General features: G+C 44.1%; 2 non-coding genes across 2 annotated transcripts; both read right to left on the reverse strand.

Annotated features, from left to right (window-relative positions):
* Positions 1–85,759: 85,759 nt before the first annotated feature.
* Positions 85,760–85,841, reverse strand: trnas-uga (transfer RNA serine (anticodon UGA)). The gene has a single exon. It is a non-coding gene; the product is annotated as a tRNA-Ser (tRNA).
* Positions 85,842–89,444: 3,603 nt separating this feature from the next.
* trnas-uga (transfer RNA serine (anticodon UGA)) lies at positions 89,445–89,526 on the reverse strand. The gene has a single exon. It is a non-coding gene; the product is annotated as a tRNA-Ser (tRNA).
* Positions 89,527–144,179: the final 54,653 nt, after the last annotated feature.

Genomic DNA, 144,179 nt, shown 5'->3' on the forward strand with positions numbered 1-144,179 from the left:
ATTGTGGGAGGATACCAGAGCACCCAGAGGAAACCCACGCAGACAACGTGCAAACACCACACAGAGAGTCACCTGAGGCAGGAATTAAACCCAGGTCTCTGGCAGTGTGAGACATCAGTGCTAACCACTGTGCCACCCACATAATATAAGAGGTGATCTTATGGAAACAAGATTCTGAAGAGCTTGACAGGGTAGATGTTGACTAGATCTTCTAGCACCAATGAAGTCTCAAACCAGTGGACATTACATAAGGGAACATTCGTTTTGTAAAAAATGTGAAGATTTTTTTTCTGTCAGTGAATGGCTAGAATTTTCTAGCCCAAACAATTGTGAAAGTTAAATGTGGTAGGGGAATGGATCTGGTTGGGTTACTCTTTAGAGGGTCAGTGTGGCTTGTTGGGCCGAAGGGCCTGTTTCCACACAGTAGGGAATTTATGATTCTATCTCAAATTATTCTAAAAGAGGGCAGATAGATTTTTGAAATATTGAGCAGTTGAGGGCTGTGCGGATCAAGCATAAAAGTGGTGTTGAGATCTGGGTTGGCCCAGCCATGATCTGATAGAATGGGGGAACAAGCTGGAGGAGATGAATGCCCTCCTCCTGCTCCGATTCCTTGAGGCTCCATTTCATGTTTTTATGTTTCCAAAGAAGAGTGTGATACAATGTGCGAAAGATCTCCGATGTTGTGAAAATGGGGTGTTTATGTACTGGTTGCGATGGCAGTGATTCATCAATCCCAGCTATACAGTCATGAGTAGGAAGGTAACTCCCTCCATGAATAAAGGAAATCTACTGCAGAGCTCACACAAAGGAATCCTTCCTCTGAGTAAACTCTTCGATCACATGACCCAACACATCGCCAAAAGCAGGACGCACTACGCATGCTCTAGCCAACAAAGGGACCCCGGGTGATTGATGTCAGCTCCGGACCAATGAAAGGACAGTGGGCGGATCTGGAAGACCCGTCGGAAGGTTGGTCCTCCAACCAATCAAAGTGAACTAGGGGCAGAAGTAGACTGAATCACATGATCACCCTCGCGCAGCGGAGAGTCGCTGGAATGGATGCTCTGGAAGTTATGGAGCGAAAGGATACGGTAAGGAAAGAAATAAATAAACAGAGGGAAACGGGAGAAAAACTGTGTTCCTATGAGCGGAGAGGTTTTACAAACATGTTGTGCACGTCGGAAAACACAAATTTGAACGTCCCAGTCCCGTGTTTGGAGTAAACGGGGAATTGCCTCAGCGCGGCTGTAGGCCTGAGTGAGCGCCGCCATCTTTATTCGGGGCAACGATTCACTGGACACGTGCGCGGCCGCCATCTTTGTAGGGGGCAAGGTGCAGCCAGGCGCATGTGCAGCCTTTCTCTGGAACAGAGTCATTGGGCAGAATTTATACAGAGCACATTCAAACTCAGAGTAATGGATGTTTATTTCTGGATTTGTTTCGTCATTCATTTAAATGACTTGCAGTCGTAACTGAGTTTGCAGGTCATTCAAAATTGGAGGTAATGTGCATAGTAAAGAAGGTTACCTCCGGTTACAGTGAGATATTGATCAGATACGGATTAATTGAGATAAATGTGAGGTGCTGCATTTTGGAAAAGCAAGTGAGTGCAAGACCTATACACTAGGGGACAGTGAAGACTGCAGATGCTGGAGATCAGAGCTGAAAAATGTGTTGCTGGAAAATCACAGCAGGTCAAGCAGCATCAGGGGCTCATGTCCAAAACGTCGATTCTCCTGATCTTTAGATGCTGCCTGACCTGCTGTGCTTTTCTAGCAACACGTTTTTCAGCCCAGGACTTATACACTGAATGGCAAGGCCCTGGAGACGCTTGCGGAACAAAGAGACCTTGGACCACAGATTCATAGTCCTTGCAAGTCAAGTTGCAAGTAGATAGGATGATGAAGAAGGTGTTCAGTGCATTTTTCTTTTATTGGTTAGAGCATTGAGTATAGGATGTGGGAGGTCATGTTGCTGTACAGGACATTCGTTAGGGCACTTTTGGAATATTGTGTGCAATTCTGGCCTGCCTCATTTCAGAAGGGTGAAATTTGAAAGGTTTCATAAAAGACTTACAAGGATGTTGTTAGGTTTGGAGGATTTGAGCTACAGGATGAGGCATATAAGGCTGGGGCTGTTTTCCCTGGAGTGCCATAGGCTGAGCAGTGATGTTATGGAGGTTTATACAATCATGATGACTATGAACAGAGTAAATGAACAAGATGTTTTCCCTTGAGTAGTGGTGTCCAAAAGTAGAGGACATTGCATTAGGGTGAACGGGGCAAAAATTCAAAGGGGCCTAAAGGGAAACTCTTTCATGCAGTGGGTGGAATGAGCTGCCAGAGGAACTGGTGGAGGCTAGTACAATTAAAACTTGTTGAAGGCATCTAAATAGACACATGATATGATTAGGTAGTGTTGACAGGGACATGGGCCAAGTGCTGGCAAATGGGAATAGATTAGGTTCGGATACCTGGTTGGCATGGATGAGTTAAACCAAAGGGTCTGTGTCAGTGCTATACGTCTGTATGACTGTGGGATCATAATAGCTTATACAGCTCTGGTTCATCTCTGGGCTCCCTTATGAGCACTTTGTCAATATCTAGCTTGCTCAGTATCGAACTATGGGTGTACTTTTGGTCTGTTTAGTATTTTACGATTACTTTTAAAGACATTTTTGTAAGTTAATTTTTCTCTGCCGCCCAGCTCCTGACCATGTGCTGCTTATTAATTTTTTTTCTGGAAAATCTTTGACAGTCAAGAATTCCTTTTTCCAATAAGCAAGTGTATTTTCCTTACATTTCTGACTATCAAATTCTGCACCATTTTCATTCCCTGTAATCTGTTTTGCACTCCCTGAAACATCAACTGTGTTTCTCCTTCCACAGAAACCAGTGATTAATGTCAGAGCCCTGTTGCCTGTGGAGAGGATGATGTTTGACTTTCTTGTACAGCTGCAGTTTGTGTGGTGAAGGTACTCCCTCAATGTGATTAGGTAAGAGACATAACAGAGTATTCTTTACAGCAACAGTGATGATTTGAAGGTAATGTCCAAATCAAGAACAGTTTGTAGTTTTATCATCATGCTTATCATTTCACAAAAATATTATTGGGAACTTTAGACATAAGGTCAGAGACTGATGATATTAGGTCAGGTGACCAAAAGAATTGCCAAATAAGCAGGCTTTGAGGAATGTCTTAAAAGGGGAAAGCAGACCTGTGAATTTCAGAAAATGTTGCTTTGGCAACTGTAAAAGCAGCCATACAGGTAAAGTAATGAATTAACAGATCATTGGGAGTCTCGAACAGAATGGGTTGTCGAGGTCTTCAAGGATGTGTGATGCGGCGGGCTAGGGATGATCACAACCAGGAATTAAATCAAGGGTGAGAATTTTAAATTGAGGGATATGGGCCGGATGCTGACAGGTGAGACTAGATTGGGTTGGAATATCTGGTCAGCATGGATGGGTTGGATTGAAGGGTCTGTTTCCATGCTGTACATCTCTGTGGCTTTATGTTGTTGATTATGAATAGGAGCCTTTTGATGGATCAACAAGTTTTGGTACGAGCGAGTACTTGGGCAGCAGAGATTTAGTTTTTCTTAAGATTACAGGGAGATTGAATGTGGGAAGCTGACCAGGAGTGTGTTTGGATACTGAAGTCTGGAGATAACACAAATTGGATGAGAGTATATGAGCTGAGACAAGGGTAGAATCAGCTAGAATTAGTGATCTTGTAGTGGGACTGGGCTGTCATCCTCACCTCGCCTCTGGGATTCAGCTGGTTGTCAGGTTGTGAATCAGGGCGGTAACACAATCGAGAGCTGACTGGCCCTGGTGGAGCCTAAAATGAGTGTCACTCAGCTGGCTGTTCCTGAGCAGATGCTGCTTGGTAGCACTGTTGATGACATCTTCCATCACTTTACTGCTGATCGAGTGTGGACTGATAGAGGGAAATTGCCTGGGTTGGATTGCCCTGTGTTTTTGTGTTGAACATCCCTGGGCAATGTTCCACATTGTCGGTAGATGCCAGTGCTGGAGCGGTACTCGGCTTGGTGGGTGGCAAGTTCTGGAGCTCAAACCATCAGTATTCTTGCCAGAATATTGGTCGGGCCCGTTGCCTTTGCCCTACTTAACCATTTCTTGATGTTATTCAAACTGAATCAAACTGGCTTAAAACTCACATCTGTGATGTTAGAAACCACTGGTTAAGATGGATCATCCACTTTGCACTTCTGGCTGAACATTGCTGCAAATGCTGTCATCTTATCTGGTGCATGGATGTGAGGCCCCTCCATCAGTAAGGGTGGGGATATCTGTGATGCATCCTTCAGTGAGTTATTTTAATTGTCCATCACCGTTCACAACTGGGTGTGGCAGAACTGCAGAGCTCCGATCTGTTCCATTGGATGTATGATCACTTAGCTCTGTTGCTTGCTACTGATGCTGTTTGACATGAAATAGCTTCAAGAAATGGTTTAAGTAGAATCCAAAGAGATTAAACAAATATATCACAGACAAAAGATGAACTGGACCATAGAATAGGACCCCTTAAAGATTAACGAGGCTGTCTATGGAACCACCGGGGGGTGGGAAAGATACGCAAATATTTCACGTCCTTTTTACTGGAGAAAGATATGGAAGCTCGAGAGTTTGGAGAAACAAACAGAGAACTTGAAAAGTATCCATGTTACAGCGAAGGTGTTACTGGATGTCTTGAATCGCATCAAGGTGGATAAAGCCCTGGGAACTGATCAGATGTATCCCGGAACTTTCTGGAAATCAAGGGAAGTGATTGTTGGCCTCTCCTGAGGTATTTGTATCATTGATAGTGACAGGTGAGGTGCCATTATTTTAAAAAGAGGGTAAGGAGAGGCCATGGAACAAGAAAACAGTGAGCTTGAAGTCAGTGGCAGGCAAGTTGTTGGAAGGGATTCTGAGGGACAGGATATCCATCTGTTTGGAAAAGTAAGGAATAATCATTGACTGTTGTCAATGTGGAGCTGAAAATGTGTTGCTGGAAAAGCGCAGCAGGTCAGGCAGCATCCAAAGAACAGGAGAATCGACGTTTCGGGCATCAGCCCTTCTCAAAACGTCGATTCTCCTGTTCCTTGGATGCTGCCTGACCTGCTGCGCTTTTCCAGCAACATATTTTCAGCTCTGATCTCCAGCATCTGCAGTCCGCACTTTCTCCTGTTATCAATGTGGCTTTGTACGTGCACAATCGTGTCTCACTAACTTGACTGAATGTTTTGAAGTGACAAAGAAAATTGATTAAGCCAGGCGGTGAACATTGTTTATATGGACATTCAACAAGGTTCCACAAAGCAGACTGGTTAGCAAGGTTACATAACATGGAATGAAGGGTGAACAAGCCATTTGGATACAAAACTGGCTTGATGGTAGGAGACAGAGGGTGATGATGGAGGTTTGCTTTGTGGACTGGAGGACTGTGAGCAGCAGTGTGCTACAAGGATCGATTATTGGGTCCTTAAATAAATGACTTGGATGTGAATATGAGGTATGGTTAGTAGCTTTACACAAGACACCAAAATTGGACGTGTAGTGGAAAGCGAAGAAGGTTAGTTCAGAATAGAACAGGATCTTGATCAGATGGGCCAGTGGAGCAAGGAATGGCAGACGGAGTTCAATTTAGATAAATGTTAGCTGTTGGATTATGGAAAGGCAAATCAGGGCAGGAATTATACACTTACTGGTAAGGCCCTGGGGAGTGTTGCTGAGCAAAGAGACCTTGGAGTGCAGGTTCATAGTTCCTTGAAAGTAGAGTCACAGGTAGGTACGGGAGTGAATGCAGCGTTTGTTATGCTCTCCGTCATGATGTGGCTGTACAGGACATTGATTGACTGCAACTCCCACAATCCCTGAGGCAGGAAACACAGGTGTGTGGGGAAACCCGGCACTGTACATATACAGAATGTGGGCGGGTTTTGGAGCACATGTTTTGGGGTAATTAGGGGAAAGTACTGTGATTGGCAAGAGGAGGAACGTATCTGCTTGTAGTATTGATCAGTTGGGGGGGTCAAAGTGTCACTACACACACGTGGGACCACTCTCCACCCCCAATTCATTGTAATGCTGGGAATAAACTAATGGGAAACAAGGAAGAATCTGACCCATTCTCCCAGACTGAAGGTTCCTGTTTTGTCTAGGATCTGCCATCTCCCTTTCTGTTTCCTTTTGTTTCATTCTGCTGTTACATTATTGACTTGCAGCAACTGAAGGGAAAGCAAGTAAACCCAGAAAGGGTACAGAGTCTAACCAGGTTGGGAAGTGGTGGCATAGATCTGTTTATCAGTAACTCCATGAGAATGAGGATGGTGTACATTAGGTGCAGCAGCGTTAGAATGGTGGGAGAGAGTAAGTGGGCTGGAGGGTTACATTTTTGGTGGAAGAATTGTCTGTTCTGAATTTCTAACCTGTACATATTCCTTTATACAGGGTGCTAGATGGTGAAGATTTGCAGACTGAAATCTCAAAATCATGTGCAGATTGTGATTAAGTTAAACAGCATTTGAAGAACCAAAGATGGAGAATCACTCGGCCAAAATCCTGCAACACTCTCCCTCCCAGCATTGTCGGTCTATCTGCGACAAATGGACTGTGAATGGTACAAGACAGCAGCTCACGACCATCTTGTCAATGGTACCTAGAGATGGGGAATAAATGTTGGCTGAGCCAGTGATGCCCATATCCTGGAAATGGGTTCTATCTTTATTTGCTGAAACCCAATTGATGTTACTGCAGGATGATGAGGGACGCTGAGTGTGTCCTCCAGGAGGCAGCACCATCACATTACCCCTGCCTACACCCAGCAATAACACAGCAACATCACTGATACAAAAGGCAGTGAAGCGCAAGGAGGACTGAAATATAGTTCTTCAAGGTAAAGTCATGAAAGGGGTTTGGAACAGAGCAGGAACAGGAGACTGAGCTGGATGGTCAGCCGTTTCCCATTGAATGGTGGAGCCAGATTCAAAGGCCGAATGGCTTTCTCCTGCTGCTATCTCCCAGGTATGTATATATTATATATAGCCATGGAGCCCGGGTTGGAAGAAGTAGTCAGGGCAGGGATTCTGCAGGAGATTGCACTTCCACCTCAGTTTTCAGTGAGGGATGGTTTGATGGATTTTATTTAACATTTGTCTTTAATGCAAGGTTTGTGAATTTGTTTTTTTTTGTAAAGTACAAGTTTATTCCACAATAAATAAAACTTAAAGAATCGAAACTATCTGCATATAACAGTTTTTATAATTTCAAATGCCCTTTAAATAAAATCCTGTCTACTTCCGGACGCCATCAGTTTTCAGTTACTCAAACTCCAGGGAAATATTCCTTCCCTCTCTGAACCTTTGGTTTTATTTAACTACTTTCAGTTCTCATTCTGCGAGCTGTGAAGCGTTTTTCTCCCATTTCTCCTACCCAGAAGTGTTATCTCACCCAGCTGAGCAACCTTCCCACCATCAACATCATTATTCCATTCTTTTGCGTTTTGTTAACGTATAATCGCCAGCAGTAGCACACCAGTGTCATCAGTTGAATATTTCCAAACAAAGCCCATTATGGGCAAAGCAAATCATTACAAGTGACAGAGTGGGAAAGGACTAAATCAAAGTAGAGTTGGGAGTGAGGGGGTGGCGGTGGTGGTGGAGATTAAACACTGTATCCCCTGCGGTGCCCACCTCTACCTAATGGCATAGAGAGCATTGATAAACACCACATGCTCCTCCTCCAAGGAGACCCTGAGAATATTCTTTATCCTCAATCATAGAATATCATCCCTACGGTGTGGAAGGAGAACATTGGTCCATCAAATCCCACCAACCATCTGAAGAACATCCCGCCCAGAGCACTCTATCCCTGTAACAATGTATTTCCCATGGCTGATCCACGTAGTCTGCAAATTCTGAATACTGTGGACAATTTATGACGACTGATCCACCTAACCTGTATATCTTTGAATTGTTGGAGAAAACCAGCGCACATGGAGGGGACCCACACTATTATGGGGAGAATGTGGATACCCCACATAGGCCTTTGACCAAGGCTGGACTGCAACCTTTTACCTGGTGCTGTCAGACAGCAGTGCTATGATCACAATTTAAATCAATACAGATGAACCCTGCTCCTTGTCACATTGTTGTTTATGGTGACCTATTGCCCAAAGAGGCATCCTGAGGTTCAGAAAGTGGCAATATAAATTCAGTCAACTCCAGCCCAGTTAAGGTGGTTAACAACAACATCAATACTCCAACAGTGTCATCATGTACAAGTTCCACTCCTGACTCTGATGGACAGTAACTGCAGAATGAGAGTCCTGCAGTGATGTGTGAACTCTACACCACACGGAGCAGGAGGATGACCACTTCCCTGTCTGCACTCACTGGGATCTCAGTCGTGTTGCGTCTCAGCAAATCCCTTGTCACACAGAGAGGGAAACAGCTCCTACCCAGTGTGAACCCGCTGGTGTCTCAGGGAGTCAGGATGAATCACTGAATCCCCTCTCACACACTGACCATCTGAATGGCCTCTCCCCCTGTGTGGGCTCACTGGGGTCTCAGGGAGTCAGGATGAATCACTGAATCCCTTCTCCCACACTGACCATCTGAATGGCCTCTCCCCTGTGTGGGCTCACTGCGGTCTCAGCAGGTGGTGCATTTGAGTGAATCTCTCCCCACATTGGGAGCAAGTGAATGGTCATTCTCCACAGTGAGCTCGATGGTGTTTCAGCAGATCAGAGGACTGAGTGAATCTTTTCCCACACATGGAGCAGGTGAAGGATCTAAATCCATTGTGCCCTCTCTGGTCCCTCAGCAGATTGTAAGATCGAGTAAATCCATTCCCATTCGTGAGGCAGGTGAACAGCCTCTCCCCAGTGTGACTGTGTCAGTGAGTGTCCCACTGGGAGGGGTAAGTAAATTTCTTCCCACAGTCCCCACATTTACACAGCTTCGCCCTGAACCCGTTACATTGGTGTCTTCCCAGATCACATGACCGGTTAAATATACGACAACCTGCCTAACATGGGAATGATTTCTCTGAGCTAGGAATACTCCATTCCCCTTTTATATTACTGATAAGGATCAAGACCTGCAGAATTGGATGACTCTGCAGTTGATGTGATGTTAAAGCTGAGTTTTCCATCTGTGAACTCACTCTCTCTGTGAAACAAGTTTTTCCCTATCATTACTACAACTGCCAACACCAGCTCTCCTGAATGTCTAAATTTGGACTAATGCAAAGACCTCAGTCATGTGCTTTTCTCTCATTTGTTTCTGAAAGTAATTTGGAGCCATTTTGAATAAGTTTATACACTTTACCAGCAGAACTCATGCCTACTCTGTCATTTCCGATTTGTAACCTCTGGGAAATTTGTTACCATCTTCGATGACCGTTATAACACTCTGCCCACTTGTCTGGAGCGAGGATAAGTCAATTCTAACAATTACCAATAGATTGTATCTGAACGGGATGCCCCCACAACAGTAGGCGCTCTGACACTCAATGCCCATCATTTAAGTTCTTTTTCTTAAAGCCCCTCATGTGTCTGGCAATCTGGCAATACAATTGAAGATATTTTATACAGTAACCTTTCAGTCTCAATTGCCAGTTCCAGTCCATGAAGCAGCCAGTAACACGCCATAGTGACTTGAATTCTAACAGCAGCATTGCCTTGGCAGAAGAGATTGAGGAGAATGAAGCTGTCTTCTCTGGACTATCTAAACATGAAACACTTCAAATGAACAAAAATCTTAAAGAGATCAATATGGTAGACACAGCAAGGATGTGTGCCCTGGCTGGTGTGTCTGGAATGAAATCAACACTAACTGTGGTATCTTTACCCAGCATCCGCTATAGCTGCATAAATGTTTAAGATTTATTTGCTGCTCTAATTCCACTCTGTTGATCACTCCCCTTTGTAACTTCTGTAATGTTGGCAGCCGTGCAAATTGGTAACATTTGATTCAATCCATCCCAAAACCTCTGTGTATCTGTGTCTCACTTTTGTTCACTGAGACACTCATTCAATCTGATCTCTTTACAAACCCTGCCCTGATATTTCCTTAGAGGGCTCAGAATGAAATGTTCACAGAATTGTTAATGCAGAAAGGATGCTGCTTAACTCATCAGCTCTCCAAAGGTAAGAGGGCTGAGAGGTAAATAAGAGGGGTGTGTGGGGTTGGTGGGATGGGAACTCGGAAGGAAATAGGTCGATGTAGATGGGAGGTAATGATGAGAGGTTGGAGTGGATAATTGGGAAGGAAGATGGACAGGTGGGACAGTTCAAGAGGCCAGTGTCGAGTTGGAGGGTTGGATCTGAGATAGGGTGGGGGGAGGGGAGATGAGCAAACCTTGATGCCGTGTGGTTGAAGGGTCCCAATGTGGAAGATAAGGCGTAGGGTGGCTGGGATTTGGCAATGGAGGCAGCCCAGAACCTGCATGTCCTAGATGGAGTGGGAGAGGGCGTTGAAGTGGTCGGCCACAGGGTTGTTTGGTGCATGTGTTCCAGATATGTTCTCTGAATCAACTTGGCATCCTGATTCCCCAACATAGAGGAGACCACATCGAGAGCAAAGGATAAAATAGGTGAGGTATCTGGATGTGCAGGGAAATCTCTGCTGGATGTGGGAGGATCCTTTGGTGCCATGGATTGATGTAAGGGGAAGGTGTTGGCACAGGTTTTACAGCTCTTGAACTGGCAAGCAAAGTTGCCGGGAGTGGAGGGTGGGTTGGTGGGGAGCATGGATCTAATGAGGGAGTCGCAGAGGAAATGGACTTTGTGGAATGCTGAAAGGGGTGGGAAGGGAAATATATCTCTGGTGCCGTCTGATCGAAGGTGGTGGAACTGGCAGAGGATGATGTGTTGTATCTGGGTGGAAGGTGAGGACTGGGGGGTTCTATCCTTGTTGCGGTTGGAGGTGTGGGGTTCAAGAGTAGAGGTGCAGGAAGTGGAGGAGATACACTTGAGGGCATTGTTGATCACATGGGAGGGGAAATTGTGAATCCTTGAAAGAGGAGGCAATTTTGTATGTTCTGGAGTGTTCTGCCAGTTTGCATGAAGTTTCTTAAAAACACTGCAGTAAGCTTGAGACAGAGATGTTGGCCAGGGAACAGGCTCGTGTGTTAAAGTGACAGGCAACTGGAAGCTCAGGATCTTTTTTGCAGCAGAACGTAGATCATCAGCCCCCATTTCCACCACCGCCACTGAGATGCTGCCAGACACAGGTTCCTGTCCCCTCCATTAACAGCGATGCACCCTCCCAGCAAGATCATTATCCACTCCTTTGTCTTTCCAAATATTTCTGTCTCTCTTTGCACTCCATCTCAACCTATTATTTACTCTTTATCCCCTATCTCCTGCAGTCCAAAGATATGCAGGTTCGGTAAATTGGCCAAGCTACATTTCCCGTTGTGTTCTGGGATGCATAGTTTAGGTGCATTAGTCAGGGGAAATGTAGAGTAATAGGGTTGGGGAATGGGTTTGGGTGGGATAATCATCGGAGGGTGGGTGTGAGCTTGTTGGGCCAATGGCCCTGTTTCTACACGGTAGCTGGGAAAATTTAGAATTCCTACAATCGGATGTATGGAAGGGTCACAGGTACTGGAATGACCCTTGGTGTGTGAAGGAGGTGGAAACGGGAAAGGGAGAGTGGCAGCGGAAACCGAATGAAATGTATCAGTTTAGACTGGGAGGGGTTTAATGACACTCTGTTCAGGTCGCTAGTCCTGAATTCGAAACTCCTGCTCCCACGTTTGCAGCAAATGGGAAAATGTCTGTGGCCCTCAGGCAATGATAGGCCCTGGGTTATGGACACCATCTTTATTGGGGGTAAGGTACAACGAGGCTCATGGACATGTCCTCTTCCTGGGTGGGGGCGGGGCGATTTGAAGAGGAGCATTTACACATCAGACACATACCAGGGAAATATTTGTCTTTAATATTCATCTTGCACTGACTGTGAGCTTTGTCTTGTGAATTTTTTATCAGATATTAATTGAGAATAATTGAGACCGGGATCTCAAAATCATGTTTCGACAGTCAGCGGAGTCATCAGGATCTGAATATCATTGGCATTTAACTGTGGAACGAGAAAGGTTTGTCTGTTCTGTCTGTCGAAAAGTAGCTCATATGTTTAGGTAAAAACAATGTCCTGTGGCCCAACATTTCAACTCCCCTCCCACTCAGCAAGGACATGGAGGTCCTTGGCCTCCTTCACCGCCGCTCCCTCACCACCCGACGCCTGGAGGAAGAACGCCTCATCTTCCGCCTTTGAACACTTCAACCCCAGGGCATCAATGTAGACTTCACCAGTTTCCTCATTTCCCCTTCTCCCACCTCACCCCAGTTCCAAACTTCCAGCTCATCACTGTCCCATGACTTGTCCTACCTGCCTATTTTCCTTTCCACCTATCCACTCCACCCTCCTCTCTGACCCATCACCTTCATCATCACCCTACTCACCTATTGTACTCTTTACTACGTTTTCCCCACCCCCACCCTCCTCTCATGTATCTCTCCACCCTGCAGGCACCCTGTCTCTATTCCTGATGAAGGGCTTTTGCCCGAAACGTCGATTTTACTGCTCTTCAGATGCTGTCTGAACTGCTGTGCTTTTCCAGAACCACCCTATTCCAGACTCTCATATTTTTGTCAAGCAAATAGCAGAAAGATGTCCAAATTCATGGTTGGATCACCCTTGGGGTATGTGCTCTGTTCTGGGCCGTGCAGCCCGGGAAGGAGATATTGGTCTGAGAGGCAACATAGATTTATCCAAACTACACCTCGACTCTTTGCAGGAACTGTCATATTTAGACCCAGTCAACCACTTCATGACTTTCACCTGTGAACTCCTTACTTTCAATTCCCTCTAAATTTCCCATTAAAATTTCTTATGGACTCAAATTCCAGTAACTTTTCAGGTGGAATTTTACAGATTCTGACAATTATCTGTTCATCCAGAAATTGCTGAAGGGGATGTTGACGCTGAGTGCTGCTTGGCTCAATGAGAATGTTTTGGAGTTGGGTGGAAACAGATGGAAATGAGACAGGGAGAAGATGACGCTGAAACTCAGTTTTAGTTCAGGCCATTCAGAATTTCGCATGGTCCCAATGAGAACAGCCAATTTGTAAGCGATACTGCGGAGTATTTGTTAACAGTTTTTAAAGTATAATATATCAGCTTAAGTAAAGATTGGGGCTATTGATTATAATGGACATGTTTGAAGTGAAGGAAGGTTGAAAGCTCTTTTAAATTCTCTAAATGGGAGTAACTAGCTGAATCTAGAGAGACAATGAGACAGGAACCCTCAGAACCGTGGCGGGCTCCTCTTGTACAATGTGGGAATTAAGGGATGCTTCTAGTGTCCCTGACGGCTATGTGTGTAGGAAGTGTGTCCATCTGCGCTACTGGGAAATTGCTTTTCAGACCTGGAGCTGTGAGTGGACTCACTGTGGACCATCTATGATACTGAGAATATTATGGACAGCACGTTTAGTGAGTTCGTTACACTGCAGGTGAGGGTTACACAGCCACAAAGGGAATTGGTGACCATCACATCAAGTTAAAGGCTCAGCAAGGGAGTGCAGGAGTCCCCAGTGATCATCCCCTTCTCAAACAGATATTGTATACTGGTGGAATTCTGTTGGGGGTGAATGGGTGGGGTGGCCTCTCGGGGAAATCAGCAACAGCCAGGGTCATGACACCACAGATAGCTCTGCTGCACCAAACAGGAGGAAAGACAGTTGCAGGGCTATAGTGACATGGGATCAATCGTCAGAGTAAGGGCAGGTACTTCTGTGGCCACAGATATGAATCAAGGATGGTATGTTACCTCCCTGGTGCTGGGATCTGTAATATCATGGAGTGGCTACAGTGAGTTCTGCAGCTGGAGGGTAAATAACCAATGGTTGTGGAACACACATTCACCAACGACATCGCGAAACAAAGGGATGAGGGCCTGAAATATGTATAAAGGAAAATCAGAGATATATTAAAATGAAAAGTAATAATGTCAGACTTACACCCAGTGCCATGTGCTAGTGAGAGCAGGAACACGAGGATAGATCAGCTGGATGTGTGGCTGGAGAAATGGTGTACCAGAGAAGGGTTTAGATTTTCCAGGCACTAAGACCGTTTCTGGGCTAGGTGAGACTTGTACCAGCCTGATTGGTTACCTCTGGGCAGGGCTGGGAGAAATCTCTTGGTGTGGTGATTGCCAGTACCATTGGTGAGATTGTAACTATTCTGGCAGGGGGTTGGGAGCTAAAGATTGGCTTAGATGGGCCAGATTCAGGTCAGGGAATGGGAGATAGAGTATTCGTGATGCAGGCATCAGCTCAGAAAGACAAAGGAAAGGAGAAGTAAACGTGGATTGAGTCCTCTTCATCCATCAGTCCTGCCATCCCAGGGGTGAGAGTCAACAAAATATGAAGCCTTTTAAATGTCTATGACTCTAAGTGCCTCAGCAAAATAGTGGAAATCTGCAATAAAAACAAAAAAAAATTGCTGGAGATCCTCAGCAGGTCTGGCAGCATCTGAAATGGTGACAGTTGCAGGAAACATTGCAGTTTTGAAGACGTTGTATAATGCCATCCCACAACGTCCACTACTCCAGGCAAAATGTCCTCAGCCCCTCCTTATGGTTCACATGTTTCAATACTGGCAGCACCCTTATAAATCTTTTCTGAACTTTTTCAGGTTTCCCAACATCTTTCCTATAGCAGGGAGATGAGAATGTAAAGCAGTCTGGGCATTCCAAACGTGGCTGAGCCAATAAACTGTACAACCGAACCATGATCTCCCAACTCCTATACTCAATGCACTGCCCAATAACAGCTAGCATACCGCACACCACCTTCACCGACCTGTCTACCTTCAGCCCCACTTTCAAGGCACTATCAAACCACTCTGCACAGTGTATTTGTTCGTCAACACTTCCCAGGAACTTGTTATTATGGCGCTGAGTCCTTTCTTCCTGAAATCAGGGAGACTAGAATTGAATGCAGTATTCTAAAACTGGCCTCACCAATGCCCTGTACAGCCACAACGTGACCTCCTAACTCTTATACTCAGTGACAGAATCCATACAGTGTGGAAGCAGCCCATTCAGCCCATGAGACGTTACCAACCATCGGAATAGCATCCCACCTAAACCATGCAACCCAGCATTACCCACAGTTCATCCACCTAACCTGCACCTCTTTGGATTTTTTGAGGAAACCAGAGCGCCCAGAGGATGCCCGTGCAAACACACAGAGGGAGAATGTGCAAACACGACACAGAGTGGAATCGAACCCAAGTCCCTTTATTGATGAGTGCACAGACCAATAAAGGTCAGCTTCGCAAATGCAGTCTTCAGCCAGTCTCCCTGAAACTCTACTTTCCAGGAACTATGCAGTTCTGAGCTCTTCAGAGGGATTGAAAGTGAGGAGGAGAAAACAGGAACAGGGTTGAGTTGTAGATCCATAAAATAACTCTCTGTTCCCCCCTCTCTGTTTCCCTCCCCCTCTGTTCCACTCCCCGTTCTCTGATTCTCCCCTGCCTCTGCCTGTCCTCCCCTGCCTCCATCTCTGTCCTCACCTGTGCCACCCCTCTGAATCCCCACATCCTCTCTTTCCCCCCACCCTCAGCCCACCCTCTCTGCCTACTCTCCCCTCCCTCTCACCTAGTTCTGTATACCCCAGCCACAGGGAAAGGACCTTGTCTATTTGCCCTACCCATGACCGGCTGATTTTATAAATCTCTATCAGGTTACCCCTCAGCCTCCGATGCTGCAGGGAAAACAGCCTATCCAACGCTGGCAACATCCTTGTAATTCTTTTCTGACCCCTTTCAAGTTTGAGAACATCCTTCCGATAAGAAGGAGACCAGAATTGCTGGAATATTTCAAAAGTTGCCTAATCAATGTCCTGTACAGCCACAATATGACATCCCAACACCGATACTACATTCTCTGACCAATAAAAGAAAGCATACAAACTGCCTTCTTCACTATCCTATCCACCTGTGACTCTACTTTCGAGGAACTATGAACCTGTATTCCAAGGTCTCTTTGTTTCGCAACACTCCCCAGGAACTTACTATTAACTGTAAATGTCCTGTTAAGGTTTGCTTTCCTAAAATGCAGCATCTCACATTTTTCTAAACTGAACGCCTCAGTCCATTCGCCCATCTGATCCAGATCCCGTTGTACTCTGAGGTAATCTTTTTCACTGCCCACTACTCTGCCAATTTTGGTGTCATCTGCAAACATGCTAACAGTACCTCTTATGTTCACATTGATATAAATGGCAAACAGTAGTGGATTCAGCACCGATCTTTGTGACATTCCATTGGTCACAGGCCTCCAGCCTGAAAAGCATCACTCCACCACCACTCTCTGTCTTCGACCTTTGAGCCAGTTCTATATTCAAATGGTTACTTCTCTCAGTATTCCATGAGATCTAACCTTGCGAACCAATCTCCCATGAGGAACCTTGTCGAACGCCTTACTGAAGTCCGTGAAGATCATGTTCACCTCTCTGCCCTCATCAATCCGCTTTGTTACTTCTTCAGTAAACTCAGTCCAGTTCATGAGACATGATTTCCCACGCAGAAGGCTGTTATTGATATCCAGGAGTTAACTCTGTACATTGGGGTCTGTGTCGCCCAGTTAAAGGAGGTAATATTCTGGATAACGTTCACGTACACCAGCTTTGTGTTGTTGACTGTGTACTGGGTCTTGTTAATAACACCAACACAGATGAGTTCCTTTTGAAACGCAGCCCCTATATCCCTACCCCCTCCGACCTGCTCTGTCTCCTCCATCCCCACCGTAGACAGTAAGTACGAGGAGCTCATGGAGTTTCCATGTGAGTGAGGTTGAGCAAATCTTCCTTTCTTTCCACCACCCCACTATGAAATGGTGGTAGTGTCCTTTCCTCTGGACCAAGAGGATCGGGTTCAGAGTTTGGTAACAGCAGCTTTGAAGAGGATGATTAGAAAACATGCCCAAGCCACCAGGCCATACTGTCTCCCAGCTGTCCCTGCCTGAGCCTCCAAACAGAACCATCCTGTCGTTTCTCATCTGTCAGACTCTCCCATTACTCAGTTTGTCCAGGATCCCCTCCTGCTCCTGCACTGATCCTGTCCCTCACTGACCTGTCCATCCCCCAGTGTCCTCCACATTCATTCATTGTTTACAATCCCATTATTTCCCGTCCTCCAGCCCCTCCCCCTCCACTCTATTGGGCAGCAGCTGCTGTCAATCACCGAGGCTCCTGTGTGATCGAGAGCATGTTCCGTTGGAAGGGAGATCAGAGCACGGGTGCAGTGCTGGCTAGTTGTTGGCGCGTATGTGCAGGGCAGGTCAGTGCCAGGGAGGGAAGCTGTGGGATTAATCTGTCATTAGCAGCTCCCTTCCTTCTTTCTTCTGAGGACACGACCCAGGGGAATAGCCCTTTGCCTGGTGTCCTGACGAGTGGTCAAAGTATCAATGGGGGAGCATTTTGCAGCAAGTTGTCAGAACTCTTATGAATAGTCAGGATTGTTATGGAAAATGACAAGAATGGGCCTCTAATTGGAGTTCTAATTTGGTTAATTTTAGTTCAACCAGATATGATTTGGCCAGTGTGTGCAGAATGGTTCTCATCAGAGAATGGGGGTTCTGGGAGATGGGGGGAGGATTCACCAACACCCTGGAGGCTCCAAGTCAAACTCATTGATTTGGTTCTTAGTCTGCAGACAGCAGCTCGGAAACTGAATTCAAGGCGAGGAGAGAGATTGTGAGAACTGGGTGTGGAGGAAAGGAGGAATGAGATTGGTTTGGATTTCAGTTAACAAGAGAGAGAAATTGTTAGACTGAGATTTAAAGCTTTGGGGGAACAAGGAAACTACAATTTAATACTATCATTGTCTTATAGAGTTCCATCCTGTATTAACAATGGTGACTTGTTTTTTTTCTGTTGTAGGGTACGGAAAGGGTGGATTTGCAGATGAGAAATTCGAATTGAATTTCATGTTCAGATCTGATAGTTACTTGATCTATGCCGATCTGAATATCATTGGCCTTTTCATCTTGAAGGAAAGGTTTGCATTCTGTCCGTGGGCGAATATTTCAAATGTCAGTGTGACTGGAAAAAGTACTGAGACACAGCCAAGTCCATGTTCACGTGCTTTGTGGCTTTGAATGGAGGCTGGTTGTCAGGATTATCTCCATGGCAACGGCAGTTGAAAAAGTCTAGTTCAATTCAGCACTTTGTGTTTAAACAACACACCCCTCCCCAACACCTCCGTGGCTCAGTCAAGTACTTGACAAGTGTTTCAGTTTCGGTGGGGTTGTCTGTCAGGATTCTCATGTGGAGGAGCCGGTGTTGGAATGAGGCGAACAAAGTTAAAAATCACACGACACTAGGCTATAGTCCAACAGGTTTATTAGGAAGCACTTGCTTTCCAAGCACGATGTAATTTTTAACTTTATCAGGTTCATCTTTATGCTGACAGACTTCTTCAGATAAGTACTTCAACAATTAAATAGGCCATATGTTCACCATGCAATAGGTTTCCTCGAGCAGTGTAAACTGCTATTCTTGCCCTGGGGATAGCTACTCATTTGTAGACCCAGTCAAAATCCCATCAAGCTTTTTGTTGATCTTTAACGTTATTCTAATCTCCTAGTTTCTCCTTGGTCTTTGCCAATTTGTATGCCTTCTATTTCAATTTGATAGACTCCCTTAATTCCTTAGATACAAATGGCAGATTACTCCTTTTCCTACAGTCCTTCCTTTTCACTAATATATATAATTTTGCTGTACACTTTGAAAAATTACTGCCTCATCCTGTTGTAGTCTACTTTGTTTAATCACAGGATCTTGGGATTGGACTTAATCTTCCCGCTTGCCATCTGTGTTATAAATTCAACCAGACTTCTCACATATCCTCAAAGTGCCGCTTTGGATTAATCCTAATCTTCTCAGCCAAGATTCTTTCATGTCCACTTTTTCGCCCTCCTGATTTCCATCAAAGGTAAACTCCTATCTCCCCTATTGTGCGCCAGGGACTCCCTTGATCCCCGTTGCCTGTGCCTGAGCCACGCATCCCTCTTTTTTCCACTCAATGCCTGAATATCTCTTGTCATCCTGGGTTCCCCATTCCTGCCAAACTTTCCCTTCACCGTCACAGGAAATATAGTCCTTGAACTCTAGCTATCTCACGTTTAAAGGCTTCCCACGAGCCAGCGGGCCATTTACCTGCAAGCAAATTACTCCAGTCGACCCCTGCAAGCTTCTGTCTAATCCCATCAGCAATCCCCTTGTCCCAATTTAGAACTTGAACCTGTGAACCAGTTTTGTCCCTCTCCATAGCTATTTGAAAATTAATAGGACGATGGTCACTGGTCCCAAAGTGCTCCCCCACAGTCACCTCAGTCAACTGTCCTGCTCTGTTTCCCAAGAGTTGTTCGAGTTTTGCCCCTTCCCAAGTAGGACCCTCTACATACTGCTGGAGGAAACTTTCCTGAATTCACTTATCGGATTCCACTCCATCAAATCCCTTCACGCTCTGGCAGTCTCAGTCTGTTACAAAAATTAAAATCCACTCTTATGACAACCATATTGCTCCTGCATGTCTCCCTTCTCCCTGCATATTTGTTACTCAATTCACGTTGACTATTTGGAGACCTATAGTACAACCCCGGTGACATCATCATCCACTTCCTACTTCTTAGCTCCACCCACGAAGCCTCACTGGGTGATTGGTCAGTTATTTTATCTCTGATTACTGCTGTGATAATCCCTTAATCAGAAATTCAACTCCTCCTCCCCTCCTTCCAGCATCCCTGTCCCGCCTAAAGCACCTGTACCTGATGCATGAAGCTGCCAGTCCTGACCCTCGCTTAGCCATGTTTCTATAAAGGCTATATTATCCCAATCCCATGATCCTATCCACGCCATTAGTTTATTGGTCTTACCTGCCAACCCTCTTGCACAGAAATAAAAGTAGTTTAATCCAACAGGCATTCCTTACTCCTTATCATGTTCCAGCCTGACCTGTCTCTTCAATTTATTGTTTCTGATTACTGTATCTCCTACCAGCCTCATTCTTGCCTCCCTGATCATGAGGGTATCGCTCCTCGCCAATATAGTTTAAATCCTCCCTTGTCGCATGAACAAAATTCGCCAACAAGATACTGGTCCCCTTCCCAGTGCATGCACCACCTGTCCCTCCTGATCAGGTCAACTCTGTCACAGAAAAGACTCCAATGATGTAAAAATCTGAATCTCTCTGCCCCCCACTCCCGCACCAATTCTTTAGTTATCTATTTATCTGCCATATCCTCCTGTTCTTACTTTCATTAGCTCATTAAAATGGAAGTAATCAGGAGATTACCACCGTCAAGGTCCTGGTTTTTAACTTTACTCCCAGCTCTCACTAATCACTCTGTACGACCTCATTCCTACATCTACCCGTGTCATTTGTGCCAACGTGCATAATGATTTCTGGCTGCTCCCCCTCCCCCTTGAGAATATTCTACAGCAGCTCGGAGACATCCTGGACCCTGGAGCCTGGGCAGTAACCCAACATTCTGGATTCCCATTTGAGGCCACAGGATCTCCGATCTGTCCCTCTAACAATCGACTCTTCTGTCTCTAAGGTCCTGTTAACTGTTACCCTTTCCAACTGTGCCCCAGAGTCAATGGTAGTGCCACCAACCTGGCGACTGCTGCTTTCCCCTGGAATGTATTTCCCCTGAACAGTATCCAAAACGGTGTAATTGTTTTCATGGGGAATTGCCACAGGGGATTCCTGCATTCTCTGCCTACTCTGTTTGCCATTCCAGCTGGTTGCCAACTTCCTCTCTGTCTTGAACACAACAGGGAGCAAGGACTCCTGTTGGATTAAATTGCCCTTATTTAAATGCAACAGGACAGATAGGTAAGCCTGATGTACTCATAGCATGGATCTTACAGCGGGACTGGTATATTATATTCATTACAGAAACATGATTGGGGCGAGTCTTGGGTGTGACCACAACACGAAAGCTCTTATCTATGAAGTTCTCAATATCTCAGATGATCCTGAGGGCATCCAGCTCCAGCTCCCGAACGCGATCTCCCAGGAGTTGCAGCTGGGTGCATTTTCCACACGTGTAGTTACCAGGGACTGTGGGAATTTCCCTGAGCTCCCCACATCCCGTAGGAGGAACGTTCAACAGTCCTAACTGCCATCTCCATTGCTGCAAGACTAAAGTTGAAAGGTCTTTATTTGATCTTGCCTGTAGTTTTCGCTGAGCTGCTGCTGTCCAAAACATCTTGAGCCAAAAATTACTCCTGACTCTGCTACGAACCGCATGTCTCTCTACCCCTTCACATTTAGTTTTGGTTTGGGAAGGAGGGAGACACTGCAGTGATGTAGTATTTGGGCATTAAGCACTCCTTGACACCTGGCCACTAACTAACTGCTCTCCATCCAAGATCACTGATTGGCCTTGGAAGATGTCTTACTGAGATTTTCCTTCTGGTAGTGCTAACTGCGCTGCTGCTAATCTTCACCCCGACAGACAATCTGCGTTGTCACAGTCCCTTGGTCCTTTCTGTCTAAGAGTACTGCATTTATTAATTCCTTGAATCCATTGACTGCATTCCAAACTGTGTCTCACTCCACAGCGAGCGAGGTTGATGTTCCAGTGAATACAAGGCTATTGTAAAAATGATACAATTCGACATAGGGACAACAATATGTCTATCCGCTTACTGAGTCTGCTTTTCCACTCAATTCGGTGAGATCGATTTTGATAATTCCCCCCATTCCACTTGTCTATATTTTCCCCATAAACCTTGTATGAAAATCAGTCTGCCTCAATCCTAAAGATATTTAATGAGCCAGCCTCAACAGCCCGAAGAATTTTCGAAAATGATTTCCCTCTCACTGATGTGAGACTTGGTGGTCTTTAACCCCATGCGGTATTTCTAGCACTCTGTTTGAAAGTTGTATCAATATTAGATGTTATCCTGTCCTATCACACCTTCTCTGTGGCCAAAGGCAAAACAAAAATGAAAAGTTAAGAGACTGTAATCTCCTCACGTCAGCCTAAGATACAGCTCATTCTGGTCTGTGCATTTGCCTACTCTCTATCCCGCAAAAACTTCCAATTCATTGCCAGCTTCTTTATCAATTCACTCAAGGATCACACGGTCACTCTCCTTGAATCCAGGAACTCCTTCTTCAAACTGAAGACCGAAAGAAAGTCAGTGTTTAACATATTCTCCGAGCACAGGCTGCCCCCTTGGTCCCTACCACTCCCCATTCTCTCCCGCGTTATCCTCTTCCCCTTAATAACACGAAAGAATGTCTTTGAATTCTTGCTCATCTCTACCCTCGAATGTTTTAACTCCCCGCCAACACTTCTGCTCTTCTACTGACTTTTTAAGTTTTGCCCTACACTTTCTATATTATTTTCGGACCTCCGTTGACCTGCTCACTTTGTAACTGCTTTAAGCTTCTTTTTCCTTTTTAATTCTGTTCGGAAATGTGTCGACACCCGAGATTCTCTGGGCTTGTGTTCCTAAAATTCATCTTCGGTGTAACATGCTGGGCCGACACTGTCATCAATTACATTTTGCTCAAGTGACCCCCTAACTCGTGCCCCACGCTGTTCTGCTACAGTTGCACCAAGAAGCATCTGCACTTTGGCCAGATCCTGTCATATGTTTTCATAAAATCGGTCTCCCAAATGCATAAAGCTTTTATTTTTCAAACATTTTTGGGTCTTTTCCTTCGCAAACTCAAGACATAGGAGTTTCGGTCACTGGTCCTTTCATGCTCAACCCAACCCTGCCTGCAACATCTGACTGGCTTTGTTCCCCACGGTGAGGCCCAGCACAGCCCCGCCCATTGTTGTATCTGCTACACGTTGACATAACAAGCTCCCAGGAATACATTTCAAGGAATCTGTCCCATCTTAAAAATGTTATCACTGCCTGAATGAATGTTTGGAATCGTAATGGCTGAATATAATGATCCTATTTTTGTATTAGCACACCTCAGTAAATTGGTTCTATGTCAGCTCCTGTACATTCTTTTGTTTGGGAGTCTATAATATATCCCCAGCGGTGTGTCTTCATGGTTTTGATCCTGAGCTCTAACCACCAAGCCTCATTTGATCATTCTTACTGCAGTAACTACCTCCACAATTAGTAATGCAGCCCCACTTCCTCTTTTACCACCTCTCCTGTCGTGTCTATAGATCTTGTATCACAGGATATTGAGTTGTCAGCTCTGACTTCCCTCAAACACATCTCTGTGATTGCAAAAATGTCACACTTCCCCATCTCACCTCATTCCGTTATCACATCTCTTTATCCGATATTCCCAGCATTAAGGTAAACGACATCCAGCCTGGAATATAACACCTGGAATTCTCCAGAACGCGAAGTTCTTTAGTCATTCATTGTTTGTTCTCACGCTGCCCAATTCATGAAACAAAACTGTAACTCTGGGAATGAATGAATATTTGTTGAATTGTAATTTCTCTTTTAATAAATGTATTCACCAAATGCAACTTTCCAGAACTAGACAGTCAGCTTCACAAGCAATGGGTTTCTGCTGATTAATTCCCTGTTCAGTGTGCAGAGCGGAGAGCTCTAAGTAATGGAGAAAGTGAGAACTGCAGGTACTGGGGATCAGAGTCGAAACGTGTGGCGCTGGCAAAGCACAGCCATTGGGGCAGCATCTGAGGAACAGGAGAGTCAAAGCTTTGGGCATCAGCAGTTCATCAGGATCTGCAGTTCTCACTTTCTCCATTACTTAGTTCTGGAAAGTTGCATTTGATGAAATCAAAGGAGGATGAGAGATGACTTGATAGAGGTGTATAAGATGACGAGAGGCAAATATAGAGTGGATAGCCAGATACTTTTTCCCATGGTGCAAATATCTATCATGAGGGAGAAAAACCGAAAGGTAAGTGGAGGAAGGTTGAATGGAGATGTCAGAGGTAGGTTCCTTTCACAGAGAATGGTGGATGTTTGGAATGTACTGCTGGCAACTGTAGTAGAGTCAGCTGCATTGGGGATATATTAAGAGACCTTGGGATAGGCAATTGAATGATAGCAGAATGAAGGGTATGTGGGTTAGTCTGATGTTAGAGTAGGATAAAGTGTCGGCAGGACGTCAAGGCCAAAGGGTCTGCACTGTACTGTTCTATGTTTCACTCAGCATGTGGATTCTTTTCAATTGTTGAATGTATGAGGGAGTGATGTGTGTGAGATCAGGACGCTCTCTAGGGGCGTTAGGCCAGGACGTTCACTTCTGGGGTGCATTCTTACAGTCACCTGAGTACCAGTACAATATGTGTGTGATGACCTACACCAGACAGAATCCGTCAATTTCTGTTATTAAGGTGATTCTGGACTTTTCATTTGCTGCTGTGTTCTTCAGATAGATCTTGTTGGTTGACCCATGTATTAATTTTTGTCCATCAACAGAGATGTACAATTTTATTTGTATACTGGTGAATGTGAAGGTGACATTTATTGGACATGGTTTTGGAGCTCCCTTTGAGAGACACAATGTGCTGCACAATACTGTCACCTTGTTAACATCTTTACCCAGTGTCTGGTCCAGATAGCAGATGCTTGGAGTCTGGGAGGCAGGCCAGATATCATCACCATAATTAACTTGTGCGATGTGATTCTGAGACTCCATGTCCATTCATCTGCCCCCAGTCAAGGCTCAGACCGAAGATGGAGTCGAAATACTTTGTTGTGAAATAATGTTTGAATGACTGCCGTGACCCAGGTGGAAGCTCTCTGGATTCATTTAAGAGCAGACAAATGTCTTACCCAGTATCACAGGCAGCTGTGACTGAATTCAAATCTTTTAAAACCTTTTTTCAATGTAGGTTATGTTCGTGAATTGTGATTCACAAAAGTGTGAAATATCATTATTCAACCAAACAATAATTGCATCACCTCTGAAAACAGTTAGGTTGATGTTATATTTATGGAACTAAAATATACTTTCCTGCCAATATTTTATGATACAAAAATAAAGATTGTATGTTTTATTTAATACCGAACAAAGAACATATAATCTGACTATAGTGCTGTTCACAATTACATGCTTTTGCATACATGAACATCAAGTAACCACAAAAATACATCATCCTCTCTCTAGTATTCTCACATACGGATGACGAAGGACACCACTTCAACTGGGACAACACATCCATGCTAGGACAAACCAAATAGAGGCACGCACGAGAATTCCTCGAAGCATGGCATTTCAACCTGAACTCTATCAACAAAAACACCGAGTTAGACCTCAACTATCACCCCTTAGAAAAGGAGCAGGATGTGACTTCACCACAGGAAATGACATCACCAACCCAAAGAAACTCAAACATATAAATAGAAAGCAGGATTTTTCAGCGTTGGTTCCCCTGAGGCCCACTGAAGATGAAGATGGTAAAACATCTCGAAATGAACCTCCCAGCTCAGCGAAGAAGTCTACATCCAAAACTTCAACCTGAGCTATAAATCTCCTCAAAACTCGCTACAATTACATACTCATTGTCAGTATTCAAATGAATACATAGTTGCTCCAACATTTGGAAAGTCGTTGGCGTCTGAATGATTGTATTTTTCGAGTGAGAAAACGATTGAACAGTCATATAGAAATTGCGTTCTTACATATTTATACATAATCGATCAGTTTAATTTCTCATTAAATGTGCGAGCTTCAGTTCTTTTCCAACAATTGAAAAATGACAATAATTCAATATGAACAGAGAGTATTAGATTAAATAAATGATTTGTATTATTAAATTGAAGTGAACAACAATTTGAAACCTTGCAATTTTCAGAAAGAATGGTATTAATGTGAAATGTGAAAAAGAATGAAGATCATACATCCGTGTGAGTGAACAGTCAGACATTTTCGAAAGAGTTTTGTAGCAAAGCAAAGGAAATATTTGTTTCATTTGTTGGGATACAAAATTTAAAATATTCGTGTGCTGAGTAATAATTAGACTTCATTAACAAGCTGAACTTCAATACTTGCATTATAAATGGCTATGCTGCAGCAAAATGATCAGGTATTTGCCAACATTTACAGCTGGAAATAATCTGATACTGGCTTTGACTTGCATCTGTACATGATAGAGTACAGAACTTTAATGTACACAAGGAGGCTATTTGGCCACTGTGTATGCATCAGCTTGTGAAGTGTCTCCCTAATCCTCCCATTTGCCACCTCTATCACTGTTGCCCTTTAATTTTGGAAAGTTCAAATATATATCCCGTTCCCTCTTGAGTCTTCATTCACAAATCTCCCAGGTGGGGCATTCCAAATCCTAACAACTCTCTCAATAAAGTGCTTTTGACTTATCTCACTCCAAGGTCTTGTGCCGAAGATCTTGAAACTGGGATGCTGTAATGCCAGCTAAGAGAAACAAAGTATTCTTTTTTTACCCTTTTTTTCATAATTTTGATTACTGCAATAAGTTCACATCTTCGTCTGTTCTGATCAATCAGGAGTAATTTCATTTCTCTAATTTCTTGCATCCTACTTTTAACTAATTTCTTCATTCCACTTATCATTCTGATTATTTATAAGGTTCCAGGTATTCTTCTTCAAAGTAATGAAGGGTGTGTGTGTGTGTGTGAAAGAGAGAGAGAGAGAGAAAAAAACAATTCTCTGTAATGTCTGAATTACAGCCAGTGCCTCGTGTAAAAGGGGTAAGGATTAGGTAACGATTAACATATGGTAAAAGAGCTAGTTCAGGGGCGACGGTTTCAGATTTCTGGATCATTGGGCCCTCTTCCAGGAGAGGTGGGGGCTTTCAGAAATGGAGAGATTGCATCTTAACTGGATGAGCACCAACATCCTGGTGGGGAGATTATCTGGTGCAAATTGGGTGGATTTAAACTAATAAACCAGGAGGCTGGGAAACAAAGCAGCAGGTCAGGAACGGAGCAGAATGTCGAGGTGAGTAGGACATCAGGCACGGCCAGTCTCATGACCATGCTGCGAGAATGAATCAAATCAGTCCAAAATGTGAGTTGGAGATTGGAATAAATAATAGAGATGTATGTCAGCGATTAACAAATGAAGATGGAATGTATGGGGTTCGTGAAGGAGTGAGGTGTGTGAGATCAGGAAGATCGTACTCAAGAAACAATTAACGGAGAAAAATAAATCGAAAAATACTTATTTAAAATCCTTAGGCCTAAAAGCACACAGTATTTGGAATAAAATTGATGAGCTGGCAATAGGTACTGAGATAAGTGGGTATGACCTGGTAAGGATGATTGTAACATTGTTACAGGAAGATCAGGATTGGACTGTGAACTGTCCATGGGTACTCCGTATTCCGAAAGGATAGAAATGAAGTAAAGGAGGTGGAATTGGTGTGTTGGTTAAGGATGATATCAAGGCTATATTAAGAAGTGATATTGGCACGAGGGAACAAATTAAAATCAGTCCAGGTGCAAATAAAAAGCAACTGAAGAAACCTCTTTGGAAGAGTAATTTTCAGGCACTGTCTCCCCAAAGTACTTCTGAGTTCGGAAATGATGAATGTTCGTGACAAGTTAACAACGGTGGGATAAACGTGCATATTGAATCAATTAATCAATTAAACAACTTGGTAAAGGGTAGGCTCCAAGTACAAATCATAGAGTATATGAAGGATTGTTTCTAAGAACACATGTCATGGAGCCAACCAGAGAGCAGGGTACTTTAGATTTGATATAAGCAAGGAATGAAAAACGATCTTGCAGAAAACGATCCTCTTGGAAAGAATGACCACAACATACTGGTGAGAACAGAGTCACATACGAGAGCCTTAGTGCTGGGTAATAATACTTACAGTGGCCTAAGGAAGATGTTGGTGGGGGGTGGGGGAACAGTCAAAGGCAGGACAGATGAAGAAATTTGGCAAATACCTAAATACGTCTCAAGTAAAGTATATTTGTGAGAGAAGAGAAATTGCATGACAGAGAAAATTTATCCATGTCTAGATAAGGAATTCAATGACAGCATGAGGGCAAAAGCTCGGGCAAATCATACTGCATAAGTTAGTGGTGCTCTGGGGATTGGGTAAGACGGTGGTCGAGTGCATTACAGCTGAACTGCTCATCCAGAGACCCAGATAATATTCTGGGGAGCTGGATTCGAATCTTGCTATGGCAGACGGTGGAATTTGAATTCAAATTTGGGATTAACAAACTGGTGGTGAACATGAATAGATTGTCAGGAGAAGCTCACCTGTTTCACTAATGTCCTATGTGGAAGGAAACTGCCATCCTTCGCTGGTCTGGCTGATATGTGACTCCAGACCCACATCAATGTAGATAATTCCTAACTGCCCTCTGGGAAATCAAGGATGGGCAATAAATACCGGCCTACGCAGCAATGCCCTCTTCCTGTGAATTAATGAAAACAAACAAAAAAAAATTAGCAAAGGGTTAACACACAACATTAAAAGAAGCTATGACAGGAAATGAACGGAAACATAAATACTGATACCATTAGCTTTCACTAGTACATAAAAAGAATCGCAAAGTAAAACTAAGTTATGGCTCTTTGAAGGATGAAACTGACAAGATAACGATGAAAAACTCAAAAATGGCAGAGGCACAAAAGCAATGTTTTCTGTTTTCACAGACTACACTAAAAACAATAGTTCCTATAGAGGAACTTTTTGGGATTACTGCTGTTTGTCATTTTAATAAATTACCTAGATGAGGGCATAAAATGATGTGTTAGTAAATTTAATGATGATACTAAGGTTGGTGAAGTGTGGATAGTGCTGAAGGATGTTGCAGGTTACAGAGGGACACAGATAAGCCACAGAGCTGGGCTGAGAGGTGGCAACTTCAGTTTAATGTGCAAGAGTGTGAGGTGATTCATTTTGGAAGGAGCAAAATGAATAATGAGTACTGGGCCAATGGTAAGATTCTTGGCAGTGTCCATGAGCAGAGAGATCTCGGTGTCAATGTACGTAGATCACTCAGTGTTGCCAATCTGTTTAATAGACTTGTTAAGAAGGCGTACAGTATGTTAGCTTTTATTGGAAGAGGGATAGAATTTTGAAGCCACATGATCATACTGCAGGTGCACAAAACTCCGATGTGGCCGCACTTGGAGTACTGTATATTTCTGCTTCCTGCATTACAGGAAGGACGTGGAACGTTTGGAATGGGATCAAAAGAGATTTACAAGAATGTTGCCTGATTTTGAGAGAAGGTCTTATAAGGAAAGTCTGAGGTCGTTGTCGCTGTTTTCAATGGAGAGAAGAAGGATGAGAGCTGTCTAAATTGATCTATATAAGATAATCAGAGGGTTAGATAGGGTGGACAGTGTTATGAATTTTTAAGTGTACTATACCTTCAAGAGAGTTGAAAGGCTGGCCAGATTACTGGAAAAAATAAAAATGTAATATTTAGTCAAACTGCTAGCAGGATCTGGGTTGCTATGAGACAAATTCAAATTCAAATTCAGCCAATCAGTTTAAATAATGTGCCAGGATGCCAAATGCTAATCAAGTTTGTATTTAGTGTTTTGACAATATTAAAACCTATGAAACAAACCAATCTTTTGGGGTATAAATATCAAACATTTTGAACAGTTGGCCAGAGCGGCAAAGAGCAGCAAACCGCCAACCAGTCCAGCCTGGCAGCAGAAAGATCTGCTCTCTGACGGGGACCTTCATCAACCAAAGACCTGGGAAGCAGAATCCCCAAGAATAAGAAAAGAAGACAGGAATATGGAGAAGAATCGACAGCTGTCTGGTTTTGAAATAAGAGTTTTAAAAAAATCTTCATCAGGATTTTTTGATCGGACTATTATTATAGGGGTGGAGGTATCCGTGTGCATATCAATCTATTGGTGCGTAAAAACGGCGAACTTGCAAAATTTTGGGCAATACCATGATGACCTTTGACAAGGTAAGGGGCTTTTCGGTGATTAAACAGAAGAACAAATGTCTGTGGGTAAGCAGTTTACAGGTGCCCAAATTGACAGAATGGATCAAACCCGTTCAGTTATCAGGCCCAAGCAGCAGTTTTATCCAGGCAACAGTTGAAATGCTGCCAATTAACTTAAAACGGCACTTGGAGATTAAGGATCCATTTTTGCGTTAACAATATGAAACCAATCATATACTAAGAATTTCTTGTGTCAAGGAGATATATATATATATATAAAAGAGAGGCAATTGGGCAGAGGGGGAGAGTCCACTGCTAGCTGAAAAAACGATGACAGGGAAGTGTCATCTGTGAAAGAAATATTGGGGTCTCACAAAAAATCTCCATGCTCTGCCTAAAAAGCTCTATCCATCAATAAAGGTACAAAACACGCTGAGCAAATATTCTTGAAACCAGAAAACAACTGAGAAGGCATTTCAGACAAAGAAAGACGAAGGAATAAGATACAGAAATTTCAAGAGATTCCATTCTGGATGAACTTTGAGTGACTAAATTTTAATTTTACTCTTAATAATAATGAATTTATGAGTGGAATCCGCATTAGTGAAACCGCATATCAGGAAAATCTTTTTTTTTCGGAAAACGTAATTAGTTACAGAGAGATTGTTCAGTTTGTAAGTGATTTGTTCAGTGTTAAAGTTAGAATCATAGAATACGTCAAGTAGGGAAACGGGTCCTTCGGACGAACAAGGATCACACTGACCCTCCAAAGAGTAAACCACTCAGATGCATTCCTCTACACTATTGACTATATTTACCCCTGACTAATGCACCGAACTTACACATCCGTGAACACTATGGGCAATTTGGCATGCCCAATTTAAGTAACCTGCACATCATTGGATTGTGAGAGGAAACAGGAGCACGTGTTTGAGCCCACGCAGACACGAGTAGAATGTGATAACTCCACATAGACAGTTGCCCGAGGTTGGAATCAAGCCTGGGTCTTTGGCACTATGAGGCAGCAGTGCTAGCCCCTGAGGCATGGTGTCACCCTGAGACAAGCAAATAGTACTTGTTAATTACAGAATGCGTGAAAGGATTCCATTTCATTGAACCATTCCTTTATAACAAACTGGGTTGTCAAAAAGGAGGTGGGTTACATCACTTGTCACATTCTCTTCGCTGGGTGCATTGCTTTTAATTATCCGATGGATATTGACTTCCACTTCATTATATTATAGAGAGTTCGAAGTGGGTCAAGTGAATGATATATTGGTATATGGGGCATAGCAGGAAACATGTGTCTGTGTGTGAATGGATTGGTGGTTTGAAGGAAAAACAGTGCATTAATCCACCAATGGAGAGATTGCAAAGCTGAGGCACAGAGGAATCAGACACCTGGATCACACAAAAAAAACACGTTGCGTGCACATCATAGGGAGGCAATATAAATTTTCAAACCTTTTGAAAGAAAATGTATTCAGGAGTAGGGAAGATATCCTACAGTTTTCGAGGGTACGGTGAGACCACATTAGGAGAGCTGAGGGCCCAATGACATGAAAAGCAGTCCAGAGAAGATTCACTCAACTGATTCCTGTGAGGAGCATTTATCTCTGGAAGAACATTGTCAGATTGGCCTTGGATCAGTTGGGGTTTAGGCAAATGATGCATAATCCCTTTTAAACCCATAATATTCTGAGTAGTCTATTCAAGTTGAATGCTGAAACAATGTTTCAATTTGTGCGAGAGATTTCCAGAAATGGATGGACTCCTGGAAACTGGAGAATATCCCAGTGAAGGAGTTGGTGATTGTTTTAACCATCTCAAAGGGTTCTGCGTCTGTGGGAACTTCCCTCCCAGAGAGTGATGAAAGGTAAGACAATGAATATTCTAAGACACAGTCAGACAGTTTATCGGCTATGAATTATGAATTAAAGTTATAGGGTATAGGCACAATCAGATCATCCATGATCTTATCACATTGCAGACTTGGTTCAAGTTGTCCAATCACTTCCTCCTGATCTTAGTTTCTTTGTTGCTATTGCCTTTAGGTACTGACAAACAATGAAAGCATTCCCAAGCGCCCAAATGCTCTCCCTTTCAGAATGATGAGCACAACTTTCAAATGTGATTTTTAATCAGCACTGCGAAAGTACTCGTGGAAGTTTCATGGAGTTACAGAAAGATCAGATGCTTAGGTCAAAGTAAAAGCCTCATTAAAACTGCGTTAGAAATCAGATAGTTTAGAATGGATGCCTTTAATAGAGCAGATTCCTGTCAGTTGTTCTTGTAAGGTGAATTCCGTTAGCAAGACCAGCATTTATTGCCTATGTCTAATTTCCATTCAGAATATGGTGATGAACCCCAGTGATCCTCGTGGTGCAGGGACACTAACTGATATGTTTCAAAGAGAGCCACAGAATTCTAAACAAGTGACAGTGAAGAGACAATGATATTGATTCAAGCCAGGATGATGTGTAACCTTGGAGATTGTATTCCTCCCCACATGATGCTCACAGCGATGGAAATAGTGGGACAATCTCTTGCTGTTCTTCTTTTGGGGAATGTACAGAGTGATGTAGTTAAGGTCATTTCTGAGGGAGCCTGAAGTAGCATTTTGAACACAGAGCTGAACTCTCCTTTTATGTACGCTCTGCCAGCTCTGCATGTTTTATTTATAAACCTTCTGAATAATTTAGGATGAAAATGTGTTGCTGAAAAAGCGCAGCAGGTCAAGCAGCATCCAAGGAGCAGGAGAATCGACGTTTCGGGCATAAGCCCTTCTTCAGGAATGAGGAAAGTGTGCCAAGCAGGCTAAGGTAAAAGGTAGGGAGGAGGGACTTGCGGGAGGGGAGTTGGAAATGCGATAGGTGGAAGGAGGTTAAGGTGAGGGTGATAGACCAGAGTGCGGGTGGGGGCGGAGAGGTCAGGAAGAAGATTGCAGGTTAGGGAGGTGGTGCTGAGTTCGAGGGTTGGGACTGAAACAAGGTGGGGTGAGGGGAAATGAGGAAACTGCAGAAATCTGAGTTCATCCCTTGTGGTTGGAGGGTTCCTATGCAGAAGGTGAGGTGCTCTTCCTCCAGCCGTCGTGTTGCTATGGTCTGGCGATGGAAGAGTCCAAGGACCTGCATGTCCTTGGCGGAGTGGGAGGGGTAGTGGAAGTGTTGAGCCACGGGGTGGTTGGGTTGGTTGGTCCGGGTGTCCCAGAGGTGTTCACTGAAACATTCGTCAAGTAGGCGGCCTGTCTCCTCAATATAGAGGAGGCCACATCGGGTGCAGCGGATGCAGTAAATGATATGTGTGAAGGTGCAGGTGAATTTGTGGCGGATATGGAAGGATCCCTTGGGGTCTAGCAGTTAGAATTTCTCATTGCTAGGACTAAATCTAAAGTTGCCCAATCTCTAATGGATTGTGCTATGTGAAACTTCACCTGAGAAATTGTGGGTGGTATTAATTGCACATTTGTCATTGAACATTCCCACTTTTGAACTTATGATGGAGGGAAGGACATTGATGAAGCAGCTGGAGATGGCTTGGCCTGGGATATTTCGTTGCAGAACTGGGCCTTTGTAATGCAGTACTTGGAGGTGCGTAGTAAAATAGGGCTGAGTCAGCATGACGTCGTCAAGGAGAGGTCTCGCCGACAAGTCTGGCAGAATTCGTTCAGATGATAATGTGCAAGTTGACAAGGAAGGATGTGATTTGATTGGCTAATTAGGACTCTGTGAAATATCAAACTGTCTTAAATTGAATTTTGTTCATCTATTGGTTACAAGTTGCATAAGTAGAGATATAAAAACATTTAAAAATAAAAAAAAACAAATTCAGCACTAGCTAAACACAATAACGATGGTGGGTCTGGGGGTGTGTTATTTCTGCATCATGTGGTAGCTGGAGACATTCACTGTCTCGCTCAGCAATCCGAACTTTCGGTGTGACCAGTTCACTAACTGTGCTATCCACTCCCTCCTCAGCATCGCGGATGCTCCACAGTGAATCCATCCGCAGCTCCAGAGCCGTCATGCGGTCAAACAACAGCTGCAGCTGGACACATTTCCTGCAAGTGTAAGAGCCAGGAACGTCAGACACGTTTCTAAGCTCCCACACCAAGCAATAGTCACATGGCACGCGTCTGAGGTCCCCTGCCTTGTAAGCTTAAATATGAACTAACTAAAACCAAACAATGCATTGAAATAAATGAAAAAGATGAATAAGACAGAAAAGCCTTACCTTACAGGATCGTTTTCTTCTGGTTAGTGGAGGTGGGCGTTAGGGAGATATACGTGTAGTATCTCGGTATAACAACAGCCCAGATATATATTAAGCCCTAACCTTCCCGGCAGCCCTCGCTTCCTTCTCCTCCTCTCCCAGCCGCTCTGGAAAAATGGAGGTCGTTGTCAAGCAGTTTTGGTGGAGGTGATAGATATCAGATCCTGTCATCACTGGACTGATTCAGAGGACTCCTCTTTCCCAGTTAATGAACTCACTCTTAAGTATTTATTGTCAAATCTGTCAATTTTAAAGAAAAAGTAATTGCCGGAGTTGTGCTGAAATGACATTTAAATTTTGGTGTGACAAGACTATTCCATGTGCCAATGAGTTTAGGAATAGAATGGTAGTAGAGTTAAATAAATGGGCAAAGAACTGGTAGAGGAGGCAGCACTTCCGATATGTGTATCATTGGGATTCCCGAGTTCCTCTCTCAAACAAATATCTATAATATTAACATAGCAGTGATATATACTCACCCAAGCTCCAAGTTCATCCGTCTTGCCTGTCATACTCCTCACATTATAATCAGTGTACTTCAGACTGTCAGGCTTATTGTGTTCAGTAACCTCTGTCTGTTTGTTGTTGGCCTTAGCTGTACTGGGATTAGTCACCAACCCCGCCTCAATTGTGTACTTGTGGACCTATTGCTCTGGTTCCCACTGTTCCCCCCTCCCCCCAGTAACCACACTAGTTTAAATCCTCCTGTTTGACAACAGCAAACCTGCCTGCCAGGAGATTGCTGCCAGTTCAGGTCCATCCCATTCTTCTTGCGAACATCCTAACGACCTGCAAATCCCAATGATCCACATATCGGAGATTGCTGCCAATTAAGGACCATCCCGTCCTTCTTGTGTAAATCCTATCGACTCAGGATCTGATGGCATTGGGCTGAAGTGTGTTTATGTCAACGCAATGATTATTATGGGTAAGGCAGATGAGCTTACAGCCTGATTCAATACGTGGGACCATGATGTTGCAGCCATTGCGGGCACTTCGTTTGGAGAGGGACAGGACTGGGCGTTCAAAGTTCCAGGGTATTGTTGTGATAGATGAGATAGGAAGAAAGGTAAAAGAGGTGGAGGAGCTGTATTACTAATCAGGGATCATGTTGCATTTGCACTCAGAGATGTCATACTGGAAGGCTCATCCACTGAGGCAATATGAGTACAGCACAAAAATAAGATTGATGCAATTACTGTGTTCGGATTATACTATAGTCTGTTCAACAGCCACCGAGACTTTGAGAACAAATGTATGAGCCAGTTATGGAAAGATGTAATAAAGACAGAGTTGTCATAGTGAGTGACTTCAACATCCCCAATATTGACTGGGACTCTCTGAGAGCAATGGCTTAGATGGGGCAGAATTTGTTTGGTGCATCCAGGCGGGTTATTTGAATCGGTATGTGGATAGTCTACGACAGGAAGGGCCATACTGGACCTCGTATTGGCTAATGAGCCTGGACAGTTGACTGACATTTCAGGGGGACAGCATTGTGGAATCATTTTGGAAACTTCTTCAGTTTTAAGATAGCTAAGAACATGCATAAGTCAGGATCTTTTGAGAAGCTATGGAATTGGAGTAAGTCAAGTTATGTCAGTATCAGGCAGGAGCTAGGGAGTGTTAATTGGGAGGAGTACCTCAGACAAATCCACATTTTGTATGTGGCAACTGGTTATTAAATCCTGATTGCAATATCACCTGGCGAACATCCTCTCGACTGTTCGAATTTCAATCTATTTTATTTGAACAGATATTTCGAAGTCGCTGTATACCAGAGAACAGAAAGAGATCATGGATGATTGTGACCTGTGTCCTTCACTGAATCAGCTTGTCTCTACAGCACCTAACATTATTATTGTGGGTCAGAATTAATAGAGTACAGATGGAAGCCATTCAGTCCTTCGTACACCCACGAGCTCTCCAACTCTCTCTGAAAGCAGACAGAGTTATTGAAGATAGACAGAGAGAGAGAAAGACAGAGAATGAAATAGAGACAAAGAATGTGAAGGGAGATAAACAGAGAGGAGAGAAAACGGAGTGACAGAGTGAGTGAGAAATGAACAGGTGTGAATCGGGGATGAAATTAGATAGATCAGGAGGCAGCATGAGGAATAATAGACAGAAGATGGAAGTTTTATTTAAACATTTCCCTGAACTGCAAGCTCTTTGTTTGGGAGCCATACCCTGTGAGCATCATGCTGATACTGGTTGTGATCCCAGATCATTTATCTCCTATAATATCATAGAGTTCAGTGGCAGACAGCTAAACAGAATCCAATAGACCAATTGACTGGCTCCAGAGAGAAGGTGGATTAATTTAAATAGACTGTGCCAATGGGAGCAGGAACTGATAACCCCCTGAGACACTGTGCGAGTGACTGAGCCCGAGAATCTCAGTGAGGGGGATCATTGTCAGAGGGGAAATCAGCATCTCAACTGTGGGTCAAGTAATGACTGTAAAGGTTTGCACCCCACTTCCATGGTTTAGTAATCCACATTTCACTTCATATAGCTCGGTATCATGAGGGTATTTTAACAATCTTATCTCTTTGTACATTTCATATTTTGGTTTGTCGAGAAAATCATTTTGTCGCTGTATTTTGTGTTGAATAAACGCATATCATTTCTGGGGAAGAAAGGACCTGTTCTGATGGGACAGCCTTTATCAGATCCATGTTGGGACCAGAGTCCGAATGAATCGCTTAACTAGGGCGATAGACAGAGATGTGAATGGAATAGGAGTGGGGGAACGGGAGTCAGTTATAGGGGTAATTAGAAACCTGAATTAAAAGAGGAGGTAAGAGTGCAGAATTCAGGATGGATTATTAAAATCTCCATATAAGACATAAATAGAATAGAGTATCTAGAAATGATTAACAAACAAACTTCAACCACACTGGAATACGAATGACAAAGAGAGGAGAGATGGTTAATGCAGGACTGACAGTGTTTTATCTGAATGCATGCAGTATGAGGAATAGGGTAAATGAATTCGTGACCCAGATCGAAATTGGCTGTTATGACGTGATGGGAATCACGGAGATATGGCTGCAAGGGGATCAGGATTGGGAGTTAAATATTCCAGGATATGCACCCTATCCAAAAGATACGCTGGTGGGCTGACGAGGTGGGGTTGCCTTATCAGTAAGAAATGAAATTAAATCAATAGCAATAAATAACATAGGGTCAGATGGTGTAGCATCTGCATATGTAAAATTGAGGAAGCACAATGTTAAAGCAACGACAGTTGGTGTCTGAAACAGGCCTCCAAACAGTAGTGAGGAGCTGGGCCATCAGATATATCAGGAGATAGAAAAGATGTGTAGGAAAAGCAAGGTTACAGTGATCATGGGCGATGTCAATATTCAGGGGGGAATGGGAAAATCAGATTGGTAGTGGATTATAAGAAAATAAATTCATGAAATGTCTACAAGATTTTCTTTGAGTAGCTTGTGGTGCAATCCACGAGGGAACAGGCAATACTGGATTTAGTGTTGTGCGAAGAGGCAAACCAGATAAGGGATCTTAAATTGAAGCAAGCTGTCGGAAGCAGCGATCATAGCATGGTTGAATTTATACTACAATTTGAGAGGCAGAAGATAGAATCCGAGGCAACAGTACTTCAGCTGAATAAAGGCAACTGCAGAGGCATAAGGGAGAAGTTGGGTAGAATTGACTGGGTAGAATAGCCTAGCAGAAAAGACAGTAGAACAGCAATGGCAGGAGGCTCTAAGAGTAATTTAGGAGACACAGCAGAGATACATTGCAAGGACAAAGAGGCATGGTACAGGGAGGATGAGGCAACCATGGCTGACGAGGGAAGTTAGGGATAGCATCAAAGCAAAGGAGAGAAGTATATAATGTGGTGAAGGGCAGTGTGAAAACAAAATATTGGGAAGCTTATGAAGACCAACAGAGGGCAACAAAAATGTTTCAGGAGGGAGAAAATTAAATAAGGAGGTAAGCTAGCCACTTAGATATATAAAGTGCAAAAGAGAGGCAAAAGTAGATATTGGAAATGATGCCAGAGAGGTCGTGGTGGGGAACAAAGGACTGGCTGAGGAACTTTTCTTCAGTCTTCACAGTGGAAGACAGGATTACTTTCCCAAAAAAATCAACAGAGTGAGGGGAAGAACGGAGTATGGTGGTCATCACCAAAGAGAACGGGTTAGAAAACTGAATAGCCAGAATGCAGATAAATAATCTGAAACAGATGGACTACACTCAAGCCTTGTAAGGGAGACAGCTGAAGGTGTAGTGCAAGCGTTAGTTGTGATCTTTCAGGAATGACTAGAATCAGGAAAGGGCAAAGTGGACTGCAAAATCGCTAACTTGACACCTCGTTTAACAAGGGAGTAAGGCAGAAGACAGAAAATTACAGACTGATTAACCTAACCTCAGTTGTGGGTAAGATTCTGAAATCCATCATGAAGGATGCTATTTCTGAATACTTGGATGTAGATGGTAAAATAGGGTAGAGTTAGCATGGTTTCATCAAGGGGCGGTCATGCCTGACAAACATACTAGAATGTTTTGAGGAAGTACTGAGCAGATTAGGAGAGCCAATGGATATTATTACCTACTCCTCAAGACGTCCTTTGACAAATTGCTACACTGGAGGTTATAGAGAAAGGGGACCCATGGTGTCAGAGGCAACTTGCTAGCATCGATTGAAGCTAGCAGAGAGTAAGGGTAAAATGTGCCATCTCACGTTGGCACTCAGTGACAAGCATTGCCACAAGGCTCAGTGTTGGGAGCACCAAATTTCACCTTATACAGCTAACGATCTAGGAACAGAGGGCACTTTGGCTAATTTTTAATATTAGAATCACTAGAGTGTGGAAACAGGCCTTTGGCAAAATAAGTCCTACACCAACCCTCCAAAGAGTAATCCAAGCAGACCCATTTTCTGCTGACTAATAACGTAATATCTGGGCATTTTAGCATATCCATTTCACCTAATCTGCAGCAGGAAACCAGAACACCCGCAGGGAACGCACGCAGATATGGGTAGAATACACAAACTCCAAACTAGCATTGACCCGAAGTTTAAAGCGAACCTGTATCCCTGGCACTGTACTAACCACTAAGCCACAGTGACACCGACAACCTGATGTTCAGACAGTACAAAGATATGAAGAGGGTCAGATAGCATTGAAGAGGTGGTGAGCTTGCAGAAAGTTGCTCCAACGATTCTCCTCAGCTTCCCAAACCTCTGTACTTGAACCCCAACCTTCCTACCACAACAAGGATAGACCGCCATGGTCCTTAACTTCCACCCCACCAACCTCCAGATAGAATCATCATCCTCCACTATTTCTGCCACCTCCAGTCAGACCCTACCACCAGAGATATATTTCCCTCCCCACCCCTATCAGCATTCTGTGGAGACCATTCCCTCCACAACTCCCTCATTAGGTCCACGCCCCAACCCCCCAACCAAGCCATCATCCACTCCCAGCACCTTCCCTTGCCATGCCAAGTTGTGTAAAGCGCACACCGACACCTTCCCCCTCACCTCCATCAAAGGCCCCAAAGGATCCTTCCACACCCCGTAGACATTGTACTTTGTCCATTGTTCCCTGTCTCCTGTACATTGAGGAGACAGGAATTCAACTTTTGGAACGTTTCAGGGAGCATCACTGGGACACACACACACGCACGCACACAAAAAATGACCCTACCACCCTATTGCCGAAAACTTCAACTCTCCCTCCCAATCCGCCAAGGACACGTCAGTCTTGGGGCTGCTCCACTGCCAAACCCAAGTCACCGAACACCTGGAGGAACAACATCTCATCTTCCACCCTGGGACCGTGCAACCACACGGTATCAATGCCAATTTCACCAGTTTCCTCATCTCACCTTCTCCACCTTATCTCACATCGAAAACTCCAACTTCGCACTGTCCTTTTGAACTGTCCAATCTCTCCATCTTCCCTGTCCTTCACGATCACCATCCACCTTCGTCGAACTACCGCCTTCCACGCTACCATCCCGCCAGCATCAACCTCTCCTATTTATCTTTCAGCACCCTTTCGCCCACCCTCCTCAATCCTGACAAAGAGCTTATGCCTGAAATGTCGCGCCTCCTGCTCCTCGGATGTTGACTGACCGGCTGTACTTTTCTAGCACCACACTTTTTGTGATCTCTTGCATCTGCAGTCCTCACCTTCACCTGCAGAAGGATGTGGGCAGTTTGGGAGATTGTGTAAAGAACTGGTCGATAGAGTAGAGTGTGCAAAAGTGTGTGGTCGTGCTCTTTGCCAGAAAGACAAGAGGCATGGACTATTTTCAATATTAAGAGTAAAATCAGAAGTCTGAAGTGCAGAGACTTGGGAGTTCTAGTCCAGGAGTCTCTCAAGGTAGACATGCAGGTTGTCAGTAGTAAGGAAAGAAAATACAATGATGCTATTCATTTCAAAAGTGTTTGAATATAAAAGCAGGGATATACTTCTGAGGCTGTATAAGGCTCTGGTCAGACTACATTTGGAGCATTGTGTGCAGTTTTGGGCCCCGTATCTCAGGCAGGATGCACTGACACTGGAGGATGTTCAGAGAAGATTCATAGGAATGGTTTTCGAATGAAAAGCTTAACATATTTGTCACATTTGAGGACTCTGGGTCAGTATCTGATGGAGTTTCGAATTATCTGGGGCATCTAATTGAAACTTACCAAATACTGAATGACGTGGAAAGAGAGGATATTGGAAAGATGTTTCTATTGATAGGAGAGACTAGGACTCGAGAGCCCAACTTAAAGGGAAGACGTTTTAGAACAAGATAAGGAGAAACTTCTTCAGCCAGAGAGTCGGGGATCTATGGAATTCACGGCCACAGAAGCTGGAGAGACCAGGTCATTATGTATATTTAAGACTGAGTTCGATAGGTTCTTGATTGTCAGGGAGACCAAGGGTTATGGGGAGAAAGCGGGAGAGTGATGTTGAGAAGCTTAACAGATATGATCAAATGGCGGAGCAGACTCAATGGGCAGAAAGGCCACATTTCTGCTCCTATGTGTTCTGGTCTTATGGTTAATGTTAGCTGTCCTCATCCCTTACTATAGCTGCATCATGATTCTGACCTAATGATTTATAAAGAGGCACTTTCCAATACTGATGACTGGCAATATCATTATCTCTCCCCCCAGTCGCAGCAGCCATTTCCTCCAATTCTCTCTGATTTCTGTCTCCTCCCCAATGTCATAACCACACAGTAATTGAAGTCTAATAAATGATACTTCATCAGAGTTCATTGACATCAATAACATCAACAGCATGACCCTTACTTGCCCCTTCTCATCCTCAAATACCAATCTGAATTGTATTTGTCATGTACAATTCTCTGTTAACATATCCATGCAGTTTGCTTGTTCTCATCCATGTTTTCTTAAGCACATTTTCCCATCAGATTTTGGACTATAAAAGTTATTTCATCAATATAATCACTGATCAATAATTTCAGGCTATAATTTTCATTTATAAATGGAGAAACCCGTTTATGTTCCAATAATTCTCTGTCATTGCTCTCATATCCAGGGCAGATTCAATGATTACACACAAACAATCTGCATCTCCAACATCCCTTCCCTCAGTCACTCCAACATATCCCATGCGGACTGTGAAAATTTTAAACGTTATTTTGAATTTTAATAAAATTACTATTGAACTGAAAGGGTTTACCTGGAGCTAATTGTTCACCGACTGTGATTATTGTCAATCTCTGTGTATTCTAATTATCCCAGTGGAGGGTTTCCATCGTTAAACGATAAATGGGCTCTGTCAATGTATTATCCCATAGTGTGACAGGGAGTATCACCGACAGCACTAACAGGGATCAGCAGCTCCAAAGGGAAGGGAGGAGAGATTAGAATCTGAGAACATTACACTCGAATGTCCCAACAATGGATCAGAATCTGTGCACATTAGACTGGAATTTTCCAACAATGGACAGAGTTTATCCTTGGGTCTTTACTATCATTAGCATGGCGGATCCAGGATATCCTTTGGATTATTCAAGGTGGTTACTATCCCATCCTCACTATAGTTGGTGTTCCTAGTAAATCATTCTCTTTGACTGTTAAACTGGGTTGAATTGAATTTCTGCTCATGATATGTAAATAATAGGAAATGGCAATCAATGTCTTCAGTTCCAATCAAAAATTCCTTCCCCTATAAAATATATAAAGCAAATTACTATTTATAAATTACTCACTGATATGCGAGAAGGAACTCAAACTCCATAATCCTTTCTGTCCTGCACAAATTTCCATTTCCATATCCTCCCTACCCACCAATCCTGTCCAATACCACCATTATGATATCCCAGTCGCCTCATCAGCCTTAGTGCAATTCCTGAATGAACCACCGTTTGTGTTTTTGTTAAATCCGATACAGCTGTTTCTTCAAGTCTCTTGAAACCACGTGTCCACTACAAAATAATTGCATTTGAGATGTTTAACTTGTTCTCTGCACAGAATCTGTCAGATGTAAGACAGTGTATAGTGTTCAAGTCCATGACGCTTAACCTACTGCCATCGAATAATAATCCAATGACATCTCATGAAAGAAATTGATATAATTAAAATGAAACCATTATCATTTGTGAGAAAAAGCCCGTCTGCTTGCCTCATGTCCTTATGAGAAGACAATGGGTCGTCCTTGCCTGGTCAGGTCTCCGTGTGACTGCAATCCCACAGCAATGTAGTTTACTCTTTACTGTCCTGTGGAACAGCTGAACCAGCCACCCAGTTTCAGATCGGTACAACATGCTGGTCTGACCAGGGCTGCACACATCCCGTGAGGGAAGAACAAAGGAAAGATCGCTCCTCCCTCTGCCTGTTTACCATATTCCCACAGCCCATTTCCATTGGGGTAGGTGACCATTCCTTGTTTTAGGTGTATTCTATATCTTTGAAGTTCTCCACAAGAGTGATGTTCATCTCCATCTCTGGTGTTGGCTTTATTGATGTTGATGTACAGACGTAAGGAACGTGTAAATTTCACGTCAGTCTCAGGGCATAGAGAAGGAACGGCTTTTTCACACCACAGGGAAGAAACAGAGACGGCAAAGTGAGGGAAGGGAATTATTATGATCATCCCTGAGAGTGTTGTTGAGGCAAGTATTTACGGTATTGTGGGCAGATTTTCTCTCCTTTATAGGGAATGATCTCCTTGTCACAGAGAGAGTGTGAAAGAGTGTAAACAGACTAATCGCTGCGATCATGGTACCATGAGGAGTGAGTGAAGATTAATCTGTAGCTCTGTGACAGAATAAGAGGTAATTGCATTGAAACTTGAGGGGAATGGACAATCACTCATTATGTTCTAAACAGACACTAAGAACGTGATATATTCCATTGTTTGGTTTTTTTACGCGGGTTATAATTCTCGATAGTTTAAGTGCCTCTGAGAACGTTTCTCCTACTTCAGCCCCACTCTACATGTCAATTGACAGAGACAGGTTCAGGGTTTGCATACAGTCTCCGACATTAATATAGTGCATTCGGTATGTGTGATTCTGCATAGAACGTCATGTTATCCACAATCCCGACAGCAGCCAAAATACCTTCACTCTTAAACAGTTAACTATTCCCACCAGCTTCTGTCTTGGATGGAGAACATGGGTCTGTCTTCTCGGAGGGGGAAGATGTCTCCTTGAGACTTTGCACAAAATATTTGGCTTCTCTCCTCACTGCCAGGAAACTATGTTAAAATGGCACACGTTCCACATGCAATGGGGCTACGAGGAACATCATGGAGCCATCGCTGAGTGCAGTCTCTGCTCCTTTTGTTTGTCACGTTGGAGCATCAATGACATCCTCCTTTTTCTGCATAAACCCTTGAGGGGATGAATGTTCTCGTCCAGGTCGCATGGTAAACGCTCAAGGGTCTGATTGGACTTTTCACGTTCCTGTTTAGCAGTTAGATGCACTGACGAGACTGCTTCTTTGCTTGTGGAACAGGCAGAAGGGTTGAATGGTTTGACCCTCTTCTTGTTCATTCGTTTCGATGGCATGAATTACTTCCTCATATCCGGGTGCAACCACATTGAGATGCTGAATGAGCTCCTATTTTAACTGTGGAAATGTGCAGTATCTGGCCGTGCTGTATCATGAATGTTACCGACACTTTAACAGCACAAGCCTGAATGTTGTCTGGGTCTTGCTGCATACGGATGCAGACTGGTTCAGGAGCTGACAGTGTACAAAATGTACTGAATATTGTCTGATCTTCAGTGACCATCACAACTTCTAATCTTATGGTGGTGGAAAGGATTGATGCAGCAGCTGGAGCTGTTTGTGTTAAGGAAGCTCCCCTGAGGATCTCTTGAAGTGATGCCCTGGGACTGAAAGGATTGATGTCCACAAATCGCGCATATCTTCCATTGTGCTATGGATGACCCCAACCAGAAGAGATATTGTGGCTGATGCCCACTAAATTTAATTTAGTCAGCGTTCCTTGATGCCATACTGAGTCAACTCCGGCCTTCATATCAGGTCTGCCACTCTTAGCTGGGCTCCTGTGTTCACCTCTTTTGAACTCATCAATAGGTTATTGTGCCTGTCTGGGGAGAGTTTTCTTCTCACAGAGGGTAGTGCATGTCAGGAACTATCTGGATGAGAGAGTTCGGGGATCTAGATCACTGAAAGTAGTTACAGTGGAGGTAGATTGGTTTTTGCCCACTATCATTTTGTTGAAGGGTGTGAAGAATTGGGAATTGAATGGAATTGCTCCTAACAGTGGATCAGCCATCATGGTATACAATGGCATAGCAGGATTGACTGGCCGAATTTCCTCATCCTGTTCCTTATGTTCTGATATCTTGTATCTGGAAAGATAATGGTTGTAATTTTCCTGAATGTTGCAGTCGGAGAGTGCAAATTATTTTGTGTATCGTCTCTGAGTGATGTCTGTGGGCTGTATTCAATCTGGGCTGTAATCTGGGTCCACTACATGACCAACAAATGAACCGCAGGTTGCAGGGCGGAAACACTCTGTAAAGAGACCAGAGGCGTCTTTCGAACCCAGCTTGTATTACCCAATAGCATTTTCCAACCCACACTATACTGTGTGTGTGTCAGTCTGGAGGAACTGAATGATATCCCATGTTACTGTGAACCAGGTATTTTGTGCAAGTGGCCTTCATCTGTTCCTGTGCGCGGCTGAATAGAACATTGGAACATTTGAGTGAGGAGCAGGAGTGGGTCATTAACCACTTTGCCACTGCTGTACCAGGTACTAAGTTCGTAGCTGATCTGGTTGTCGTCTTCAAAGCACTTTTCTGGATGCACCATTTCCATTCATTCATTTCTCTGTTCAGTACAAACACCTAGACATTACATACTTCTGTGAAAGGGAATTCCCACTTTTACAGCTCTTTCAGAATTTCTCATTCGTGTTCCAACCAATGTTACAGGGTCACTGATTCCTTTTGCAGTCACACTCCTCCACTGGTTACAAGAAATTTCAAAGTTTAGTGATAAGGCCAATGATATAAGTGTCAGCCTGGCTCACCTTCTAGAGAAATGTGACAAACACACAAACGTGCCGCTGCATGCACACATGAACACACACATTTTAAGACAAATCAAAAAAAGAAAGCTTTCCAGAGTTCTTTAATAGCTGAACTCTTAACAAATGGAAAGATGACAGAATGTCCCAAATGTTATTCGGTCCTCTGAAGTTCTTCCGCTCACACAAGCTGCTTGTAATGGGCTATTTCCCCGGAACAGTTGGATTTGGTTCAATTCACTTTACGTCAGATAGTGGAAAGATGCCAAAGAATCTTTCATCAGGAAACCTACACGATTGGTAAAGATGACGCAGGATTTTTTTTTCTCTTGTCAGGTGGAAGAAAATGAGAGAGGGGGGCACGAGGCTGCTGCTTCTGTGGCAGGTAACATTTTTATCCCTCCCTGTGTTAAACTATGCAATAATGCCAACTGAACACCAAAAAGGACCACGTGTGATTTCCTTGAAAATTCTCTGCAATGGATGATAAGATCCTATATACAAATGCATCATTACTGCTGTTGTACACAGTGCCTTTTCTGAGCAAAAACAAAACAAAATCCCAGCTGCATAATTTCATGGTATGTTTACGTGTGTCTGCATAATTTTAAGGAATCGGTTCATGTCTTCATTATATCTGCGTTAAAATCAATGTTACGACAGAGTGTGAAGCCCTTCTGCTAATTTAAACCAGACACACAGAAAAAAACCACCTCGCCTCATAGTCTGTAAAAGTGAGTGACAAAGAACGACCAAATCCCACTATCTATCGAAAGCAATAATAGTTTATTCTTTAACTCCAAGAAAAAAAGAGAACATTAAACAAGAACTTTCTACACTGTACTCATCCTTGTCTGATCAGTGTAAATACTTCCCACTCTACAGCAATATACTGATCCAATAAAACCACCCAATTAAGATTTACCAAAAAGAAAATTGAACTTCAAAACACCCAGCGAGTTATGTCGATTTTCCCGTGAATCTTCATCTGTAGGTTTACCCGGGTCTTTTCTTCGGTCTTCTACTGCACAGATTTCCTAGAAACAGGTACCTTTCAAAGAGCGATTCTGCAGGCAGTCTGCATTTATTAGTGCTTTTTGCCGCCCTGGCTAACTGTTCAAAATGCCCGATTTTATACCACAAAACACCAGAATGTCTCATTGGTTTTATAGCATTAAAATTCAAATTCGTTTGGATTTTGGTTTTTAGCGGCGTAAGTTAAATTGATCGGCCTAAATCGAATTTGTTGTATATTATAGCACTCAGCTCAACTGTTTCTTTCAATCAAATGTAACTTTTTAAAAAAAATTCAGCACGCTCTGTGTTTGTTAAGTCCTTGCCAACTTTTACTCTCTTTAAAAGGTGCAGTACATGCCAAAGCATTTTTATCAATCAACACATTTTAATCTTAACACTTATTCTGTAGTTTCAAACACCCTAACAAGATAAAATATGTATCCAGCTAATTTTTTCACAAAATCGTGTATGGTTCAAAAAGATTTCGCATCCAATACCTAAACTGGTAATGCTTCTAATCAAAATGCCTCTCAGGAACGTGTGGACAGGGAGAAGGAGAGGGATGTTTCGGGCACATTCCTGATGAAGGGCTTATGCCCGAAACATTGACTTTCCTGCTCCTCGGATGCTGCCTGACCTGCTGTGCTTTTCCAGGGCAACATTTATCGACTCTGACCTCCAGCATCTGCAGTCTCGCTGTCCAGATGCAGTAAAACATTGCTACAATTAAACCCGATACCCTTTCCCAGAAACACCATCATTTCATCCCACTTGCTACATCTGCAGACTAACTTCATGGATAGGAGCAGAAGTTGGCCATTCGGCTGCACCATTCAGAATGCTCAGGGCTGATCCGAATGTTCTGACCATCTTCTGGTCTGTTCCCAATAAACATTGACCCTCCTGTCCAGGAAAGATCATTCGAGGTCACCCTTGAATAGCTTAAAAAACCGCGTCTTTACTGCTCTCTGAGGAAAAGGGCACCACAGATAGCATAACACGAAAGGGAAAGGAACGTCCTTATTTCATTGTAGGACCCATTATTTTAAAACTGTTTTAAACTAACATCAAATTGCCACCTTTTTTGAAACATAAAGACAGAATAATTAGGAATAGACATAGACTATACAGCCCTCTAAACCTGTCCAACATGACCACTGACTCTTTCCAATCAAACATGTAGTAAACTCATTCTCCGCTCCTGTCCCAGGAAGAGAATACCAGATAGCAGAACACCACACGAGCATTTAAAAAAGGAGCAGAATTAGGCAATTCGGCCCATCGAAGCTGAATGTCATTTAATATTGGCTTAGAGGTTTCTGAACATCATTCTTGTGACTTATCTCGGTAACCCTTGGTACCCTTATTCATCAAAAACCTATCTATCTCTGGCTTATCGACACAAGTGCCTGAGTTTCTGTGTATCTGCATGCGTGCGTGTGTGTTTGTTCATGTGTTTGTGTGTCTGTGTATTTGTGTGTACACATTTGTTCTTCCGCGTATTAGCCTCTGCATTTTATCTGTTTAAGTCTGTGTGTGTGTGACTGTGTATGTCTCTGTATGCCTCTACATGTGTGCGGGTCCATTTCGTTGCATGTGCTGTGAGTGTTAGTATGTTGTGGTGTTTACATATGTCTCACAGTATTTCTGTGTCTGCAACTTTCTGCAATGAGATATTTGTTGTTTTGGGAGGGAAAGAAGTAGCAGAAAAGACAGAGCGGTTAAAGTGAGAATTGCCCTCCATAAAACATTGCTTCTTACTCAGTTGGTAGGAGGTGGATATTACAGAGTCTCCATACGATTCACTCGGTGCTCTCCAGCTCGTGCAAGGGTCCTACCAACATGGCGGGGAGAGGGGAGGGGGGAAAGCGAACGGATATCAGACACTCCACCACCCGGCTTGGCCCTTTCTGTCTTGTTCCAGGCTGTTTATCCTGGAATGGGAGAAAGGGAAGTGGGGAATGAGCCGTTCGTACTGTTGTAGGTGGTGGTGGTGGGGGTGGGGGGTGGGGGGGGAGGGTTGCTGAATGGTGAGGTGTCTGGAGGGAGTCAGTCCACAGTGCAGAATCCATAAGGTGTTATTGGTGTGGGTGTATTGCATGGGCGACAGACAAAATGATGGAAGGAAGGTGCTGAATTCAACAGTGAGATTGGAAGTACATGAACTTTTTTTGGAGATAGAGCGTGAACCTTGTTTGTGGGTAGGTGCGATAACAGATATATAGTGAGTGTGAGGGAACAGAGAAAATATGGTTATACTTATCCGGGTAGAACGAGGATACAGAATGTCCTGGACATTTTTTCAGATCATCTCAGCGTCGAGGTGAGCCTCAATGAACGTCTTCTCTAAGTCTGTCACTAATAATGGCACCGACCCTGTCCCTCAGATCCCACAGAATCGGTTTGGGAGGATCTTAGCAATGAGAAACAAGCATTGGTGTGTTCTGCCGTGCAAATTTTGTATATCTTATGCTGTGGAAAATTTGTATTGTTGGTGCTGCAGTAATATTGAATTATCTCACGTTACATCTAAACTGCATAAACTAAGTGACTGCTAATGCTGTGAAAAATAAATTACAGAAGTGTGTATCAGGCAGCTGGAAGAGTGTGTTGTAATCCAAACTAGAGACAAGGTTAGTTTGGATTTGGTGATGTGTGCTCAGAAGGACTAATTAATAATCTTGTTCTCAGGAAATGTGACATTAATATGTTACATTTTACACGGCATCTGCATATAATATCGAATGTTGAACATGATTGTCAAACATCAGGGAAGCCTGCAGGGTGGAGGGTCAAGTTCGCTCCAGTGAATTGGGAAAGTACAATATTACATTCAGTGGAGACAAGCAATGGTTGTGAGAGTCATAGAGTCCTAAAGCACAAAGGCAGACCCTTTGGTCCAAACTGGCCCATTCCGACCAAAATGTGCATTCAGACTAACCCCATCTCCCTGCCATTGCCCCGTAACCTTCTAATCCTTTCTGATACATTACACTCTATGGAATAGCTCCACAGTAAGCTGGAATTCAAACCAAAACTTTTGGTTGAGACTTTGACACACGAAGAAGCACAGTAAAAACCAGGCACTTTGTTCACTTGTGAACTTGCTGTGGATTCAGTAGGTTGGATTTCACATAAAATCTCCTCCCACACCAGTTCAGGTGAACAGCCTCTCCCCACAGTGAGATGGCGCGTGCACAGACAGTTCAATTAATCACTTTAATCCAGGCCCAGTTTGGGAGCAAATGAAGTTTCTCATCAGTGTCAACATATTGATGAGTCAACAGATTCTCAGAGATTTTAAGCCGCTTCCCACGTTCAGGGCATTTAAAAGACATTTCCGCTATGCGGACTTGCTGTTGTTATAACAACGTAGTGGATCAAGTGAATTCTGTCCCACACTCGAAACAGATGAATGGTCTTTCCCTCGTCTGACTGTATTTATGTTCTGACTCGGCCGATGATCTGTTGAAGCCCTGCCCACACGTACAACACGTGTACAGTTTCTCCAGACTGTGAATGATGCTTTTCCCTTTCATGTTCAAAAGCGAATCATATTCAGGCAACAATCAATTGGACAACACCATCAGACACTGAAGTGATATATACATTTTGGCCTTCGCACTGTAAATCTTCTTCTTCTAATGCCCGGTAAATTCATTGATAAAGGAAAAACAGAAGCAATTGAAAGTCCAGAAAGGAAAGATAATAAGATGCAAGAGCAGAAGTCGTCAATTAAACCTGTGCAGTCTGCTCTCACCATTCAGTGTGATTGCAGCTGATCTGATAATCCTTAGATTCAAGTTCCTGCAATAGCACCTAGCCTTTGAATACCTTGCTGATTAAAATCTGTTTCTCACAGTCTTAGAACATAGAACATAGAACATAGAACAATACAGCACACAACAGGCCCTTCGGCCCACAATATTGTGCCGAACATTTGTCCTGGCTTAGGTACCTATCCATGTATATTTCCAATTGCCGCTTAAAGGTCACCAATGATTCTGATTCTGCCACTCCCACACGCAACGCATTCCATGCCCCCACCACTCTCTGGGTAAAGAACCTACCCCTGACATTCCCCCCATACCTTCCACCTTTAACCTTAAATTTTGGCCCCTTGTAACACTCTGTTGTACCCGGGGGAAAGTCTCTGACTGTCTATTCTATCTATTCCCCTGATCATCTTATAAACCTCTATCAAGTCACCCATCATCCATCGCCTTTCCAATGAGAAAAGGTCTAGCACTCTCAACCTATCCTCGTATGACCTATTCTCCATTCCAGGCAACATCCTGGTAAATATCCTCTGCAACCTCTCCAAAGATTCCACGTCTTTCCTAAAGTAAGGCGACCAGCACTGCACACAATACTCCAAATGTGGCCTTACCAAGGTCCTGTACAGCTGCAACATCACCTCACGACTCTTGAAGTCAATCCCTCTGCTAATTAACGCGAATAGACCATAGGCCTTCTTACAAGCTCTATCCACCTGAGTGGCAACATTCAAAGAGCTATGAACATAGACCCCAAGATCCCTCTGCTCCTCCACCTTACTAAGATTCCCACCGTTAACCCTGTATTCCACATTCTTATTTGTCCTTCCAAACTGGACAACCTCACACTTGACAGGGTTGAACTCCATCTGCCACTCCTCAGCCCAGCTCTGCATTATATCTAAGTCCCTTTGCAGCCGACAACAGCCCTCCTCACTATCCACAACTCCACCAATCTTCGTACGTCTGCAAATTTACTGACCCACCATTCGACTCCCTCTTCCACATCATTAATAAAAATTACAAACAGCAGAGGACCCAGAACTGATCCCTGCAGAACTCCACTTGTAATTGGGATCCAGGCGGAATATTTACTATCTACCACCACTCTTTGGCTTTGAGTGGTTAGCCAGTTCTCTATCCAACTGGCCAAATTTCCCTCTATCCCATGCCTCCTGACTTTCCGTGTAAGCCTACAATGGGGAACCTTATCAAATGCCTTGCTAAAATCCATGTTCACTCCATCCACTGCTCTGCACTCATCCACCTGCTTGGTCACCTCCTCAAAGAATTCAATAAGACTTCTAAGGCAAGACCTACCCCTCACAAATCCGTGCTGGCTGTCCCTAATCGAGCAGTGTCTTTCCAGATACTCATAAATCCTATCCCTCAGTACCGTTTCCATTACTTTGCCTACAACCGAAGTAAGACTAACTGGCCTGTAATTCCCGGGGTTATCCCTATTCCATTTTTTGAACAGGGCCACAACATTCGCCACTCTCCAGTCCCCTGGTACCACCCCCATTGACAGTGAAGACGAAAAGATAATTGCCAACGGCTCTGCAATTTCCTCTCTTGCTTCCCACAAAATCCTAGAATATATCCCGTTAGGCCCGGGGGACTTGTCTGTCCTCAAGTTTTTCAAAATGCACAACACATCTTCCTTCCTAACAAGTATCTCCTCTAGCTTGCCAGTCCGTTTCACACTCTCCTCTTCAACAATACGGACCCTCTCATTTGTAAATACTGAAGAAAAGTACTCATTCAAGACCTCTCCGATCTCTTCCGACTCAATACACATCTCCCATTACTGGCCTTGATCGGACCGACCCTCGTTCTCATCATTCTCAGGTTTCTGACATGTACATAAAAGGCCTTGGGGTTATCCTTGATCCTACCCGCCATAGACTTTTCATGCCCTCTTTTAGCTCTCCTAATCCCTTTTTTCAGCTCCCTCCCGGCTATCCTGTATCCTTCCAATGCTCGGTCTGAACCTTGTTTCCTCAGACTTATGTAATCCTCCTTCTTCCTCTTTACTAGATATTCAACCTCCCTCGTCAACCAAGGTTCCTTCACACGACCTTCTCTTTCCTGCCTGACAGGTACATACATATCAAGGACACGTCGGATCTGTTCCTTTTAAAAGTTCCACATTTCAATGACATCCTTCCCTGATATCCTATGCTCCCAACTTATGCTCCTCAGATCCTATCTTGCAGCATCGTATTTACCCTTCCCCCAATTGAAAAACTAACCCTGTTGCATGCACTTATCTCTCTCCATAACCAATGTGAAAGTCACAGAATTGTGGTCACCATCACCAAAATGCTCACCCACTAACAAGCCCATCACTTGTCCCGGTTCGTTACCGAGTACCAAATCCAATATGGCGTCCCCTCTGGTCGGACAATGTACATACTGAGTTAGAAAAGCTTCCTGGAAGCACTGCACAAACACTGCCACGTCCAATCTGCTTGATCTAAAGAGCTTCCAATCAATATTTGGGAAGTTGAAATCGCCCATGACGACTACCCTTTGGTTTCTGTACTTTTCCAAAATCAGTTTCCCAATCTGTTTCTCCTCATTTCTGCTGCTATTGGGGGGCCTATAGTAAACACCCAACAAGGTGACTGTTCCTTTCCTATTTCTGACTTCAGCCCATACTAACTCCAAGGGCAGATCCCCCTCCAACTGCCTTTCTGCAGCCAATATACCATTTCAAATTAGCAACGCCACACCCCCTCCTTTTTTACCACCCTCCCTAATCTCAGTGTAATCTTGGATACACTGAGCTGCCAATTTCTAGAGCGGCCTGCAGTAAATACTTTCACATATTCAATCGGCTCGAAGAGAAAGAAATTCCTCCACATCTTTCTTAAATAGGTTACTACTTACTCTGAGATTATGTTCTCTGCTCTTTGATTCTCAGACAAGGCGAATCATTCTCTTCTAAATTGTCCTATCATGGCCCTCATAAGCTAATGCATCTCAGTAAAGTCTTGATACATTATTCCACACTCCATTGAGTACAGGGGCAATATTCTCAGTTTCATCTCCCGAGAATATCCTCCCATATCCAGGATGATTTGTGTTAAATTTCCCTGAACTGCTATTCCTAAAATAGGGGGACTAAATTTGTTCACATTAATCCAGCTCTGATCTGACTAATGCCAGGTGTATTTTGAAAAAAAAACATATATATCCCCATTCCGTTTAAATAAAGTGAAACAAAATTATTTAACTTCCCGATTACCTGCTGAAACTGGATGCTAACTTTTCATATTTCGTGTACAAGGAAGTGAAGTGCTCTGTATGCTGATGCTTTGTGCTGTGTATTTCTCCACTTAATATTTATATCTGCCAAAACGCATAAACCTCTTCTTTTTTGCATGTTATATGCTGCTACGTTTTTGTCCACTTGTTTATCCTAATTCTCTCCGTCCACAATGTTGCTGTGCCGCCCTCATTACTTGCATCCATATCTATTTTGTGTCATCTCCAAACGAAGCAACAGTACGTTAACTTATGCTGTACAGGTGATTAGTACATATTGTCAACAGCTGTGGCACCAATATTGTTGGGCTCCGGGTATCTGCAAGTTACAATTTACTATCATGAAAATGCCCTCATTACCTCGCTTCTCCATTCATTCCCCAATCCTCGACTAATACATACCCCCAACTGTGTTGGTTCATACTTGTGAAGTGCTATCGTATAAAACACCGTTCTGAATAATTTTAGAAATTCAGATATGTCCATTTACTGCATTGCCCTTTATGTATTGTGCTTGTTACGATCTGAAAAGACTTATTAACGTGTTCGGTCTGATTTCGTCTGCACAAAGCCATGCGGAATACATTTTATTCTGTAATGCATTTCTAATGCTCTGTTATTCCAACTTTAATCACAGACTAACATTTTCCCAGTGGCAGATATGCTGTCAACCTGAGCTGAATTTGTCAGGCTGGACACTCACAAGACGTGACCATTGTTCAAAAAAGGTGTTGAGAACAAATCAAAACGAAAAAGTATTCTATATCAGATAGACAACAGGGTTCAAGGTCAGAGACAGAGTGAATCCCTTTCCACACACTTAGCAGGTGAATCTCTTTTTCCTGGAATCTTTGCCTCCATGGGAATTCAGCTCAGACAAGGAAATGAATACGCACATTTCCATAGACTTTCCTTAGTATGACTGCATTTGTGGTTTGTGAGCTCTGATGATGGGTAGAACCATTGTCCACACACACAATAAGAGAACGATTTCTCTCTCACTGCAACCAGAGGGTTTTTTTTCCTTTCATGTTATCTCCCTGATCATGTTCTACTTGTGATAAAATTTGGACTTTATCAGATCATGGCGGAGAGATTGGTTTGTAAATCTTCCCCTTCTAATATCCTGCAAAATTAAAGTTATCCAAAAATGAGAGTGGGAAAGCAACTTTCACAAGACTCTGGGTACTTTCTAAGATATGGTCTGAGGGTGAGGGATTTTCGACACTTAGAACGTGACCAGAATTTCGTCAGAATCTTTCATGCACACAGCATCCACCACAGAGAACAAATAGATCTGCAGGTGGATATAAAGACGATCACCTCCCTGTTCCTTCCAGGTCAAACGCTGTCCTGCCTTGTCTGACATGCAGCTCTATTGGAGCAGACATTTCTTAGAATTGCATCATGGCGAATGCTGAGGCCTCTGTCTTCAGTCCCGAAATCAAAATCCACTGACTCGCTCCTGAGTCGAAAGTGTGCTGCTGGAAAAGCACAGCAGGGCAGGCAGCATTCAAGGAGAAGGAGAATCGACGTTTCGCGCAAGAGCCATCATCAGGAAATAAGCTTGTAAACCGAGGGGGTAGAGATACAAATTGGAGTGTATGGGGCTGGGACAAGGTCGCTGAGAGTATGATCGGTGGATGGAGGTGGGTGTCGTGGTGATTGGTTGCAGAGCAGTGCGGAGCGGATAGGTGGGAAGGAAGATTGATACATAGGACAGTTCGTGAGAGAGATGGAAGCCCAGGACCTGCATGAACTTGGCTGATTGGGAGGGAGAGTTGAAGTGTTCACGGGTCAGTGATGTTGTTTGTTACGGGTTTCCGGGGGAGTTTTCTGAAGCGAACTGTAATTAGGTATCCTGTTTCCACAATATAGGTAGACTGCATCAGGAACAATGGATACATTCAATGACATGTCTGGAAATGCAGGTAAAACTCTAATGGATGTGGAAGGCTCCTTTGGGGCCTGCGACAGAGTGGAGGTGTGGGTGGAGGTTTTGCAAATCCCGTGTTGGAATGAGAATGGGGCGGGAGGGGAGGGTGGTTTGGTGAGGGACGTGCACTTGACAAGGGAGTCGTAGAGGAAATAATCTTTATAGAAAGCGGATAGGGGTGGGGAGGGAAACACATCTTAGCTGGTGGGGTTCATTTTCAGGTGGTGGAAATGTCGGAGAATGACATGATGTCTGCGGAGGTTGCTGGAATTTAAATTGATGAATAAGGGAGCTCTGTCCTTGTTGGAGGGATGGGTTTTGAGAGTGGAGTTGCGGCAAATGGATGAGATGAGCTGGAAAGCATCATTGACCATGTGCGAGGAGAAAATGCCTCGCCACTGACTCTATCTTCTCCCTCGCAACTGTCTGAGTCTGAATGAGTCACGTCATAACCATAGTGTCATCCTTCACCGTGTTTTGTGCTTTCAACCACATATCGCCATCGTCACCATGTCAGCCTACTTACACCTCATTAACATCATTAACTCTTCCACGTCTCCGCTCTTCTGCAGCTCAAACTCTCATCCATTCGTTTGGATTAAACGGTGGTGACACACTTCCATCCGTCCTCTCAAATTCCCCCTCTGCTCTGGCCTAACTCCCTCTGCCTCTATTCAAGAGTGTAATTGCGTTCTGTTCAGTGTTTCATTGTTCCTTACCTGAATGATATTTTTACCACTGCACATTTTTCCAAACTTGCTCTGCTGCATTCTCAACTTTATCTTTCCACAGGGTCTCCCACATGCTGGAAGGGCAGTGATTGCGGGTTATTCATCCAAAGATGTAGTCCTGAGATCTTTCAACAACTCGGCTGCGCGTGGGAGTATTAACAAGAAGGGCTGTTCACCCATTACCGGGCAGCTAAATACCAACGTTTTTATCATTTCTGCAAATCTCTTGACTGTCTTCGCTCTGTCTATCACTGTCATGTCCTCCAGCCCACTCAAGAGCAATTAGTGTTGTTCAATAAATGCCAACCCAGCCAGTGAACACGACACCCAAGATTTTGTTTTAAAACGCACTCTCAGATACCTGCATAGCCCGGAATTCCAATCTCCGGAGTATGTTCGATTTGAACTGTTCCACCTTTGGTGCCTCAACTTCATCAACCAAGGTCATAAATTGTGAAATCTCTTCACTACCTAAATCGCACAATGCTATAGGAAACAAATTAGTCAACAACGGAAGAAGAAAAGCTGTAATCTTTGTTGAAATGAAGGGCAATTAATTGTTATCAATACGACATCGTGCCTTTCACATAATGGAAACTTCAAAGCTGTTCCTCTGGAGGGAGTTTAAACAAATTTTGATCCGAGTCACATTATGAGATATTGGGAAGCTGACAAAGTGTTATATCAAACAAGTGATCAAAGAAATGGGTTTCAAGTTGTATTTTAAAACAGAAAACGAAGCTTGCATCACGAACCTCGAACGACGGAATTTGCTGTGCTAGAGTTCAACATTTTCTGTTAGTCAAAAAAACGCTTTCCATGCCGGTGGCTCCATAGCTCAGAGGTCTGATCAACCATTGGTCGTGTATTCGAATCTCGCTTGGGCCTTGCTGAATTTGTTTACAACTGTTGCAACAAACATTCACAGAAGCATTTTCCGTGCTCTTGGAATTATTTATGAGGGAACATCGTGAAGTGATTTTCCCCACGGACCAGGGCTCATCTGCTTGACTTTCGAAATCCCCCTCTGTGTTTCTACTTCGAGGAACACAAGGTCGACAAGCGTCTGATGCCAAGAATGCTCTCGTTTAGCCGGAAGAACAACGTGATACAGTCGAAACAGCAAAGTAACGGTGAAATAGTGGAGGGAGGAAAACATAGAACATAGAACATAGAACATTACAGCGCAGTACAGGCCCTTCGGCCCTCGATGTTGCGCCGATCAAAGCACCCCTAACCTACACTAAGCCACTATCCTACATATACCTATCCAATGCCCGCTTAAATACCCATAAAGAGGGAGAGTCCACTACTGCTACTGGCAGGGCATTCCGTGAACTTACGACTCGCTGAGTGAAGAACCTACCCCTAACATCAGTCCTATATCTACCACCCCTTAATTTAAAGCTATGCCCCCTTGTAATAGCTGACTCCATACGTGGAAAAAGGTTCTCACTGTCAACCCGATCTAACCCCCTAATCATCTTGTACACCTCTATCAAATCACCCCTAAACCTTCTTTTCTCCAATGAAACCAACCCCAAGTGCCTCAGCCTTTCCTCATAGGATTTTCCTACCATACCAGGCAACATCCTGGTAAACTTCCTCTGCACCCGTTCCAGTGCCTCCACATCCTTCCTATAGTATGGCGACCAAAACTGCACACAATATTCCAGATGCGGCCGCACCAGAGTCTTATACAACTGCAGCATGACCTCAGGACTCCGGAACTCAATTCCTCTACCAATAAAAGCCAGTACGCCATATGCCTTCTTCACTGCACTATTTACCTGGGTGGCAACTTTCAGAGATCTGTGTACATGGACACCAAGATCCCTCTGCTCTTCCACACTACCAAGTAGTCTACCATTAGCCCAGTAATCCATCTTTTTATTACTCTTACCAAATTGAATCACTTCACACTTAGCTACATTGAACTCCATTTGCCACCTTTCTGCCCAGCTCTGCAGCTTCTCTATATCCCGCTGTAACCTGCCATATCCTTCCTCACTGTCTACAACTCCTCCGACTTTCGTATCATCCGCAAACTTGCTCACCCAACCTTCTAACCCTTCCTCCAGGTCATTTATAAAAATGACAAACAGCAATGGTCCCAAAACAGATCCTTGCGGAACACCGCTAGTGACGGCACTCCAAGATGAACCTTTGCCATCAACTACTACCCTCTGTCTTCTTCCAGAGAGCCAATTCCTAATCCAAACCTCCAACTCACCTTCAATGCCATATCTCTGTATTTTCTGCAGTAGCCTACCATGGGGGACCTTATCAAACGCCTTACTAAAATCCATATATACCACATCTACCGCTTTCCCCTCATCTACCTCCTTAGTCACCTTCTCAAAGAATTCAATAAGGTTTGTGAGGCACGACCTGCCCTTCACAAAACCATGCTGACTATCCTTGATCACATCACTCTTATCCAGATGTGCATAAATCCTATCCCTTACAATTCTCTCTAAGACTTTGCCCACAACAGAAGTGAGACTCACTGGCCTATAGTTACTAGGATTATCCCTACTCCCCTTCTTGAACAAGGGAACCACGTTTGCTAGCCTCCAGTCCTCTGGCACTACTCCTGTCGACAAAGAGGACACAAAAATCAAGGCCAATGGCTCTGCAATCTCCTCCCTTGCTTCCCAGAGAATCCTAGGATAAATACCATCAGGCCCAGGGGACTTATCTATTTTCACCCTTGCCAGTATTTCCAACACCTCTTCTCTACATATCTCAAAGCCATCCATTCTACTTATTCGTGCCTCAGTATTTATATCGACAACAATGTCCTGTTCCTGAGTGAATACTGACGAAAAGTATTCATTCAGCGCCTCCCCAATCTCTTCAGCCTCCACACGCAACTTCCCATTACTATCCTTGATTGGACCTATTCCTTCCCTAGTCATTCTTTTATTCCTAACATACCTATAGAAAGCCTTAGGGTTTTCCCTAATCCTACCAACTAAGGACCTTTCATGTCCCCTCCTCGCTGCTCTTAGCTCTCTCTTCAGGTCCTTCCGGGCTACCTTATAACTCTCAATTGCCCCTATTGAACCTTCACGCCTCATCTTTACAAAGGCCGCCCTCTTCCATTTAACAAGGGATTCCAACTCCTTATTAAACCACGGCTCCCTCACACGACCCTTTCCTCCCTGCCTGAATGGTACGTACTTATCAAGGACACTCAATAGATGCTCCTTGAACAAGTTGCACATATCAATTACGCTCTTGCCTTGGAATCTACTTTTCCAATCCACACATCCTAAGTCATGCCTCAACGCATCATAATTTCCCTGCCCCCAGCTATCACTCTTGCCCTGTAGTACACACTTATCCCTCTCCATCACTAGAGTAAAAATCACCGAATTGTGGTCACTGTCCCCAAAGTGCTCACCTACCTCTAGTTCTAATACCTGGCCTGGTTCTAATACATACAGCGAAGCGGCTGAATGCTTCCATTCCTTATGTAGAGGCAGGAATCTGCTGGAATCCAAATGAAACAGGTAGTGGTTGGAAGAGCACGGCTAGCCAGGCTACCTCAACAGGTGGAGAATTCAACGATTAGCATGCCCCAATTATTCACGATTGTGCCAGTCCTCGAAGGACAGTCGCCTGCCTGTTTACCCCTTTGCTTATGCAAACAGAATCGGGTTTTAAAGCCCGAAGTGAAGAAAGAAGAGGCAGACAGTTCAATTCCTCATTTTCTGAATGTTGGCCTCTCCTAAGGCCTTTGTCATTCTCACAAGATGTGTCTGTATATTTCCCTCTTTGGTTGAAAATGCGGTTCAGTTCTCCCGCAGCTCATGATCAAATTTAAGGGTTTCTGACTTCAGTCTCTTTCGCTTCTTCATTTGAGATTAAACCTTTGCAGGGAACGTCTCTTTAAGATGAACACTTCAAAAATCAGGCTGCGGGCTACTGGAAGCTGGAAATGAGAATGGATGGATGTTTGATGGACTGGCATTGACATAATGCATTATTCTGTGCTGTAAAAGCTCGGTGTCACGAATAGTATTTTGGAAGAAACGTCTCATCGCAGGAAAAAAAAACTATGCTGTTAAGAGAAGATGCAATTGCCCCTGCCGTCCGAAATGTCAGCTAGTGGTAACAGTTCAGCTCGATCACCGCTGTGGTTTGGTTTCATTGCCTGGTCAGGGAATCAGGATGATTGTTCCTGATAAGGACAACAACAAAAGTGGAGCATCTTTGACAGGAAACGCATTTTACACGCTTCCGCATGTGCCTTGAAATATTGCTGCAGGGCCGCAAGATGGCTCACTGGTTAGCTCTGGTGCCTCACAGAGCCTGAGACATGGCATGAATCCAAATGGGTCGACTGTCAGTAAGGTGCCTTATTCAGGAAGCAATGAAGAGTAATAGGGTAAGGAATTGTTCTGTGGGGGTTAATACCTGGAGGATCGGTGTGAATTTGTTGCATTAAATGGTCAGTTTCTTAACTGTCGGCATTCTGTGATACCTTACTGTGTTGTTTTAGCACATGTTCATAGAGGGGAGAAAAGTGAAGAAAAACAGCCATTTCCCAGTCAGTGGTTGATCCATTGTGTGACAACCAACCGGTTCACCTGTGACTGAACTAGATCCCATCTTCCCTATACTGGTAATGACAGGATACACCATTCGAGCGGGTTTTCATGTGTTGCATCGGAACAGCATTCTTTCTCAAGATGGACTTCACTGGGATATAAAAGAGATGATAAAAGACATGGATGCCGATGACTGGAATCAAAAGACGTTAAAAAAATGGACAGCGCCTACTGAGGAACAAAAAAGAATGGAAAGGAAGTCAACGAAGTACTGGGGCATAACGCCATTAGAAAAGACAAGGCGAGGTTTCATGGGATGGTGGAACAGATGAATAGATCATTTGGCGTGAAACCAGGTAAAACTGAGTTGCGTCCATATGGAAGTTAACCTGATGATGTGAATTTGCTGAGAGTAAACAGGAGGGAAAATCCTTCATTCAGATCGATCTATAACTAGACTTTCGGACTTCAAAACCAGCGATAAATGATAAGGAAAAGTATGGAGCACTTTTTTTTCATTCTACTGTAATTGAAATCGAAAATGATTATTTTTCAAGAAAAATGTGTCAAAATCTGATTCTGAAGTATTTGTAAAAGTGCGTGCAAAAAAAAATGTGTGAATTTCACCAAGACATGGAGTCTGGTCGGCCGGGTCCGGTAAGCGTTAGGTGCACAATTTCTAATCGGTTAAAATTAATTGGAAATATACCACATATCACCTCCAACTGAGTATGACTAAGTGTAGAAATGCTAGTTGTGAAGAAAGGTTTAGCAGCTTGTTCTACGTGAACTTCCATAAATTGCAAAAGAACTGAGCTGTTTCTGTTAGCTCAGCATTAAAGGGAAGTCGGTAAGATCAGTCCGCTGCATAATTGATTTATGATATGAAGTGATGCCAACAGTGTGGGATTAATTATCGCAATGTCTCAGCTTACCATCAGAATCCCGATCTCCCCACTCACCAAACCTTTATATGATGACGACAATCAAAGCAAAATTATCCTATAGTGAGTGGGAACTGACGTGTCGATGGAATGCACCATATTTTTTCATCTATTGCCTTGGACATTTGGCTGCAATCACAGAGAAGGGAATGACACCATTTGCTGCTCACCCATCTTCCCCAAACTTTCCAGTGACAAGACTCGAAAAATGTTCCTGTTTGAATCCTATAATCTTTAAAGCAGTACTTCAAACATCTTTATCATTTCGGTTCTAGTTTTGCCGACAACATTGTCCAAGGAGATAAATCTAACAATTTTTGGATTGTTTTAATGGCCTGTGTGAGGTTGCAACAAAATAAGTAACATGAACCAAACAAACGTCCTTTCCAGAATTTAACACAGTACAGGATCAGCGATATTAGAAACATTAACATCTTCAAACGTCACCTCTGTATCTCTATTGAGAGATGGATGTTCACTCAGGGAGTATTTCTGCTGGTTGTAATTAATTGAGGTATTTCCTAAGGACAGAACACTCCACAAAATCATTTTTTTTAAAACAAATGCCGTTTCAATCAACTTCCTTTTGCAACTTTTAAATATATATGTGCACACGCATACATGCAAGTGCACACAAATTTTTATATACATGTATATATGTTCGCATGTATAGAAATATATATGTGTGTGTGTGTGTGTGTGTGAGTGTGTGTGAGTGTGTGTATGTGGACAATATTAGGAATGGATTGCCTGACATTTGAAATTTCTTTCTGTAGAATGTGAGAGGTAAGGGTCTTCAATAATGTCCCAGATATCCACATCTGCGGGAAGTGCACCTAACTCCTTCTCCTCGGCAACTGCGTTCGGGAACTGTAGCTTGATGTCAGATCATTTGGAGCCTGAGTGGAATTGAGCGAAGTTATAGGGAGGCAGAAACACTTCACGTACAAGAAATAGATAGATGGGATACAGTCGGGAACCGAAACGCTAACAGGCAGACAGTGCAGACATCTGCTGTGGTCGTGCCCCTCAGTAACATGTATACCATATTTGTTATTTTTGGGTGGGATGACTTCCGAGGGGAAAGCCATTGGTTATAGGTATTTGGCACAGAGTTTGCCCTTTTTCTCAGAAGGGTGGGGGAGAGAGGAGGAGAGCATTTGTTAATGGGACTCCATATTGATGGGAACAGATTGAGATTCTGTGGATATCGGACAGACTCATGATTGGTGTGTTGTCTCCCAGCTCCCAGGGTTTGTGATATCTCACATCGTGTTTTCAGGATCCTTACAGTAGAGGGTGGGCAACCCCAAGTCATTGTCCACATATGCACCAACATCGGTAATAAAAGTGATGTGTATGTGTGGCAGAATTTCAGGGATCGAGGGTGACATCTTAAATCTAGAACAAACAGAGTTGTTCTCTCTGATTTGTTGCCCATTCTGCGTCGGAGTGAGGTGAAGTGTAGGGAGAGAGCATTTGAAAATGTTGTTGGAAGGATGGTGCGGGAGGGAGAGATTCCGATACCTGGATAATTGGGGCTCATACTGGAGTCGATGAACATTTACAAACAGGATGGTCTTCCCCTGAACTAGAAGAGTACCAATACCCTGAGGGGATAATTTGGCAAAGCTCTTCATGAGAGTTTGAACGAATTCAGCCGCAGAGTGGGAACTGAATTGTAGCTCCAGTTTGCAGGTGGTTGTGAGTGGTTTTGTCAGAAATAGCGTTTCAGGTTTACAAGAGTGTACTGGCAAGGATGAAGGTGGCTTGAAGTGTGTTTGCTTCAACGCCAGAAGCATCTGGGATAAGGTAGGTGTCATGGGTTGTTACCTGGGACTTCGATGTTTTGGCCATTTCATAGACATGAACGGAGGACTGAAGAGAATGGTTGTTCCTGGTACCTCAGTTTCGATTTTTTAGTCAGAACAGGAGGGTCGTTTCAGAGGGGGAGAGGTGGCTTATTTGTCAAGGACAGTATTATGGTAGCAAAATGGATATTGGTGAGGACGCGACTGAATCTGCTGAAGTAGAATGGACTGAGATTTGAATCAGGAATGGAGAGATCACCACAAAAATGTTCTAGATTTATGGAGGAAAAGATTGCAAAGATGATTCTGGATAGGAACAAAAGTGACAGGGTAGTTGTTATGGGGAGCTTTAACTTTCCAAATATTGATTGGAAATGTTATCGGTTCAGCACCTCGGATCGGTCAGTTTTTGTCCAATGTGCGCAGGAGGGTTTCCTGACGCAGCATGTAGACAGGCCAACAAGATGCAAAGCTACATTGGATTTGCCAGCTATCCTCTTTGAAGGTAAGTGAGCACTTTATTGATAGTGACCACAATTCGGTTCTGTTTATTTAGTGATGGATAGGCATAGGTATTCATTGCAGAGCATGAGGTATCGCGGGGAGAAAGGCCATGATGATGCGATTAGGCAAGCGTTAAGCTGCACTGCATGTGGAAGGTAACTTCAAGGGTTGTGCACACCTGAAATATGGAGCTTGTTCAGGGAAAAAGCTACTACATGTCGTTGGTAAGTATGTATGCGTCATGCAGGAAATATGAGGTCGACACAGGGAGCTGGGTTTACTGAAGAAGTTGAATCTCTTGAGAAGAAGGAGAAGGAGGCGTATGTAAACATGAGATTTTAGGGCTGAGGTAGGACGCTTGGGAATTAAAAGCTAACCAGGAAGTGCCTAAAGAGAGAGCTACTTCGAGCGAACAGGAGGCATGAGAAGTCTTTGTCTGGCAGGAACAATCCTGAAGCTTTCAATTGATAGTTCAAGAATAAAAGAATGTCTAGCATATGATTATGGCCTGTCAAGAACAGAAGTACGAAGTTGTCAGCGGAGTTCAAGTGTAGCAGAGACGCTGAATTTTTTTTTATCATATCAAAAATGACAAAGACAATGTTGTCGAAGAGAGTATTGCGATGCAACCTATTAGAATGAACGAAATTGACATTCATAAAGAGGAGTTGTTAGCAATTCATGAAAGTCTAAAAATAGGTTTGTCCCCTGGACTTGATGGGATGTCTCCGAGGATTCTCTGCGAATCGTGGCAGGAGATTGCAGAACATTTGACTATAAGCTTTATTTCGTCAGTGTTTATGTCATTAGTGCTAGAAGACCCGACTTTATCAAATATTGTCCACTCATTCACGAAGTGGAGTAGAGACAATGCTGGTAATTATAGAACAGTGATCCTTAGCTTTCTTGCAGCTAACCTTTTGGAACAGATTATAAGAGATAGGATTTATGATCATCGAAAAGGAAGAAGTTGATTCGGGATAGTGAGTACGATTTTATGAAAAGCAGGTTATGCCTCACAAACCTTATTGAGGTCTTTGAGAAGGTGAACAAACAGGTGGATGAGAGTAAAGTGGTTGATGTGGTGGATATGGTTTTCAGTAAGGCACTGTCGGCTGTTGCATGAAATATAGAGTCATGGGATTGAGGATGGTTTAGCAGTTTGGATCAGAAATTGGCTCGCTGAAAAAAGACAGAGTCTGGCAGTTCATAGGAAATGATAATCCTGGAGTTCAGTAACTGATGGTGTACTACAAGGTTCCTTTTTGTGTCTGCTGTTGTTTGTCATTTTTATAAATGACCTGGATAAGGGAATGGAATGATGGATTCATAAGTTTGCAGAAGACATTAAGATCGACGATATTGTCAATAGTGCCAATATCTGCTGACGGTTACAGAGGGGCATGGATAATCTGCCGAACTGACCTCAGAAGTGGCAAATGGATTTTAATGTGGAAAAGTGTGAGATAATTTACTTCGGAAGGAGCAACAAGAATAAAGAGTTCTTGGCTAATTGTTATATTCTTGGAAGTGTAGATGTGCAGAGCGATCTCGGTCCCCATCTATATAAAATTCAGAAAGTAACCACCCATGTTGACAGGTTTGTTTGAAAGGAATAAGGTGTGTTAGTTTTTCTTGGGAGAGTGATTCAGTTTCAGAGTGAAATTGTCACTTTGCAGCTCCAGAAATTAACTGGTGTGGCCGCACTCGTAGAGTTGCTTGCATTTCTGGTCGCCACATTATACGATGGATGTGAAAGCATTGGAAAGGCTGCAGAGGACACTTTCTAGTATGTTGCCTTCTATGGAGAGATGGTCTTACGAGGAAAGGCTGAGGAACTTAAGGCGGTTTTTGATAGCGACAAGAAGTTTGAGGGGTGAATCTAGAGAGACATAGAAGATGATCAGAGGTTGCCATAAGGTGGACAGCGAAGGCATTTTTCTTCAAATGGTAATTTTGGCACAAGGGCACATCGATGTAAATTGAGGGTGATAGATACCGAGGTAGGTTCCTTTATCAGTGAGTAGAAAGGGTGCTGAACGCCTTGCCTTCAACACTTGTAGACTCAACAACTTTCAGGGCAATGAAATGGTCATTGTATAAACTTGCGGACTATGATGGTAAAATACTAGTCAGATTGGTATCACAGGTCGATGCAACGTTAGGGCCAAAATGACCTTTATTGCGGTGTAATATTCGGTGTTTGAACTGTTCTACAGCTTGAAGTTGCAATCATCTCTGGTCACTATCAATAAAACCAACACCTGGCGAGAACCGAATGTGCATCTTTGGCACCTTACGCACTTCCAGTCTGTCATGCAATTACATCAACTGACGAATTGCACCACTGGAGCTGCCGTGTACTGATGACCAAAGGCTACTGATCTTACCACTGGGCCCCTCAAACCAATTACTCCTTTTTTGCTGAAGATCTCAAATGAAACACAGCGCAGAGTAGGTTATACTGATAATGGATAATCGATTATGGAGCATCAGGTTCAGGAAAATGAATAATAAAATGTGGTGAAAATAGGCATAATTGAATTCTGTGTTCGTTTACCGTGGCTTCCTGCGTTGAGCACAGGCAATGTTATGTCGCTACTGTACTGGCATTTTCCATCTATCGGTATCAATTCGTCAGAGAATTCGATTCACTGGTAATTCACCAGCATCCTTTGGAATGTTCATACGGCACAATGACCCACACTGTACACAACGTCAACAATCTTCTGCATTACTATATCCAAGGGCACGTGGCATTTTTTTTATATAATTGGTGAAAGATTAATCATGTTATGCAAGGGCAAATTGAATTGTAGTTTAATTAGTAAAGTCGCAAGAATCCAGAGTAAATTTCAAAATGTCAGAAATTCAAGTTCATTACCTTGGCCAGAATTCTAGCCCAGCAAGAGGGAAATCTGTTCTTCAATCCCCAGCATCCATGTAATCGCTTGCTCCATGTGTCCACTTGGAAACCTATATGAAGGGATGTTCAGCCTGACAGAGAACAAGTGAGAATCCTCCACTGTCGGACCTAAAGCTGAAACAGGAGGTATCTATTCCAGCTTGGAGGGTAGCGAAGTGGAGGTGAGACAGAAAATATTAATTGGTGTAGATTCACATTGTTCTCATTGTGATTGTTTAAAAACCTGGGCCAGAAAAGACTCAAGCAGAAAGGAGCAGAAGTAGGCCATTCTTAACACCGCTCCTGCCCCGCCACGCCATTCTGTACCATCATAGCTCACACAGAACTTTTATGTCTTTTTCCAGCGTATCCATATCATCGTGTTGCCAAGTGGCTAACACATATTTATCGATCTCTACCATAAATAGACATCGAAGTTATTCATCGCTGTGAGGAAAATGTTGCATTTCGAGACAGTTGGGTTTCTGCATGAATGTTATAGGTTTTGCAGATGAGCAGCCGAGTCTGGTCTGAACACCTTTCAAACCATAAACTAAGACTCGACTCTGATGAGATTTGCATCCACAACTTTTGAATGGCAGTCTTAAGAAAGGCGTAGAAATACAACGCGCTTTCCATTGCACCACAGAGTCGTGGCCTCACCCAGTTTTCAGCACAAAAGTTTGCCTTAGAACGATTTCGTTCGGGACACCCATCTCACGTCTCTCTGACCTCGTCACACTTTCCAGTATCTGGTCCTTATCCACGTGTGCTCTGGATCTTTAATTGTTCGGCTACATACCGCTGAAATGTCCTCATAACACTTAGCATTACCACACGTTCAAATAAGAAATTCCAGATGAACAACACTCTATGGGTGAAAGCGTTCTTCCTAAATCTCCTCTAAACCGCTTTTTTCCTGCTTTTCCTCTCTGTCACTGGTTATTATTCCTTTCCGAAAAGCCTTATTCCTGTCATACATATCTATCCTCTTCATAATATGTGCATGTTAATCAGTTTCTCACTCAGCCTTCTCTGTGCTTAGTTACACAGACCCAGCTTAGCTCATCTACCTTCACAATGGGAATGGTCCAGCCTTTGGCATTATTTTCATCTCCTGTGAACTTCTCCTCCTGCAATCAGACGGTTCCTGCATTCTTGCAATTACAACGAAAAATGAAATGCTCTTTGAAGAAATGCCAAAATGTCTGAACAAAATCAGCAGCTCTTTTCCATCTATGATGAGAAAGCACAGTGAACGCTTCAAGTCCAATGATTCGTGTTCGGAACTGATGGGATGTACAGGTGGGTGAAAAATGTGGAAGAGGGCAGACAGGATCCAAAATGATTGAACTCAATGTTGGGTCCTGAAATCTGCATGGTCTTTCAGTAGAAAATGGGTTGCCCGATCTTCCAGCTTGCGCTGTGCCTTGAAGATGAACTGCAGCAGACCAGAGACTGGTATGATGTCTTGGGTACACAATGCAATCTTAAAGTGGCAGGACACTGGAAGATTGGGGTAATTTTTGTTGATTCTGGACAGAACTTAAGTGATCTCAGCTTTGTCACCCACTCGGTTTTCCTCTCTCCATTGTAGAGAGATCACATTCTCAGCAGGAACTACAGTTTTCTGGATTGAATGAAGTGCAGACAAATCACTGGAGGATGTGTCTGGAAGTTTCCACAGTGAGGAGAGACATCGGAAACCAGCAGGAAATGTATCTTACAACATAGAACGTTACAGTGCAGTACGGGCACTTCGGCCCTCGATGTTGCACCGACCTGTGAAAATAATGTTATGTCCATTGCAGTGGAAAATTAACATTTCTTTTGAAACTAATAAAAGCACAGGGAAACAAAAAAAAGTAAGGGCCTGATTTTGCAGAGGGCAAGTGTTGCAGACAGAAAGAAAATCTATGTATATTTAAACTGAACTAATAGCAGACTTACAAGGCCAGCAAACTACCATATCAACAGCCAAGGAATTAGAAAAAAACAACTCCATATCTGGAAAGGAACTCGAATGTTTCAGGCCACTGATCTTGAAGTGTTGATAAGAAGAAGCGAATTGAACTTTAAAGGGAATATGTAAAAGCTATCAGGCGCCCATTAGATGAGGCGTCTTGCCAATGTATTACCTGGGACACGGGAAACCTGAATTTATTGGAACTCCACGCGCTACATGCTGAAAACTTTCTGGCCCAAGAGAAGGAAAAACGGAAATTAAAGATGTAAAAGCAAACACTTAAAGCTCAGCTCACTATGATGCAAATGGTCGCCCAGCCGTTGGAAGGAGGTGCTGCATGAAAGGAAGGGCTGGCAGAGGAAAATCTGGCGGGTGCTTTGTTTGCAGAGCAATGGAACACTGAGTGAGGCAGTGCACGCCCAGACAGCCTCAATCGGCCCTGGAGGCTGCGCAGCAGGGTGACTAATGGAGGAAGGCTGAGGTGGAGGTGGGCAGCCCCAAAGTTACAGGTAAGCCTCTTTGATTTATGCTTGGCAACGAATACTCACTTATGCTCATCTCTACTACTAACCTTATGGGCACTGAAACATGTCCCACCTCTATACTGAGCACTGAGTTTGCGAAGCGTGAAGTATATTTTCAGTACAACGATGATGCATATAAGTCAATGCTTACATCTATGTTATATGTGGAAAGTGCACCTCTTACTTTTTTGGAAGATACAAGGGCAACATATTCAGTTCATAAATCAAGGCAGTTCAGAGAGTCGACGCAAATAAAGATGAACGGAAGCTTCCTGAACTTAATGGGCGCATCAGGAGCCGTGACACGAGAGAGATTTATTGTACCCCTATTGAGCGAAAGCAGTAATGGGGAAACCTTCCAATTCTCATTTCTGTTATCGGAATTCTGTACTTTAAATCTGATGTCTCGGGATCTCATAGTGAGACTGGGGTCCGATTTGCGCAGTACCCCGACGGGCTTGCAGGTAATACAAAAAGAAGATTTAACAGTGCAGGCTGGAAAATATAAATCACGACCCCTGATGTGTGTCAGAGAGCGATAGGTTCCATGAGCGATTCACTCACCCAGGAAGCAAGTAGACATGTTAATCCCATTAACATTGATATTCTTGCTGGAGATATGCTGCACTGCACAGCACACATACACCGCGATGGTCCTGACAAATCATAAGAGAAGGATTTGTTCAGGAGATTGGTTAAACCAGATCAGTTGTTATTGTGCGAATTTTATTGGAATGATCACAGATGCGCTGTCACTTTAAACTTTTTTAAGCGTCTGTGACGGTAAATAGACCCTGTTTTTTTATGTGGAAGGCTCTTTTCCTCACGGATCATTGGAGAAGGCATCCAACGACAGGTGTCAGAATTTGGGACCATGGATACGACAGGCACAAAAAACGAAAGATTGTATCTTCAGGGTCGGTGTGGGTATCTGCTTCAATGCAGTTATAAGGACGTATAGGAAGAAACTAAATTGGCTAACTCAGGCAGACAGGGCAGTCCAGGTAATCCATGGCAGGAGTGTCGTCTGGCGTTTACCTATGGTAGATGTCTCAGACCCAAGATTAAGAAGGGTCCCAACTGATTTCAGGGCAAAAGGAAAACGCGATGTGGGGCTCAAACGAATCCTTAAGAATAACCCCGAAGTCTGAGTATCGTCCTTGCAAAGCAAAAGAGCCGTTAAAACCCGAGGCTGTGCAAGGAATTACTCCACTTTGAATCTCTCTTATAGGCTGGAGTGATAATCCCCCGTGAATAATCACTGGTGAGAACACCCATTTTTTCGTTCAAAAAGGCAAATATTCCAGGTGAATCGGGGGAATGGAGGTTTGTTCATGACCTGCAGGTTATCAAGAACGCTGTTGTTCTGCACACCCCAAATGTTCCCAACCCCTATATTATATTGGCTCAAATTCCACCGGATGTAAATGGCTCTCTATTGTGGATTTAGCAAATGCCTTGTTTTGTATACCGTTACACGCCGACAGTCAATTCTGGTTCAATTTTTCCATTCAAAGTCAAATGGTATACTTTCACGTGACATTTTCAAGATTACTGTGAGTCCCCACCATAATTAACGAGGTTCTCCACAGGAGTCTGGAGACTCTTGTTTTAACCGGTGGGGGACTGGGGTCAGCGCTTCTGCAGTATGTAAACGAATGCTAAATTGCAGCATCAACAGAGAAACAATGTGATAAAGGTAGGCTTGCGATGCTCTGCCATCTAGTCTCGCAAAACTACAACCTGTGGAACAACAGTTGAAGTTCTTAGGTCACTTAATATCTGAACAAGGACAGGCCATTGGTCAAGACAGAGTTCAAGCAAACCAGCAAAATTCAAAGCCTCACATGAAGAAACAATTGTTATCGTTTTTGGTCACGTGATCCTACTTAGACTGTTTAACCTGCATTACGCAAACCTTTAGGCGCCTAAAAGTGACATAGTTCATGGTTCAGGTTTGCAGAGCTCGAGTCCGTTGCAGTGACCCCTGAGGCCTAGAGTGCCTTTGTTGAATTGAAACGACACTCCAAACTCCACCGACACTGGGATTCCAAATACAAACAAGCCTTTTGTACAAACAGTGGATGAGAAGCGTGCCTGCATGACATTTGTGCTGATGCAGAATTATGTGTGGAAAATTGAGGCCAGTAGCTTATTTTACACCTCAACTTAGATCCCGTAACGGCAGGATTGCATAAATGCCTCCGTGTCGTGCCTGCATTTGAAAAGGCTGTTGTAGCTTCCAGGGACATAGTCGGATTTGTTGAATTAAACCGACTGGTCCCCCATGCAGTATCCTTCCTGCTTTCTGAGCAAATCACAGCACACATGTCGGCAGCACGTTGGCTCACACACAATGCTATGCTATTGGAGAAGCCTAACATGACAATAAAGCGATGTAACGTCCTTAATGCTGCTTGTCTTCTCCCCACAGAAGGAGACAGAACCCACATGACCGTGTCGCTGTAATTAATGACATTTGAAGCCCGAGACCAGACGTGTAGGATTCACCAATTTAGAATCCGGAAACGGCGTTTTATTGTGGATAGGTCAGCATTCAGTATCAAAGAGATAGGCCAGTGTCTGGTATGTTGTAGCAACTACCCACGAGGTAGTCAAAGCGGGATCACTACCTTCTCATCTGTCAGCGCAAGCAGCAGAGCTGATTGTCTTGATTGAGGCATGTGAATTGGCCGAAGAAAGAACAATGAATATTTACATCGACAACAGATATGCGTTCGTGGTTTTACATAATTTTGGATCCCTGTGGAAAAACAAGGTCTTCTTGACATCCACTGGAAAGCCAATCACATAATATGGCCTGATCTCTGACCTCCTGAAAGCAGTCCGATTGCCTAAATCAATCACTGTATGTACATGCGAAGCCCACAGGAAAAATTATGATTCAATTTCTCAAGGCAATAAAAATGTAGACTGAGCGGCAAGGACGGCAGCCAATCAGCCGCCAAGTGATGGGTTTGACATGTGTATGTCAAATATTTGTAATCCAAAGCAGACTTATGAGAGTTACAGTCTCAGGCCACATCGAAGGAGAAGCGTGAATGGACAAGGGCAGGGTGCAGAATAAGGGAATGGGTGTGGTGTGGCCCCAGTGGGAAACCCTGTCTACCACGATCTTTATTCCCTTTCTATGCCAAAGTAACACACGGTAAGGACCATGTGTCAAAAGTGGGGATGTACGACAATATTTTAGCACGCTGGTACAGAAAGGGATTTACTCATTACTCATAAAAATAATGTGAATAATGTGTTATTTGTACCACTAATAATGTGGGGAGGGGAATACAAATGAATCAGTCAGAACATCCCAAATCCCAAAGACCCTTTGAACATTTACAGATGGATTTTATTGAACTAACACCCAGCGGAGGGAAAAGGCATTGTCTGGAAATAGTTGATGTTTTCCGAAGGGGTGGAAGTGCTCCCACGTCTAAACAGGATGCCAGTGCAGTAGCCAAGGCTTTGCTAACTGAAATAATTCCGAGACGGGGCATCCCTGAAAGGCTAAGCAGCGACAAGGGAAAGCCATTTATAAATATTGCCCGACAGCAGATCAGTGATTACTTGGGAATAAAGGTGAGGCAACATTGTGCCTATCACCCAGCGAGCAGTGGGGCAGTGGAAAGAGAGAAAACTATCCTTAAAAATAAATTGGCAAAATGTTGTGAGGAACTATAGGTGACATGGACAAAGGCATTTCCAATTGTGCTAATGTATATGAAGGAGAGGAAGAGTAAGTATTAGGACGTTTGAGATTGTGTTTGGAAGGTGGCCCAATACAGGAATTGGTCAAGACCGATTGTAAAACAGATAACAGACCGCTGTCAGGACGAGATATTATGTTACGGTATAAATCTCTCCACACTTCTGTCTCAAATACAGACTCAAAAGAAGGGCAGTACGACCCCAATCAGCAGAAGGGAAGATGCACAATCTAGAACCTGAAGACTGGATAGTGGTGAAAGACTTCAAGAGCAAAAGCATGAAGGCGAAGAGCTGGCTGGGACCGTTCCAAGGGCTCCCTACAACACAGACAGCTGTTAAGATCGCCGAAAGAGCCACGTTGATACATGCCAGCCGTTGCAAACGTGTAGCTGAACTTGAGGAGACATCGGACAACACCGGATCCAAATAAGTGTAAGTAATGATTAGAAGACTCATAGAAATATGGGGCTGCATGGCAGGACGAGTCGTGAAGGCAGGGGTGTCTGGGATACAACGGCAGACGTTAATCTTAACCAAGGATGTTAAGTTGACCTTTACATGCCACCCATGCCCGTTTGGTAACCAGGACGACTATAAATAAAGCAATAACTATTTACACAGAGATCCTTGTGTACCCAGTTACTGGCACTGAGTAGTATACATGACAGGTACACCTGACACGGGATATCGGTTTCCTGTTATCAAAGAAGGAGGTGCCATGCCAAGGGTAATAATAACCAAGATTCAGAAGAGCGATGAGGAAGCCTGGTGGTGTGGAATAGATAGACCCTTCTCCGATATCTATAGACAGGTGAATATAGTGGTACAGCCTCGCACCCACCTCACCCGAGATGCAGTGCAGAAGGTCCTCCAAGAAATAGTAGCTCCTGGACTCGAAAAGATGAATGTCCAATGACCCACACTGCAGATGGGCGGAAAGGCCTTTTCCAAGCTGATAGAAATGGAAGAAAGAAATCAACTGAATGTGCAGCTAAAATGGTCACAAATGAAAAAAAGTAAAAGTGGATTCATTGAGAAAACTTACAGCGCTATATTTCACTTTCTGTGGAAGTCTACTGTTAAGGACTCAGTGGTCTCACTGCTGTAGCAATGGGGGATTTCCTCTGACCGTTTATGTTGTTGACAACCTTCCCAAAGCAGGGAATTTGTATGGAACTGGCAATTAATCCAGTATTGTCACAAACAGGATTCAGACTAGCATAAAACAAAGAAGTGTGAATCCTGGAAATCTGAATCAACAACAGGAATTGACAGAGAAACTCTACAGGCCTGGCAGCATCTGTGGAGACAAAGAGATTTAATGTTTCATATCACAGATCCAGTCTACTTATGCTTTTTATTGTTTTATTGCCTGGGTAATTGTCAATTTCATTTCGCGAAACAGCAGACTTACCAGAATCTCTCATTAGCTGACAGACGTCATCTGTAAAAATGCAAAATTCCTTTATCAGCTGTAATGCTGTTGCTGTTGCCCTGAGTTGGTGAAAGGCTGGCCTTATTTACGTTTTTCTTCTCCTTTATGTCGATGAGCAGCCAGGGTGAATGGAGAATTTCTGTTTGTGTCCCTTTGTCTCTCTGTACCATCTCACTCTCTTCTACATTCTCCCACTCTCTGTCTGTCAATATCCCTCATTTTTCATTTCTATTCTTGGAAAAGTGTTAAAATCGGAGGCTGTTCCGTGGCTTTCTCCGCCCCCCCCCCTCCCCCGGCCAGAGTGTGTAGAACTGGGCTCACAGTCTCCAAGTAATGTCTGTGTTACTTAGGTCTGAGATCAGGTGACATTTGTTCACTCAAAACATTATGAGATTTTACAATTCTAAATAGTATTCATAATAGACCAGAAAAAAAAGCAGTTTCACTCCAATTATAGGATTTCTATGATGCCATTGCCTTTTGCCGAAAATCAATGAATGGTGACAGCAGACAATGAGAGCCATTATCTCATTGGATGCGCTATTACGACAACATTGTCCTGCAAGTCTGCATTGTCTTCTGCGTCTCTTCATTATTCCCAAAAAACTTGAAAAGACGGACGGAGAAAAATCGTAGAAGAGATAGACAAATCCTTGTCGAACAGAGTAAAAAGAACTCTGCGTTGAATTTGCAGGATAGAACATAGACTAATGGGTTCACATCAGGAGGTAGGGCTTGGTAGCACGAAATAATAACGGTCTGAGCTCAAATACAAGAAGCATGCTGAGCCGCTACTTTCGCGATGTTGGATATATAATACGGCTTTAACAAGAAGTTTAAATAATGAACTTTCAATGTACAGAACATTTGACAGCATTTGACACTATTAACGTCTGGTTATTACCATATGATTTAACTGACGAAACCACAGATACGGTTCTTCAAATCAATAAGGGCAGTTAATGAAATATTTGATCACAGTAAATCGGACTACCTTTCTGTAATAAAGCTGCTCGATGAGAATTTATATCAACGTCCGCTTGTGCAGGAAAGAAGTTCACAGCTGGTGACTGTCCACTGAAAATGTATAGGAAGAGGCAATCTCTTCTTGCTTTGATTTCAAACTGATGCCTTCACCTCTTTAACCTGACCGGATAATCAGTATGCGTTCATCCTGTCGGGGCCAGTTTACCGCCTGAATATGCACAGACGGAAACTAATACCAAGAGACCAGGGTAATTTTGGTGAATTTACCAGGAGTGGTGTGTGAGTTGGTGTTAACAGTGGGCAGTAAGGGCTAAACCATTAGCACTGACATTGATCCTTGCACCAACAGCTCCTCACTCACTTTCTGCCTCATGCATCTCAGTCATCATTGACTTTCAGTTTATCCTACTTTCTCTTCGAAACTTTACTTTTGTTCCGGACCACTTTCGGATGTCCACTTGGAAACTGCAGTTTTTTCAACCGAAATTCTGGAGAATGCACGTCACTCTTTGGGGTAGGCTTCACTGCCCAACCATAATTACTCGAGAGATTGAGATGGTAAGTTTCTTTACTTCGTCCTCGAAGTGCTTAACACAGTGATACAGCCATGATGTCGATAGGGAGGGAGTTCCAAGAATTAGACATAGCGACATTGAATGAGTGGCGAGATAGTTTCAGCTCAGAAAGGCGAGATCCTTAGAGGGGATTTGCAGTGACAATTTATTCGTGTATGTGCTGCCAAGGCTGCCATAGGATGTGGTGGAGGCTCGTACAATTGCAACATTTAAGAGGCATTTGAAATTGTATATGAGTAGGAAGGGTTTGGATGGATATGAGCCGTATGCTGGCAAGAGGGACCAAATTGGGTTGGGATTTCCGGTCAGCATGGACAGGTTTGAACGAAGGGTCTGTTTCCCTGCAGTACATCTCTATGACTCTATGATTCCAGTGGGTTGCAATCAATCACTGGATTCCTTCTGGCAGAACCGGGTCTGTGCTCTCTGTGGAAGCAGAAAATGGTTTTCATTCAGATTAGCCACAAGAAGAGAAATAAATCTTCATTTCCTGACTTGGAATTTTATCCAGGCCTCGGCGATTCAAACCCAGACTCTGAAGCAGGGACTCCACTGAAGTTGACAATAACCCTTTCGACCTAACCTGTACAAACTCTTGTGCCTATCGTTCTTTGTCCCCACATTTTGAAGCACTGGTCCTTGCTGTGGGTGGTGAAGCAACGAACTACTGCCTCGCAGAAAATCCGTGGGGTCAGAGACCCGATCGATCTGTCATGCAGCGGGGATTGCATTTCTCAGAACAGACGTGTTTGCTGTGTGGGACTGAAATTGAGCTCGATCACACACAGATACGGTGTAACAGCTGACAGCAGATGTGGAGACGGTTGGGAGAGTTTCATTCACACTCTGGGAAAAAGACTGGATCCTAAATTCAGGGGAGATAAGTGTCAAAGATAGAAGGCTGAAAATTGGTTTGGGAACGATATGAGTCATGACCGAATGGCGGGCAGACCAGATGGGCTGAAAGCTCTAACTGTCCTCCGATGCCTTCTGGTCTCTGACCATCCAGTATCTAAGGAAATAGAAACAGAGTTAATCGTGCATTTCGAAGTCCTCCTCTCATAACTCGGCGAGGTGAGAGATGGAACAGTTCTGCTATTAAATTTTGAGACTGGGAGAATGTTTGAAGACGGAATAAAAAAGGGGAACTGAGTATAAAGTTGAGAGTCAGGAGATATTCAATAAAAAGGTAGACGGAGATGGACATGGAGTAATAAGTGTCACTGGTCTTGAAGACTTAACTCGGTTTTCCATTCCAAGATTCTAGCAGACCTGCTGAGATTTTCCCGCAATTTCTTTTGTTCGTACTGAAACAGAAGGGAAAAGTCTGATCCTGGACCAATCAGCTATGTCTGCTCTGTGGACGTTTGAATTCCCTGTTCGAACAAATCACTTCTGACCCACACGGAAACCTCACTGTCCTGCATCACCCCCACCCCTGTTACTGACAATAAGCTGTTCATGACGTAAACACATATGGGGACACAACAACATCATTTACCGAGTGAATTGGGAAAATTTCAGGGAGAGTTCCATTCGGTTTCCATCAAAGCATTCTCATTCAGTTAATTCTATTGCAGCATCATTTGACATGCAGCTGTCACTGTCATGTGGCCATTCGCATTCGACGTCTCAGGACATTTTGGTTGGGGCACATTTGGAATGGAACCTCACGCTTTGGAAGGGACATCGTTTATAGCATATTCAGCTGAACTGATAACATTGTCTCTTGCACCTGCAGTACAGTGGAGACAGTTTTCACTCAGAAACCAAGAGATGATCAAAAATGGAGGAAAAAATTGTGTCAACAAAACCTGCCTCAGCGAGTGAATTCGCTTTTGCAACATTAATGGAGAGCAGCAAACCTATTAACAAACAACAGCGCCCTGCGTGGGTCTCGACCCCACACCATTGAGATTAAAGGTCTCAAGCTCTACTGACTGAGCGTACCAGGGCAGGATTGCTGTTGCTTAATTTATCATTTCATACTGACTTTAATTCAGCTGATGCGGCAATTTTCAAAAATCTCGTTCATTCCTCCCCATTGCAAATAACATTTTCCAAGTCGTTCAATTCTCATATTTATTCCTTCAGACCATGACAATCCATTTAGGCCTTGCCCCGGGATTTTCGATTCTCTGTTAATATTTTCATATTTTGATCCTGATCCTTAGGTCACCGAAGTGATTCCCAAACACTCTGTCAGACTGCAAATCAATCGGGAAAATACCTCAGGAAACCAAATCATTTCTGATTAGAGTGTAGGGAATCCCATCTGCTGAAGAGACACAGTCCTCACAATCAACACTTTATTTGTTCTACCTGCCTACAAAGTTTACCACTTCTAATATTCGAGAAAGGAATCCTGATTGTAAAATGTTTTGAAAACAGGAACAATCTTCTGAAGCCATTTCCAATTTGAATTAGAATTTTTTACCCTTTCACACGGTAACAGCCGTTCCTGAGGAAGGTGTTTCCAAGAGCTGTGTCCCAGGGCTGGGAAGGAAGCCACTGATTGAAACTGCAGTGGCCCCTTTCTGTTGGCAGCAGGAGCTTGTAGAGAGTGGGGTCACATTTTGCTACACGTGACCGTCTCACTCATTGCGGACTCAGGGTCAATCATGGATGAGTTCTCGTGGTTGTATTGTCAGTACATGGTCGATCTCAATACTTGATGTGAAATATTTGAGGCTCTGTGCTCTTTTTGGGCTAGGACAACCAACATTTGTGCCACCATGTGGGCGGCACGGTGGCACAGTGGTTAGCATTGCTGCCTCACAGCGCCAGAGACCCGGATTCAATTCCCGCCTCAGGCGACCGACTGTGTGGAGTTTGCACATTCTCCCCGTGTCTGCGTGGGTTTCCTCCGGGTGCTCCGGTTTCCTCCCACACTCCAAAGTTGTGCAGGTCAGGTGAATTGGCCATGCTAAATTGCCCCCTAATGTTAGGTAAGGGGTAGATGTAGGGGTATGGGTGGGTTGCGCTTCGGCGGGGCGGTGTGGACTTGTTGGGCCGAAGGGCCTGTTTCCACACTGTAAGTAATCTAATCTAAAAAATTTCAGCCAAATGCTCTGACCATTTGAGACACAGCAACTGGCAGCAAAATTGTGCTTGTACACATCCAAATGCACAGTGATCGAGAGGATGTGGACAGCAGTAGTTCTCATTATTTTAAGCATCAGTTGCTCATGTTCCCGTGTTTATCGCAGAGAGGGTGAGAGACCCGAGGAGTAACAAACACAACCACAAAGCAATATCAGGACCTGTGTAGTTCTGTCATAAAAAGCTGCCTGCAGTTGTTCTATTGCAAAGTTGTGTTTTAAACCCACGACGCAATAGAGACTGGATCCTAAACCCAGCACATTAAACCTCTCTGGATTAGTGGTGCTGGAAGAGCACAGCAGGTCAGGCAGCATCCGAGGAGCAGTAAAATCGACATTTCAGGCAAAAGCCCTTCATCAGGAATACAGGGTTTCGCCTGAAACGTCGATTTTACTGCTCCTCGGATGCTGCCTGTACGGCTGCGCTCTTCAGCACCACTAATCCTGAATCTGGTCTCCAGCATCTGCATTCATTGTTTTTACAAACATTAAACCACTCGGCGACGCTCCCTGACGATAACTAAGCACCAAACCTGTCAAGACTAATGTTTCAGCATCGCTGCACTTCAGGCAATTTCCCCAGGCACTTTCTATGACTACCTTAGCATAATTTAAAAAATATATATTTACAACGGTTTGAAAGGTTTGCACGGTGTGGACATTATTGAGAAGCTGAATATTCTTCGACAGTTTTCCCCGGAGCTTCAAGCCTGAGGGAAGTCCTTGGAAATGTTTACAAAATGATGAGGTAGACGAGCAGAGAACATAGTCAATCTACACTTTTTCAGAAGTGACATGAGTTTGCAGTGAGATAGCAGAGGTTTAATGTGAGAGCAGTACAATTTGAAAGGGACGTGAGCGACACTTGTTTTTAATACAGACATTTTTGTGCTTGTGGAATAAATTGCCACATTTAGTGGCAGAGTTTGGTGCACTCACAACACTTCAAATGGGTATGCAGACAGGAAATTTTCTGAGAGATAAGGGACAAATAATGGCAAATATGTTTAGATTAGTTACGGTCATCTGTTCAATAGGTGCAAGTTGAATAGGAAGGTTTGCTTCCTTGCTCGGCAATTCTGTGACACTCCAGTACCTGACAACAGTTTGAATAGACCATTTTCAAAAACGCATGCTGTTTGTTCCGAAGTCAGCAAGTTTGAATTTTGTTTTTTTCTTGAGGCGTAATGTTTTCAAATGACACAGAGAGGAATATTTTCCAGACATTTACAGACAATGACCATTCTCCTTGATACATTCCCAAGTTCTCCATCAAATAATTTCGTTGACTAAGATAAACCTCACAAATCGTGTTATCCCCTTAACTCTCCAGTGAATCCAAAACCTGACAGCTCTTTTCGTGGACCAGGTGCAAAACTCAAAAGGCAGAGTCATTATCAGACACGCAAAATCATTACTTCTGTCTGTGGGGCAGTGCGAGACGTGTATGTCAATAACTGCTCACACAGATAACACCGAAGCAATTCCAAACGGAGCTTCCCGACATTCTGGAGATTTAGTGCATTGCCAAGTAACAGAAAGTGCTCAAGTAACATTAAACAAAACAGAAAAATGTACCATGCAAAGTGAATGTAACCAATTATATTCTCGATTAAATTAGGACAACAATGGGCTGGTGCCTCCATCTGATCGAGCGAGCCAATCTCCAGCCTCCCTCACCAGGACAGTAATGAAGGAAATGAGAGAAATATAACAAAGTTTCACGTTGCGATTGCCCACCTTTTAGCCACAACAACAAAAAACGAGGGAGCAGATTCACAACAGCGGTGAAATAACGACGTCCACTCACTTTCAGGGAAAACTGTGAACAACTCACATTGTCCAGAATATGAATACACAGCGCAGGCTGTTTAGTTCCCATATTCTACTGCTACCCCGACACTCATACGATAATGTACCTTTCAAAGAGAGCGTTTGTAGCTGTGGAATGACAGTGCCAGCTGCTTCCACTCGCTCTTAATGCCGCCCTTGGTCGTGTCGGGGCTGCAATTCTCATCTTACACGCGGTAGTTGAGTGTGAAATTCTCTGTTGTGGAGCAGAAAGATGTGAAGTTCGGATGCTTCTGGAGTTCTTGTTGAAAGGTTCAGTGACGCTAGGAAGATGGTTTGCAGACATTTCCTGCCTTTCTGGGTGACATTCTCAGCGCTGCAGGGGTTCCTGTGAAGCGATGCTCTCATATTTTGGTACGAATTCATTTCGTTTCATTCCCGCTACTTCCGTTTGTTGGGATTGCAGATTGGGTCCAACGGATGGAATCCATGGATGAGTGCCCTGCTTCCAGGAATTGTCTGGCTGTCTTCTGCTTGCCCTGTCCTATTATTGTTGTGCTATTCTAGTCCAATGTGTGGCCCTTGCCGTTTGTACGTATTGCTACTAGGGACTGCTGGACTGACGCTAACACAAATTCTTTGCCAAGAACCAATATCCACCCACCTTCATTCGCAAATGCATGGCACACAAAGTTCGCAACGAGGATTTGCTATGAGGTAATTTTTAAATCATGCTTCCCTGTGTTGAAAAGAAATTCTGGAAAACGATATCCAGACTCCTCCGAACACTCGGACTTATGACAGCACAGAAACAGAGAGTCTCACTCAGACAACAACTCACGAGGAAACAAGGCCCAATACCCATCATGTGCATGTCAAACGGGTTGACGAGATTCCACGCAGGGACTCCACGAAACACGACATAGGAGAAAGAGGCTGACAAATAGAGAGCTGCATTCATAATTTCATCTGGACTGTAAACGCCTCGGACAGCTGTTCCTTGCAGTTATGCACGGAATATTGAATGTCACTGATCCCAGGGCTTGGAATTCGGATGATATGTCCGTCTGCAGCACTGGTTACTTCCTTATGTGAGGTAACTCCTGATGGAACACATGTCACACTCTATTGCTCATTAAGAAATACATCCAAAATGGGAGCTTAGAGCAGCATTTCTGTTGTCTTTCTGGTGCTGTCCCTGACATGCCCTGTGGCACTGCACTTATTCTGTGTTTCCTGAGGGTTCGGCACGTGATTTCACGATCGTATTATGGGCAATAATCTGCATTTTCGCTTCAATAACGAGTGTGTGAAGCGGAGGTCCACCATTCTCTATTCTATTTTTCTCTTCTTATGCACAACTGAAATACAGTAAAGGATAAATTAATATTGTAAGATGATATACAGAGGCGTGTGAAATACTGAAGTTTTAATGACATTTATGCAATGGTTAGAGATTACCTTGATTCAGGAAATAAGGATGTAAAGTCTGTTTGGCTGGAGTTGAGGAACAGTGAGGAATGGACTCACAAGCATGTGTAGTTTACAAGCCCACTCGCAGTAACCACAAAGCGAAATAAATCGTACAGGAGGAAAAAATGCGTGTTAGTGACACAAATGGCAATAGTCATGCGTGATCTTAACTTCCCATCTAAAACTCTCGGTTCCATTGTAAAAACGTTTGGAGAACCAAAATAAGAAAAATCCCACATGTCCCATAAAACATCACGAGGGATATCTTGGTAATTGATTACTCTACTGGTGACTTAACTTTCCTATTTTCTTGGAAACCTTCTCTTTAATTGTGAGCATCAGAAAAGCCTTTTCTTTTTGCCAGCAAGAAATAAATATGTGATTAACCTTTGTTCGTTTCATGGATAAGAACACTGAGACTCCTCTGCACCGCACTTCTTTTGCATTTCTATCGATTTTAACACTAGTGTGTCTTTTGATTCTTCCCAACAAAGTATATGACCTCGCATTCCCTACATGAAACTGCATCTGCCAAGAATACTCCAATTGTTGGAAGGAATCCTGCGGAACAGAATGTACATGTATTTGGAAAGGCAAGGACTGATTCGGGATTATTAACATGGCTTTGCGCGTGGGAAATCATGTCTCACAAACTTGATTGAGTTTTTTGAAGAATTAACAAAGAAGATTGATGAGGGCAGAGCAGTAAATGTGATCTATATGGACTTCAGTAAGGCGTTCAATAATATTCCCCATGGGAGACTGATTGGCAAAGTTAGATCTCATGTAACAATAGTGGACGTAACACCGACCCTTGTGGTATGCCGCCAAGACCTGGACACCAAGAAGAACATGTTCCAACAACTACAACACCGTTTTGTATTGGTAAGCCAATTACTGATCAAAGCTGTAATCTCTCCCACAGTTCCAGTCCTCCACATTTTGTATAATAGCCTATTGTGGGGAACCTTATCGAACAACTTGCTGAAACCCATATACACCACATCAACTGGGTTACTGTCATCTACCTGTTTGGTCACTTTGTCAAAAAAGACAACAATATTCGTTAGGCAAGGCCTACCCTTCAAAAACCGTGCTGAATGTCCCTGATCAGATTATTCATTTCGAGATGGTCATAAATCCTATCTTTAATAACCTTTTCCAACACGTTACCAACAACTGCAGTGAGACTCACTGGTCTGCAATTACCAGGGTGGTCTCGATGAAATTTTTTGAACAAGTGAACAACATATGCTATGCTCCATTTCACAGGCACTATTCCTGTAGACAACGATGATTTGACGATCAATTCCAAATGCTCATCAATCTCTTCCCTTGCTTCCCAGAGGATCCTAGGACAGATCCCATCCGGCCCAGGGGACTTGTCTGTTTTCACACTCTTCAGTATATCTATCACCTAATCCTTATGAACCTCAATATCTTCTACACTAGACGCAAGTATCTATATATCTTCGTCGCCAATAATTACATTTTCTATCGCGAACAATGTCGAAAAATATTTATTTAGTGCTTCCTCTATCTCTTCTTACTCCAACCAAAACTTTCCACTATTATCATTCATTGTCCCAAATTTAACTCGCGTCATTCTTTTATTGCTGACATACCTATGGAAAGCCTTAGCGTTTACCCTGATCCTATCTGCCAACAACTTCTCATGTCTCCTCCTGGCTCTTCTCAGCTCTCTTTTTCGGTCTTTCCTGATATCGGTGGAACGCTCGACCTCTCTAACTGAGTTTTCACGTTTTGTACTAATATAAGACTTCTTGTTCTTCTTGACCAGGGATTCCACTTCCTTAGTAAAACACGGCTCATGCGTTCAATATCTTCCTCCCTGCCTGACAGGTACACACTTATCTAGGACACACAGGAGTTTTTCCTTGAATAAGCTCCACATTTTTAATGTGCTCACCCCCTACAGTTTCCTACCCGATTCAACGCTTCCTAAATCTTACCTCATTGCATCATAATTTCCCTTCCACCAGCTGAAACTCTTGCTCCGTGGAGTACACCTATCGCTTTCCATCACGAAAATAAACCTGAGAGAATTGTGATCGCTGTCTCCACAGTGCTCACCTCCTTCCAAATCTAAAACCTGGCCAGGCTCGTTACCAAGTACTAAATCGAAAGCGGCTTCTTCCCTTGAAGGCATGTCTACATACTGTGTCAGGAAGCCCTCCTGCACTTATCGAACAAAAACTGACCCATCTATATTACTCGTACTGTAGTGATCCCAGTCAATATTTGGATATTGTCTTCAATGTTCCAGAGTTTTTCATTGTCCCAGAGTCCAGATGAAGTTTGCATTCCTCACGTACGGGAGCGAGAATATTTTCAATGTCTCAGATCAGTTCCTGTCCCGAGAACATCAGAGTCAATGTCCCTTCCTCTACTCGGACCGACAGTTCACACTTCTTCATTCTCCTCTGATTCCATTTCCCAAAGAGCTTCTCAAGATTTCCAAAGCTGAAGCCTAAGATATATAGTTTGCTTCCGAAACATTTTTCCAACTGCCAACTGACAATATTTTCACAGTATCTCTTCACAATCCTCTGGCTTGCATCATGTCCAGGGATGAGAAGTCCCATTTGGTGGAGAGAGTTCCTTGGCTGGTGAGTTTCACTTTGGAATAAAGATGGTTAAGTGGCAATTTCCTGCGGTCGTTTGTAATGATGGGAGAGGGAGCGGTGGGGAATGAGCACTCTGACGAGCAGGAGGAAGTGTTACCAATGACCAGAGTCAGAGAACAGAGGACAAGGGATGAAAGGAATCTAATGAAAAGCAGCACTTCTGCTCAGGGCGTTCAAAAACAACTGCAGACACCCGATGTGTCGAGCAGTTTATCTGGAAAGAGAAACAGAGATAATGTTTTAAATGTGGAGCATTTCTGATGAAGAACTCGAGTTTCTCAAGTCTAATCAAATTAACAGGCCTGGTTTGCAAAACAGGCTTTCTGAACTTTGAAATGTTCCAGCAGGTAAGCATTCATAACGTAGTCAGCAGGATTCGAACGTACGTGAGGAAACCCCAATGGATGTCAAATCCATCGCCTTAACCACTCGGCCATGACTACAGACAGCGCTGCTAATTGAGCACTGACCAAATCAGCTGTGATCTCATTGGCAGCTGCCGCTGACTTGAGTTAAATGTTTCTATCTCCATTCATACCTTTGCTGTCATTTGTAAGGTGCGAGACACCAATGTAAAAGAAGAAAAGATCAAAGTTAGGAAAAGATTTTGCAGCCAAATTGAGTCAAAATTATTTATTGAAAGGAAAATCACACTTGCCAATTTGCTAGATCTCTTTGCGAACATGACCAGCAGAGGTAATCAAGGGAGCTATTGATCTGAGTATTCTTGGACATGAAATAAACAAAGGTTAGTGACATATTCATTTCTTCACTGGCGGACAAAATGGTCTTTCCTGATGGTTACAATGAAAGAGATGGTTCCCAATAAAAGACAGAGATTAAGTCGCATGTAGATATACTTCAATGTGATACGTCTCATTTTCAGCCCCTAATTATCCCAGAGATGGAGGGGGTGGGTTACTTTTTTTCACTCTTCAACTGCACAGCATGGAGGTACAGACATGAAACCGCTAGAGATGGAGTTCTTGAATTGGGAACCAGCGACACTGAAGGAACTACGCAAAAGTGAGGACTGCAGATGCTGGAAGCCTGATTTTAGATCAGAAAATGCTGGAGGAGCAGGAAAGTCGACGATTCTGTTGGCAGTCTTTCTGCGTTCCGCAAACAATTTTCGTTTTTGACTCAGATTTCCAGCAACTGCAGCTATTTGTATTATGTTAACATTCATAATGTTTTGGACAAAACCAATGACCTGCTCGCATCGGAAAATCGGCAGAAGTACTGGGACACCGACATGTTAGCTGAACAATACCAGCATTCCATGAGCGGAATACGATCCGGGCCACGGTGCTGAGAGTACCGAATCCTCACAAGTAAATAACAAGACAAGGCGATAGATACTATCGTATTTGGTGTAAATAAAACTCCCATTCTGAACATTTTCATTGAAGATTATTTTCAACTTGTCTTCGTAGATTTACAAAGTGGGAAAAGGCCATTCCGCCTGTGTGCATTGCGGTTAATCAGAAAGCCATCGATTCTAGTCGCAGTTTCCAACTTTGGCCCAAAGTCTCGTGTGTTCTAATGTTCCCAGGGCAAACGCCAATGACTTTATCCTGTTTTCTTAAATGGCACAACAATGGGGCAGATGTTTGACGCTTCCACAACGACTTGCAACTGTTTTGAGGAACTCATGCTCATTTTCCCCCACAAAGGGAGACACACAGAAAGATACCCCCAAACCGACAGAGGTCTCCGTTGTGGTGAGCTGGAATTTGAAATGGACAATATGACAAATGCAAGTTTTTAACGTCGAAGCGATGTCCCGCCAGGACTTCGCAAGGGAGCGTTAACATGTGGCACGATTAAAGTGAGACATTCCCCTCGAGGGAGCTTCGACTCGAACCGACAATCTTCTGATCTGAAGTCAGACGCGTCATCCATTACGCCACTGGCCCAAAAGACACGCTCTGTGCTGGCAGAATGACGATATGTAATGCCATGGACTTTCACGGAATCAGAATTAAAAAGGTGAACAAGCAACGAAGATAATCACCAATACTGCTTCACTTCGAAGTTGCCAACTTGTGAAGCAGTGCCTTTCACTGGCAAAGGAGAAACATTTGTCCACAGCTGCCTGCTTCAGGGTCGCCTCCTTCTCTGCTGGAAGTGTCCATCGTTTTATTCACAGTCACCACGCGATTTCATGATCTACTCCAGTGAAAACGTGTCATCGTGTCGTCTAAGCAAGACCCTGCTGAAACTCAGCGAGAGACATCTGGTCATTTCGAGCTCAGGATGTGGAATTAGACGAGCTGCGTGACACCTTTCATTGGCGCCGCCAATTCACTGCAAATTAGCGCCTCAAAACGAGCCGTTGTTAGCATCAGCTTGATTTGTACCTTCCTGCAGTGCATTTGCGAAACAACATCAGATAGATCCCATCCGGCCCAGCTGACTTATCTATTTTCACACTCTGCAGTATTTCTAATATCTCTTCCTTGTGAACCTCAATCTCTTCTCGTCTAGACGCAAGTATCTCTGTATCTTCCTCGCCAACATTTTAATTATTTATAGTGAACTCTGTCGAAAAATATTCATTTAGTGCTTCCTCTATCTCCACTGACTCCACACACGACTTCCCACTATTATCCTTGATTGTCCCAAATTTAACTCTCGTCATTCTTTTATTCCTGACATACCTATGGAAAGCCTTAGCGTTAACCCTGATCCTATCTGCGAACAATTTCTCATGTCTCCTCCTGACTCTTCTCAGCTCTCTTTTTAGGTCTTTCCTGATATCGTTGGAACCCTCGAGCGCTCTAACTGAGTTTTCACGTTTTGTACTAACATAAGACTTCTTGTTCTTCTTGACCAGGGATTCCACTTCCTGAGTAAACAGCGGCTCACGCGTTCAATATCTTCCTCCCTGCCTGACAGGTACATACTTATCTAGGACACACAGGAGCTTTTCCTTGAATAAGTTCCACATTTTTAATGTGCTCACCGCCTACAGTTTCCTACCCCACTCTGCACTTCCTAAATCTTACCTCATTGCATCGTGATTTCCCTTCAACCAGCTGAAACACTTGCTCCGTGGAGTACACCTATCCCTTTCCATCACGAAAATAAACCTGAGAGAATTGTGATCGCTGTCTCCACAGTGCTCACCTACTTCCAAATCTAAAACCTGGCCAGGCTCGTTACCAAGTACTAAATCGAAAGCGGCTTCTTCCCTTGAAGGCATGTCTACATACTGTGTCAGGAAGCCCTCCTGCACTTATCGAACAAAAACTGACCCATCTATATTACTCGTACTGTAGTGATCCCAGTCAATATTTGGATATTGTCTTCAATGTTCCAGAGTTTTTCATTGTCTCAGAGTCCAGATGAAGTTTGCATTCCTCACGTACGGGAGCAAGAATATTTTCAATGTCTCAGATCAGTTCCTGTCCCGAGAACATCAGAGTCAATGTCCCTTCCTCTACTCGGACTGACAATTTACACTTCTTCAATCTCCTATGATTCCATTTCCCAAATTGTTTCTCAAGATTTCCAAAGCTGGAGCCTAAATTATATGGTTTGCTTCCGAAACATTTTTCCAACTGTCAACTGACAATATTTTCACAGTATCTCTTCACAATCCTCTGGCTTGCACCATGTCCAGGGATGAGAAGTCCCATTTGGTGGAGAGAGTTCCTAGGCTGTTGAGTTTCACTTTGGAACAAAGATGGTTAAGTGGCAATTTCCTGCGGTTGTTTGTAATGATGGGAGAGGGAGCGGTGGGGAATGAGCACTCTGACGAGCAGGAGGAAGTGTTGCAAATGACCAGAGTCAGAGAACAGAGGACAAGGGATGAAAGGAATCTAATGAAAAGCAGCACTTCTGCTCAGGGCGTTCAATAACCACTGCAGAAACCCGATGTGTCGAGCAGTGTATCTGGAAAGAGAAACAGAGATAATGTTTTAAATGTGGAGCATTTCTAATGCAGAACTCGAGTCTCTCAAGTCTAATCAAATTACAGGCCTGGTTTGCAAAACCGGCTTTCTGAACTTTGAATTGTTCCAGCAGGAAAGCATTCATAGCGTAGTCAGCAGGATTTGAACCTACGTGAGGAAACCCCAATGGATGTCAAATCCATCGCCTTAACCACTCGGCCATGACTACAGACAGCGCTGCTCGCTGAGCACTGACCAAATCAGCTGTGATCTCATTGGAAGCTGCCGCTGACTTGAGTTAAATGTTTCTATCTCCATTCATACCTTTGCTGTCATTTGTAAGGTGCGAGACACCAATGTAAAAGAAGAAAAGCACAAAGTTAGGAAAAGACATTTGCACCCAAATTGAGTCAAAATTATTCATTGAAAGGAAAATCACACTTGCCAATTTGCTAGATCTCTTTGCGAACATGACCAGCAGAGGTAATCAAGGGAGCTATTGATTTGAGTATTCTTGGACATGAAACAAACAAAGTTTAATGACATATTCATTTCTTTTTCTGGCGAAGCAACCGATCTTTCCAGATGCTCACAATGACAGAGATTTTTCACAATTAAAGACAGAGATTAAGTCGCTTGTAGATATACTTCAATGTGATACGATTCACTTTCAGCCCCTAATTACCCCAGAGATGGAGGGGGTGAGTTACTTTTCTTCACTCTTCAACTCCACAGCATGGAGGAACAGACATGAAACCGCTCGAGATGGAATTCTTGAATTGGAATCCAGCGACACTGAAGGAACTCGGCAAAAGTGAGGACTGCAGATGCTGGAAACCTGATTTTAGACCAGAAAATGCTCGAAAAGCACAGCAGCATTCGAGGAGCAGGAAAGTCGATGTTTCTGTTGCTGGTCTTTCGGCGTTCCGCAAACAATTTTCGTTTCTGGCTCAGATTTCCAGCAACTGCAGCAATTTATATTATGTTAACATTCATAATGTTTTGGACAAAACCAATGACCTGCTCGCATCGGAAAATCGGCAGAAGTACTGGGACACCGACATGTTAGCTGAACAATACAACCATTCCATGAGCGGGAATATGATCCGGGCCACGGTGCTGAGAGTAACGAATCCTCACAAGTAAATAACAAGACAAGGCGATAGATACTATCGTATTTAGTGTAAATAAAAACCCCTTTATGAACATTTTCGTTGCAGATTATTTTCAACTTGTCTTCGTAGATTTACAAAGTGGGAAAAGGCCATTCCGCCTGTTTGCATTGCGGCTAATCAGAGAGCCATCTATTCCAGTCGCAGTTTCCAACTTTGGCCCAAAGTCTCGTGTGTTCTAATGTTCCCAGGGCAAATGTCAATGACTTTATCCTGTTTTCTTAAATGGCACAACAATGGGGCAGATGTTTGACGCTTCCACAACGACTTGCAACTGTTTTGAGGAACTCATGCTCATTTTCCCCCACAAAGGGAGACACACAGAAAGATACCCCCAAAGCGACAGAGATCTCCGTTGTGGTGAGCTGGAATTTGAAATGGACAACAGGACAAATGCAAGTTTTAAATGCAGAAGCACAGAAGCGATGTCGCGGCAGGACTCCGCACGGGAGCGTCAATGTGGGGCACGGTTAAAGTGAGACGTTCCCCTCGTGCCAGGTAGGACCCTAACCTACGATCTTCTGGTCAGAAGTCAGACGCGTTATCCATTACACCACTGGCCCAATAGAGACGCGCACCAACGGCAGAATGTCGATATGCAATGCCATGGACATTCACGGAATCAGAATTAAAAAGGTGAACAAGCAGCGAAGATGATTACCAATACTGCTTCACTTCGAAGTTTCCAACTTGTGAAGCAGTGCCTTTCACTGGCAAAGGAGAAACATTTGTCCACAGCTGCCTGCTTCAGGGTCGCCTCCTTCTCTGCTGGAAGTGTCCATCGTTTTATTCACAGTCACCACGCGATTTCAAGATCTACTCGAGTGAAAATGTGTCATGGTGTCGTCTAAGCAAGACCCTGTTGAAACTCAGCGAGAGACCTCTGGTCATTTCGAGCTCAGGATGTGGAATTAGACGAGCTGCGTGACATCTTTTACTGGCGCCGCCAATTCACTGCAAATTAGCGCCTCAAAACGAGCCGTTGTTAGCATCAGCTTGATTTGTACCTTCCTGCAGTGCATTTGCGAAACAACATCAGATAGATCCCATCCGGCCCAGCTGACTTGTCTATTTTCACACACTGCAGTATTTCTAATATCTCTTCCTTGTGAAGCTCAATCTCTTCTAGTCTAGACGCAAGTATCTCTGTATCTTCCTCGTCAACATTTTCATTATCTATAGCGAACTCTGTCGAAAAATATTTATTTAGTACTTCCTCTATCTCCACTGACTCCACACACGACTTCCCACTATTATCCTTGATTGTCCCAAATTTAACTCTCGTCATTCTTTTATTGCTGACATACCTATGGAAAGCCTTAGCGTTAACCCTGATCCTATCTGCGAACAATTTCTCATGTCTCCTCCTGGCTCTTCTCAGCTCTCTTTTTAGGTCTTTCCTGATATCGTTGGAACCCTCGAGCGCTCTAACTGAGTTTTCACGTTTTGTACTAACATAAGACTTCTTGTTCTTCTTGACCAGGGATTCCACTTCCTGAGTAAACAGCGGCTCACGCGTTCAATATCTTCCTCCCTGCCTGACAGGTACATACTTATCTAGGACACACAGGAGCTTTTCCTTGAATAAGTTCCACATTTTTAATGTGCTCACCGCCTACAGTTTCCTACCCCACTCTGCACTTCCTAAATCTTACCTCATTGCATCGTGATTTCCCTTCAACCAGCTGAAACACTTGCTCCGTGGAGTACACCTATCCCTTTCCATCACGAAAGTAAACCTGAGAGAATTGTGATCGCTGTCTCCACAGTGCTCACCTACTTCCAAATCTAAAACCTGGCCAGGCTCGTTACGCAGTACTAAATCGAAAGTGGCTTCATCCCTTGAAGGCATGTCTACATACTGTGTGAGGAACCCCTCCCTCCACACACTGGACAAAAACTGACCCATCTATTGTACTCGTACTGTAGTGATCCCAGTCAATATTTGGATCTTGTCTTGAGTGTTCCAGAGTTTTTCATTGTCCCAGAGTCCAGATGAAGTTTGTATTCCTCACGTACGGGAGCGAGAATTCTTTCAATGTCTCAGATCAGTTCCTGTCCCGAGAACATCAGAGTCAATGTCCCTTCCTCTACTCGGACTGACAATTTACACTTCTTCAATCACCTATGATTCCATTTCCCAAATTGTTTCTCAAGATTTCCAAAGCTGGAGCCTAAATTATATGGTTTGCTTCCGAAACATTTTTCCAACTGTCAACTGACAATATTTTCACAGTATCTCTTCACAATCCTCTGGCTTGCACCATGTCCAGGGATGAGAAGTCCCATTTGGTGGAGACATTCCCGAGGCTGGTGAGTTTCACTTTGGAACAAAGATGGTTAAGTGGCAATTTCCTGCGGTTGTTTGTAATGATGGGAGAGGGAGCGGTGGGGAATGAGCACTCTGACGAGCAAGAGGAAGTGTTGCCAATGACCAGAGTCAGAGAACAGAGGACAAGGATTACAGGAATCTAATGAAAAGCAGCACTTCTGCTCAGGGCGTTCAATAACAACGGCAGAAACCCGATGTGTCGGGCAGTGTATCTGGAAAGAGAAACAGAGATAATGTTTTAAATGTGGAGCATTTCTGATGAAGAACTCGAGTTTCTCAAGTCTAATCATATTACAGGCCTGGTTTGCAAAACCAGCCTTCTGAACTTGAATGGTTCCAGCAAGAAAGCACTCATAACGGAGTGCAGCAGGATTCGCGCCTACGTGGGGAAACCCCAATGGATTTTTAATTCATCCCCTTAACCACTCGGCCATGACTACAGACGGCACGACGTTGTTGAGCATTGACCAAATCAGCCATGATCTCATTGAAGTCTGCCGCTGACTTGATGAGTGAAATGCTTCCATCTCCATTCATACCTTTGCTGTCATTTGTAAGGTGCGAGACACCAATGTAAAAGAAGAAAAGCACAAAGTTAGGAAAAGACATTTGCAGCCAAATTGAGTCAAAATTATTCATTGAAAGGTAAATCACACTTGGCAATTTGCTAGATCTCTTTGCGAACATGACCAGCAGAGGTAATCAAGGGAGCTATTGATCTGAGTATTCTTGGACATGAAACAAACAAAGTTTAATGACTTATTCATTTTTTTTTAGTGGCGAAGGAACCGATCTTTCCAGATGCTCACAATGACAGAGATTTTTCCCAATTAAAGAAAGCAAACAAGCCCCATCTCACGCTGACACCATCGTGAGCGCTGCTGTTTCACAATGTCACAGTGTCAGGGTCCAATCCCGCCTCAAGCAACTGAATGTGTGGAGTATGCACATTCTCCCCGTGGTTGCGCGCGCTTGCTCTGCTTTTCTCCCACAGTCCAAAAATGTACCGGTTAGTTGAAATGGCCGTGCTAAATTGACGGGGTTAAAGGAGAGGAATGCATTTGGGCTCGGGTCGGTCGGTGTGGAGTTGCTGGGCCGAAGGGCCTGTTTGCACATTGTAAGTATTCTAATCTACAGTAATCAATGACCAAGGTACGGCGCACGTTGTTCGATGGGGCCCCTATAACTTTTCGATTGTTTTTCTTCAAAGTTTCTTTCCAATTCAAACGGGAGAGGAAGAAGGGAAATGAATGTCTCCCATAATTCTTGCCTTCTTTTATCATTCACAGGTGGTATTTTTTCCTGTACTTTTTTTTACACTGTGGTTACTGTTAGTGTTCTTGTAAGCCACAGCGGCTGGTTTCCTCTTTCCTCAATGGTCCTCATCTCTACCCAAACACACTTTCCATCCTTATCTCCTGAATCAAAGTAATCTCTAACCATTGCATAATTGCCACGGAAACTGGGCTTTTCACACGCCTGTGTATGTCATTTCCCAATATTAATTGATCGTTTACTGTGTTGCAATTGCGCACGAGAAGAGGAAAATAAAATACAGGCCGGTGGTCCTAGGTTTCAAACACACGTAATTGCAGCTAACACGCAGATTACTGCACACAATGCGATCAGGGAAGCATGCACCAACCCGTCAGGAAGCACACAATAAGTACAATGATGGATGTCATGTCAGGAACAGGACTAGAAACACAACAGAAATACATCTCGTGGGTACTATTTTGGACATATTTCTCAATGAGCTATCGTGTTTTACATATGTTCCATCGGGAGTTACCTCACACAAGGAAGTAAGCAGTGCCGCAGACGGTGATGTAATCCGAGTTCAAAGTCCCGGAGTCAGAGATACTCAGTGCCCTGTGTGTACCTACAAGGAACAGCTGTGCATGGGGTTTACAGGGTAACTGAATTGCATGAATGCAGCTCGATGGTCGTCTGTCTGCTTCTCCGCTGTAGTTTTCTGTCCAGTCCCTGCGTGTAATCTTGTCAACTACGTATGTCCGGCACAAGATGGGCATTGGTCACTTGTATCTGAGAGAGGCTGTTGGTTTATGTATTGGCATAATTCCGAGTGTAAGGAGGAATCTGGCTGTCCGTTCCCAGAAACTTACTTGAATAAATGGAAGCGTGCTTTTTAACTTGCTGCGTGGCATGTACTCGTTGCAAAGTTCTTGCACTGCGAATCACGTTGCGGGACTATCCAATTTTGGCAAAGAATTTGTGTGGCAGTCACGAGTTGCCACGACCAGCTATCCCTAGTAGCAATACGGACAAATGGCAAGAACTACAAATTCGATTAGAGCAGCACAAGTTTAATCTGACAGGGCAAACAGAAGGCAGCCAGAAGATTTCTGGGTGTACGACAATCGCCCAAGGTACCTTTTCATATGAAAGTCTGAGCATCAGTAGAATCTGGGACCCAAGTAGTCTATGTTGGTTATTCATATTCCAGACAACTTGCGTTGTTCCCCGTTTACTCTGAAAGTGAATAGACATATTTATTTCACCGTTATTTCGAAAGAAGATCCTGCATTGAATCTGTTCGCCGTTTTTTTGATGTTGTGGCGAAAAGGTGGGCAATCGCGATGTGAAACGTTGCTATAATTTCATTTCCTTCATTCCTGTCTTGGTGAGGGAGAAAGGTGATTTGTTCTCTCGATCAGAATGGGGCACCGGCGCATTGATGGCCTAATTTAGTCACGGATATACTTGGAAATGTTCACTTTTAATGGTTCGTTGTTGTGTTTTGTTTTATGATACTTGAGCACTTTCTGGGGCTTGGCAATACACTAAATCTCCAGTAGGTTTGGAATTGCCTCGCTGTTATTTGTGCGAGCAGTTCATGTCAGAGACGACTCACAGTGCCTCACAGACAGCACTTAAGCTTCGGTGTGTCTGATCATGGTTCTGCCTTTTCAGTTTTGATTCTGGTCCACGATAAGAGCTGTCAGTTTTTGGATTCGCTGGAGAGCAAATTTGGTAATGCGATATGTGAGGTATTTTTCTTCAGCCAAAATCTTTGATGGCAAACTTGGGAAAGTGTCAAGAAGAATGGTCATTGGCACCAAATATTCGGAAAACCTTCATCTCTGGATCGGTTGGGCTCATCCACCCTCCAAACAAAATAGCCAAACTCGCTGGCTGAGTAACAAACAACATGCGGGTTTTTTTGCAAATGGTGTATTCAAACCTTTGCCAGTGGTTGGAGCATCTCAGACTTGTCGAGCATGGAAACAAATCCCGCTATCCAACTTGCCCTTACTGAATAGATAACCGAAATTAATCCATACATTTCTGCTAATATTTGTGCCTTATCTCTCCGAGGTCTTCCTGTCTATGCATCAATTCAGATGCCTTTGAAATGTTGTGAGTGCACCAGACTGCCACTAAATGTGACAATTCATTCCACACACACAAAACTTCTGTGTGAAAAAAATGTGTCCCTCACATCCCTTTAAAATTTTTCCTCTCTCACATTAAACGTTTGCTATGTAGATTTGAACTCGTGTGTCTTGTGAAGAAGTGCTCCCTGACTATTTACTCTGTCTGTATTCCTCATGATTTTATAAGCTTCTGTGAGGCCATATCTAAGCACTGAAGCTCCTGGGAATCTGACGAAGCCTATTCAGTTTCGTTCTCATGTCCAAGCACGGCAAACCTTGCAAATCCTTGTAAAGGTTTTCTAAACTTACACTTCCAAGAAGTGTGTCCAGCTGCAGCACTTGTTTGACCGCTTGGCCCCTCTGGAGCTGCGGGTGGACTCACTGAGGAGCATCAGCAATTCTGGAGAGTTATGTTGCCTCCCAGGTGCTCAGGCCAGGGATGTCGCCCATCGGCTGAAGAGCATTCGAAAAGGGGATCGTGAACAGCCAGTTGTCTTGGTGCATACAGGCACCATCGAAAAAAAAACGAGATGAGGACGTGCAGGGAGAATTCAAGGAGCTAGGAGAGAAATTAAAGAGGAGGACCTCAAAGGTAGTAATCTCGGAATTACTGCCGGTGCCATGTGACTGCCAGCGTAGAAATGAATAAAAAAATGGCACGGTGAACACGTGAGTTGAGGAATGGTGCTGCAGGGCGGGTTTCAAATTTGTTGGATTTTGTGACCAGTTCTGGGGAATGTGGAACTATAAGAAAATTGACGATCTACATCGGAACCAGGCGGGAACGTATGTCCTTTCGGGAGTTTTTGCTACTGCTGTTTGGGAGGTTTTATACTAATGTGGCAGGGGGCTGGGAACCACAAGAGTAAACAAGTCGGCAGTGAGGTGGAAACTGGAAACGCTAAGAATCTGGAAGATAGCATTAATAATGGGAAGAGTAGGCAGAGAGCAGATGAATGCAAAAGAACTGGTGGCCTGAAATGCATCTACTTGAATGCATGGAGTATAGACAGATGAATTTAGGGCTGAGGTTGGTGTCTGGAATATGACGTTATTGCGATCACAGAGATTTAGTTGAAGGAATGGCATGGTTGGCAACCAAATGTTCTAGGATATAGACGCTTCAGACGGGACAGGGAGGGAAGTAAAAGGGGAAGGAGTTGCTTTGCTGGTCAGGGATGATATCAAGGCTGTGCGAAAGGAGGACACCATGTGAGACACTATGGATGGAGCAGTGAAGTAAGAAGGGTGAGGTTAGATTTTTGGGGCTGTATTATAGAGAGTGTGAGGTGTAAGAAAAAATAGATAAACAGATCATGGAAAGACGTAGAGGCAATAATATAGTGTTGATTGGAGATTTCCGTTTTCCCAACATTGACTGGGATACTCTTAGCGTCAGACGTCTGGATGGGATACCATTTGTAAGAAGCCTCCAGGTGAGATTTCTGGAGCAGGATATCAATAGTCCGACTAGGGAATAGGCCATATTGGAACTAATATTGGGGAATAAGCCAGGGCTGGTGATAGCAGTTGCCGTGGGTGATTTCTTTGGGAAGTGTCCAATATTCTGTAAGTTTTAGAATACTCATTGACAACGATGAGAGTGGTCCTGAGGAAAGAGTACGAAACTGGGCTAGAGCTAATTATATCAAAATTATGCAGCAGGTCTGAACTGTGGATTGGACACAGCTATTTGGAGGAAAGTCCACAGTTCATATCTGTCAGGTTTTCAAAGACAGGTTAAATATAGTGCAGGATAGGCATGTCCCGTTGAAGGCAAAGGATTTGAGAGGCAATATTCGTGAACTGTTGATGACAGGACAACTGGACGACTCGCCAAGAGGAAAAGGGAAGCATACATAATGCCTCGGCAGATAACAACATAATGGTCCCTGGAGGAACATGAGAAGAGTAGGACAAGTCTTAAACGAGGAATCAAGGGTGTTAAAAGGGATCATAAAACAACTTCACGCTAGCACAATTAAAGAGAATCCTAAAGCCTATTATTCATATACAAGAAGCAAGCGGGTAACCAGAGAAAGGATTGGTCCACAAAAGGAAAATTAAGGAAGGCTGTATGTCAAATCTGAGAGAGTGGGTATGATTCTGAATGATTATTTTGCATCAGTGTTCACTGAGGAGAGGAACACGATGAATGTTGAGTCTAGAGGAAGACATTTGATTCATCTGGATCATGTTGACATACGTAGGGAAGCTGTGTTGGGCAGGCTAAGGGTAATTAATGTGGACAAATCCCCAGGAACGGATGGGATCTATTCCTGGTTCCTGAGTGATGTGAGAGAGGAAATAGCTGGGGCCCTGACAGATATCTTCGTGGCATCCTTCAGCGCAGGTGAGGTTCTGGCCCACTGGAACGTTGCTCATATTGTCCCCTGTAAAAGAAGGATAGTAGGGATATTCCGGATAACTACAGAACAATGGGCCGAACATCAGTGTTGGGAAAGTTGCTGGAGAAGGTACTGAGGGATAGGATCTATTCATATTTAGAAAATAATGTGCATATCAGTGAGAGGCATAGAGTTTTTCGGGGAAGTGCCCAAGTTGATAGATGAAGGAAAGGTTGTTGATGTCATATACATGCACTGCAGTAAGGAGTTAGATAAGGTTCCCCATGGTAACCAAATACAGAACGTAAAGTAACATGGTGTGCAGGGTGTTCTAGACAGGTGGATAAAGAATTAGTTGAGCAATAGGAGACAGAGAGTGGCAGTTGAATGGAGTTTCTGGAAATTGACAAAGCTGACCAGTAGTGCTCCACAGGGGTCAGTGTTGTGGCCACTGTTATTTGTGATATACTTAAATGATCTGGAAGAGAGCACTGTTGCAATGATCAGAAAGTTTGAAGATGACTCGAAGATTTCTGAACTAGCAGAAATTATAAGTGACTGTTAAAGAATACAGGAGGATATAGATATACTGGAAAGTTGGGCTGAAAAGTGGCAGCTGGAGTTCAAAACAGACAAATGTGAGGTGACGCATTTCTGTCAGTCTAATTATAGATGGGGTTATACAAAGAACGGAAGAGCTTTGGGGGAAAAAGTGTTGATGAACAGAGAGATCTATGAGTGCAGGTCCATTATACACTGAAGGTTGCTGCACAGGTGGATAGAGTGGTCAAGCAGGCATATAGTATGCTTGGCTTCATTGGATGGGGTATTGAATAAAATGGCTGGCAAGTCATGTTAAAATTGAACAATACATTGGTCTGGCCACACTTAGAATACTGTGTAAATTTCTGGTCGCCACATTACCAAAAAGATGTGGATGCTTTGGAGACGGGGTGTAAAAGGTTTAAGCGGATGTTGCCTCGTCTGGGAGGTGCAATGTAGGAAGAGAGGTTGAGTAGGTTAGGTTTGTTTTCATTAGAAAAAAGGAGTTTGAGGGAGACCTTTTTGAGGTTTACAAAATCAAGAAGGGTACAGACAGGGTAGATAGAGAAAAGTTTTATTTCCCAGGTTGAAGGATTAAATACCGAGAGGTCACGCTTTCAAGGTGAGAGGTAAAAAGTTTAAGAGGGATACACGCAGCACCTACTTGACACAGCGGGTGGTGGGTGTCTGGAACGCGTTCCCAGCAGAGACGGGAGAGGTAATCACGGTAGATACATTTAAGAGGCGTCTGGACAGATGCATGAGGAGGTGGGGAGCAGAGGGATACAGATGATTAGGAATTGGGTGACAGGTTTAAACAGTAGATTTGGATCAGTTCAGACTTGAATGGATGAAGGGCCTGTTCCTTGTCTTTACATGTTTTTTGGTCTTTCTTCTTAAATTACGCCAATTTCATTACAATATTTGCGAGTTCTAAGTGTCTGACGTGAATCCATGCTGAAACACTGGTCATAACAAATCTGAGTGTGGGCTTTTGTGTGGTCGCATGGTCGAGCGGTCTAAAGTGCTGGATTTTAAGCTTCAGTTTCTATCGAATTGTGGCTTCAAATACCAGCATTGTCAGTGCACAACTGTGTGGGCGATGTATGTGAGAGCACTGCGCATGTGTGGATGCCTTTTACTTTGAGTGTTTGCAGCTCCTCAGTGTGCTTACCCTCTCGGTGATAAAATCAGCGACCGTCTCTGAAAACAACGCAAGTTCCTGCTGTCCGACAGATCCTCATATCCCGTCGATAACTTTGCTTTTCGATATCTGCGTTGTCAGTTTCTGTATCTCAAATGGTAGGCGCATTTGGCTGAAATGTTGGTGGTTCGTGCCCACCCAGGGAATAAACCTCAAATATTTCAGCACAAGCATTTACCCCAACCATGTATTGACATTATAACCGGGAAAACTCATCCATGATTCACCCCAAGTCCACAGGGAGTGAGACGTTTACACGCAGCAGAATACGACATCACTTTCTCCAAGCTCCCGATGCCAACAGAAAGCGGCCACTGCAGCTTCAATCAGCGACTTTCTGCCAAGCCATGGGAAACAACTCATGGAAACTGCTCCCTTAGTAACAGCTCTTTCCGTGTGAAAGGAGCAAAACTTTCACTTTAAATTGGAAAGGGCTTCAGGACATTGGAACGTTGCTCCAGTTCTTGGAACGTGTTATGAATAAAACTCCTGACTTGAAAATAAGAATTGGTAAAGGTTTTAGGTAGAAAGAACAAAGAAAATGTTGATTGAGACGACTCTGTCTCGTCAGCAGATGGGAAATGCCCAAAACTGTAAACGGAAATGATTGAGTTTCCTTTGGTAATTTCCCGACTGATTTACTGTTTGCCACAGAGGTTGGAAATCACATCAGCGACATAAAGGTGAGGGTAAAAGTATGAAGATATTAAGGTTGAACCTTAAATCCAGGGACAAGTGCGGAATAGATTGTAATGCTTTGAAGGAATAACTGAAGTGAAAGGTGTGAATGATATTTTTGTGATTAGGAGGAATGAACTGGATCCTAACAAATTGCTGATGAATTATGCTCGCAATGTAATCGCAAACTAATCCACAGTGCACCGTGCTTGGTTAGCTCTGTCGGTGCAGTGTGAGATGGTTAATCTGAGGGTGATGGGTGCAAGCCTCACAATGGGCGCTTTCACTGCTTCATACAATTCCGGATCTTCGTTCCACGTGCAGTATTGCAACCCTTCGCAGGGGAATGTTCTTGCTGCTTTCATTGACACATCTGTCCGCCTGCTTTTGATCACACGTCGGTTTCTGAGTGAACACTGTTTCCATTTTACTGGAGGCCCCAGAGTCAACTTTATCAGTGCAGCCGAAAATACAATGAATGATGTCCGTTTGAAAACGTGAGGTTCCAAACCAACCGTGCACCACCCAAAGTGTTCAAAGGCACGGAAAGCGAATGGCCACTTGCTAAGGGTCTGACAGAGACGGATCAATGTCATATGTGTCCTGAACCAATTTTCAGTGATTCAGATTGTTCTGATGGAAACCGAAGGGTACTCTCCCTCAACGTTTTGCAATTGTTCTTCTTGTGTTTAACGTAATGAACAGTATATTGTCAGTAACGAGAATGGAGGTGCGGCAGGATCGTGAGGTTTCAGTGTGGGACATAGACACAGTAAGTCAAATATCCCCAGAGCACGGGAGAGCTGTTTGTTCCAGGATCACTGCCATCTTCTGTTTCTAAAGCAATAAATGAAATTACTGGAAACTCTCAGCAGGTCTTGTAGCATCTTGGAAATATAAATCGATTTAAGACTTCGGGACTAGTGACACTTCTTTTCCATGCCCATCTCCACCTGCTTTTGCACACTCTTCATTTTTATTGAATGTCTCCTGACTTCCAACTTCATATTCAGCTTCTCATTTATTACTTCCTCTCCAACCATTTTCCCAGTCTCCAATTTTGTATCAGAAATGTTCCATCTTTCACATTGCCCAGGACTTCGAACTGAACAAATAACTCTGTTTCTATTTCCTTAGATAGCAGATGGCCAGAGACTGGAAGGCAGTGTTGTTCCGAAAACTCATCCATGATTCACCCCGAGTCCACAGGGAGCAAGACGGTTACACGCAGCAGAATACGACACCATGTCCTCCAATTCCCCCGATGCCAACTGAAAGCGGCCACTGCAGCTTCAATCAGGGCTTCCTGCCAAACCCTGGGACTCAGCTCGTGGAAACTCCTTTCTCATTAACTGCTCTTCCCGTGGGAAAGGAACAAAACTTCCATTTTAAATTGGAAACGGCTTCAGGAGATTGGAAGGTTGTTCCTGTTCTTGGAACGTGTTATAAACAAAACTCCTGTCTTGAAAATAAGAAGTGGTAAACGTTTTAGGCAGGAAGAACAAAGAAAATGTTGATTGTGAGGACTCTGTCTCGTCAGCAGATGGGAAATTCCCAATACTGTAAACAGAAATGATTGGGTTTACAAAGGTAATTTTCCGACTGACTTACTGTCTGCCAGAGTGACTGGAAATCACTTCGTATGAAAATATTCGGGTTGAACCTTAAATGCTGGGACAAGTGTTAAATAGATTGTAATGTTTTGAAGAAATAACAAAAGTGAAAGATGTGAATTATGTTCTTTGTGATTGGGAGGAATGAGCTGGATCTTTGCAAATTCCTGTGCCAGGTGAATTGTGCTCTGAATGAAATAGCAAACTAATTCGTCGTGTGCCAAGCCTGGATATCTCAGTTCGATGAAATGTGAGGTGTTTAATCAGAGAGTCGTGCGTCCAAGCCCCATAATAGTCGTTTTCACTGTTTAATAGAGTTCCAGCTCTTCATTCCACACGCAGAATTGCAAACCAACGCTGGTGGAGCATTCTTGTTGCTTTCGTTGACACATGTGTCCTTCTGCTTTGATCACATGTCGGTTTCTGAGTGAAAACTGTCTGCACTTTACTGGAAGCACCAGAGACAACTTTGTCAGTGCAGCTGAAAATACTATGAATGATGTCCATTTAAAAACGTGAGATTCCACTACATCGGTGCACCAACCAAAGTGTTCAAAGACACAGAACGCGAAATGGCCATTTGTTAGTGATCCCACAGAGACGGCTTAATGTCTCATGGGTCCCGAACAACAATTAACTGATTCAGAATGTGCTGATGGAACGGAACGGAGCTCTCCCTGAACGCTTTGCAATTGTTCTTGTTGTGTGCTCATATAAGTTTATGTAATGAACAGTTTATTGCCAGTAACGTGGGTGGGGGTGGGGAAGGATTCTGAGGTTTCAGTGTGGGACAAACGTGATCTGATCGAACGGGTAAGTCAAATATTCCTAGAACATGGGAGAGCTGATTGGTCCAGGATCACTCCCATCTTCTGTTTCAGAATCAACAAATGCAATTGCTGGAAACGCTCATCAGGTCCGGTCCTATCTTGAAAATGAAAACCGAATGAGATTTCGGGACTGGTGACACTTCTTTTTCCATCTCCATGTCCCTCTGCCATTCTACAAACTTCCTTTTTATAGAATTTGTCCTGACTTCAAACCTTATATTCAGCTTCACATTTATTGCTTCCTCTCCAAACATTTTCCCAGTCTCTAAAAGTGTATCATGCTTGTTCTATCTCTCACTTTGCCCAGGACTTCCAACTGAACAAATAACTCTGTTTCTATTTCCTTAGATACCAGATGGCCAGAGATTGGGAGACATAGGAGGACGGTTAGCGCTTTCAGAATATCTAGACTGCTCTGCCATTCGATCTTGGCTAATATCGTTCTTAACCCCATTCTCCAGTCCTCTCCCTGAACACTTACTCCCCAGTTTTATGATCCAATCTTTTTCCTAGAGTGGGTCCGAATCCGTCCCAAAACCCTCCACATATGTTGGCAGCTGTTACACTGTGTCTACGTGTCATCAATCTCAGTTTCAGTGATTCTCAGCAAACACGAACTGTTCTGAGCAGCTCGATCGGGTCTCTGGCCCCACTGTGATCCTGTGGTGGAGCAGTAATCATCTTCATCTCCTACGGAAAGGATCGGCGCTTCAAAAAAAACGGACAGAAAGAAAGATAGGCTTGTGTGTCAAGATATGTGGATGTAATTGCTTTCTGACCTGGTCAGTACTCCTTACTCTGTATATCCCCGCACATTCTAGCTGTTGTGGTGAAAGGGAATACAAGTCCAATTAATTGCCATCTACGCTTTTATTCGATATGTATTCTTCCTTGTTCTGAATATGCAGGGATGTTTCCAGCACTGATGGTCACCATTTCTAAGAGTGCATGCCGCGAGCCCTGATATTTTCTGGAGAGTAGCAGTATCAGTTTGTGCGAAAGTGTCCCAATACAAAGCTTAGAAGAAACATTGTTGTTCCCTCTTTACGGACGACAGTCTTTCATATCATGATCGATGGGGCTTTATTGCATATTCATCAGCAAGCCTTCTTTTGAATTTACTCGCTCAATACTACACTAGCGGTGGAAAGAATAAAATTCCGAATACCTGCTGCGTGAATTTCATTCTCAAATTTCTCTTCGCAATGGTCCTTCATATGTGGCGATGTTTATATCACTGCTGGCCATCCTGTTTAAGAGTGCAGTTACATATGTTCCTCTGTCTTGGCGCTGCAGGGAAAATTGTCTGGGCCTTTTCAGCCAATATTTCCTGGATAATTCAACATGGTATTCTTTATTTTTCGATCATGTCCACTTTAAGGACACAGTTACCGGGCACTGATCCTTTCTGTAACAACAGTACCGCATTTGCTTTACATGCGAAGGTGTCCCGGATCAGTAACAAGGAGAGCATTCATTTCCTTCTATCACAGGGAACACTGGATTCATGATGTTAGTCTCTGTCAAATGCATCCGAAAATGTGCTCTGAAAGCTTCATTTGAACGCTGTCTGGCGTTTCTCAACGTGTGTCAACCAAAACCAGAAATCCTCAATCATAGTTTGGAGCAGTTCACATATTCGAGTTTCGAAGCAGCAGACACGGAGACAGTTAATTCACAATCAAAAGATTTAGAGGCACAGATGAACTATCGACTCTTGTTCTCATACTGTTACTAATATTACCGTGTGGCCTGAAGTCTAAGCCATGTTGTCACTGAAAATGAGGAAATCACAGACAGGCTGCCGAATGACAGTATGTATTTTGTTTTCTTGTTCTCACAGAGTTCCAGGAAAGTATGACAGCGAGGGAGAGGAATGCAAGTCACGTGCAGCTCTGGTGAAATACCTTCTGTCTGATTCAGTCATCAACAAGAAACGTGAATGCGACTAAAGCGGGAAACCTTTTCACAATCGAACAAAGAGCAATCACGAACAGTGACCACCTCTTTGACATCTCAGATCGCCTTTGACCTTCCCTGAATATGTATAGGAACTAATTTGTGCACACCTCAAACTGAGAACTGTTTGATTTACCGACAATAAGTGAGTCACATGTCCTTGATTCCCACATAGGTTTCCAACTCAGCTTGCAGCCAGGTGGCAGTTGTTCATGGCTCTGCTGGATAATGCACTATTATGGAGAAATAAAATTAAAGTTGGAACTCTTATTGGCTCTGGGTTTCGAATACTCTTGCTACGTGTTCTGCCATTCTCGGATTCCAGTGCTAAACCAGTTTTTCAGTTCATCTGAGCAGCAGGAGAGTCGGCGTTTCTGGCAGGAGCAGAATTCATCATCTCCAGTCATCACTTTATCTGAGGGGAGAAAATGAGCAAAGTTTTATACAGCGAGTAATCGGAATTACATTCCGTTTCAGCATGGCAGCAGATATGGGCTAGCAAATTCAAAGCCATATTTGCTGATGAGAACAACAAGCACGACCGCTCAGATAGAGCAATTCCTCTCCAGCGCTTATTCTGCAGAACTGGTACAGTTGCTGTGAGTCTGCTGCAGGGTATCATCAGGTACATGCTCTTGGGTTTCCGGTTTTGGCCTGTGTGCTCGCGTGGCTGAGCGACCTGAGACTCTGATTTCAGATTTCAAATCTTAAGAAGGCTTGTGTTTGTATCCCTGCGCGGCCACGTGTGCTAATGGATGAAGCTGGCAACGTTTTGCAGGGATGAGTTTTGTTAAAGTTGAACAGCGAAAGTAGTAATTTCTTCTAACCCGGCTGTGATGTGGCACAGCAGAAAACAACCAATATGGCAATGCCCATGTTTTCTCCTTCTGCTCTAGTTGTCACGTTCCCCTCCAGCTCGAAAGGCCACCAGCATAATATGCGACTCAAAAACAGGCTGCGCCAAACTTTCATATTCCAGACAATTTACATTTTTCACAGTTTCTCTGATAGTGAATGGAGATATTTATTTCTCTGTTGATGTGAAATTAGGTTCTACATTGAATCTGCTCGCAGTATTCTGTTGTTCTTGCGAAACGGAGGGAAATTGCGATACGAAACTTGGTTACTTTTCCCTAATTTCCTTAATTTCTGTCCTGATGAGAGAGGCTGGTGATTGGTCCTCTCGATCCGGTGGAGACATCAGCCCAATTGTTAACCTCATCTCATCGAGACTGTAATTGGTAATCTTCACTTTTCATGGTTCATTGTTAGTCAGTTCTGATTCATGTTACTTGGGCACTTTCCTGGAAGTATTGGTGCTCTAAGGCGCCAGTACGTTGAAATCACCATTTGGAATGACTCGCTGCAATTTGTGTGAGCAGCTCATGACCCAGACGACTCGCTCTGCCTCACAGACAGCATTCATGAGTCCGTGTGTCTGAAAATAGGTTCTCTTTGTCAGTTCTGCTTCTGTTCATGAGTTGTCAGGTTTTGGTTTCGCTGGAGACACACACAAAGACAAAGATCCACATGCACACATATATTTTGCGTGGTGAATTTTTTTGGTACTTTCAGAGTTACATTGCACTTTGCTCAGAAACCACATACATTCATGTAGAACTCTGAGCTCAAAAACTGCATGAAATTATGTAAAACTCTGTTATTTCACTTTTTGGATTGGAATCAATCTAAACATCAGGTCATAGACAGAGAACTCAGGGGGCTAACATCTTCAACATATTGTCCAGCTATTGCCATTGTTAACAGCTAACCCGAGAATGCAACTTTTAAAAAAAAGGGTTTTGTGATTTACACATAGAATACAGTGATAGTTTGACTTCTTTCAACAGATGAAAGGCTTAACAGACAATCAATTCTTCAATGTATAATTTCAGTTACATCACACTGCAAATTTTTGCTATAAATTCTGTGTTACGATCGAGCCCTCCACAAACACCTGATGAAGGAGCATCGATCCGAAAGCTAGTCTGCTTCCAATTAAACCTGTTGGAGTATAACCTAGTGTTGTGTGATTTTTGAATTGGTACACCCCAGTCCAACACCGGCATCTCCGAATCACAACTTATTCTCGACAGCTTGCAAGTGTTCCCTTAGAAACTGCAGCTTTTTGGAAACGTATTACTGGGACAAAGTCATTGCTCAATGGGATGGGATGCACCGTCAATCCCTAATTACTCGAGAGATTGAGATTTTGAGTTACTCCGCAGAACCCTGGATGTCCTCAGTAGCGGGATACAGGCATGATGCCATGAGGCAAGGATTTAGAAGTAGTGACATTGAAGGAATTTCGAGATATGTTCAACTGGGAAACGCGAGAACTTTGGAGGGGTAATTGTGGTGATAGCTTTCGCTTGTATTTGCTGCCATTGTCCTTCCAGACAGATGCTGATCGATCACTGAATTGTTCTGGCAGGACCCGTGTGTGTGTTCTGGGTGCAACCAGGATTTGGTTTACATTCGGATAATTCACAAGAAGTGAATTAAATCTCCATTTCCTGACTGGGAATGAAAGCCTGTTCTGGGCAATGCAAACTCAGACCCGTATGCAGGGATGTCCATTGATACTGCAGTAGCCTTTGGGACCTGTACAAACTCTAGTGCCTGCTCTTCACGTCATAATCGTCTTCGTCAGCAGTGTTTCTCTCTCCAAGTTTCCAAGTCGGTTCATATTATCACCCTTGGTTTCAATGTGAAGAAGGCAATGCTGTGATAATCTGATGTTGTTCAGCAGATATATTGCAGCAAGTTAAGTGAAGACTGATGCTAACACGAGCTCGTTTTGAGCTGCGCTGATGTGTTGGCAGCAAGAAAGGCAACGTTCAACTCGCCTCATTCCGGATGACGGGCCCGAAATGACCAGTGGTTTCTCGCTGAATTAGTTCAGGCTCTGGAATGTAAAACACTTCAAGTATGAAAGTACAGTGAAAGGAAATGTTTCATAAAGTAGGGAATTCCAAGTGAAACAGTGACGGTGATAATGTTTGCTGATTTTTCACCTTGTGAAAGCTGTTTCCCTGATGGGGACGTTTGCATTACCTATATACAAATGGTCACAGCCAGACCTGGTCTTTGGGTCAGTGAAGGAATTGATAACACGCCTGATGTCGAATTAGGGGATTGTCGGTTCGCATTTAAAATCACGAGGATGCAGCATGCTAGTCCATTTCTGTTGTCTGTCAGGAATGGAAGGGTTTGGGTTTTCGAATTTTCAGTTTCTTTCGTCCAATTCAAATTCTAGCTCAGATCAACGTCTCTCATTGTCTGTACAACTGGCTTTGGTTTAACCAAAAACTGCCTTTTGGCGGTTGAACTTGCATGTTGGAGCGGAGATCTGAAGTGAAGCACAAGGAGCTGGTCAAATCCTGAGAACTCTGCCACTTTCTGGGAATGTGTCTGTGTGTCTCTTTCTGTGGGAGACACGACGTGGGTAATAACACAGTGTGACTATGTCAAACTTTAATCCCATTGTTGTGTCATCTAAGATCAAAGCGAGAACCTCACTGCCATTTGCACTGGAAACATCAGAACACATAAGGTTATGGACCAAAGCTGGAAACTGGGAATAGAATCGATTAATGTCTTTAAACCAGACTGCACCATGAGCCAAATGGGATTTTCCATTCTGCAAAACCTGAAGACGAGTAGAAAACAATCTGCAGTGAAACTGATCAGAAATTAAATGGAAAATCCATTTCATTGAGAATAAGTCCAAGAGCGTCTGTCTTCATTCCATGTAATCTCGTAGTTAGGATTTGGAACTCTAACCGCAATAGTGTTGGTTCTATTCTTGGACAGGGAATGCATGTTTTATTGTGCAAATATATCGTGGTACCAGTATTTCTTACCACTGGTCCGAACCTGGTAATGCTTGGTTTTGTGCCGGGTTATCAAAAATCAAAAAGAAATATGAACTAAAAACGAGAATTGATAGAGAAACCTGCTACACCTGGCAACATCTGTGGAGAGAAACAGTTTTTTTTAAGATGGACAGGAAACAGGTTAGTTATAGATTTCTAGATTATACTGTTGGGAAAATGATAATCTTACCTGTCGAACCAGGATATTTATCAAAATCACTCTTGACCTTACAAACATCGAATTTACAATCTTAAAAGGACCTAATCAGCTGTCATGCTGCTTTCATTTTCCTGAGCTGGTGGAAGGCTATGTTTTAATGGCTACATTTCCTTTTAGTTTCTGTTATTTCGCAGTCACGCCGAATGGAGAATTGTTTCTTTCAGTGTCTGCCTCAATATGGGTCTTTGTTTTTTCTATATTTGTCTCTGTATCCTCCTGGGCCTTTTTCACATTCTCCGACTCTCTGGCTGTCCATATCCCTCATTTCCCATTTCTGCTCTTGAAAAGCCTGACATTCAGAGACAGTTTGAGATTCGAACTGCTGAGAGGCTTTCTGACGCCTGGCTGGAGTCGGTCGAAGTAGTCTTACATTATCTGGATAATGCGTCTGTCACTTCGACCTGAGGCAAGGAGACATTTCTTCCTCAAAATTTAAAGACCCTTTCGAAGTTAAAGTTGATTTCCTTATCCAACAGAAAAAGAAAGTAATTACATGATAGCTGAAGAAGAACAACGATGCATTTACTGTTGGTGTACAACGAATGAATAGTGACAGCAGAGAATGGGGGTGATCATGTCGAGGTGTTAGTGCCATTACCACAACATTTCCCGGGAATGCTGCAGTGTCTCCTGCCTCGCCACTTAATTTCCACAAAACTGGGAATGAAGGAAAGAGAATAAGAGGATGAGAAGCAGAAGTGCTTGTGGAATTGCAGGAAAAATCTCCAGGTTAAAATAGTAGTTAAAAAGAGCAACCTACAGTACTGGACTTAAAACAGGAAAATGAAGCCGGAACGCGAAATCAGAATGTACAGCAATTCAAACAGGACACTGAGTTTCTCGATCAGCAACACAATACTTGCGAGAAATAACGAGCTTTCAATACAATGAGCAGGCACCAGTGTGATGGGAGCTGCCTTCACCAGCTGAGCCATGGCGCCACGTTAAGAGCCAGATTTCTCGTCCATATGTGCAATGCCTGAACCACGTGATCACGGGAGTTCGAAAACGCGTTTTCTGTATTAATTTTGCTCAGTTTGAATGGCAATCAAACTCTGCTTGTTCACAAACAGACGTTTCAATGCTGAGCATGCCCCACTAAAAAGGCACAGAAAAAGACAGTATCCTCTTGCATTGGCATCCAACAGATATTTACGTCAATTTAAACTGACAGAATAAAGAGGATGTGCTCATCTCCTCTCGCGTCCCATTAACCACGTTAATACACACGCAGGGATTTTCAAACCAAGATGAACAGGGTCATTGTTGTGAATTGACAGCAGTGGTGTGAGAGTCATTGCGAACAGTGAGCCATAAATGCTGAACCAATAGCACTGACACTGAGCCGAGCACCATCAGCTCCACACTCACATCTTGTGTCATGTCCCCTAGGCATCAGTGCATTTGACTTTAATTATTCTACCCTGCACCTCTCCTCAATTTATTCCCGACCGCTTGCAGTGTCGAATTAGAACATGTAATTATTAGAAATGCATTTCTGGGACACAGTTGTCTTTCAATGAGAAAAGATTCACTGCCCATCCCTAATTATACCAAAGATGGAGGGGATGAGTTGCTTTTGTTAACTCCTCAAATCCTTAGTATGGAGGTACTGACAAGAAACCGTTAGAGATGGAGTTCCTGGATTGCGGAAAGCAGACCGACCGCAAACTGCTAACGTAACTCACCCAGGGAAGAGCAGATGGACCCCACTCTGTCAACGAAACTCAACCAGGGGACAGAAGTCTGACATCACACGATCAATGTAACTCAACGATGAAATTATGGCCTGACCGCACTCTGTTAATGTAACTCACCCAGGGAAGAGTAGACTGACGCCACTCTGTCAATGTTAGTCATCCAGGGAAGAGCAGACTGACCCAACACTTTATATGTAACTCACACAGCAAATGGCAGACTGACACCACTCAGAGAAGAGCAGGCTGTACCCATTCTGTCTCTGTCACTCATCCAGGAAAGAGCAGGCTGATCTAATTCTGTCAATGAAACACAAGCAGGGAGACGAGCCTGACCCCACTCTGTCAAAGTGACTCACTCAGAGAAGTGAAGACTTATTCCATTCTGTCTATGTGAATCATCCAGCGAAGACGGTAATGAAACCATCCTTGCTGTTAAACTCGGACAGAGAAGAGCAGACTCTCACGATTCTGAGAAACTAACACGCCAGTGGAGGAGCAGACTGACACAACTCTCTTAACGTAGCTCACCCAGGGAAGAACAGACTGAGTGGACTCTGTGATATTACTCACTCAGAAAGGAGCAGACTGACCCCATTCTGTTAATATGACTCTCCCAGGGAAAAGCAGATGAAGCCCAATGTGTCAATGTGACTCAACCAGGGAAGAGCACTCTGACCTCACGCGATCACTTAAACACAACTAGGAAATTGCAGACTGACGCTACTCTGTCAATGCAATTCACCCAGGGAAGAGCAGACTGATCCCACACTGTCTAAATAACTCACTCAGTGAAAAGCAGACTGACGCCACTCTGTCAATGTAACTCGCACAGGAAAGAGTAGACTGATGCCACTCTGTCAATGTAACTCACTGAGGGAAGAGCAAACTGACGCCACTCAGTCAGTGTTAGTCACCGAAGGAAGGGCAGACTGACCCCACAATCTCAGTGTAACTCAGCAGACTGATTCCACACGGTCAATATAAGTCATTCACTGAAGAGCAGTCTGACCCCACTCTATAAATGTAATTCACTCAGGGAAGAGCAGACTGATCCCATTCTGTCTATGGCACTCACCCAATGAATGAACACTAACCCCACTCGACAAATGTAACTCGCCAGAGAAGAGCAGACAAAAGCCAGACTGTCAACATAAATTATCGAGGGAAGAGAATACTGGCCCCGCTCTTTCTGTTTCACTCAGGCAGGGAAGAGCAGACTGTCACCACTCTGTGAAAGAAATTCGCCCAGAGAAGGGCAGACTGACCCTACTGTATCTGCGTGACTGACACAGGTAAGAGCAACTAACCCAACTCTGTCAATGTATCTCCCTCAGGGAAGAATACCCTGACCCCTCTCTGTCCATGTAGCTCACCCAGGAAACAGCAGACTATCCCCACTCTGTCTATTTAAGTTCACTAAAATTCTCTGAAGTACGTCCTATCCAGACACTCTCCTCATCATTGTCTCTGTAACCTTGTGCACTCAATGGCGAATCCAAATAACCTGCAAATGTTTAGAATGTGGCAGCAAACCAGAGCTACCACACAGAAATTGGGCGAATGTGCAAACTTCCATCAGGCAGTCACCTAAACCTGGAATGGAAACCAAACCCGACAGCAGTCGTGATTATAAAATGGCAGAACAGAAACCTAGCAAAAAAAGAATTGCATTCCTGTGTGTTGCAATTATTCTGAGTATTAATTAAGCCCCCCTCACTGTAGTTAATTTCCATTTTATTCACTGCCAACCTTCTTCAAAGCAAAGCACGCACTTGCTTTTTTCAGACTTCTGATATTCCGCTTTCATCCCGTTTTTTACCTAATCATATTTCTGACTTTACAAACTACGTCATAACAGGTTGACAATTGCAGAATGAGCTTTGTTCCGTTCTCCACTGATTAGATTAGATTAGATTGCTTACAGTGTGGAAACAGGCCCTTCGGCCCAACAAGTCCACACCGACCCGCCGAAGCGCACCCACCCGCCGAAGCGCACCCACCCATACCCCTTCCCCTACATTTACCCCTACATCTAACACTACGGGCAATTTAGCGTGGCCAATTCACCTAACCTGCACATTTTTTTTTTGACTGTGGGAGGAAACCGGAGCACCCGGAGGAAACCCACGCAGACACGGGGAGAATGTGCAAACTCCACACAGTTAGTCGCCTGAGGCGGGAATTGAACCCAGGTCTCTGGCGCTGTGAGGCAGCAGATAAGATGTTGAGAGTAGTAATACAACATATTCGAGTAGGACTTGATGCGCTTGCGGGTGGTGTATTCGCGGCATTATGGCTTCTTTTTTTCGTTTTCGGTCTACTATTTCGAGTTCATTGCGCAGACTTCTGAAGAAGACTTTTTGGAGTCGAAATGGTAACTGTGTTTTCTGTCGGAAGACAGACGTAGCTTTATTTCTGTTCTCTTATAAATTGATCTTCTTCTGATCTTTGCAAGTGAAATAAGGTGTATTGCTATTGCTCAGTTTTAGTTTCAAAATCAAGAGAAACATGAAGGAGACAATATCAAAGAACACAAACTACAGAGTTCTTAAGATAATTTTTGCAGCAATGGTGGACATGAAGGTCAAATTAAGATAACGGTTCAAGAACATTTAGTCTGGAAGTGGTGTGTGACTTTAGTTCTAAATATATGTTTTCGTTCTTCCAGTACATCTTTTTGACTCCCAGAAAACATTGATTGTTTTCTGTATTCACTTTGTTTCGCGATATCTGTCTTTTGGTCGACCAGGGACAACTTGAATTTGCGTCTGCATTGAATAAGATTTTGCTCTTTCTCTCGAGAAGCAAACCTGTGCATTATGTACCACTTATCATGCTGATGGCTAAGAAGTTCAAAATGAAATACGGTTTATGGATCGTGAGCAAGAATGAAGTGATCCACTTGCGAACAGATGTCACCACGCCCTATTCCTACATCGGGCCTGAACGGTCCATTGGCAGAGTCTGCAGAAAGGAAATGTCGAAGTGAACTAGTCCTTTGTTCAGTTTGATTTGATACCAATGGTAGTGCTGTATTGGTGCAGAAATGTGTCAACATCTCTGACGTTAGAATCAAAATTTAAGTCACATCTACTCTTTGGAGTGTCTTCTCATATTGGAACATGCTGACATGAAAACATCTAGCTCTGACAGCAAAGGTTTTTACATTAAACTGGGAGTATGTTGAACTAAGCAATTCAGACGGCCAAGATGAATAATTGGCATTTGGTTCTTCAAGCTGAGCTCTCCACACCAACTGTTGCAACGAAGGCCGTGGATAAGATCCCCATCGATTATTTTGTTCAATTTTAGCCTCAACAACAACCTATTGTTCTGAACAATGCTCCACCACAAGCAGAGGCCTAAGTCTGATTTTCATCGTTATTTTTCAAATTCACTTCTTAATGCACAGTTTCTTACGAATGTGGACAGCAGAAGGCCGTTAACATTCCATTTCTAATATTTCCAGAAAATTCTACTCCGCTGATATCGCCTTGCCTTATCACACCTCAAGCCACGAACCTGGATCAGTCGAGTTCCTTTCCACACATGGAGTTGCTTTTTCGAATTCATTGACTGCTGATATAATAGATTATTGGCCTTGAGAGTCAGTTGTAAATTAGGTTGAACTTTCTCAGCTTGACTTTCAACTGATCCTAAAAAAAATTCATCACCTGCAGGTGAATGTATTGCATTGCTTCTTGTTTTGCTTAATTCCACCCCCCACTCCCGAACATCGAAATTTCACGATAGTTCGACAAATGTTTTGAAACTGATTCGTGTTGGAAGTTGGTGGCTTTTTGTGTCTCGACATATAATTTATTCAATTAGACGTCTTGAAATGACTTCGGATTCTTCACAATTGAAAATTCACTTTCGATTGAATGCAAAGCTCAAGCTCCACGAAATTCCAAATTCCGCTCAGAAATTAATGACTTTTAAAAGATTCAGCGCTGTGAACAGGATTCGAACTTGTGCAGGGAAATCCCAGTGGATTTCGAATCCAACACCTTAACGTCTCAGCCATCACAGCAACAGGCAAGTTGCCAATTTTCATACTAAAAGAACTGAATTCGTGAAATACGCAATTTGTTTGAAGAACAAATTTCCAAGACCCAAAGATTTCGCCCAATCCTTTGCAGAGACCCAGACGAACGTTACCTTAGCAGATTGAAAGGCTTTCACCCCAAACTAGATTCTGACACAGCTGAAGTTGTGAGAATGATTCTTCGTCGAATTTTAGAGTCACGGATGTACAACACATGAAGAGAGGATCATTGTCTCACTGCGTCCGATCGACTTTGACTCAATTGTTCATCATCTGGTACCAAAGTTGTTTTTTAATATTCATCAAAATATGGTATTAGAAATATTGATGCTAAGTCCATAAACGCTAGCTACATTCGTAAAAAACATCGGAATTAGATAGAATGCAGAACCAATTTACAGGAATGGATCCAGCAACTAATCCGTAATTTCTGACATCAGGTAATGAACTTGTGAGCACAAGACAGGAAGACTGACCGAAGATTTGGAACTTGAAATCGTCTTGACGGAATTATTTGCAAGGTTTTTGCGGTTGTTCTAGAGTCATCAAGTCCTTGATCAATACAACACGGAAAGTGGCCCTTCTTTCCAACTTGACCATGGTGGACAGTTATCCGAAATTAATAGGTCCCATTTGCCAACATTTGGCCCACATCCCTATACACCTTGTTACTCATATATCCATCCAGATGCCATTAAATGTTACAGTTGTACCAGTCTCCAACAATTTCTCTGGCAGCTCATTCTGGACACGACTGAAAAAGTTGCCCCTGACGTCCCTTTTAAATCCTTACTCACTAATTTTAAAACGATGTTTTCTAAATTTTGACTTCCTCACCAGCAGGAAAAAACCTGGACGAGTCAACCTATCCATGTCCCTCATGATTTAATAAATAGCAACGATTTGACTTTATCATACTTGTCAGGAGGGAAATGTGTGGAGCTTATTTGTCGAAGGTTTGAGTAGAAAGTTTGATGTACAGATTTTTAGAATTGCATATTGGAGAAGTTTTTAATAAGTCATTGAAGTCTAGTAGCAGTTGTAGAAGTCTGTTGTGAAAGCTGCAGAAGGATTTCAGGGCACTAAATGAAGCATTATTTCCAATGTATTGTGGCTCAGTTCGACCACACTTGGACTACAGTATGAGGAATTACAATCCTCAATTTAGGAAAGATACTAATGCCATATGAGGAATACCACGAATGGTGATTAGCCTTGATGTCATGGATGAACGTTAGTCCTGTGAATTGAAATTGGGCAAATCCCGTCTTTTTTTTTAACAGTTTCAACACAAGAGAGGTAACCTCATTGAGTTGCAAAATATTTGAAGAGATAAACAGGGTGGTGCAATTAAATTTTGTTCCCTCATTGGTGAATCTAGAAGCAGGAGAGGACAATTTTAAAATGAAGCATTGTGATATTTGACCAGGATGAGAAGTATTGATTTTTGTCTTAGCCTTGAGAAGTCTCGCTAATCAGAACTACAGTGAGCCTTGGATATTTGGTCTTTGAATGCATCACTATCAGCCTGACCTGCCGACACTTACTGCATCACTATAGACTTGACCCCTCACACTTACCACCTTCATATCAGCGTGAACCCCTCAAACTTACTGCATCACTATCCATCTGGCGCCCTCACATTTACTGCGCCACTTTGAGACCCTCATTTTGACTGTGTCACTATCAGCCTGACTGCCAAACACTTACTTTGTCACTATCAGTGACGCCCTTACACTTCCTATGTTACTAGTATCCTGTCTCTGTACACTTACTGTGTCACTATCAGCCACACTCCATCACACTTATTATATAAGTACCAGACTGACGCCTCACACTTACCGTGTCACTCCATCACTGCTTCCTCAACCTTACTATGTCACTATCACCTTGACCCTCTCACATTTACTGCGCCACAATCACACTGACCACCTCACACCTACTGCTTCACTCTGAGCTTCAACACTCACACTTACAGCGTCACTACCATCCTGACTCACTCACTCTTATCGCCTGACAATCAGCATTACTCTCTCAAATTTATTTCATCATTACTAGGCTGAGGCACTCACACTGACAGCGTCACTAACAGCCTGACCCCCTCATGCTCACTGCGTTGGTATCTCTCTGATCCCCTCAGAATTACTGCGCCACAATCACTCTGACTCCCACATACTTAATGCGTCACTATCCCTCTGGCACCCTCATACTTCCTGCATCACTCACACCCTGACACATATGCACCTACTGCATCCCTATCAGCCAAACCCCATTCACTAACGGCGTCACTCTCTCTCCTACCTGCTCAAACTTAACGCGTCACCATCACCTTGACACTCTCTCACTTAGTGCATCACGACCAGCCTGATCCCTTCAAATGTACTGTATCACTATCAAACTGACCCACTCATAATTACAGCATCACTATCACCTTGACCCCCCATACTTAGTGAGTCCAGATCACACTGAACCTTTCACTCTTCTTGCGTCACCTTCAGCCAGACCCTGCACACTATCACTCTGTCCTCCTCATACTTGCTGCATCACTATAACTCTATCCCACTCACACCGTGTGTGTCACTATCACCCTGACAATTCATACTCACTGCACCACTATTATCCTGACTCCATCACAATTAGTATATCATTATCAGACTGACCTCTTACACTTACTGTGTCACTCTCATCCTGTCTCCTCACATTTCCTGTGTCACTCTCAATCTGACACCCTCAAAGTGTCTGCGTCACTGTCACCCCGAACACGTCACACTTACTGCATGGGTGTCCACCTGAAACTTCACACTTATTGCGTCACTATCATCCTGAGCGGCTCACACTTACTGCATCACTATTAGCCTGAACCGCTCACACGTTTTGCGTCACTACTTACCTGACCCCCTCACAATTGCTGTGTCACTATTAGTCTGAGCCCCTCACTATCACGCTCATCAAGCTCACAATTACAGCATCACTATCAGCCTGACCCCCTCACACTTTCTCTGTCATTATCACCCTGACCCTCTCACACGTAATGCGTGACTGTCACACTGAGACACTCACATTTTCTGCGTCGTTATCAGCCGGACCCGCCGGCACACAGCGTCAGTATCAACCTGGCCCCTCACACTTGCATGCCTCAATATCAGCGTGAACCCCTCACACTTACTGCATCACTGTCCATCTGCTATCCTCACACTTACTGCACCAGTTTCACCTTGACAACCTCAATTTTATTGCGTCACTATCAGCCTGACAGCCACACACAGATTGTGTCACTATCAGTGACGCCCTCGCACTTCCTATGTTAATATCACCCTCACTCCTAAAACCTACTGCATCACTATCAGCCTGACTCCATCACACTGTTTGTGTCAGTATCAGACTGACGCCTCACGCTGACCATGTTACTAAAACTCTGCCCCATCACACTGACTGCGTCACTATCAGCCTGACCCCTTCCTACTTACTGCGTCAATATCAGTCTGACCCCTCAGACTTACTGTGCCACTCTCACTCTGATCCTCTCTCATTTACTGCGTTACTCTCACCCTGACCTCCTCACATTTACTGCATCACTATCATCCTGACCCACTCACACAGTCTTTGCCATTTCACCTTGCCGGCCTTATTTTTATTGCATCCCCATCAGCCTAACCACCACACACTTATTGCTTCACTTTCAGTCACGCCCTCACACTTCCCATGTTACTATCACCCTGAATCCTTACACTTATTGTGTCACTATCAGGCTTACCCCTCACACTTACTGTGTCACGATCAGCCTGACTTCATCACATTTATTGTGTCAGTTTCAGACTGACGCCTCACACTTATCTTATCACTAAAACACTGCCCCGTCACATTGACTGTGTCACTATCAACCTGACACCCTCACATTTACTGCTTCACTATCGCAATTCTCCGCTCTCACCCACGACATCATTTACACCCTGACACCCCACACTTGCTGTGGCACTATCACACTGAGGGCCGTACACTTAGTGTCACTGTCATCCTGACACCTTACACTTACTGCGTCACTATCACACTGGTATCTCACATCCACTGTGTCACTATCATCCTGAGCCGCTTGCACCTATTGTGTCACTATCACTTTGACCCCAACACACTAACTGCATCAATATCAGCCTGACCATTTCATACATACTGTGCCACTACCAGGCTGACTCTCTCACATATTGTGCGTCACTATCAGGCTTAATCACTCATGCTTACTGCGTCACTATCTCCCTGACTCCCCACTCTTACTGCGTTAAGATCATTGTGCCCCCATACACTTACAGCGTAACTATCATCCTGACAACATCACAGTTAATGCGTCAAGATCAGTCTGATCACCTCAAACTTAATGCGTCACTATCAGCTTCAACACTCACATTTACTGCGTCGCTGTTAGCACTACCCCTGCACACTTACTACATCCCTATCATCCTTACCCCCTCGCATTTACTTCATCACTTTCAGCCTGAGGCACTCACATTTACAGCTTTACTACAACCTGGCCCTGTGAGTGCATCTACATCACTGTCACCCTGACCCCTTGCCCATACTTCATCACGATAAGCCTGGCCCCTCAAATGTTCTGCGTCACTATCACACTGACATCTCACACTCACGGCGTCACTATCACCCTGACCCCTCACAATTACTGCATCACTACAACCTGACCCCCGAAAGCATCTGCGTCACTGTCACCCTGACCCCATCACACCTGCCATTTCACCATCACAATGACACATTCACAGAGTCTGCTTCATTGTCATCCTGACAACTCACACTCAGTGGATCACTACCATCCTCCCCCTCATACTGACCTGTCACTATCATCCAGAGCCGCTCACACTTATTGCATTCCTATAACTCTGCTCCCAACACACTTACTGCGTTACTATCAGCCTGACACTCGCACACTTCTCCCATCACTATCAGCCTGACACCTCGCAATTTCACCATGTCTATCAGTCTGACTCGTCACATATCCTGCATCACTATCACCCTGTCACTTAACACTTACTGGCCAGTATTAGCCTGACGCCCCCAACATACTGCATCAATATCAGCCTGAACACTCACACTTACTCTGTCACCATCATGCTGACCCCCTCACACTTACTGCGTCACTATCACCCTGTCCCCTCTCACTTCCTGCATTAGGATCACTCTGACTCACCGACACTTACTGCATCACTATCAGCCTGACCCCTCACACATACTGTGACACGATCAGCCTGAGCCCACCACACTTGCTGCGTCTCTATCAGCCTGACCCCCTCACAATTACTGCTTCACTATCAGACTGACCCCTCACACTTACCGCATCACGAACAGCCTGACACCTCACACTTTCTGCGTCACTATTCCCCTAACACCTCACTTTTATTGGCCACTATCAGCCTGACGCTCTCAACTTACTGTCTCACTACCAACCTGAATGCACACACTTACTCCCTCACTATCACCCTGTCTGTCTCACACTCACTGCGTCAGTCTCTGCCTGACCGCATCACACTTAATACGTCACTATCAACCTGTCCCTTCCCACTTTATGCGTCAGGATCAGCCTGATACAGTAACACTTACTCCATCACTATCAGCCTGATGTCCTTCCAATTACTGCGTCACTATCAGCCTGACCACTCACTCTTATTGCGTCACTGTAACACTGACACCTCACACGAAGTGCTTCACTATCACCCTGACCACCTCACACTTACTGCGTCACTATTGGTCTGATCCCTCAGATTTACTGCATCACAATCCCTCTGACCCCCCTCACTGCGTAACTATCGGCCTGATCCACTCACACAGTCTGCGTCACTACCACGCTGACACCTCACCCTCATTGTGTCACTATCATCCTCACTCCATCACACTTATTGAGTCCCTGTCAGCCTGATCCCTGTAATGGAAAATTATCATTTTTTTGTGAAATCTGTGAAAGCATGGTTGAAACAAAGAAGTATGGATCTAACTTTGCGAAAAGACAGAAAAAAAGTAAAGTTCAACCTAATTTACAGCTGATTCTCAAGGCCAATAATCTAATATATCCGCAGTCAATGAATTAGAAAAAAGCAACTCCATGTGTGGAAAGGAACTCGACTGATCCAGGTTCCTGGCTTGAGGTGTGATAAGGCAAGGCGATATATAGTATAAAGGGAATATGTGAAAACCGTCAGGCGTCCATTTTATGAGGCGTCTTGCAAATGCGTCGGGTCCATTCTGCAAATTTCAAAAATAAACTTTTTCTTTGCTCTTGGTAGAATTTGCATCGAGTCGATTGAAATTCCACGTCAGTAAACTCGGGGGCTCGCCTGGGACCCTGCGACTGGGTAAGATTTTGAAGATTCCCAGGAGGTGTACACGCCACTGGCTTGAAGATCTTTCACTTCATCTCGAGCACTGAATTGGCCCCTTTGAGTGAGAGTTCTGGGGATAGGTGGATCGCCCCAGAGTCGCGTTCCGAATCGAATAGGGTCAGGATAAGAGTTGTGGCTAAAGTAATCCGACATAGAGACTCGTTCGAAGAGAATAGACGAACCAGGAAGAGGGACCAGTGAACTCTCGTACGGTATGCGAGTAAAACTCAAGGGAAGGGATTGCCGTCTCTAGAGAGTTTAAGAGACAGCAAGATTAAAGGTGGTTTGAGACTTGGAGCCACCATGGGCAGCGTTGGAGTTGCCAAAGTTGTACTGGTTATGTGGGTTCTTGGTTTGTGAAAATCAAGGCAATGAGGCGGTCGCGCCCATTGAGAGGGGACCTCCGGAGGTAAAAGCAAGTTATATTGGCAAAGAGAAGATTATGGTATCGTGAGAGAGAGAGAGATAGACAGATAGACAGACAGAGAAACAGACAGAGAGAGATGAACACTTTTCCAATATCCATGAAAATCGGCTCCAGCAAGAGCAAACAAAGAGAGGATCGACAGACAACTCGGTATGGTCAAGAAAAAATACAATATATTCTAAATAATTATGGCCCAGTTTCTGTAAAGCAGTTAAAAATGTAAATCAAGGAATGTGTTTTTCTGGAGGAAGGAAGTTTCAGTAATATTCAGTTGCAAATGCTGAGGTCACTGTTGGAGGAGAGAGAGAAGGAGAAATGGAAGGGTAAAATAGAACCTGTGAATTGGAGTGCTTATCACATGTTGAAGGCTGAGCCTCATTTCAGGGAAAGAAAATCTCGAAATAAAGATAGATCAAGTACATATACATACACCAGCGCACATGCACACACACACACAGGGAAAACAACCTAATGAAGCTGGACAGTGTCTTAAGACTGGATCAGATCCTGACCTTAATGGGTGCCCTCGAAGAGCTACAGCCCCCCTACGAGATCCACTTCACGAAGATTCCAAGTCAACGGTCGCCGCCTCAGGGTCTGCTGAATCACCAATAGCATATCGTACCGATAATCAATTGAAGCAAGAATCCCTAAAGAAGTCGAGACAATGTCCCAGTACATTTAGCGCCTCACAAAAGTCGATAACGTCTATTGTGGACTGATACCCCCCAAGGACATAACGACGGCAGAGATCACACCGTATGAGGCACACCATGAGGAGCAGCTTCATCAATGGAATGAAGTACAAAACAACAAAATAGGTAATAATATACGTGTATTACCTGGGACACGGGAAAGTTGAATTAGATAGAACAATATGTGATACATGCTGAAATACTACTGGCTCAAGAGAACCATAACCAGAAATTAAAGATGGAACAGCAATCACATGAACCTCAGCTTATTATGATGCAAATGGTCGTTCAGCCATTGGAATCAGGGACTGCGGGAAAAGAGAGAGGCACAGGTGGAGTTCGCAAAAGAGGAAGGGATCGCGAAAGTGCGCTTGCAGAGATATATCTGGCTGGTGCTTTGTTTGTGGAGCAATGGACCACTGGTCAAGACAGTGCCCGCACAGACAGCCTCAATCGGTCCTGGAGGCTGGACAGCATGGTGACTGACAGGGGGCGACTGAGGTTGAGGTGGGCAGGCCACAAGGTACAGGTTAACCTCTTTCCTTTATACTTGGCAACGAAGAATCCCCAATGCTAATCACTTCTACTAACCTAACGGGCACTGAGATGTGTCCCAACTCTGTATTGAACATTGAGATTGCGAAGTGTGGACAATATGTTCAATATAACAATGATGCGTATATGTCGATGCCTACCTCTATTTTATATGTGGAAGGTACACCAGTTACCTTTTTGGTAGATACATGGCCAGCATATTGACTCCTCAAACCAAGACAGTTCAGAGAGTTGACACCAATAAAGATGAGTGGAATGTTCCTGAACTCAATGGAGGCATCAGGCATCGTGATACGAGAGAGTTTTGCCGCACCCATGTTGTGTGAAATCAGTAATGTGTATCCATTTTAATTCTCAATTTTGTTAGCGGAATTCTGTCCTTTACATTTCATGGTTTAGGATCTCATAGTGAGACTGGGGTTGTATTTGCTCAGTACTCCGACGGGCTTGCAGGTAATTCAAAGGGAAGATTCACAAGTGTAAACTGTAAAATACAACCCACCACCCCTGGTGTATGTCTATGAGTGGCTAAAAAGCCAGAGAGCAATGAGTTCAGTGAGCAATTCACACGCCCTGGAAGCAGGTAACCATGTTAATCCTATTAACACCGATTTTCTTTGCGGGAATATGCTGCACTGCACAGCACACATACACCACGATAGCCCTGAGGAACCATAAGAGAAGTATTGATTCAGGAGATTGGTTAAACCAGGTCAGTTGTTATTGTGCAAATTTTATTGTTGAGATGACAGATGTGCAGTCAGTGTGAACTTATGTAAAGTACCTGCGACGGCAAGTAAACTCTATATTTTTGATGTGGAAGGCTATGCTCCTCGCGTGTCACTGGCGAAGGTGTCCAGTGACTGGTGGCAGGATTTGGGGACAAGGGTACTAAAGGCATAAGGAACGAAATGTTGGGTGTTCTGGGACCATGTGGGTATGTGGTTCAATGCAGATGTGTCGACATATAGGAAGAAACTAATTTGTCTAACTCAGGCAATGGAACAGTCGAGGATAACCCCCTCTAGTCCCGAAGAGCCTAGAAGGCTGGCCCGGCGTTTCCCTAAGATAAACTTCTCAGACCCAAGATTAATAACGGTCCCTACCGAATTATGGGTAAAAGGCAAACATGATGTGGGGCATATACGAGGTTGTGAACCAATACGAGTAACCACGAAGTCGGAGTATCATCCTTGCAGGGCACAATACCCGTTAAAACCCGAGGCCATAGATGTAGTTACTCCAGTCTTTCAGTCCTTCCCAAAGGCTAGAGAGATAATCCCCTGTGTAAACTCACCGGTGAGAACTCCCATTTTTCTGATCAAAAAGGCAAAAATTCCAAGTGAACCGGAGAAATGGAGGTTTGTTCAAGACCTGCAGGCAGTCAATAACAGTGTTGTCCCACGCGCATCAAATGTTCCCAAACCCTATTCTGTATTAAATCAATTTCCACCGGACAGTAAATGGTTCCCTGCTGTGGATTTGGCAAATACATTCTTTAGTGCAATGGTGCATCCAGATAGTCAATTCTGGTTCGCTTTTTCATTCAAAGGGAAATCTTATGAGTTCACACGACTTTGTTAGTGTTACTGTGAGTCACCCACCATATATAATGAGGCTCTACGCAGGAGTCTGAACACTCTTGTTTTAACCCCTGGGTCTGCTCTTCTGCAATCTGTAGACGATTGCTGAATAGTAGCACCGAAAGAGGAACAATGTGAGAAGGATTCCCTTGCATTGCACGAGGGAAGGGCACAAAGCCAGTCTCGCAAAGCTTCGATTTATGCAACAACAGGTGAAGTTCTTCGGTCACTTAATATCTGAACAAGGGAAGACCATTGGTCAAGATAGAGTGGAAGTAATTCAGCAAATTCCAAGGCCTCACATGAGGAAACAATTGCTATCCTTTTTGGGCATACGCTCCTACTGAAGAACGTTTATCCCACATTACAGAAATCTTGAGGTGCCCTGAAGTGACAAGGCCCATGGAAAAGGGGAGCAGAACCAAGGTCTGTTGCAATGGATCACAGCGGCCGAGTTGAATTGAAAAAGACGTTTCAAAGTACACCGACACTGGGGATTCCGAATCCAAACAAGCCTTCTGTCAAATGGTAGATGAAAAACATGGCTGCATGACATCTGTGTTGTTGTGGGATCATGGGGGAAAATTCAGGCTGGTAACTTATTTTTCGGCTAAGCTTGACCTCGTAGCGGCAGGATTGCGTAAATGCCTGCGAGCTGTGGTTGCTATATAATCGGCTATGGCGACTTAACCAAACTGATCACACATGCAGTATCCTTGCTGCTTTCCGAGCAAAAGACAGCACATACGTCGGCAGCACGTTGACTCAGATACAATACTGTGTTCTTGGAGAAGGCTAACATTGCAATAAAACGATGTAACGTCATTAATGCTGCTGGTCGTCTCACTAGAGAAGGAGACGGAGACCCACATGATTGTATCGCTGTAATTAATGAAATGTGCTGCCTCGACAAGACTTACAGAATTCATCACTTCAGAATACAAATATGGCGTTTTTTTTTGTGGATTGGTCAGCATTCAGGAGTAAGGAGATAGGCCAGAATTGTATTTGGGATGCTGTAATAACTACCCATGAGGTATTCAAAGTGGGATCACTCCCTTCTCAACTGTCAGCGCAAGCAGCGGAGCTGGTTGCATTGACTGAGTCATGTAAATTGGCTTCGGGAATGACAGCAAATATTTAACCGATAGCAGATTCGCATTCGGAGTTCCACATGATGTTGGAACCCTATGGAAACACAGGGACTTCTTGACCTTCACCGGAAAGCCCATCACACACTGTGATTAGATTTCTGACCTCTTGGAAGCGGTCCTATTGCCTAAATCAATCGCTGTGTGTAAATATGAAGCCCACACGAAAAATAACGATTCCGTTTCTCAAGGAAATGCAAGGGCAGACTCAGCGGGAAGGACGGCAGCCCAGCAGCCGGTAAATGATCAGTTTGACATGGGAATGACAAAAATCCTTACTCCAACAGCAGACGTAAGGGAGTCACAGTCGAATCCAGGCTTGAAGACACGTTTGAGTGGGAAAAAGCAGAGTGCAGTTTGAGGTAACGGGTATGGTGTGGCCCCAATGTTAAACCTTTTCTACCACGACCATTATTTCCATTCTATGCCAAACTGACACACGGTAAGGAATATGTGTCAAAAGAGGGGAGATATGACAGCATTTCAGCACAGTGGTACACTGAGGGATTTACTCATTACTTACATAAATATTGTGAACGATGTGTTATCTGTGCCACAATAATGTGGGGAGGAGAATACAGATAAGTCATGTAGCACTTCCGAAATCCCAAAAACAATTTGAACATTTACAACTGGATTTTACCGAACTAACACCCTCGAAGGAAAAAGGTATTGTCTGGTAATCGTAGATATGTTTTCCAAATGGGTGCAAGCGTTCCCCACGGCAAAACAGAATGCCAGTGCCATAACCAAAGCTTTCCTAACTGAAATAATTCCGAGATGGAGCATCCCTGAGAGGCTTAGTAGTCCCAAGGTTTGTGAAGGTTTATAGCTCCGGTTGAGGTTTAGGTTGTAGGTTTGCTCACTGAGCTGTAGGTTTGTTATCCAGATGTTTCATTACCTGGCTAGGTAACATCATCAGTGGCGACCTCCAAGTGAAGTGAAGTGAAGATGTTGTCTCCTGCTTTCTATTTATATGTTTGTTATGGATGGGTTTCCTGGGGTTTGTGGTGATATCATTTCCTATTCGTTTTCTGAGGGGTTGACAGATGGTAAATAGATCTATGTGTTTGTTTATGGCGTTGTGATTGGAGTGTGAGGCCTCTCGGAATTCTCTGGTGTGTCTGCATATACAGCAAACCGACAACCACTGACCAAATACTTAACTACACCAGCATCCATCCCAACACGCAAAAAGGAAGCTGTATCAGAACACTATTCCAACGAACCACCACACATTTCAGCACAGACGAACTTCGGAAAACAGAGGAGAACCACCTATAAAACGTATTCAAGAAGAACGGATAATTAAAAAATACAGTCCACAGATTCCTCAGGAACAAACCACGACAAGTAGACCTAACACAGCTAGAAACCCTATCGACCTTTTCATACATCAATGAAGTCTCAGAAGAAGCAGCCAGACTATTAAGACCCCTCGGAATCCCACCAACAGTCTCAAACAAAACTAACAAATTTAAAAGACCCAGTACAGCCCATGGACAAAACCAACGTCATGTACAAAATTCCATGCAAGGACTGCCACAAAGAATACGTAGGACAAACAGGAAGAAAGTTAGCCACCAGGAAACAGAACACCAGCTAGCCACAAAAAGACATGACGCTCTCTCCCTCGTAGCCCTTCACACGGATGAAATTTAAACACCATTTCGACTGGGACAACACATCTATCCTGGGACAGGCAAAGCAAAGGCATGCCAGAGAATTCCTTGAGGCCTAGCACTCCAACCACAACCCCATAAAAAAATATATATCTAGATAGCATCTATCAACCCCTCAGAAAACGAACAGGAAGTGGCATCACCACAAACCCCAGTAACCCCATCCTGGACAAACATATAACTGGAAAGCAGGAGACAACAGCTTCTCTTCACTTGGCGTTCGTCACTGATGATGTTACCTAGAACATAGAACATAGAAAAATACAGGGCAGTACAGGCCCTTTGGCCCTCGATGTTGCTCCGATCCAAGCCCACTTAACCTACACTAGACCACTAACCTCCATATGCCAGGTAATGAAACGTCTAGATATCAAACCTACAGCTCAGCGAGCAAACCTACACTCTAGGCTGAGTAGTGACAGTGGGACACCAGTTGTCCATAATGCCCTACAGCAGATTAGTAAGTATTTGGGAATAAACATGGGATAACACTGTGCCTACCACCAAACGAGCGGTAGGGCAGCGGAAAGAGAAAATTATACCTAAAAAATATATTGAGAAAATGCTGTGAGGAACTAGGGATGGCATGGACAAAGGCACTTCCAATTGTGCTCATGTGTATGAGATCTAGGAGGAGAGGGAGAGCTAACCTTAGCCCGCTTGAAATTTTTTTTGGTGGGCCGCCAAACACAGGAATTGTCCCGAGACGTAAGGGAAGCCAGATAACCGGCCACTGTGAGGATGAGGTGTCGTGTTACTGCATGAAACTCTCTACACTTCTGTCCCAATTACAGAATCAAGTCAAGACAGCACTTCCCCAATAAGCAGAAGAGAAGATGTACGATCTATAACCTGGAGCCTGAATCGTGGCAAAAGACTACAGGAGGGAAAACATGAAGGCGAAGAGGTGGCTGGGACCGTTTCAAGTACGCCTTACACCACAGATAGCTGTTAAGGTCGCCGGAACAGCCACGTGGATACACGCCAGCCCTTACAAACTTGCAGCTGGGACTGAGGAGACATCGCACAACACCAAAACCAATTTAGAGCAAGTATTTATGAGAAGACTTAAGCAAATGTGGGGCTGCCCCAGTTCACACTGTTGGCAAGCGCCCTGGTAGGACGATTCATCAGGGCAGGGGTGTTTGGGATGCAGCAGCTGAAGGTAATCTTAACTGATAGGACGAAGTGGATCTTCATATGCGACCCATAGCCGTTCAGTAACAAGGACGACTATAAATTGGATAATTAAGATTTATGCAGGGATCCATGCCGCGCCGGTGACTGGCATTTAGTAGTAGCCACCACGGCAAAAGGGGCACCTGACATGGGAAATAGATATTCTATGATCAAAGTAAGACTCAGAAGAGCAATGAGGGAGTCTCGTGGTGTGGAATAGATAGATCCTTCTCCGAAATCTGTAGACAGGTGAATATAGTGGTGCAGTCGCCCCACCCCCGCCCTCTGAGGTGCAGTGCAGAATGTACTACAGACAATAGGAGCAGTGGGGCATGGCAACCAATCAAACCAGATCATGGACCTAACCCCAAGCCGGGCAAAGGTCATTAATGACACATCCCAACCTGAAGGGATTCGGCCGTGGCGAGAAAGCGAATTTAAAGCAGATGGGGAATTTGCCTGCTGTATATAAATGACGTAATTGCGACACCAGTAGGTTGGGAGTTGCGAAGGGCCATTGCTAGATGTGAAGGGAACAGAGAATGTGCTTTGGTCATAAGACAAAACGAGAGATTAGACGTTGGCTACACTTGTTGGATATGTTTGCACACAGCCCAAAGGTAGACTGCCCAGCAAATTACTGACAGCCTGAAGAGAAATGCCAGCTGTCTGCTTCCACGGGAGGCGACTAGCCTGACCGTGATAGTGGGGGGGGGGGCAATTTGGGCAAATCTCGTGTCACCACCCGAACTCCAGGCTAACTACAGCCCCAAACCTGACACGCTACCGTCCACAGCATTCCAGATAGTAGATTGCAGGGGAGAAACGTGTATTTGCACCAATCGGGGGAGACTCCTTTTGGGTATCTCCCAGTGTACCTTGATGCTGTACTTGAACAATGACTCTTGTACAGCAACATACACAAATGATACGACCATAACCATTGCTTGTTCCTTTATCAATGGTCAGACCATGAGCGGCATGGTGGCACAGTGGTTAGCATTGCTGCCTCACAGCGCCAGAGACCCCAGTTTAATTCCCGCCTCAGGCGACTGACAGAGTGTGGTTTGCACATTCTCCCTGTGTCTGCGTGAGTTTCCTCCCACAGTCACCAGATGTGCAGGTCGGGTGAATGGGCCATGCTAAATTGCCCGTAGTGTTAGTTTTTAGGTAAATGTATGGGTGGCTTGCACTTCGGCTGGTGTGTGTGGACTTGTTGGGCGGAAAAGCCTGTTTCCACACTGTAAGTAATCCAATCCAATCAGGATGGCAGGTATAATATGGGCAGGTGGCGAGAAAGGGTACCACCACTCCCCCGGGGAGAAAGGGTTGCTGCTACACCGCGATACTGACCACCAACACAACAGTGTTCGCCCTAAAAGGCAGCAATTGCCGAACTCGAAGGGGCATCCCTCTGCATTGGAATGGGTACACACTCGCAGAACATCCTCGCATATGGTGTATTCGCAAATGAGACGGAGGAAGGCCTAGCACTCATTAACACTGAGTTAATGGCGGTTAGGAAGCAGTGACACAAAATCGATTCGTACTGGACATCCTGACAGCCGAGAGAGGGGGCGTCTGCAAAACGTTAGGTACCTCGTGCTGTATTAATGTTCCTGTTGAGTCCCAAAATATTACTGGTTTAATAAATGGTATGAAGGCAGCTAAATGACCGCCTCCACGAGCAGATGACTCCTCCTCCCGATGGCTCTCGTCCCTTATGGAGGATGGGGGTAATGGACCCTTATCGTTCCACTAGTTGTAGGACTGGTCTTACTCATACTGCTTTGAATAAGACCCTAGTTGTGTACCAGCCTACACCACTTGCTTATGAATGCAGTAGGATGCGAAATGTTAAACTATCAGTGACCCCAAAGAAGGAAGATCCGATTGCTTGTCCACACCCTACAGCGACGTTGACGAATGTGATGTGTGAAGATGGGCTGTGTATCGGGCAAACCAGGGAAATGGAAAAACCACCACAAAGCTTTGATAGAGTTAGGTGGTGTCTGAGGAAATGCCTGGTTTTTATAAAGTATTTTTGATATATAGCTATCTGGCTTTTTATTTGGTTGTTGTCCTTGTTGTAAAATGACAAAAATTTGTAAAATGTAATGTAAAATTAACAAAGTTAACATTTACTGTGAAATCTGTCAGAGAATGTTTTGCAAAGTTTAATACTTCGCTGAAATATGCAAATACTTTGCTGAATTCTGCGTCGAGGAGTCAGCTTGTCTTTGTGGAACTTTGCAAACATTTCTCCTGGCCTTGCAAGCAGCTGAGTTCAGAAAAAAAGCTTCGGAAAACATAAAGACAATTATGTCCAAGTCATGGGAATGAGAAAATATGAGCTCGAATGTTTCCCAACACCTGTCCTTGAGCATGTCATAAGAATAGTAGAACACGAATATGTGAATTTTGTTCACAGCCCTTACATAAGGCACTTTTGCCAAGTGTATTGGCCGCTCTTCATACAGGGATTGAAAAATTAAGCCTTTCCTTTGCTCTTGCTAGCAGTTGATTCGAGTCGATTAAATTTCCACGACAGGTGTCAGGGTGTCAGGCAGTGGGAGAATTCTTGGGTATCAGTAAATGGGAGAATTGATGCACAGTGCCATTACATTGGAAAATTAGTACAAATTGCCTATTCATTAAAGAATTTTAGCAGAACACCTCTAAATGGAAGAATAGCGGCAGGGAATCATTGAGAAGGAACAATTTTGAAAGCAACAGTAAGGTCGAGATTCGAGTCCGCACACCAAGAAATGAAAAAAAAAACTTTGGAGCAGGGAAGCCAATACGTGGAGGAAGTGTATCAGGAAACAACGCAATGGGACAATTGACGCAGGGCATCAATAATGGGAGAGTTGGTGCCGATGTCACGAATGTAGAGAATTGGTGGAAGACGTGGGAGAACTGGTGCTGAATAATATTAAATGTGGTGGAGGTGCAGTTTCTGATGAAAAGAAGATTCTTGCAGGACTCGAAAATGGGAGAATGGTGCACGGAAGTGAAGCTGTATTTGGGACAATTGTTGCACGAACCACAAAATGGAAAAATTGCACAGTGGAAATTTAACAGCGAATTGGGGTATGGCACCACTATCTCAGAGAGTCAGAGTGGTGTTCCCCACACTGGGAGAAGTTGGTTTGGTTATCAATGAACATGAGAATTGTTTCAGGGCAATATTGAATTCGAGAGTTGGTGTGGGGTGCTTAAAGCATGCAGAGTTGGAACAGAGCATAGTTAAATGGGAGAACACGGGCAGGAATCAGTAAGTCGGAGAAATGTTGTAAAGTGCAGGAAAGTGATCATTCGATGCAGGGCGAAATTAATGAAAAAACTTTGAGCAGTAACCCATTATGTGGAAGATGTTTGCCAGGAAACAGCAAAACAGGAGAGTTGGGGCAAGGCAATACTCAGTGGGAGAGTTTCTTCAGTTCATGACGAAAGGGTGGATTATTGCAGAATTGGCAATTTGAGAATTTGATTCAGTAAACGCCTAAATTGGAGAATTACAGCAGTGGACCACGACATGGGAGAATCATTGCAGCTACATAGTTAATGGAAGAAGTGGTGCGGAGTGGACCTAAATTAGATATTTGGTGCAAGTCACCATTAAAATGTACAATTCGAGTAGGGCACTCCTAAATGCGAGATTTCAACTTGGGCATCAGAAAATGAAAGAATCATACTGGGATATGAGGAAATGGCAGAATTAGTATCGTTATATGAAAAAGCAGGAGAATTCAGTGTCGGAGTATGAGGAAATGGGAGAATAAGTATAGGGGTATGAGTAAATGGAGCTGCAACAAAATCTCACGGCTCTTAAACTCAATCCCCCTGTTCATGAAAGCCAATAACACCATAGGCTTTCTTAACAACCCTGTCCACCTGCGTGGAAATTTTAAGGGATCTATGTACCTGCACACCAAGATCCCGCTGTTCCTCCCCATGGCCAAGAATGCTGCCTTTGGTGCTGTACTCAACTTTCAAGTTCGATCTTCCAAAATGCATCACCTCGCATTTATCCAGTTTGAATTCCATCGACAACCTCTCAGCCCATCTCTGCATCTGGCAATGTCGTGCTGCAGCCTGCAACAGTCCTGTATACTGTCAATGATACCTACAATCTTTGTGTCCTCTGCAAACCTGCTAATCCATCCTTCAATCTCCTCATCCAAGTCATAAATAAAAATTACAACGAGCAGAGGGCCAAGAACAGAGCCCGTGGAACACAATTCACCACTGACTTCCAGGCAGAATATTTTCCTTCCACAACCATTCGCTGTCTTCTGTCGACCAGCCAATTCTATATCCAGACAGCTAAATTTCCCTGTATCCCATTCCTCCTGACATTCTGAACGAGCCTACCATGGGGAATCTTATCAAATGCCTTGCTGAAGTCCAGATACACAACATCCACTGCTCGACCCTCATCAACTTTTGTAGTATCATCCTCAAAGAACTCAATAAGATTCGTGATGCATGACCTGCCCCTCACAAAGCCGTGCTGACTACATTTAATCAAGCCACACTTTTCCAGATGGTCATAAATCCTATCCCGCAGAATCCTTTCTAACACCTTGCAGATGACAGACGTGAGACTGACTGGTCTGTAATTTCCGGGGATTTCCGTATTTCCTTTCTTGAAGAGAGGAATTACATTTGCCTCCCTTCAGTCCTCAGGTACGAATCCGGTGGAGAGCGAGGATGCAAAGATCTTCGCAAGCTGCGAAGCAATCACATTTCTCGCTTCCCATCGCAGCCGAGGACAAATCTGGTCTGGCCCTGGCGACTTGTTAATATTAATGTTTGACAAAATTTTCAACACATCAGCTTCCTCAATCTATCTGTTGCAGCAGGATTACCTGCTCCTCAATGGTTTCAGTCACTACAAAGTCCTTTTCTTTTGTAAAGACAGAAGCAAAAAAATCATTTAGGACTTCCCCTACCTCGTCAGACTCTATCCACCAGTTCCCTATGCTATCCCTGATCGGCCATACTCGTTCTTTGATCATTCTCTTATTCCTCATATATGTGCAAAATGCCTTTAGATTCTCCCGAATCATTCCTGCCGAGCCTTTTTCCTGCTCCCTCCTGGCTCTCCTCAGACCATTTTTGAGCTCCTTCCTCGCCTGCCTGTAATCCTCTAGAGCTGAGCAAGACCCTTGCTTCCTTCACCTTACATAAGTTGCCTTCTTTCTTTTGAAAAGAAGCTCCTCCGCTCTCATCACCCAAGGTTCCTTTATCTTACCCCTTCTTGCCTGTCTCAGAGGAACACATTTATGCATCACTCGCAACAACTGTTCCTTAAACAGTCTCCACATGTCTATAGTGCCCTTTCCATGGAACAATTGCCCCCAGTCCATGCTTCGCAACACAGTATGATAGTATCATAGTTTCATTTTCCCCAACAATATATCCTTCCATTGTGCCTGCTTCTCTCCTTCTCCATGGCTATGTAGAAGATGAGGCATTTGTGGTCACTATCACCAAAATGCTCTCCCACCGCAAGATCTGACACCTGCCCCAGCTCATTGCCGAGCACTAAATCCAAAATGGTCTCTCCCCTCGTCGGCCTGTCAACGTACTGATTTAGGAAACCCTCCTGAACGCACCTTACAAAAACAGCTCCTTCCAAACCATCTGCTGGAAGGAGGTTCCAATCAATATTGGGAAAGTTAGTCACCCATTACAACTACCCTATTCCATTCACACTTTTCCAAAATCTGCCGACTTATGCTTTCTTCAATCTCCCTGCTTCTATTGGGGGACCTGTATTTAACCCCTACTGAGGTGATTGCTGCCTTACTCTTCCTAATTTCCACCCATACTGACAGAGTAGGCAGACCTTCCTCGATAATGTTAACTTCTGTAGCTGTGATGCCCTCTCTGATTAGCAGTGCTACACCCCTTCCTGTTTTTACCTCCTCCCTATTCTTTTTAATTGTTGTAAACGCTGGAACATCCAGCAACCATTCCTGCCCCTGAGAAACCCATGTCTCTGTTATGGCCACAACATCATAGCTCTAAGCTCATCACTTTTATTTACATTTCCCCAGTATTACCAAGGACAGTGACTCCGTTTTGGGGGAGAGGGCGGGGATGGGGAATTGTGTCTCAGTGGTTAGCATGGTTGTTTCACAGTACCTGGGGTCCGGATTGGGGGACAGGAGGAGGGGGAGGGTGCATGGTGTCACAATGGTTAGAACGGCTGTCTCTCAGTACAAGGGACGCAGTTTGTGGGGGAGGGGGAGGGGGGCATGGTGTTTCAGTGGTTAGCATGGCTGTCTCACAGTACCTGGGACCCGGAGTGGGGGAGAGGGGGAGGGTGTCATGGTGTCTCAGCGGTTAACACGGTTGTCTCACAGTACCAGGGACCTGGTTTGGGAAGAGGGGGAGGGGGCAGAGTGTCTCAATGGTGAGCATGTCTGTCTCACAGTACAGGTACCTGGTTTTGGAGGGGGAAGCCTGGTGTCTCAGTGCTTACCACGGCTGTCTCACATTCCCAGAGACCCGGTTTGGGGGGGAGGGGGAGAGGGGCATGGTGTCGCATTGGTTAGTAGGGCTGTCTCACAGTACCAGGGACCCGATTTCAGGGGGATGGGGAGGGGGGGCATGTTGTCTCAGTGGTTAGCATGGCTGTCTCACAGCAACAGGGACCCGGTTTGGAGGAGAGGGGGAGAGGGTCATGGTGTCTCAGTGGCTAGTACGGCTGTCTCACAGTACCAGGGAACCGTTTTGGGCGGATGGGGAGGGGGGCATGGTGTCTCAGTGGCTAGCACGGCTGTCTCACAGTACCAGGGACCCGGTTTGGGGGAGGGGGAGGAGGACATGGTGTCTCAGTGGTTAGCATAGCTGCCTCACAGTACCAGGGACCTGGTTTTGGGGGGGAGGGGAGAGGGACATGATATTTCAGTGTAAGCACTGCTGTCTCACTGTACCTGGGACCCGGTTTGTGGGGAGAGGGAGGGGGGCTGCTGTCTTACTGCCTTTGACATCTTCCAAAACCTTTCTCCAAACACCTTAAAATTATGCTCACCTCGTGACAATCATTCGTGGGAGGAAGTCTCTGGCTATTTCCTCTGTCTGTAACTCTCACCATCTTGTTCAGCTCTATCAAGTTGCCTCTCATCCTTCTTTACTCCAATGAGAAAAGCCATAGCTCCCTCAACCTTTCTTCATAAGACAAGCCTTCTAGTCCAGGCAGCATTCTGGTAAATCTCCTCTGCACCTGCTTTAAAGCTTCCATATCCTTTCTTGACTGAGGTGACCAGAACATTTCAAATGTGGTCTCACCAGAACTTTATAGACCTGCAGCATAATCTTGCGGCTCTTCAACTCAGTCCACCTGCTAATGAAAACCAGCACATCATATGCCTTCTTAACAACCCTATCAACTTAGGTGGCAACTGAGACACCTACAGACATGGAGCCCAATATCCGTTTGTTCCTCCACACTGCTACGAATCCTACATTTGACCCAATAATCTGCATTCAAATTCGACTTCCAAAATGAATCCCTTTACAAAATAGGAAATTGGAACAGAATTAGTTCATTTAACCCCTTGGATCTGCTGTGCCGTTTGATCACGGTTAATATGTTTCTCAGCCACATTCTCCTGCCTTCACCAACTGACCATTGATTCCCTCATTCATGAAAAACATACTTATCTCTATCTTAAAGAAAACACGTTGTCTGTGTGCGGGCGTGTGCATGTGTTTGTGTGTAAGTGTCCATATCGGTATGTATGTGTTGTGTGTTTAATGTGTCTATGTATGTTTGTGTGCATCTCTGTGAAATGAAGGCTCCGTGATTTTGGGGGTAAGTCCATTGAAATTCAGATAAACCATGACTGCCCTCTTCCACCTCTACGTCTGTCCCTGTTAAATTTATAGTCATACAATGCCACCTTCTGCTGGTCTCCCCATGCCACTGCACAAGTGTCAGTTTTTTTTTTATCAGAGGACATCAAATACTGTGAATCTCTCACATTGCACGGCTGTTTGGTTTTGCAAATATCTTTGGATGCACAGAACAGTTTTGTCTGATACCTAGATATATTAACATCACCACTGGGTCAGTTCCAGGACTTTTCAAACATTTCTCACTTACACCTTGTTGAGGTGAATTATAAAATATTTCAATTTAAAGAACGGATTAAATTCATCGCATCACCTTACATATGACTTGGTCAGAGTTGCTTGAATGCAGTTGCAGTGGATAAATTCTTTAAGGTGTACACTCTGTGCAACGAATAATCTTCAACGACAAATCACTTTCACATTGCAGAGACAGCACAGATATTACTCAGGAACATTTGCCACACTGAGTGTCCTCAGTACAAATATGATCCTCCCTTTTCCCAAATGTGTGTGTGTGCGCATGTGCAGATGCTGCAGTCAGTTTGGATGGTGCTATGATCTACCTCCCCCTCCCAACTTCCTAGACTGAATCTCTTATGGTTTTCTCCCTCCACTGCCATCAATGCAGTAGAGTGTGAAGGCCAGCAGAGGCGGACATTGCATAACTTTAAAAACCACAGAGGCTGGCAGATCCACTGTGCACACAGATATGCACAGACACGCAGATACAGAAACATATGCATATAGTTACACAGGCACACATAGAGACTGGTGCAGTCACACAAATACTAAAGCACACAGAGAGAAATGCCAATACACTGATTCACATGCACACGCAGATAGACAGACATCAGTAGAGACACACCACAAACACTGACACACTGACGTTTATACAGACATGCAGAATCTGCCAGTATTTATTTTTCGCGTGGTGATTTCCTCAATATTTCACTCGATCGTGTGGTGTGTGCCAATATTTCTCTTGATCCCTAGGGATTCCTCTGCACCCTCACTATAGCTTCTACATCTTTCCTATAACAAGGCGACCAGAACTGAACACAATGTTCTACGTGTGCTGTTACGACACAGCAATGAACCCATTTGTGAATTAAACCAAACACCCAGAAAAGCTTACCTTGCCTTAAAATCTGTTAAAGCACCCATCCTCCTCCTCTAACCAAAAACAAAGCACCTCGCCACAGCTTGGAAAGTTGACTAGTTTTTTTATTCCTTATTTTTTTTTCAACAACTCTTTGGGAATTAGACTAGTGGGAATGGAGGTTAGGGCAGTTGAATGTTCCTCCTTCAGAATGTGGGAGGTAAGGGTCACCACCAGTGTCCCTGCTGACTACATCTGCTGGAAGTGCACCTGACTGCAGCTCGTTGAAAACCGTGTTAGGGAATTGGAGCTGGAGCTGCGAGAACTTCGGATCATTCGGGAGGCAGAGCGGGTTATTGAGAGGTGTTACAGGGAGGTAGTCACTCCTAAGGTACAAGAAAAAGGGAAATGGGTTCCAGTCAGGGGACGGAAAGGGAATCGGCAGGCAGTGCAGGGATCCGCTGTTGCCATTCAACTCAACAATAAATATACCATTTTGGATACTATGGGGGGGACTTACCAGGGGAAAGCAGTGGGGTAGAGGGCTCTGGCACAGCGTCTGTCCCTACTGCTCAGAAGGGAAAGGGGGAGAGGAGCAGATCAGTAGTCATTGGGGACTCCATAGTTTGGGGGACAGATTGGAGGTTCTGTGGGGACGAGAGAGACTCACGGTTGGTGTGTTGCCTCCCAGGTACCAGAGTTCGTGATGTCACTGATCGTGTTTTTGGGATCCTTAAGGGGGAGAGGGAGCAGCCCCAAGTCGTGGTCCACATAGGCAACAATGACATCGGTAGGAAGAGAGATGGGGATTAAAGGCAGAAATTCAGGGAGCTAGGATGGAAGCTTAGAGCGAGGACGAACAGAGTTGTTGGCTTTGTCTTCTTGCCCGTGCCACGTGCTAGTGAGGCAAGGAATAGGGAGAGAGAGAAGGTGAACACGTGGCTGCAGGGATGGGGCAGGAGGGAGGGTTTTGTATTCTTGGATAAATTGGGCTCTTTCTGGGGTACGTGGGACCTCTACAAGCAGGATGGGCTTCATCTGAACTAGAGGGGTACCAATCTCCTGGGGGGAGGGGGGGTGGAATTTGCTAAGGCTGTTGGGGTGGGTTTAAACTAATCCAGCAGGGGGATGGGAACCAAAATTGCAGTTCAAGTATAGAAAGGGTTGAGAGTGGGGAGGTCTAAAATTATGTTTCAGGGATGCAAGATGGCACCAGCAAGCAATAGGTTGTTTTGAAGTGTTTCTACCTCAACGCCAAGAGCATCCGGAATAAGGTGGGTGAACTTGCAGCATGTGTTCGTACCTGGGACTTCAATGTTGTGGCCATTTTGGAGACATGGTTCGAGCAGTGACAGGAATATTTGTTGCAGGTTCCAGGATTTAGATGTTTCAGTGAGAACAGAGAAGATGCTAAAAGAGGGGTGGTGTTACATTGTTGGTCAAGGACAGTATTGCAGTTGCAGAAAGAATATTTGAGGACTCGTCAACTAAGGTGGTATGGGCTGAAGTTAGAAACTGGAAAGGAGAGGTCACCCTGTTGGGAGTTTTCTATAGGCCTCCGAATAGTTCCAGAGATGTAGAGGAAAGGATAGCAAAGATGATTCTCGATAGGAGTGACAGCTTCAGGGTAGATGTAATGGGGAACTTCAAATTTTGAAATATTGAACGGGAACACTATAGCACGAGTACTATAGAGTGGTCAGATTTTGTCCAGTGTGTGCAGGAGGACTTCCTGACACAGTATATAGACAGTCCACATTAGTTTTGATATTGGGAAATTTAGCCCGGCCAGGTGTTCGACTTGGAAGTAGTTGAGCACTTTGGTGATAGCAATCACAATTCTGATACGTTTACTTTAGTGATAGAAAGGGATAGGTTTATACCACTGGGTAAGAGTTACAGATGGGGGAAAGGCAATTACGGTGCCATTAGGCAAGATTTAGGAAGCATATGATGGGGAAGGATACTGTTGGGGATGGGCACATTAGAATTGTGGAGCTTATTCAAGGAAATGCTACTGTGTGTCCTTGATATGTATATACCTGTCAGGCAGGGAGGAAGCTGTAGAGCGCGGGAACCGTGGTTTACGAATGAAGTGGAATCTCTGGTCAAGAGGAAGACGGTGACTTATGTTAGGATGGGATGTGAAGGCTCATTTAGGGCACTTGAGGGTTACAAGGTAGCCAGGAAAGACCTAAAGAGAGGGCGTTGGAATGCTTTGCCTGCAACAGTAGTATTTTCGCCAACTTTAAGCACATTTAAGTCGTCATTGGACAATGTTATGGACGTACATGGAATAGTGTAAGTTAGATAGGCTTCAGATTGGTATGACAGGTTGGCGCAACATCGAGGGCCGAAAGGCCTGTACTGCGCTGTAGTGTTCCATGTTCTATGCTCCCCTATCTCCTCCGACTCCTGGCGCAAGTTCCCTCCACTATCCTGATGAGCCCTACCCTCACTAAAGTAATCATCTTGTTCCTCACAAAAGTATAGAACATCTTAAGTTTTACTTTAATCCTATTCAACAAGTCTTTTTCATGCCCACTTCTCGCTGTTCTGAGATTGTTCTTCACTTCCTTCCTGACTACCTTGTAACCCTCTAGAGCTTTGTCTGATCCTTGCCTACTTAACCCTAAGTCCCATTTTCCTCCTTCCTCTTGAGATATTCTACATCCATTGATACAATGGAGATATGGAGCTGCAAATGGATTGGAGCTGCACATCCTGTGACTTCCAGCATGGGCTGCAGGGTTCCCCACGCTGGGCAGTGATCAAACACAGTGTTACTGAACAATGCACTGGGGCAGTGTACACAGCTCTACATGCTGGTAGGGTAACTATTCCTGGTTTACAGGTTCATGCCCTGGGGTGGCGTACACTGCTCTACATGCTGGGAGGGTAACTACTCCTGGTTTACAGATCAATGCATTGGTGTGGTGCACACTGCTCTACATGCTGGAAGGGTAACTACTCCTGGTTTACAGATCCATGCCCTGGGGTGGCGTACACTGCTCTACATGCTGGAAGGGTAAATGCTCCTGGTTTACATAACAATTCACTGCTGTTCAATGCATAGCTCCCAGTGCTGGAGAGGCAGTTCATGGATTGGTGTGGTCTGCACAGATTGCTGGGTTGTACTGAGCAGTACACTAGCCTGGTCTGAACACTGCTACATGCTGCACAGATATATCATCTGGATTATGGTGTCTGATTCTGTGACGAGGATTTCAGCTGATTTGTCAGCACATTTACTTTATATTCTTATTTTTGTTATTGGACCTGAGAAAGTACTATTCATCCAGTTAATCCCATTTGTCTGAGAAGAGCCACGTTGTCGATCATGCCGATCAAGTAATCATCCAATTATCACATGAATATCCGTCCTTCTCTACCTTAACCTGGCCGTTGGTGCTCATATACCTGGAATACCGGGGAAATCATTATGAAGCTCAGAAACAATATGCAAAACGTATGGCTCGTGGTCTCCTGTACGTCCCGGCTGTGGGTCCCATTTGGATCCCTGGTGTATCGAGACCTGGCATTGCAAAACTCTGAAACAATGAAATGGTATGTGTCAGACTGCTGTTCAGTACACAATGTGTTCCATGTGGTGCTCCATAGACAGGTGTGTGTGTGCTGGGCAGTTGTTCACTTCCAGGTGTGTTCCATGTGGTAGTCCATAGACAGGGAGGTGAGTGCTGGGCTGTTGTTCACTTCGTGGTGTATCTCATGTGGTACACCATGGACAGGGGTGTGTGTTTCACTGTGGCTCACTTCACGGTGTGTCACATGTCATACTCCATAGACAGGGAGGTGTGTGCTGGGCTGTTGTTCACTTCCCGGTGTACCCCATGTGGTGATCCATGGACAGTGTTGTGTGTGTCCTGGGCTATTGTTCGCTTCCCGGTGTGCCATGTGCTGATCCATGGACAGTTGTGTGTGTGTGTGTGTGTGCTAGTCTATTGATCACTTCCCGGTGTGCCCCATGTGGTGATCCATGGGCAGGGAGGTGTGTGTGTGCTAGTCTATTGTTCACTTCCCGGTGTGCCCCATGTGGTGATCCATGGACAGGGGTGTGCGTGTCCTGTGTTATTGTTGACTTCCCGGTGTGCCCCATGTGGTGATCCATGGACAGGGAGGTGTCTGTGCGTTGTGTTATTGCTCACTTCCCAATGTGCCCCATGTGGTGATCCATGGACAGGGAGGGGTGTGTGTGCTGGGCTATTGTTCACTTCCCAGTGTGTCCCATGTGGTGATCCAAGGACAGTGGTGCGTGTGTGCTGGGTTACTGTTCATTTCCCGGTTTGCCCCATGTGGTGATCCAAGGACAGGGAAGTGTGTGGTGGATTATTGTTCACTTCCCGGTGTGCCCCATGTGGTGATCAAGAACAGGGGTGTGTGTTGGGCTATTGTTCACTTCCCGGTGTGCTCCATGTGGTGATCCATGGACAGGGATGCGTGTGTGCTGGATTATTGTTTACTTCCCGGTGTGCCCCATGTGGAGATCCATGAACAGGGGTGTGTGCTGGGCTATTGTTCACTTCCCAGTGTGCCCCATGTGGTGATCCATGGACAGGGGTGTGTGTGTGCTGTGCTATTGTTCACTTGCCAGTGTGCCCTATCTGGTGATTCATGGACAGGGTTATCTGTGCTGTGTTATTGTTCACTTCCCGGTGTGCCCCATGTGGTGATCCATGGACAGGGAGGTGTTTGTGCTGGGCTATTGTTCACTTCCCGGTGTGCCCCATGTGGTGATCCATGGACAGAAGTGTGTGTGTGTGCTGGGCTATAGCTCACTTCCCGGTGTGCCCAATGTGGTGGTCCATGGACAGTTTTGTGGTGTGTATGCTGGTCTATTGTTCACTTCCCGTTGTGTCCCATGTGGTGATCTAGGGACAGGGATGTGTGTGTGTGCTGGGCTGTTGTTCACTTCCCGGTGTATCCCATGTTGTGATCCGTGGACAGGGGTGTTTGTGTGCTGGGCTATTGTTCACTTCCCGGTGTGCCCCATATGGAGATCCATGGACAGTGGTGCGTGTGTGCTGTGTTATTGTTCACTTCCCGGTGTGTCCCATATGGTGATCCTTGGACAGTGGTGTGTCTGTGCTGGGCTGTTGTTCACTTCCCGGTGTGTCCCATGTTGTGATCCATGGACAGGGGCGTGTGTGTTCTGGGCTGCTGTTCACTTCCCGGTATGCCCCATGTTTTGATACATGGACAGGGGTTTCTGTGTGCTGGACTATTGCTCACTTCCCGGTGTATCCAATGTTTTGATCCATGGACAGGGGCGTGTTTGTGCTGGGCTATTGTTCAATTCCCGGTGTGTCTCATGTGGTGATCCATGGGCAGTGATGTGTGTGTGCTGGGCTGCTGTTCACTTCCCGGTGTGCCCAATGTGGTGATCCATTGACAGGGAGGTATGTGTGTGCAGGGCTATTGTTCACTTGCCAGTGTGCCCCATGTGGTGATTCATGGACAGGGTTATCTGTGCTGTGTTATTGTTCACTTCCCGGTGTGCCCCATGTGGTGATCCATGGACAGGGAGGTGTTTGTGCTGGACTATTGTTCACTTCCCGGTGTGCCCCATGTGGTGATCCATGGACAGGGGCGTGTGTGTCCTGGGCAATTGTTCACTTCCCGGTGTGCCCCATGTGGTGATCCATGGACAGTTGTGTGTGTGTGTGTGTGTGCTAGTCTATTGATCACTTCCCTGTGTGCCCCATGTGGTGATCCATGGGCATGGAGGTGTGTGTGTGCTAGTCTATTGTTCACTTCCCGGTGTGCCCCATGTGGTGATCCATGGACAGGGGTGTGCGTGTCCTGTGTTATTGTGCACTTCCCAGTGTGCCCCATGTGGTGATCCATGGACAGGGAGGTGTCTGTGTGTTGTGTTATTGCTCACTTCCCAATGTGCCCCATGTGGTGATCCATGGACAGGGAGGGGTGTGTGTGCTGGGTTACTGTTCACTTTCCAGTGTGTCCCATGTGGTGATCCATGGACAGGGAAGTGTGTGGTGGATTATTGTTCACTTCCCGGTGTGCCCCATGTCGTGATCAAGAACAGGGGTGTGTGTTGGGCTATTGTTCACTTCCCGGTGTGCTCCATGTGGTGATTCATGGACAGGGGTGCGTGTGTGCTGGATTATTGTTTACTTCCCGGTGTGCCCCATGTGGAGATCCATGAACAGGGGTGTGTGCTGAGCTATTGTTCACTTCCCATGTGTCCCATGTGGTGATCTATGGCAGGGGTGTGTGTGTGCTCGGCTATTGTTCACTTCCCGGTGTGTCCCATGTGTTGAACCAGGGACAGGGAAGTTTGTGCTGGGTATTGTTAACTTC

The sequence above is a fragment of the Chiloscyllium punctatum genome, chromosome 13, assembly GCF_047496795.1.
Source record: "Chiloscyllium punctatum isolate Juve2018m chromosome 13, sChiPun1.3, whole genome shotgun sequence".
Classification (NCBI taxonomy): Eukaryota; Metazoa; Chordata; class Chondrichthyes; order Orectolobiformes; family Hemiscylliidae; genus Chiloscyllium; species Chiloscyllium punctatum.